Below are 144179 nucleotides of genomic sequence, written 5' to 3'. Positions count from 1 at the left end.
AAGGGACAAAATGAGTAATGGGAGCCAGGATGAGTGCCAAGAGATTCAGATTTCATGTGTGACATTTGAAAGAGGAGATAGGAAAGCAACCTGGGGAAATTTCCTGTGCTGGGCTCCAGCTGTTTACTGGCCCTTGGCCTCTGAAAATAGTTATTGGAGTTGACAAAAAGAGAGGGCAGAAAAACAAAAAAAAGAGAGGGCAAAGATTGTGGTGTGTGTGTGTGTGTGTGTGTGCGCGTGAGAGAGAGACCTGCCCGGTTGACATGGATGAAGAGTCTCTCCTTCTAAAAGTGAGCATATATCTAGCCTGGCTCCCCTGAGACCTCTTGTTTATTTTTCTAATTTTTTAAATTGAAGAATAGTTGATTTACAATATTGTGTTAATTACTGCTGTACAGCAAAATGATTCAGTTATACATATACATACATTCTTTTTTTGTATTCTTTCCCATGATGGTTTATCATAGGATATTGTATAGAGTTCCCTGTGCTAGACAGTAGGAGCTTGTTGTTTATCCATTCCATATATAAAAGCTTACATCTGCTCACCCCAGCCTCCCAGTCCATCCCTCCCCCAAGTCCCTCCCCCTTGGCAACCACCAGTCTGTTCTCCATGTCAGTGATTCTGTTTCTGTTTCATAGATGGGTTCATTTGTGTCATATTTTAGATTCCACATATAAGTGATATCATATGGTGCTTGTCTTAGTATCATATGGTGCTTATCACTTAGTATGATAATCTCTAGTTGCATCCATGGCATTATTTCATTCTTTTTTACTGAGCACTCTTGATCAGGCCTCAACCTTGGCCGATAAAAACTGCAGACTCTCAGTACAAATGATGTTATCCACCTCATCCTACCCCCACATTAAAAGACTTGAACAAACACAAATATAGTTGCTAAGTCAAGGCAGCATCCATAGAATGACCTCCTAAATTCCTATCTGGGAAAGCACAAGGCTGTCAAAAGAATCTACTGTTTGTTCCAGCTGACACTTGAAGATAGAGCCCCTGTTGTCCAGCCTCTGAGGGAAGATAGAAGTCAAACTTCCATAAGTGCCAGTTAGCAAACCCAGAGGAGTTTCACATGGATCAGCCCCCCTTTCCTGCTTTTTACAAACTTCATTCTCTTGACGTGGCTCAAGTAGTGGCAATCCCTCCTACCTACTCCCTCACTGCCTTTAAAACATCCAGTCACCTCTGTACGAATCGAAGTTGAGTTCAGTTCATGCTGAACTCTCTTCTCTATTGCAATAGTTTATCACTGATTAAAGTCTGTCCACCTTAATTCGTGTCCAGTGGTAGCACTGTCAGCAATATACACTCTGACATCCTGGTGGATCTGATTCCCGAGGTCGATGTGGCAGTTAGTAGGGTGACTGTCTCCAGGAAATGGTCTGTGGACAAGAGGAGGACAAAAACTGACCAAGTGATGGTTGGATGTGATGGAGGAAAGTAATGTTCAGATGAAGGCAATGGGGTGACATGTTTTAAAGAAAGACTATTCCCAACAGGGAGAATATTTGGATTCTCAGAACTTTTTTGAAGATATGCTTCATGGTAAGGATGTGTAAATACAGGCGTGTTCTGGTCTCATAAACTTATTCTCATGACTTCTCTCTTTTCTCCTTAAAAATATAGTTTTCTAAGCCTTTAATTTGTTTCTACCCATGAAAAACAATAACTCTGATGAAAATTAGTCTCATGAGTTCTCATGCACACAAAAATGTTAACATAAGAAAATTTATTATATTACTTGATTTAGGACTATGACTTCATCCATACAATCAGAATTTCTTTGTTTGTTCTTTAGCCATGTTCTGGCCTTTAATGTTTGTCTCTTTGACAGTTATACACGCAGTTTTATAATTTAACCATATGCCTTAAAGGTCCAGAAAGTAAACTTAGATTAAGACAAATAAGATAAAACAGACAGTAAGATACTCAATAAATTTACTTAGTTCCATTCATTTAGCATCAATGCATAACATATTCCAAAAGCGAGCATATATCAAATTTAAAATGGATAACCTTAACTGGGTTCAATAATCCGATAAATGGTCAAACAATTTTCATTGCATATGCTTTGGGCCATGCATTTCATTCCTTAAGGATCTGCTTTATTGAATTAACATATCAATGATTTATTTTGATAAGAACAGGGAAGAAAATGAGAGGAAGGAGCAGTGGTGGAGAACACGCCTCTTGCTGCTGCACAAAAATACATATGGCAGGTGACGACACCAATAGCTAACTGCTGGAGAGACCTAAATGGCTTGTCTTGGCACATGTGGGTAAGTACAATGTTTACTAATCTAAAAAATGAGAAAATATTATAAAAATATAAGAAGTAGAAAACCCTAGACAAGTTAAAATACAGAAAAATTTTAAGCAAAGTTATTTGAATCAGGCAATTTTTAAAGTATCAAATAGTAATCTTAATAACTAGGTATAAAGTAATCTAAGCCCAGGACACTAACCATGTCAAAAGGCAGTAGGCAGCCTGACCTCCCCAGAATGCTTTGCCAGAGTTAGTGTTCTCTGATTACACACTTAGGCACCCCTGGTTACAAGAGTACTTGTTCATTATTGATATTATAAAAATAACCATTCTCTAAATGATTACACGTAGTAAATAAAATTAGAACTATACATAAGGATTTGAATAATTGCCATTTCTTTAAGGACCACTTGCAACTTCTTCTGCCTGCTTCACAGACCTGTAAGGCAGAAAGAAAACAAACGAAGATGTGCTTAACGATAGATCTATAGCACAGCATATTAAAAAGAAAGACTGGGATTTTAATGCTTTCCTATACTCCATCTGAACTTTTACAGTGACACTGATCTTAGAGTACTACCTCTATTTACCATATTTTACTGCCATTATATCAATTTCTGGTATCTGTATAAAAGATTTTTTGCATATATAAGGCACAAAAATATTGTGGACTATTAAAATAGATTGGCTCGTCTCCAAATATGGCCGATGAGAAATACCTGCAAGGTATGTACACAATTACTCTCCTGGAAGGAATTATGAAACTGAATTTAGAAAACTAGAGCATCATAAGGTGGGTCAGGCTGCCCGTGTCCTACTTTGGCACTGGAACTACTTGTCCATACAGCCTGATTGGAAAGAATTTATTTTTTTCCTAGAAAAATATGACTAGAATGGCAAGGGGATATGTCCACACTTCAAGAATACGTTATGTGGAGCTTCAAGATGGCGGAGGAGTAAGACACAGAGATCACCTTCCTCCCCACAAATACATCAGAAATACATCTACACGTGGAACAACTCCTACAGAACACCTACGGAACGCTGGCAGAAGTCCTCAGACCTCCCAAAAGGCAAGAAACTCCCCCACGTACCTGGGTAGGGCAAAAGAAAAAAGAATAAACAGAGACAAAAGGATAGGGACGGGACCTGCACCAGTGGGAGGGAGCCGTGAAGGAGGAAAGGTTTCCACACACTAGGAGCCCCTTCGCAGGCAGAGATGGGGGTGGCAGATGGGGGAAGCTTCGGAGCTGCGGAGGAGAGCACAGCAACAGGGCTGCGGAGGGCAAAGCGGGGAGATTCCCGCACAGAGGATAGGTGCCCGCCGGCACTCACCAGCCCGAGAGGCTTGTCTGCTCCCCGGCCGGGGCGGGCGGGGCTGGGAACTGAGGCTCGGGCTTCAGTAGGAGCGCAGGGAGAGGACTGGGGTTGGCGGCGTGAACACAGCCTGAAGGGGCTAATGCGCCACAGCTAGCTGGGGGGGAGTCCGGGAAAAAGTCTGGACCTGCCGAAGAGGCAAGAGACTTTTCCTTCCGTCTTTGTTTCCTGGTGCGCGAGGAGAGGGGATTAAGAGCGCTGTTTAAAGGAGCTCCAGAGACGGGCGCGAGCTGCGGCTAAAAGCGCGGACCCCAGAGACGGGCACGAGACGCTAAGGCTGCTGCCGCCACCAAGAAGCCTGTGTGTGAGCACAGGTCACTCTCCACACCTCCCCTCCCGGAGCCTGTGCAGCCCGCCACTGCCGGGGTCCCGTGACCCAGGGACAACTTCCCCGGGAGGACGCATGGCGCGACTCAGGCTGGTGCAACATCACGCTGGCCTCTGCCGCCGCAGGCTCGCCCCGCATCCGTACCCCTCCCTCCCCCCGGCCTGAGTGAGCCAGAGACACCGAATCAGCTGCTCCTTTAACCCCATCCTGTCTGAGCAAAGAACAGACGCCCTCAGGCGACCTACACGCAGAGGTGGGGCCAAATCCAAAGCTGAGACCCAGGAGCTGTGAGAATAAAGAAGAGAAAGGGAAATCTCTCCCAGCAGCCTCAGGAGCAGCAGATTAAATCTCCACAATCAAATTGATATACCTGCATCTGTGGAATACCTGAATAGACAACGAATCATCCCAAATTGAGGAGGTGGACTTTGGCAGCAACGATATATATATATATATTTTCCCCTTTTTCTCTTTTTGTGAGTGTGTATGTCTATGCTCCTGTATGAGATTTTGTCTGTATAGCTTTGCTTTTACCATTTGTACTAGGGTTCTGTCTGCCCATTTTTTTGCTTAAAATTTTTTTTTCTTAATAATTATTTCTTATTTTTTATTTTAATAACTTTATTTTATTTTATCTTCTTCTTTCTTTCTTTCTTTCCTTCTTCTTTCTTTCTTTTCTCCCTTTTATTCTAAGCCGTGTAGAGGACAGGATCTTGGTGCTCCAGCCAGGAGTCAGTGCTGTGCCTCTGAGGTGGGAGAGCCAAGTTCAGGACACTGGTCCACAAGAGACCTCCCAGCTCCACGTGATATCAAATGGCAAAAATCTCCCAGAGATCTCCACCTCAACGCCAAGACTCAGCTCCACTCAATGACCAGCAAGCACCAGTCCTGGACACCCTATGCCAAACAACTAGCAAGACAGGAACACAACCTCATCCATTAGCACAGAGGCTGCCTAAAATCATAATAAGGCCACAGACACCCCAAAACACACCAACAGACGTGGACCTGCCTACCAGAAAGACAAGATCCAGCCTCATCCACCAGAACACAGGCATTAGTCCTCTCCACCAGGAAGCCTACACAACCCACTGAACCAACCTTAGCCACTAGGGACAGACACCAAAAACAACGGAAACTACGAACCTGCAGCCTGCCAAAAGGAGACCCCAAACACAGTAAGTTAAGCAAAATGAGAAGACAGAGAAACACACAGCAGATGAAGAAGCAAGGCAAAAACCCACAAGACCTAACAAATGAAGAAGAAAAAGGCAGTCTACCTGATAAAGAGTTCAGAATAGTGATAGTGAAGATGATCCAAAATCTTAGAAATAGAATGGGTAAAGTACAAGAAACGTTTAACAAGGGCCTAGAAGAACTAAAGAGCAAACAAACAGAAATGAACAACACAATAAATGAAATTAAAAATTCTCTAGAAGGGATCAATAGCAGAATAACTGAGGCAGAAGAACAGATAAGTGACCTGGAAGATAAAATAGTGGAAATAACTACTGCGGAGCAGAATAAAGAAAAAAGAATGAAAATAATTGAGGACAGTCTCAGGGACATCTGGGACAACATTAAACGTACCAACATTTGAATTATAGGGGTCCCAGAAGAAGAAGAGAAAAAGAAAAGGACTGAGAAAATATTTGAGGAGATTATAGTTGAAAACTTCCCTAATATGGGAAAGGAAATAGTTAATCAAGTCCAGGAAGCACAGAGTCCCATGCAGGATAAATCCAAGGAGAAACATGCCGACACATATTTATCAAACTATCAAAAATTAAATACAAAGAACAAATATTAAAAGCAGCAAGAGAAAAACAGCAAGTAACATAAGGGAATCCCCATGAGGTTAACAGCTGATCTTTCAGCAGAAACTCTGCAAGCCAGAAGGGAGTGGCAGGACATATTTAAAGTGATGAAAGGGAAAAACCTACAACCAAGATTACTCTACCCAGAAAGGATCTCATTCAGATTTGACGAGGAATTAAAAGCTTTACAGAGAAGCAAAAGCTAAGAGAATTCAGCACCACCAAACCAGCTTTACAACAAATGCTGAAGGAACTTCTCTAGGCAGGAAACACAAGAGAAGGAAAAGACCTACAATAATAAAACCAAAACAATTAATAAAATGGTAATAGGAACATATCAATAATTACCTTAAATGTAAATGGATTAAATGCTCCAACCAAAAGACACGGACTGGCTGAATGGATACAAAAACAAGACCCATACATATACTGTCTACAAGAGACCCACTTCAGACCTAGGGACACATACAGACTGAAAGTGAGGGGATGGAAAAAGATATTTCATGGAAATGGAAATCAAAAGAAAGCTGGAGTAGCAATTCTCATATCCGACAAAATAGACTTTAAAATAAAGACTATTACAAGAGACAAAGAAGGACACTACATAACAATCAAGGGATCGATCCAAGAAGAACATATAACAATTGTAAATATTTATGCACCCAACATAGGGGCACCTCCTTACACAAGGCAAATACTAACAGCCATAAAAGGGGAAATCGACAGTAACACAATCATAGTAGGGGACTTTAACACCCCACTTGCACCAATGGACAGATCATCCAAAATGAAAATAAGTAAGGAAACACAAGCTTTAAATGATACATTAAACAAGATGGACTTAATTGATATTTATAGGACATTCCATCCAAAAACAACAGAATACACTTTCTTCTCAAGTGCTCATGGAACATTCTCTAGGATAGATCACATCTTGGGTCACAAATCAAACCTTGGTAAATTTAAGAAAATTGAAATACTATCAAGTATCTTTTCCGACCACAATGTTATGAGACTAAGTATCAGTTACAGGAAAAAAACTATAAGAAATACAAACACATGGAGGCTAAACAAAACACTACTTAATAACCAAGAGATCACTGAAGAAATCAAAGCGGAATTCAAAAAATACCTAGAAACAAATGAGAATGAAAACACAAAGACTCAAAACCTATGGGATGCAGCAAAAGCAGTTCTAAGGGGGAAGTTTATAGCAATACAAGCCTACCTTAAGAAACAAGAAACATCTCAAATAAACAACCTAATCTTACACCTAAAGCAATTAGAGAAAGACGAACAAAACATCCCCAAAGTTAGCAGAAGGAAAGAAATCATAAAGATCAGATCAGAAATAAATGAAAAAGAAATGAAGGAAATGATAGCAAAGATCAATAAAACTAAAAGCTGGTTCTTTGAGAAGATAAACAAAATTGATAAACCATTAGCCAGACTTATCAAGAAAAAAGGGAGAAGACTCAAATCAATAGAATTAGAAATGAAAAAGAAGTAACAACTGACAGTTCAGAAAAACAAAGGATCATGAGAGATTACTACAAGGAACTATATGCCAATAAAATGGACAACCTGGAAGAAATGGACAAATTCTTAGAAATGCACAACCTGCCAAGACTGAATCAGGAAGAAATAGAAAATATGAACAGACCAATCACAAGCACTGAAATTGAAACTGTGATAAAAAAATCTTCTGACAAACAAAAGCCCAGTACCAGATGGCTTCACAGGGGAATTCTATCAAACATTTAGAGAAGAGCTAACACATATCCTTCTCAAACTCTTCCAAAATATACAGAGGGAGGAACACTCCCAAACTCATTCTACGAGGCCACCCTCACTCTGATACCAAAACCAGACGAAGATGTCACAAAGAAAGAAAACTACAGGCCAATATCACTGATGAACACAGATGCAAAAATCCTCAACAAAATACTAGCAAACAGAATTCAACAGCACATTAAAAGGATGATGTACTATGATCAAGTGGGGTTTATCCCAGGAATGCAAGGATTCTTCAATATATGCAAATCAATCAACGTGATACACCATATTAGCAAATTGAAGGAAAAAAACCATATGATCATCTCAATAGATGCAGAGAAAGCTTTCGACAAAATTGAACACCGATTTATGATAAAAACCTTGCAGAAAGTAGGCATAGAGGGAACTTTCCTCAACATAATAAAGGCCATATATGACAAACACACAGCCAACATTGTCCTCAATGGTGAAAAACTGAAACCATTTCCACTAAGATCAGGAACAAGACAAGGTTGCCCACTCTCACCACTCTTATTCAACATAGTTTTGGAAGTTTTAGCCACAGCAATCAGAGAAGACAAAGAAATAAAAGGAATCCAAATTGGAAAGAAGAAGTAAAGCTGCCACTTTTTGCAGATGACATGATACTATACATAGAGAATCCTAAACATGCTACCAGAAAACTACTAGAGCTAATCAATGAATTTGGTAAAGTTGCAGGATACAAAGTTAATGCACAGAAATCTCTTGCATTCCTATACACTAATGACGAAAAATCTGAAAGTGAAATCAAGAAAACACTCCCATTTACCATTGCAACAAAAAGAATAAAATATCTAGGAATAAACCTACCTAAGGAGACAAAAGACCTGTATGCAGAAAATTATAAGACACTGATGAAAGAAGTTAAAGGTGATACAAATAGATGGAGAGATATAACATGTTCTTGTACCGGAAGAGTCAACATTGTGAAAATGACTCTACTACCCAAAGCAATCTACAGATTCAATGCAATCCCTATCAAAGTACCATTGGAATTTTTCACAGAACTAGAACAAAAAATTTCAAAATTTGTATGGAAACACAAAAGACCTCGAATAGCCTAAGCAATCTTGAGAAAGAAAAGTGGAGCTGGAGGAATCAGGCTCCCTGACTTCAGACTATACTACAAAGCTACAGTAATCAAGACAGTATGGTACTGGCACAAAAAGAGAAATATAGATCAATGGAAGAGGATAGAAAGCCCAGAGATAAACCCATGCACATATGGTCACCTTATCTTTGATAAAGGAGGCAAGAATATACAATGGAGAAAAGACAGCCTCTTCAATAAGTGGTGCTGGGAAAACTGGACAGCTAGGTGTAAAAGAATGAAATTAGAACACTCCCTAACACCATACACAAAAATAAACTCAAAATGGATTAAAGACCTAAATGTAAGGCAAGACACCATCAAACTCTTAGAGGAAAACATAGGCAGAACACTCTATGACATAAATCACAGCAAGATCCTTTTTGACCCACCTCCTAGAGAAATGGAAATAGAAACAAAAATAAACAAATGGGACCTAATGAAACTTCAAAGCTGTTGCACAGCAAAGGAAACCATAAAGAAGACCAAAAGACAACCCTCAGAATGGGAGAAAATATTTGCAAATGAAGCAACTGACACAGGATTAATCTCCAAAACATACAAGCAATGCATGCAGCTGAATATCAAAAAAACAAACAACCCAATCCAAAAATGGGGAGAAGACCTAAATAGACATTTCTCCAAAAAAGATATACAGATTGCCAACAAACACATGAAAGAATGCTCAACATCATTAATCATTAGAGAAATGCAAATCAAAACTACAATGAGATTTGCACACTGTTCAGAATGGCCACCATCAAAAAATCTTCAAACAATAAATGCTGGAGAGGGTGTGGAGAAAAGGGAACCCTCTTGCACTGTTGGTGGCAATGTAAATTGATACAGCCACTATGGAGAACAGTATGGATGTTCCTTAAGAAACTAAAAATAGAACTACCATATGACCCAGCAATCCCACTACTGGGCATATACCCTGAGAAAACCAAATAATTCAAAAAGAGTCATGTACCAAAATGTTCATTGCAGCTGTATTTATAATAGCCAGGACATGGAAGCAACCTAAGTGTCCATCAACCCATGAATGGATAAAGAAGAAGTGGCACATATATACAATGGAATATTACTCAGCCATAAAAAGGAGCGAAAATGAATTATTTGTAGTGAGGTGGACGGACCTAGAGACTGTCATACAGAGTGAAGTAAATAAGAAAGAGAAAAACAATACTGTATGCTAACACATATGGAATCTACAAAAAGAGAAAAGAAAAATAAATGTTCAGAAGAACGTAGGGGCAAGACAGGAGTAAAGATGTAGACCTACTAGAGAATGGACTTGAGGATATGGGGAGGGGGAAGGGTAAGCTGGGACGAAGTGAGAGAGTGGCATGGACATATATACACTACCAAATGTAAAATAGATAGCTAGTGGGAAGCAGCCACATAGAACAGGGAGATCAGCTCGGTGGTTTGTGACCACCTAGAGGGGTGGGATAGGGAGGGTGGGAGGGAGGGAGATGCAAGAGGGAAGAGATATGGGGACACATGTATATGTATAACTGATTTACTTTGTTATAAAGCAGAAACTAACACACCGTTGTAAAGCAATTATACTCCAATAGAGATGTTAAAAAAAAAAGAATACGTTATGTTTTTTTTTTCTGCTTGGTACCTGAGTTATATTTAATATTTCTGATTCACACACTAGACCATAAACACATTGAAAGAAGAATATCAATTCCTGAATGACTCCCAGGACCTGAAAGAATCCTCAATAAGTAGTTGTTTGATGGAAGAGAGAGAAAGGAGGAAGGGAGGAAGGGAGTTGGGTTATGTGTGCACATACTTTCCCCTTATCTGGAAAGCTCTACTTATCCCAACTCTGCCAACTCCTCTCTCTCACTTACTCCTTTAGGTCTTATATATCACTTTCTCAGGGCCCTTTGACCACTAGTCAAGCTAGGATCCCCCTGCTTCATGCACTTATTTCAACCTAATGCTTACATAATTATAATCATCATTATGGCATGTAAGTAATATTTAATGTGTGACTTCATCATCTAGTAAGCTTCTGTCACCTGTGACAGTGATATGTCCTTCTCTGGCATAGTTCCTGATTCACTGGAGGCCTTTATTTAATATAAACCACATGAATGATTTACTCATTTGGATCTCTTAAGTCTGAAGGGCAATATGCCTGTATGTCATGCGAAGAACATTTGAAGGACTCAGAAAGAGAACCACATGATCTTTGCATTCCTGCAATGGTACAGTTATTACGTAGAAGAGGGATACAATTTTTGCTTGTGATACAAAAAACAAAAAAACAAAAAACAGAACTAGAAAGAAGGAAGCTATGAGGATTCAGATTTTGGAGCAAAATAGGAGAGTAATTTCTTTTAAAGTAGCTTTTAAACATTTTGTACAACATAAGAAATTCATGTGTTTTTTGTTTGTTTGTTTTTGGTCACCATGCTGTACATTACATCCCCAGGAATTATTTTACAACTGGAAGTTTGTACCTTTTGACCACCTTCATTCATTTTGCCCACCTCCTGCCTCTGGAAACCACCAATCAGTTCTCTGTATCTATGAGCTTGGTGTTTTGTTTAGATTCCATGTATAAGTGAGATCATATGGTATTTGTTTTTCTCTGTCTGAGTAATTTAACTTAGTGTAATGGCCTCAAGTTCTGTCCATATTGTTGCAAATGGCAAGATTTCATTATTTTTTATGGTTAAATAATATTCCATTGTGTGTGTGTGTGTGTGTACCACATTTTATTTATTTATTCATCCACTGATGGACACTTAGGTTTTTCTGTATCTTGGCTATTGTAAATAATGCTGCAATGAACATGGGGGTGCAGATAGCTTTTCAAAACATTTTTTTTAACCATCCAGACAGTATTCTGCAGATGTAAATACAGTTGACCTTTGAACAAGATGGGTTTGAACTGCGCAGGTCCACTTACATGTAGATTTTTTCCCATAAATACACGCTACAGTATTACACAATCCACAGTTGATTGACTCCACAGATGTGAAACCTCAGATACGGAGGGTTGACTGTGAAGTTATATGCGGATTTTCAACTATGTAGAGAATCGTTGCCCTAACCCCCACATTGTTCAAGAATCATCTGTATATGATTGTGTATGTGTCTATGCATTATATATAACAAAAAAAGAATTGTATCTAGTATACTGTCTTGTGACTCACTTTTTTATGTAACAATATTGTAAAAACTGTTTCCACATCAAAGTATATATCGATATAGATAGATGGATTTAGTTAATATCAGTACAAACCTATGTATATATCAAGTTAGTATATATCTTATTCATTATAACAGATGCACATTATTCCATTATAAAGATTGCTGTAATTTTTAAAAGTCAATCCTCTTTTTTGGCCATTAGGTTGTTTCCATTTTTTACATTTCCCAAGTTTTATTATAAATCAGTTTCCAAGTTTTATTATAAAACATATGCAATGAGAATAATAATATTCTGATAACTACACAGCATTGAGGAAATTATTTCTTTAGGTGATTTCTTAATACAAAATGATTGGGTCACTGAGCAACTAGAGCAGAACACAGGAGGTGGTGTACTCGCATTACTCAAGGTGCCCATACAGAAGCTAGTGAACTGTTTGGTGGGGATATTGCAGAGAAGAGACGAGCGTGAGATGGGAAGAGAAGTAGATAGTTCTCAAATTCTTTCTTATTTTGATATTGTATGATTCTATGAGTGCTAAGGGCACACTCGACCCTTTACTTCCCTCTGTAACATGCTTGAGAGAAGATACTGAGAATTGTTCGTATTTATATATCCAGCCGATAGAGTAACCTCAGGTCCACGGATGTGAAATTGTTTTGAGATGCTGTATCTCTAAGATATATTTAATGGTGTCATAGAGTCCATGGTCTGCACAAAGGGGGGTATATGTTCTCATCTCATGTGTATCTAAAAGTAATTTTCCTACTAGGAAGAAGGGGTTTGAAATCTTCCTCCCAATTCCTCAGCACCAGAGACTACAGACTCGATGAGGAGCATGAGATCCATGAAAATCACAAAAACAAAGAGAAAACATCATGCAGAGCAGTTGGAGGAAAATCCTTTTCTCATGATAGGTCACGAGGACTATGTATTTTTTAAAAATCTGAACTTCAAGTAGTTGCAAGTGGTGCCCATCATTACCTGACACTGACATTAAGTGCCCTGAGCAAACATACCAGAGTAGACCAGTGCAGGACAAGAAGAGCATGGAACACAAAGAAGAAGATCAGCAGAACCTGTGCAATGAAAGAGAAAGAGGTCATATGCTGGACCAGGAAAAACAAGTCCATTACACACAATTCCCTTGCAGTGTGACCAATTTCTAATGAGGATTAACTGAAATTAATATCGAAACTATATTCAGAGTATATAGTGACTGCAATGACACACCAGTTAACTGTTGAATAGTGTGTATGTTCTCATTTCATAATTCAGTCATTTCAATTTAAACGTTTTCTGATCTCAAATAAAAACTAGGGCCAAATGCCCCTGCAGATAGCGTTATGAATATATACGTGGATTGCAGGAAGATCCCATCTAAATCACAGTCATAGTTTTTACGTCCAGCATGGGTTTGGCAGGAAAGTCATGCTCTACAGACTGCTACCATAACACAGAATATTCAGGATTGGATATATACATGTCACATATCGTGATGCTATAACATTTGTAATTTAACGTAATTGTCACAAAATTATTATGAGATTTGCATGAAGTAGTGCATATTTACATGTATACCCTATATATATATATATATATATATATATATATATATTTTTTTTTTTTTTTTTTTTTTTTTTTTTTTTTTTTGCGGTACGTGGGCCTCTCACTGTTGTGGCCTCTCCCGTTGTGGAGCACAGTCTCTGGACGTGCAGGCTCAGCCACCATGGCTCACGGGCCCAGCCACTCCACGGCATGTGGGATCTTCCCGGACCGGGGCACGAACCCGTGTCCCCTGAATTGGCAGGTGGACTCTCAACCACTGCGCCACCAGGGAAGCCCTTACTCTATATTTTTAATGCTTGGCACATAATATTAAACACTAAATGTAATTCCTCTGAATGCATCCCTGAGGCAGAAGAGCAGTGCCTAGTAGGACAAGGGGACATGAGTATTCTAGTTAAAAAGAGCAGGGAAATAAAACAGAAGATCAAAGAAAGTGAAATAAGGGCATCAAGGGACATAAACCTTCACATTTCTTGAAGAGAAAGGAAATAGATTAAGCCCAAGTTTTCCAAAGCAGATCTTGGAACACTAGTCCTGCAAGCTGTTAATATAGATGATCCACAAACAAATGGTTCCTTGATCAAAGACTTTTCAACAGCAATATACCATCGGCCTTTTGGAGGATCAAAATACACACCAGCATATTAAAGGCTCTTAGAAGTCTTATAATAAAGAGAACCATTTTACCTGATATTCATCAAAGTTATTTGATATTTGACTTTTATATAACTCACTTTTAAACATTCTACAATGGTAAATACTGCTTCAGCTAGAGTAAAGAGGCATGGCAATGCAATGGCTGTTTCACAAAAGTTAGAAGCAAGATATAAAAGCATGGGTTTTGTACTCAGATTGACCTGAGTTCAAATTCTGACTCAACCCCTTCTCATACACATGACCTTGAGCAAGTTAGCATCGCTCAGCATCCTCCACAGAGGAGAGTTATAAAGGGAAACACCTTTGCAAGTATCATTAAGCATTTGGTATTTGACAGTTTTAGAAAATTCAAATTTAGATGAATAAGAACTACAAAAACATTTGGATTCAAGGTGGTGATTTTATATGTAAAGTAGATGCTGAATAAAGTTGGAGAACTTGGTAAAATTTTAGAAATTTTACACATAGAGGGGCTTTGAATAAAATAATGATGTATTCACATTTGAATGTCCTTTACCACCCAAAGATATTAGAGGTTCTGGCAAGAGAGCAGTTGAATTAATGCTCTATATTAGTGGTTCCCTTAAATTTTAAGTGTATCAGAATCACCTTGAGGGCTTTTAAAACAGATTGTTACTTCCCTGGTGGCACAGTGGTTAAGAATCTGCCTTCCAATGCAGGGAACAAGGGTTTGATCCGTGGTCCGGGAAGATCCCACATGCTGCGGAGCAACTAAGCCCGTGCGCCACAACTACTGAGCCTGCGCTCTAAAGCCAGCAAGCCACAACTACTGAGCCCATGAGCCACAACTACTGAAGCCCACGCACCTAGAGCCCGTGCTCCGCAACAAGAGAAGCCACCGCAATGAGAAGTTCGTGCACCACAACAAAGAATAGCGCCTGCTTGCCATAACTAGAGAAAGCCTGTGCACAGCAAGGAAGGCCTGACACAGCAAAAAATAAATAAATTTATGAAAAACAAAAAGAAAAAGCACAGATTGCTGGAGTCCACTATTAGAGTTTCTGACTGAGTAGATGTCAGATGGGGCCAAGGAAACTGCATTTCTTACAAGTTCCCAAGAGATGAACATCACTGTTCTATGTAGCACGGACTTTAGGTTGAAGGATGAAGCCAGCTGTGGTCTGGTATACTTGAAGAAAAAGGAGTAGTGAAGTGTCTGGGTACCAAAGGAAGACTGAAGTGTGGGTTTAGTGGGAAATAGAGAATCTGAAAAGTAGGTGGTTTGGGTAGATTGTAGATTATAGTAATCTAAGGTCTTAGAGTAGGATGCTACTTCACATTTGATAAGAAAAAAAATTACACTTCCTTAGAAGAGCACTAGACTTGAGAGGGCCAAGGAATTTTAATGGTAGGACATTGGATAAATAACCCAAATGAAAGTTAAAATTTCCTAATGATAAGAGTGTGGTAGAGAGGAAACCAATGAACCAAATGTCAGCACCCCACATGAAAAAACAGCAGTGACTGATGAGATTATAGTGACAAGGAAAGACACAGGACAACAGGACAAATGACATAAGCCTAAAAAGAAGGAGAATTTCAGGTAGAATATTAATGTTATCTCATGGTGCTTGACACATGGCAACTGAAAAGAGCAGCTTTCCCTGGTGAAGGCTAAAAGGGAAGCAATGTCTTCTAGGAACCATTTCAAATAAGGCAAAAAAGGCATGGAGAGTGTTCTTTGAATAGCACTGAAGAATGATCAGTTTGCAAATCAAATTCCTTTTCCATAGGCCACAGTGGAAAGATCTGGGAAATATGTCAACAGTGGTTAAGAATACAAATACATGAGAAGATTTTATTTTGATAGGGGCGGTGGGGCAAGGCAGAGTAGCCAAGGACAACAGGAATTAGAGACAGAAGTAACCGATCTCAAGTTTCTGAACTGAACTTTGGCATAACGTTCTTGTATGGCAACTGACGTAGGTGTCCAGCCTTAGTGAAGCAGGACTGCTCGTACAGGGGGTAGCCCATTATTTCCCATAATTGTGGGAATGTAAGAAATGACGCAGCTTTGGTGGGGGAAAGAACATGCAACAAGAGAGTAGCCATAAAGTCTAGACAAATAATGTCTTAATAAAGATAATAGTTTTGTTTACAGATTAGAACCCTCTTCTTTCTTCCTGAGTGGTTTATTCAGTGAAAAACGGCAACACAAATCGCCTGAGGCAGCGCATCACACGTACATGTGTGGGGACTGATGTAAATGCTGTGTGAAGGCACCATGTTCATTTTAACTCTGATGGAACCATGGTTACTATAGAGGAACAACACACTCAGCATATTCAACGTCGTTGAAGGTACCGTGTTTTGCTGTATATACTAATAAATCATTTATTATACACATTTGTCTATGTTTGAGAGACATCATGGGCTCTGAATAATCAGAAGAGGAGACTGAGGCTTGGCCGCTGCTCAAGTAATCTTCGAGTCACTTAACCAGTTTGAACTAAATTAATTAATTAATTCATTCATTTAGTAAATATTTATTAAGTAAATACTGAATGTATAAATATTTATTAATAAATATGTGTTGAACACTTACAGTGTAAAATAAGAATAGTAAGACTAAATTTTCGCTAACAGCTTAATTTTTGGAATTAAATATGTGGAAGCAATTTATAAATTATAAAGCCTTATATGACTAGGAGAAACTTTCAGAACATCATTTTAAATGTTAACAAATGGATAAACCTTTATGCACTAATATGAAGGGGAGTCATGTATAATTTATGCTTATGAATATAAAAAAAGCTATGCTTTTGGTCTGAAGAATGTTTAATTATACTAAAGTTGATATAGAGTTTCGGGATATTTAGTCAACATTTCAAAACAAGTCATTTTGAAGAAATCTGGCAGCATGCTTTGAACAGTTGTTCTATTTTTAATAGCATACTATGGGATTGAAAACATGCTTAATGTAATTACTAAATGTTATTTATTTTATTCTGTCAAAATTTTAATTTTTATGTTTATCATATATGCCGCCTTTAATTTTCTGGATGACTTTGCCTATAGATAATAATTTGGAGCACAGTGTAAAGATAAGTAAATCAAATTGAAGTTTATATTAAAAGCAGATTTCCTACCCAAATGTATTACTGCTTGTTTCTTTATATGTCACTTTTTCTTATTTTCATGTTGTATAGTGTTTTCTTTATGATACAAATTCTTTCAGTGCTCAGTGAAATAATTCCTTTCTTGATACTATATATACACACACTCCCTCCCCCTCCCTCCTTTTTTAAGCTTTTAGAAATGCAATGACATTTCAGAGTAGAACATATGGCTTTGGATTAAGCTAGAATTAAATTGCACTTACTAATTGTATCTCCTTGGGAAGAGGTTTTTAACAAATCTGAGTTTGTAAAATCAGTAACACCACCTACACATCAAGTTGTCACAAGAATGAAAGGAGATACTACATAGCACATAACAACAAAAATGTAATAAATGTCAGTCCTCTTCCATTCTCTCCTTTTTTAGAGATACATATGTTTCTATATAAGCCTTAAAATGTCAATTACTCATAGTAGGCTTTAAGGAGAAACTGAATGCTATAATTCTAAATATATCCCCCAAGTAGACTTTGTAGTTTTATTTATGTTAGGCTACGTGTCAATTTTCCCAATTTATTATTAAATTATATATATATTAGAATACATGCTAATTCTCTCAGTGAAAAAGATTTATTATGCCACATTTTTGAAATTCTGAGCTTAGAACTCCTAGTCTATCTTCATATACCTTCTTTATTATGCCTACACAAATAGTTTCTTGAGCTACAGTGTCTATTTTCAGGCTAGGATTTCTTGCCAGATCCTAATAAGAAATATTCCACTACCTCCTAAGAAATTATGCCAGTAAACTTTTAGCCTAGCAGAGACAATGAATATATAGCATCTTCTGGAAGGAATAGTTCATTCACTGGTTTTTTAAAATTTAGTTTGAGAAAAGTAAGCACAAGTCTGAAGTAGCAAGAAAAAGAAGAATGAAATAATAAGGTAGGTTGTGATCAAAGATCATATGGCTGCAGGTATCCCAATTAGTAAACATGAGATGACCTCTTACAGCCTGGGATAATATGTAAGAGCATTGCATAAGACAGTCATACCACCCATGAGCCCACCCAAGGGAGTGGTCACTCTTTTTGCCCCAAATTAGGGTTATAAAATCCTTCTCTCTTCTGCAATGTCATGGCATATTAAAGGCAACAAGTTGAATGTAAAAGACATAGAATACTTAAGAAAAACAGAAAAATGAGTTGTAGCTTCACAGGTGAAAAGATAAATCATTCCTGGTTAGTAAGTAAAAGGCAAAAAGTATTTGGCAGAGAATCTTGGCGGAGAGCATTCTCCTTTATTCTCATGTAGTTAATGTATCTCTGAGAGTTAAAATCTGAGAATTGAACAATTATAGATGCACCTGAGCGTCAGCCCTTTCTCTGCAATTTATTAGCCTGGGGACCACAGGGAAGAAATAGGACCTTAAATGCATCTCCTGACTCCTAGTTTTTTTCCCACTCCATCATAGCATCTAAAATGAGGAAATTAGACTCCCGCTGAGAATATTAAGTGAATATTAAGTGTGTGTTCAAAATAAAAAAAATGAGTCCATTAGTAAATTGAAGTGAGAACCTAGCAAGTGCTAGGAAGAAATTCCATGCAGGAGTAAGAACAACCTCATTAAAAAGAACATCAGTAATGGAAGATAGAAACCTAACAGTAAGTGAGAGACAAAAGTCATTGTGGGACAGAAGATACATTAATATTGTCATTAATTTTTTTAAATAGATAGCAACCATTTCATATGATATACGCTTAGCCTAAAAGTAAAAACTTAGAATTAACTAATATTTACCAAGCGTATACTATGTATCTGGCACTATGTTTATATTAATATAAGTATTAATATAATATTAATATTTTCTCACTCTATGAAAACAAAATGCAATAATCTAAAAAGGTTTCATTCTCGTCTGTATTTCTGATGCCACAACCTAATACCATTAAAATCTTGGGACTTCCAAGTATAATGTAGCCTGACACTTTGACATAATTGTCTATTAACTCACTTTGGTCTTTCTGTTATCTACAGTCCGCTGCTCCTCTACGCAGTTCTTCTACTTCACTTGATAGAGTGTTTGTCCTTATCTTGGGACTGGTAAATAATCAGCTGTGGTACCCTCACACCACTGCCTCAAGCACTGTGCACATACAAATCTTGGGAGACTGCCTGGAAAGAAATGACCTGACGTTTGGTTAAGGAGAACAAAGGTTTTTCTTCAAGGTGAAAAGCCTGGCCAAATCCTTGGTGGACAGCAGAATCCCACCACCCCACTTACTGCTCTAAGCACTTTGGTTCTCAAGAGTCACAGCATAAACTGCGTCACACCCTGGAAAGGGAAATGAAGGGAGCTATTAGTGAAAGATGAAGCAATGGAGGTAAACATCACTGGATCCAAAGAAGAGCTCTTGGTTCTACTCTCGCCTCTGCTACTAACTGGGTGACATGGCAAGCCCACAATCTCTTAGAGTGTCAATTTCCTCTTCACTAAATTGAAAGAGTTAAGGTTGAGAGGGTTAGATTAGCTTAGCACTTCCTAAAATCCCAGAATACTTGTTCTTCCAGCAGTTAATAGGCATTCTGCAAATTATAGGCATTCTAGAAAATAGGCATTAATGGGCATTTTGCAAAAAGGACTTAAGTAAATATGAAAAAAAATACCTGGGATAAACACAATTAAGCAGATCTTGTTGCTGTTGGGCTACCCAGTGACTTTACTATGTAAATATTTTAGATGAGACTCTATAGTGTTTTTTCAAGTCAACAATGAACAATATTTTTCCCCATTTGAAGCCAGGTTGCTGATTACACTTGATCTGTTCACTTAAAATTATAGAGCTGCCTTGCTCCTCTTGAAAAGCGATGTCAATGGTATGTCTTACAATTGAGAGCCTCTCAAATACAGTGATATGTAGAATTTCTCAAAACTTATTTTACCACAAATTTGTTTTTAATAGCTTCTCATGAGACAGGACTTTAAGAAGCCGATAGTGTCCAATTTTATAACCTATTATGAAGATAGCATACTCCCGTTCCTCAAACAAAGAGAAAACTAGGCTGATAAAATCAAGAAAAATAGGGGAGGAGAAGCACTTCTGGAATGCAGGTATAGAGATCTCAAAAAATGTGCTCCTCTATAAATGCAATGAGAATACAACATGAGCAAGAATCACTAAAATCAACTTTTTCAGAACTCTGGAAATTTATCAAAGGCTTGCAACAATCCATAGAACATTTATTAAAGAAAAGCAGTTGAATCTCAATAGAAACAATGACTATGTAGGGTTTTATTTTACCCAGTATTAATATCCTTCTCTCCTGCTCTGTGGGAGCCTTGAAAATCAGCATCCTCACAATGATGGTAGCTATGAAACAAACAGCCTATGATCCACTAGAGGGGGCAGAACAGGTTTAGAGTTTCCCCAAATATCTAGAGAGTTGTCACTATTTGACCTATATGGAGGCTGCCTGGAAATGCCTCACTTGAATGTTTTTTGTTTGTTTGTTTGACCTGAATTCGAGCTCACTCAGTGAGATACCCTGTCCATATAACATTTGTCAAAAACAATCAGGGGCTATCGTTTTATACAGCAGCTTCCTGAGGCAAACAAAAGTCTTACCAAAATAAATTTTTTTTAAATACAGTAAGTGATATGTCCATAGGAGGCTTTCAAAAGCTCTGACACAGGCGTGTAGATTTAGAAATGCCACACAGATGTGCAGTGCTATGCACCTGCTCAGGAAAGACCCGATACGGATCTACCTCTCACCTCTGATTGACTTAGAAGGTCTGTTTAAGAAGAGTTGTAAACTTCTGGAGTGCTCATGGCATGCCTTAATACTTTGTCTAGTCATTAGCTAACAACTAAGCTACTGAGCAAAGACTTCAATATCTGTGTACAACAAATTATATAGACTTTACAGAATTAGTTTAGGAAAGTTAGTAAACAAAAAGTAGCAAGAACAATAAGAAAAAACAGCAGCAACAACAAACCCTGGAGGGTGGGGATGGTCCAATCTCCAGAGTGGCCACATTATATTATATTAAATGTACAGTTTTCAACAACAACAACAAAATGACATGATTTATAAATCATGATATCACAATAAACGTGAAAGTATGGCCCATAAATGGGGGAAAGAAGGCAGTCAAAAGAAATTCTCCCTGAGGAAGCCCAGATGATGGAATTTCTAGACAAAGACTTTTAATCAACTAATAGAAATATAGTCAAAGAACTAAAGGAAGTCATGTAAAAATAGATTAAAGTATAAGAATAAGCTCTCACTAAATGGAGACTATGACAAAGAGATACAAATTATAAAAGGAAAAAAATAGAAATTCTGGAATTATAATGAAAAATTCCCTAGAGGGGCTCACCAACAGATTTGAGCTGGCATAAGAAAAAATCAAAGAGATTAAGATAGGTCAATCCAAATCCAGTCTGAAGAACACACACACACACACACACACATACACACACACAGAGAGAGAGAAGAAAAACGAACAGTTCCTCAGAGGCCCTGTGGGACACCAGCAAGCATACCAAATACAACACATGTAATTGGAGCCCCCAAAGGAGAGGTAAGAAAAAAAGGGGCAGAAAGAATATTTGAGGAAATAATGGCTGAAAACTTCACACATTTTATGAAAACATTAACCTACATATCCAAGAAGCTCAAAAAACCCCAGTGGGATAAACTCAATGAAATCCACACCTACATGTCACTTTATCAAAAGACAAAGACCAAGAAAGAATCTTTAAAGCAGAGAGAAAACAACATATCATATACAAAGGGTCTTCAATAATGGTAGTGGCTAACATCTTAAGAGAAACTATAGAGGCCAAAAGTCATCTGGATGACATATTTCTTGAATGCAGGCAAGAATTAGTGACTTGCTTCCAAAGAACTGTATAAAAAGGTAGGTTAAAAGTAACTTTACAATGGAGAAGCCAGAAAACTCTACCTTAGCCTGGTGATGTAGGGTAACATTACATTAATTGCACATATTCTCCAATATTAAATGATGAGGGTGTTTCACCTTCTTGGTCTTTTTCCCCAAAATACATAACCACAGTCTAATCATGAGAAAACTATTAGACAAATCCCAATCGAGGGACATTCTACAAAATTCCTGAGGAATACAATTCCTCAAAAGGTTCAAGGTCATGGAAAATAAGGAAAGACTGAGAGACAGTTACAGACTAGCAGGGATTAAGGAAACATGAGTAAATAAAGTCTGAGGGTCAGTTAACAGTAGTATTGGTTTATTAGTTTTGTAAATTTACCAATGTAATGTGACATGTTAACCATAAGGGAAACTGTGTGAAGGGAGTATGGAAATTCTCTGTATTATCTTTGCAAGTTTTCTGGAATTCTAAATTATTCTAAACTAAAAAGTTTATTGTTTTTAAATCCTCTAACAATAAAAAATTAATGTAGATCTTGTATCATGCTTTTGTAAGAGATAAATATGAACTTTGAAAATTCTAAATTAGCATTAACACAAAAATATATACAGAAGGAAAGGACATTTTAATATAACCTCCTATTAAATTACATGATATTACTATCAAAATTAGTACTAAGTGCTCAAGCAAAGTTGCCAAATTTCACCTTTAATATTAACTTCTGTTAATTCAAAATATATTTAATGAGGCTGACCAATTTTTATTATAATTTTTTGTTCCTAATAATATAGGTAGTTTAAGTTGGGACCCAACCATCAAAGTACAAACCTGAGAATTTGATTTCTGATGAATACATTTATATTTTTCATCCAAACCTAAGAAAAGATAGTAAACTTCCCTGTTGTTTTCCACAGCTGGAAAGTACAGGTATTTTGTTTCCCTTTTCATACCGGAGGCAGCTTTTCCAGGTATCAGGCTTTATACAACATCATCATACAAGCTCCCCTGTCTTAAGCAGACCCAGGGCCAAATCAGCAGTTTTTATATACAGTAAGACCTCAGACCCCACGGCCTAAGACCTACATCCAAATCTTAGGTCTCAATGAGTCACCACAGCATTAGCTCCCACTTACTCTGGCTCTTGTTTCTTTATTTCGGGCATCTCTGCTGTTTTGTTTGTTTGGTTTTTCATTTGTTTGCTTGTTTTTGCTTCGCCTATTCATGTTTAAAAATCCAAAATGTAGTTAGAGGGTGCTGGCTGGCTAGACTGTAGCTGTTTAATGACTGTGCCTTTGGAGATGTTGAACTCACAGACTAAAGGACCTGACCCTCAATTTTACTCCATGTTTATTCTCTCAAATTTCAGCCTTTCTTCTTCTCCATCCTTACATTTTACATCCAAACTTAACTTACAGGTGGAAAAGCAGCTTAGAGAAACAAAGTCCAAAGTTTAACAACCCTATAGAGACAATTCTGAAAACACAACCCTCTGATTCATTGGACTTTTCATTCCAATATTTCTCAATCTTTAGAATAAGCAAAGATCAACTGAGGAGTTTATTAGAAATGCAGAATTTAGAGTCCCATGCACAGAGATTCTGATTCACTAGGTTTGAAATGGAGTCCATGAATATGAAGTACCCCAGTAGATTCAAATATCTGTAATTTGAGTTATTTAGTGACTTCAGATAGTAATCTGAGAGATTAAAAACAAACACACTCCTGACATGAGTTTTTGAAATTTGTGATGTAGACTTTTATTCTAGAATCAGAGTAGATAAAAAGTCTATTTAAGGGTTCTGTTTATCTTGTTTATAATAAAAGTGTTTAAAGCTTCCCATTGAATTATTCAAGACATCTTTTCCTAAATGGTGCTTTTATAAAGCTTACTTGTACTAAGTCTTATTTTAAAATGAAGCAATAAGAAATATGCACAACTACAAATACCCTAACATTATTTGGAAACCTTCCACCACGATAATTTTGTCTCAGGAGAAATCTGAAAATTCCAAAAAATTACCTACGTATAATTTATAGAAAGCTGAGTCAAGAAACAGGTGTTACCATTGGAATGATGAATCTTGTCCTTTGCCTCACTCATAAATTTCTAATATATGAGCCTCTAGACTATAAATCAGATGCTGGGTTCACATAGACTTACGTCATTTATTTTCTTTCACTGAGAAAATAAAGAGGTAGATGATCTATACATATCCTGCCAGCTGTTCCACAAAACTCATACATTGAATACAAGTATCAGAACCTCAGTGGCTCCATCTTACACTTGTTCTAGTACTTGAATGCTGGATGCCGCTCTTGGAAAGTATTTGCATCTCTGTACTATGAGTTTGGCTGCACTGCTAGCCAGCATTCCATTTCCTGATGGCTCCTATCACCACCTAATTATTTTTAAACACTGATTTTATTTCAAACAATTTACCATTGTCAAGGGTCACCTCCAAGTATGACATTACTGAAATCAAATATTTTTGGTTCTAGGTCTATGGTTAGGAGAGTTTAAGAATGACCTTCTTCAGAGTGACTGATAGACCATATGGCAAAATCTATGGCTAAGCTATAAATCCAATATTAACATTTTAAAAAAACTATACATAATTTTCATGACAATCATTCAGTCACAATTATTTTTCACTTTATTTGTTTCATATTTATAACTGTCCTGATAAACAAGTTAGAAAGTACCCAAGAAGCCTATACATTCATTCATCCATTAAATTTTCAGATATTTATTGAGGTCTTATTATGTAGCTAAATAAGATGAAGAAAACAGATTCCTTCCCTCAAAGAATTTGCACCCTAATAGAAGAGAAGATGATTACAACTTATCAACAAAATCTTGTGAAAGTATATGGCAGAAAGGCAGTATGATTAGAGGATAAGGGTTGAAGAAAGTTCTGGGGGTTTTCAATCTCCTTTGCATTAGTAAGCTGTTTTCCAGACTTAATACTGATGGAGACATATGGATTTCAGAAAAAGTAAGTAAGTCTGAATTTGGACTTGGATTAAATATACTTCTGCTTGATTATTTTCTTGATTTTGGTTTTTGGTTCATTAAAAGTTATAGCACATTCATAGAATTAATACACTGTGCATCCTGTAAGGGTGTTACTTACCTGGTCATGCCCACTTTGGGCACCTGGATGTTGAATCGGAGAGAGTACAGCTAGCCCAATTATATATATTGTCTTTATACAATACACACATGCGTGCACGCATGCACACACATATACACACACATTCGCTTGAAGGATTTATTTAATGCAAAATTTATGAAGACCTCAAAAGAATTTGATGAAACTTATTAAATCCAAACTCTAGAATGAGAGCTTATGTATGTTTAAATGTGTAGGGAGTAGGAGGTATAAATGTGCTTGCGTTTGTTTTCATAAAAGTTCCGGGCCACTCGTAATTCTTTCAGATTTAGGGGATGCTCTTCTTTGTATCCTAAGCTGCTCCTTTTCTAGACTATTTTACTTAGGATCACTTGCATTAAAGACCTTCCAAACGACTCTATAGTACATGCTTGAAGCACAGTCTACTTTCTGAGTCTTCATCGGTTGTTTTCTATAGAAGGTGTTTCCCTCCATTAGAATCTGTACAATGTCACTATGTTATTCATTGCATTTAGAATGTGTCAGCTGAGTGACACTGGGGCTGTCTCCTCCTCTCACCTGAGCACTGCCTCTTAGGTCCCTCTCCTGGCTGTGCTCCCTCTGGCCACATAAGCCTGCAGTTACGGAAGTGGGATAAGGATCTTTATAAATGCCTTTTAACCTGGAAAAGTAATTTCCTGGATCTCCCTGGGTACAGAATCATGATGCTACCTGTGTAATATATCAGGTATCTCTGATAACTAGAGCTCAGGGGAATAGTTAATTAATTGCTTCACTCCAATTATCATGAGTGCTACATTACTACTTACAATTTTTATTTGTCTCTGCAGGCTACCACTGGTAAAGAAAAAAAAGTAAGAATCTGATATCTTATTATTTTAAAAATTGATGTTTTTCCTCTATGGTCCAGACACTAACTTCTCATCTTCATGCTGAACCCATCTGTCTGACAATGTCAATAACCCCTGGAGAGCATGCACTGAGTCATGACAAATTATAGTAATTCATTCTTGTTATGATTATAATCCAATGACTTAAATCAGGAGCTGTCTATTCTCTTTGTCTTAACTACTATTATAAAATTAATTTGTTTTGTGAATTTAGAACAGTTCATACATAAATTTATCCATATAACCAATAATGATAATTTCAAATATAACGAGCCAATCCTAACATACTTTGAAACTTTTTAATAATCACAAGTTATCACTGTATATATGATATGATATATGATATAAATATAGATTTATATGATATAAATCTACAGCATTAGTAGACGATTCACATTCCAAATGTATATTTTATGTTGGTCTTCAGAAATAATAATTCCTTCTTTTAACGTACTACACTGCTTTTCAGAAAGTTAAGTTTATGGGCCTCTGCACCACAATTAAGAGATCAGTGAATCAAGATGTTTAGACTGAAAGTATAGCTTATCTTTACATGTTCTCCCTAAATAAGTCTGAATTTTTTGCAGACGTCGTGTGATACTGGGAAAGGCATATACCATCATCATGGATGTCCTTTGGTTAAAAGCAATTTGTCAATAAATAGCAGTGTCTACTCACGTTTCTCTTGTTCTGCTTCCACTCCTTCACTTTCTGTGTCACTTGGCAGGATCCACGGTTGATGAACCACCTGCAATTGCTTTAAAGAGTCATCCTGCCAAAGAAAAAGTTTATTTGGATTAAACTCTAGAATGATACTGTGAATACCAATATGGGTGAACACTTCAGTTTCTATGAATTACATGACAAAAAACCATAACAAGAATTTCCTCACAACAGAGAAGAATTTTAAGCTTAAATTCATTTTCATTTCATGGACATGCCAAAAACTCTGAACTCATTTTTTTTTACATTCTCCTTTAAATAAGATTTAATGTCTTAATAAGAAGAAATATCTAGACTATGTTCCTTCCTGGATTAATATTTTTATGGAATTCTTAGCACTCATTCTTGGAAATATAATAATGAAATATTCAATATAAAATTGCACAAAATGTGCCTGTTTGCCATCAAGGTTCCAATTCCCTTAAATGAGATTAAAGATTAGTAGGATTTAGAGAACATTCTCAACTTTACCCTTCAGTATTACTTCATTGCCTCCTTCCTCATATTACTTCCTATTTTTATTAATATATTTCTCAAATACTTCCTTGCTGTTCCATGCCTCTGTCATTGCCCTAAAGCGGACTCTCATCATCTCCCACCCTGACTGTAGTTATAATCGTCTACAAAGTTTTCTAGGATTAAGATTCATACCCTCCCTAATTCTCTCCACCAGCTCCTTGCCAAGTAGAGCTTTTTAAAATGTCACATGATGTATTCATTACCTTGTTCATAAACCCTTGAGTAGTCTTCTCATTATTTCCAGCATAAAATCTCAACTCAAGGCCCTCCATGAGCTATACTTGTCTAGTCTCTGATCTACCACCACTTCCATCTCCATCCCACCTCGACTGACACTTCCACTCCAGCTTAATTAACTAGTAGCACCTTAATTTTGTCACTCTCTCTAATCTACCTAGATGTTTTCATATGTTATACTTCCTGCCTAGAATGCATTATATTTATCTGTCTCAGACATTAACACTCTTCCCAAGGCTCAGGTATCATCTCTGTTGCCTTCCCTGATGCTCCAAGACAGATTTACTCCTTTGTGTGCCTATTGTATCAATATAACAAATACTATATAATAATTGTCCTTTCATATCTTCTGGCCTCAAAAATAATGTGGAAAGTCCTTTATGCCATGGATAACATGTTTTACCTATTAATTTCCAGTATCCATTATAATGTCTGGGGAAAAATAGGTACTCACTAACAGGTACACAGTAAACATTTGTGTATGAGGAAGTAAGAAAGAGAAAAAAAGGAGAGGATGAAGGGTAGAAAGGAAGGAGGAAGGAAGGATGGGTCCCTTTGACAATAAAATATAAGTAACAATTTTAAATTTATTGAGTCATCACTCAATAAAATCTTTTCAAACGTAACTTTGAAAATTAAAAACATAAAATCAATATTACCTGTCCATTTACTCTTTTGACCTCTCAATTCATTCATCATCTTCCCCCTCTTTGAAAGAAAGATCTTTTCCTCCAAATTGAGATATTTTGCTTTATTTTGTCCAGAAAAATACTAACAAGATAAAAATAAAGGCTCACGATCCTGATCTCTAAGAAACATTAAATGTCCACTTTGTTTAAAATAAGTGCTGTATAAGAGAAACAACATATCAGCTATCCCTTGACTGTGATGGTTACCTCTGGATATGTTTAGTCCCAATCTAGAGTTTCAAAAAGGTACAGTTTTCCAGGAGTTACAAAGGGGATTAAGGAGTTGAATAGGTGAAGCACAGGGGATCTTTTAGGGAAGTGATATATTCTGTGTGATGTAATAATGGTAAATACAAGACATTAAGCACTTGTGAAAACCTGTAGAACTTCACGCCACAGAGTAAACCTTAATGTATGTAAATGAAAAAATCAATTAGGAAGGTGGGATATCCCAGGATGGAAGGCAAAATACTAAAAAAAAGAATCTAAATGAATTACAGATGTAAAAGAACCTCACTGAAGTGTGTGGGGGAATAAGGTGCTGACCTAAGTAACTCTGAAAATGCATGGAGTCTGTAAGATCAGAAGCAAAAGCAAATGTACATAAGCACTGCATTAAAGTGGATGAAGTTACGGGCTTATAGGTTGAAAATTCTGAATATATATGTGTGTGTGTGAGTGTGTGTGTGTGTGTGTGTGTATATATATATTCTGGAATTGAACAAAGTAAATGGATGGCAGATGTTGGAAGCCAAGTTTTTCACTCTTGGAGCAGGAGTTTACAGATAAGCAAGGATAGAATGTTCCATGTATAATTAGAGTTGGAGACATCAGTGTGAACTCATGTTTAGCTTACTATACATACAGATGGCTACACATATAAATATGTGTGTGTGTGTATATATATATATATATATATATATATACAATATATAATAATATATATATATTAATGGTTACTAATCACACATATATCTTGCTGCTATGGCAGCTTAGAGGATTTAGACACAATGACACCCCAATAGCAATGAAAACAACAACCACCCAGATCTTGGTTTCTAATACCCTTTTCAATGAAAGAATCAGGACTCTTGGACAAAGGATTGACTCTTAGACCAAGGCAAGAAATATACAAGATAAGCCTGGAGCATCTTGTGCCAGAAAGCAAAAAAAGTGCTAACACACATACACATACATACACACACACACACACACACAAAATGACGGGGTATATCAAAGGGCTAAAGGAGCCAAATGAAAAATCTCTCTGTGGCCAAAGCTAGAACAATTTAAGCAACGAAATAAAGTAGCATTGGGTTACTACCCAACATACAAAACAAATGTCTATCAATCCATTCTGATGAAAATAAATGATTGACTAAATCAACAAGTGGGTGAGAATAGACAAATATGCCAAGCAGAAGGATTTCAAATAATTTATGTAGATACTTAAGGAAGCAGAAAATAACTTCCCACATCTTTAGTGAGGGCTGTGTATAGTGACTTTCTTCCAAAGAGTACAATATGGAAAGAGAAAGCAAAAAGAGTAAATTTACAGTGGAGAAAACTGACAAATACTACCTGAAACCAGGTGATTAAGGTCAACATCAACAGCAATAATTCCTATTGATAGTATGTAGCCTTGACAGGATGGGATAAAAATGGAATTTTATCTCTATGGTATTCCTCCTTAAAACACATTATCCAAGTCCAACCATGAGAAAAATATCATACAAACCTCAACTGAGGGACAATCAACAAAATATGTGGCCAGTACTCTTCAAACACAAGGAAATACATATAGTCATCAAACACATGGAAAGTCCGAGGAATGGTCACAACCCAGAATAGCCTAAGGAGATGTAAGTATGAAACGTAATGTGACATGGTAAAGCAACTAAACTTCAGTAAAAAATTAATTAAAAAAAAAAGAAATGTAATGTGACATTTTAGGTCACATCTTGGGACAACAAACTTGAATGAAGCATGGATTTAGTAACTAATAATGTATTAATATTCATTAATTGTGACAAATGTACCATAATAATGTAAACCAATAATAATAGTTAAACTGGAGGGGAGGTATATAGGAATGCTCTGTATTACCTTCACAATAATTCTGTAAATCTAAAACAGTTCTAATATTAAAAAGTTTAGTTAAAAAATTGAAATAATAAAAAAAATTTTAATGAGATTCATTAAAAACTCTTTTAGCATCAGAGCTCTTGAAAATAGTCTGTTAATCGGATTAAAATTTAAATTCCTACCAAATGACAGATGGTCTTTGCAATGAAAAATCCTCGCCCCAGGGGTCAGGGATCACAGCTTTTTATCCCGGTTAATCTAGGGCATGTCAGTTCCCCTCTTGGGATAGAATGAAGCATGTGAAGGTGCTGGATTAGATCATCTCTAGGACTTTACAAATAGTAAATTTCTATATCTAGATGCCTTTAGACTGTCAGTAGAATGTGAGCAGAACTAAATGAACTATTGTAGGAAAAGTCAGCAAACGTTAAAGATATTCCATCTTGGAGTATACAATTTAGGTATAAATCAGTGTTTATTTTTAGGATTTAACTTTTTTTTTTTCAAAGTTATCAAGTATTGGATTTGGTCTTGTAGGGCTATACTACAGAAGCAGCAGAAAGGTGAAAAATCTTAGCTTTAAAATTCCACAACAGTATAAAGAACAGCAGAAGTAAAATTTAAAAAATTTTCATGTAACAGAGAGGGATATCACATTCCTGCAGTTTTTCAGAACTAGAACATGGAGTCTCTGGTGTTTAAAGAAGAAATATGAAAAATGATCTTTTTGGTTTTATAAGGTAAAATCGAGTGGCAAAAGTTCTTTGTTTAAAACAGAAAAAAGTTTAAAGTGATCATGAAAAAAATGTTTTTAATTGAAAAAGTATTTTGATTATTTAGCTTTTTGGCCCAAATCCTAAAATCTGTTTTCGTAAGAAAAGATATGACTAAGAAGTCAATGGTGTTACTTTTTCCCATAATAGTTCAGAATATTAAGTAATACTACTGATTGGTTTCTGGTCTTAATGGCTTTCCTACTGAACAGGCAAGTTATTCTGTGTTTATTGCAACCATTCTTTGTTTATTGCAAATTATATAAAATACAAATGAAACATGAGCTCAGCAAAATATCTGGTTTGGGAAAAACTTTAAAATGTTGAGATGTTGGAATCAGAATCATAGAGATAGTACAAATATTGCTATTAATAGATCATTTGAATATTTTACTTTGGTTTTCCCTTGAATACAGTTAGTAATATAATGCACCTGTTTGCTTCATCAATACCAGCAGGCAGTACTATGTATGTCCAAAGTTCAGCCCATCAGACTACTTATAATTATTTTTGATGGGGTCAAGGAGCTAAAATCGTGAACATTTTTAAAAACAAGAGTTGACATGTTCCTCTTTGCCAACTTATTCAAAAAATTTTCTATAGGAATATTAAACTCTGTATGAGCACAGTGAAAACTGTTTCATAATCCCAAGAGCAAGTTCTTTGGATTGCTTTTAGAAGAAATGACATTCATCCTTTTTCTAAAACACTTTCCCCATAAGTACGTAAATGTCCAGGGACCAGGAGTGGTGGGAAATAGTGACATGTATCATATGGAAAACAGTCTCTAGCCCTGTATCAACATATCATTTTATCTGCTAACAGAGTAAGTGCTTTATAAACTTTAGCAGTATTGTTATTCCACGTGGGTAGTTTATTTTTGGATTCTCTAAATGCAATCAATCAGTGATTTATGTCATGTGTGGCCATAGGTTATTCAGGTTATTTAGAGAAAAAAAAATGCTCCTTTGCTCAAACTTTCACCATTGGATAATTTAACTCTGAGGCAACTAAATATTTCTTTCCCTTTGGTTAAGAATGAAAATAACACACCAAACATCAGTTTCCATCTTTCAAAAAGGATTAATCACTTTCATTTCCCTTCTATAACCATGAGGTCTATATACAGTAAATATCCCTGAAGCATGTTGCAAATAAAGCAAAATAAAATTACACCTCACTTTACATACATTTAATAGACTGCAATACTGACAAAGAATTAAGCCTATACTTCTGTTAAAATAAAGTTCTCCATATATAATTTACATTCTTAAATTAATAAAGTTTGGAAATAACTTTGTTAATGAAATGGCTAGTATTATCAGGCTGAACTCTGTAATTTTTTAGTGAATTATACTTCTATAGCTTATTTCTTTTGCATATCATCAAAGGGCAATTAAAACATAAGAACAGGCAAGTAATATGTTTGAGAAAATATAAGTTGGAACGAACAGGATCTGGGAAAAGAAAAGAAAGGGAGCAATAACCAAGTTATCAGTACAAAAATATGGTAGATTGTGGAAAACATTACAAAATAAACACAAGCTGCTAAAAAATTTTACCTGACAAATTTGCTACACTACACTACACATTGGGATTGCCCTCTGATAAAAGAAATTTTCACATATTGAGATATAGGAAAGTCATTCCAGCTTATATATGAGTTAACTTGAATTTTATGCTAACTAAAATAGCCTGTTTGTGGCCTATTAAATGTACATTGTACATCTGCTTTAATTCTTAGAGAAAAGGATGCATTGACCAAAAGTAAAGAATGTCCATGTTAAAAATAAAGATTAAATGCGTCTCTTCTTGGGACGCCAATGCTGGTCCTCCTTTGACGATAAGACTCCCTTCCCAGGTGTCAAGGCCAAGCTGACTTGCTGTGTACTTGCTGGACTGTTCTTTTGTTTGAAACCTTGAAGAATATAACCCTGACTTGTTTAAGGTTCTTTGTTCTGACAAGATACAAAACTGCGCTGAAAACTCTGCTGCCCCCAAGCAGTTTCTCAGTCTTCTGGGCTAGTCCTCAGTTTGGCTCAAAGAAAACTCTTTTCTAGTCTTTCTTATTGATTGTTTATTGATTATTTTCATGACACCCTCTTCTTTCTTAAGTCATTCCATTTTGTGGTTTTTCTATACAAGGAAATTGTAGGATGAAGTTGTAAAAGACTTTGAAATTAGCAAAAGATTATTGGGTGTAGTCAATGAAAAATAAGTCATTTTTCTAGCAAGCCCTTTTGTTTATCTGATTTTTTTTTTTTTTTTTTTTTTTGCGGTACGCGGGCTTCTCACTGCTGTGGCCTCTCCCATTGCAGAGCACAGGCTCCAGACGCGCAGGCTCAGCAGCCATGGCTTATCGGCCCAGCCACTCCGCGGCATGTGGGATCCTCCCGGACCGGGGCACGAACCCGTGTCCCCTGCATCGGCAGGCGGACTCTCAACCACTGCGCCACCAGGGAAGCCCTGTTTATCTGATTTTATAAAGACTTCGAGTCTTTCACTGACTTTGAGCTATTTTACAACTTTGTAATTTATAGAAATGTATAGTAGTGCACATAATTCTTGTCCATATAAATGCAAATTGCATCTATTTTAATGTAATTGGTTATTAACCTATGGATATTGATCAGTTTGGCCATTTTTTACATCTGTTTATAACTTCATTTCAGCATTCTTTATTTGACTACACATGGGAGGGTTAGAATTCTCCTTTGAACTGGCTATAACATCTTACTGGTTTCCTCATTCATTAATGACTTAAACAAACCTTGACATGTGTTCATTTTACATCTGTATGAAAGCCATCATGATAAGTTTTTTAAAAATTGCTATCCTTTAACAACACGTATGAATTCTTAATGAATATCAGTGACAAAATAGGGTTTCCCTGCTAAAACCCTTGTTTTCTAGTTTCCTAAGTGGAGTAAAACTATAATGCTGAATAATAGTTATTTCCACTTTCAACAAGTAAATCCCTGTGCGTGATAAAAAGCAAATGATCTCTTCTTTTTATAGGAGAATAATGTCATGCGCTCTCTTTCAAAAGTATAGTTGGAACTTCATTACACTAACAATCACAGAATATACCACAGGAGGAAAAGACAGGCCAAAACTGGCATGAAGAATGATTCTAAGATATTTTGTTACATAGAATTGATCCCCTTTCCAGTTCAGATGGTACAGCTGGCAAAATCAGCCTCAACAGATTTGCAAAGGCCTGCCTGCTCAATGTGCTTCTTTTCCTGTCTGACACCCTCAGAGATTGTGAAGCTGCTGCTTGACACCTTGAGTTAGTTCACACTCCTCTGTGTGTTGCCTTGGCCTTCAGCTAACTTCCTGAAGTTGTGAGGAATGGCTCTAAACTGCTCTTGAAAAAGTTTTGAAAGTCATTAACTTGTCTTTAGCTCATTATAGTTCCTCAATCATTTAAATTGACAATACTTCCTTGTTGACTACATATGCAAATTAATACATTTCTCTATTAATTAGTGGATTTTTAACCAGTATGCTATGCTACTTCTCCAGTTATTCCTTTGGGAAATGTGATAGTTTAAATGGATTAGCTTCTCTATAAAATGTATACTAAGCTTTGCAAGTACTTGATTTTGATAAGCTGTTTTCAATTATATATATTTTTTGAGTGAATATTAATATTATAATTCTAACAGCTAAAATTTTTGCGATGTGAAATTTTTATTCCTATCTTGAGTTAGCAAGTGCCTTACATGTAAAGAACATATAATTTTAAAAAAAATTGTTAGAACCATTTTGAGGATTAACAGAAATAAACTATTATAAAATATCTCATTTTTATTTGGTCAAAAATACAAATCCTATCTGAAAAAAATAATACATTAAATATATAGAAAAAATAAATAGAAATTTCATTTTAGCTTTACTTTTTGAGGAGACCATATCATCTCCTTAGTTTTGACTTAGGTCTAAACAGAATTGCCTAACATCATGTGGTTATGATTCTGTCTAATTATAAGACTAAATTTAAAAAAACAACAGGGACTTTGATGTGCAAAGAGCTGTTCAAACTTTAGCAAGAAATGTTAAATATAATAAAAATGTAAACTCTATGGTTTATGTGAGTTTTCGTGTGTACTAAATAAAAGCAAATGTTTGCTAGATCACTTTTAACTTCAATGCATCTAACATTTATAAATACTGTTCCCCACTGTTTGCTGACTCTATTAACAAGAAAAAAGAGGGCAAAAGTGAAATAAGAGTATAAGTGAGAAAAAATAAAACTATCCTTTTATGGCTCACATTCTTAACATATTTGGACTGCCAGTGGAGAAGAGTTAGAACACATATTTCCTAAAGACCAAATGCATTAATGTCTGCAAAAAGAAACCAACTATCGATAAATTAATAGTTCATTAATTAAGATCATGCTTAGTTTTTTTGTAAAGGATGATTGTTTACTGCTTTTAAAAAGAGCTAAAATCTAAATATCAATCAATATTAGAAAAAAAAATACTATGTGATACTGAACCCCTAGAAAGGAAAGGCTTACCTTGGGCAGCTCACACATAGTCGTAAATTCAAACTGAAAGTCAGTAATGAATCTCAGAAGCTAGAGAGATTACATACCCCAATCAACCAAAAATATTATTTTTGAGAGTAAATGAATAAATAAAACTCATAAATTTATTAATAAGAATTTCCCTTTTACCCATGTTATATTTATAAAATTGGGGATTTTCCATGAAGAATGCAGTTACTTTCTAGAAATAGCACTGGAAAGAACACTTCAGGGTAGAGCTTCTCAGACTTTAGGGTGTTTATGAATAACACAGGGATTTTGTTAGAAATGCAAATTTTGATTCTTTGGATTTGGTGTGAGTGCTGAGGTTTGGCATTTCTTACAAGCCCCCATTTCTTACCTAGTCAGAGGACCACACTGAGGAGGGATGCCCTGCCAGCACTTCTAGTGAAAAGGCACAAATGCCCAACCTTGTCACATTAAGTATTTACAATTGCTTACAACATGCACGTTTAGATTGCACATGTATAATGATGGAGAAAATAAGGATCTTTTCCTTGGATAAGAATCCAAATTAGAATGACTCATTTTTAAAGTTCTATCACGTATGCAGCCCATACCCTGTACCAGCACCTCTTTTTCCAAAGTACTAGACCCATACAGGACACACGACAAAAGGCATTAGGTACCCTTTTTGTGGAGGTGACCTACCACCTCTAGTCCCTAATGAGGAATGCTAGCCAAGGGCTTGGGCAACTACAGAATCCTAAAGGGAGGTTCTATTGGTGTACATATTGAAAATAGTATCTTTCTCTCCTTGGGCAACATTAATTTCTTGACTGTATTTTTCTCAATTTCTGCATCAAATCCATTACATTGAAATTTAAAATTGGTGCACCAACTCTCCAATTTTTTGCCCCATATATTTTGATTTTCTAATCTGAACTGAGACCATCTACATAGTTATTTCCTTTCTTTCCTTTTGTTACCCTTTCTCCATTGTGCTTTTGGTAAAACTTCAACCATCTCCAAACAAGCCTGCAAACCAGAGATTTGAGACTTAAAGGGGTGCTATGAACTCTGATTTTCCTCTCCAAGTGATATTTGAAAGCAAGTGTAAGTTTAAGTATGGGTACAGTGTTTTGAATAAATGTATGGACTACCTACTACATTCAGTAGGCCACTCAAAATGGTCTTTTAATGGATTCATGCATGAAAGAATAAAATATTTAGAGAAACAGATTCTGTCTTGCTGAGAAGCAATAGTGAAACCAAATATTTGCTACTTCTATGATATCACCGTCAAACTGTTTTCCAGTTTCCTTCACCTGAAACAGATTCAGATGGCTAATTCAGTGACCATTATGGTTTGGCTTCAGACCAAGTTTTATGGAGTCTGTCCACTGGCTTATCTGAGAGTTCCCAAATACAGTTTGCAGACAGCCCAAAGACACATCCTGAGACACAGAGCACCCTTGGATATCTCCAAAATAAAACCAGGAGTCTAAATGGTTTTGCAACAAAAATCTGTCAGACATTTTTATTGTCAAGATAGCACTTTGCTTAATGGCTTGTACGAATAACATCCTTGATGAGCATTTATCACATGAATGAATGCCAATTTGGTACAGATTATTCTCTCCATAAGAGCAATGATCATATCTTATTTTTTTGTGCATGGCCAATATAAAACATGTGTTTCTCATTTACTAGGGTAGCAACAAATGTTTGTGAGTGAAAATATATGATAGCCTTAGGTTTATACAGTTTTACCTTCATTTTCAAGATAAATTCATATTTATAGGCTCTCCCGACCAAGGAGGAACAAAACACCATTTTGATAACATATTATTTACTGTCTTGTTTTTGTGGGCATGACTGGAAACCCTACAGGCAGATGGAGAAAGCCCAAGTGAGTGTCTCACCCTATATGATAGACTGATTTCAGACCATGTTATAAGACTACCTTAAAACTCACTTCTTCCATGTAGTTTTTCAATGACTGTCCTCCACTGGAGGCTTCTCCCTAGAGGCAAAGAGGAAGAGAGGTGGAAAAAGTCAAGAGAAGGAGAGGGAAAATAAGAAAGAAGCTGAGTCATGAAGAGCAGTGAAACCTGGGAGCAACACCAAATCTTCACTATCCTCCACCATCTCCGTACTTATGGGATTATCAGTTTGGCAAATTCTCACTCTGAAGGAGATAATAATTGTTTCAAGGCAACAATATATCTTTTAGGTGAATTTTAGGTCACATAAACAAATAACCACCTGGTGGAGCTAGGTGGACAGAATGCTAAATGTGTAGTATAAGATTTTCTGTTATTAACTTTATAAATATGCACCTAAAATTAGATTAAGAAAACAGTCACTAATTCTGTATTTGATAAATCTGTGTGAAGACCTAGCATAGGGACTTAAAAGTACTTATGGAAAAGAGTAGAGCTCATTAGCCTGCCCTTTTCCGAATGTTTATATACAGTCTTCCTCTCCTTACTTGTGTGTTATTAGTAAGTTCTCCGTTATTTGTGCCTTTTACCAGCATTTCATTGAACACTAGTAATCACTGAGATTTTAAATCACTGAAATTTAAAACATCAAATTAAACAGATATCGCAAACTCATCTAAACATTGGTGGTCAAAATTGTCAAACAACTTGTCAGTCTGGAAAGGTTATATATATATATATATATATATATATATATATATAAGCAAAGTGATTCAGTTAGAAAAAGATATATTTTTATACTTAATGGCCAGAAACGTTTGGAAATAAATTCTGAGTTACGAAATGATAAATTCTAGGACACCAGATGTATTTAAAAGATAACTAAATAAGTGTGAATAAAGCTTACATTTGTTTCTATAACTTTTCAAAGACCCTCCTTTTTAACTTTTCAAGGCTCTCATAGACATGATCTTATTTGATTGGTTTTTTACTACAATTTGAGGGTAAGGCATCCTCAGGTCAATTCGATCCATAAAGAAATTGAAGGCAGAGCTGCTGATTAAAGAGCTTAAAGCCCAGGAGCCAAAAAAGGCATTGCTGGGACTGGATTCAACCCTGACACTCTTCTACCTTGCTGAAATGAAAATTCTAAAACAAAAAATTAAATTTACTTTAGTTTTTTTAAAAAAATTGTGATGTATACTCCAAAGCACTTTCAGAGGGTTAAAAAAAAAAAAAAAAGCATGCTTCTTCTTCAAAACAAAAATTAAGCTAGGAAAAAAGTTCTGGGATTCCTTAGGAATCACAGATGTGGTCATATTTTTTCACAAATCATGGTTTCCACTAGCAAAAAATTAATATGCTCTAGTTTAAATGTTTCCAAATGCTTCCAATCTTGTGGGATTTTTTCAATGGATAAGAGAGTGAAAGAGATAGGATAGTTATATTTACTTAAACTGAAACATAAACTATTAGAAAATATCAAATCCATATAAATCCTCCAAACTGTGAGGAATTTAACTCAAAGCATGCAGAGAGGGCTGGAAACTTACTTCAAATAAACTGCTTTTTATAGTTGAACTAACTACGCTATCACCCCTCATTTGGACAACTGGTCCAGAAAGAATGCTGTGGGTTCTTCCAATTTGGCTCTTCTGTGTGACAGAACTAGTCCATTTGTGCCAATAATCCCCTTTGCCTGGGCTGCTAGGGGCAAGAGAATGTGTGGCAAACCGCTTGGAGTAACAGATCTGCTTTCTGGAAGGGCCAGCATCTGAGGGCCAGCAGTGAGATGCTGCAGACTAGTCCCTGGGTGCTCGCTGAAGACACCTATTCGTTTCCTTCGCTCTGGAGTGCAGTGGTTTTCCCAAAATGTCTGGATACTTGTAGTCTTATGCCAAGACCTGGTGATGACTGAGGGTTTTCTTGATGACCAGATATAACTAAAGCACTGTGTGTACTACAGGGCTTCTCGACAGGCTTTCTTTTTCCCACAGTGCCAGGTCCTTTTCAATATCTACACCATAGAAAAGGAGCAACCTACACAACACTATTTGTTTCAAAGGCCACACAGCTCGGAGTCTGGCTGTGACCACCTTTCATAAATCACTGACATGGGTGGCACTGATGAATGAGGAACACAAAGTAAACGACTCCAGGAGGAAAATGCAGAGGAAATGGACCTTTTGCAGAGAGGATTATCAATGTGGCACAGAGCCAAGTGAACAAAGAAAAGAACCAGACATCAGGATCTCTGAGCCCCTGACAAGAGGCTTGATTCAACATGGCTGCCCCAGGTTCCCCATTTCTAACATGGCACTGCTGAAATGCTGATTTTCCCTCCTTCCCCCACTGGTGGTGCTAATGAAATAAAATCCATTCCAAAGCACAAAGCTATCAACTTCAGTCATCCTTTTCTTAGCTTTACAGAATTGGCATTTTAAATATCAAGTCATTCTAACAATATAATAGTTTGTTAATCACCTGGAAATGAATCAAAAATGCCCAAATGCAATTTCCCTTGAAAAACAAAGAGAAGAAAGGGGATAGAAGGGTGGCAGACAGGGGCGTGTGAAGGAGGGAAAGGGCAGAATACATGGAAACTATTCCTTAAAAAAAAAAAAAAAAAGGAAGAAAAGGAATTTCCTGAAATGTGGTTCCACTTATCATGAATCTTAATATAACCAACGGTTGAGATAAAAATGTTTTGAATGTGAATTATAAAATATAAACTCAGAGAAAGAAAGAAAGAAAAGAGGCTGATATGATTACTGCCTAACATATGATGTGGAATCACAACTGTCAGAGACGAAGGTTATTGTCTCTCCCCTAGTTCTTTTCCAGTTAAGGAAACATTCTCAGTGAGATGGCATATTCTAGAGACTGAGCTAGGACTAGACCCACACTTTCCTGAATCCATCACCATTTTCCACCATACCAGGCTGCTCTTGTTTCAACCAATATTTCCTGTTCACCTCTTACTAATCTTTAGACAAAATGCGTACAGACTTGCACTTGCATATAGGGTACATTTATTCTCTAACATTTTATGTCTAAGACCTCTGGTATTCATTTCCTTCAAAGAAAGTTCCATGAGAACCCTACTTCCACCAGAATGTTCTTTCTTCCCACCTTTTTTTTCAAATGAAACTAAACAATAACCTTGATACAGACAACACCCTCTTAAGAAGTACCTGTGGTACTTAGAACCCATAGAAGAATGGAAGCTCCATATGAATGGCCAGGGCATTTCTGAACCTAAGGGACCCATAACACTTTACCCCCTTATTTATTCCCCAAGTATTTATTAAGCACCTATTGTGTGCCACATAATTAACTAGGCTTGGGGACAAAGAGATGAATAAGAACTGATCCCTACCATAAAAAGTTTACCTTGAGAAAACAGATCTACAACTTATTAGAATACAGAGCAAAAGTTAATTGACACAGGTAAGCCCAAGGTGTCACAGGAAAAAATATGAGGAAAAGGCACCTACTCTTTCATTTATTTAACAGGCATGTTTTGAGAAATTCTATGTGCTGGGAACTTTTATAGGCATTGGATACAGATGATGAAGGAGTCAAAGTAGAAGGATTAAAACCTGCAGAAATTATTTTTAAGTTTAGGCCTAAAGACAGTCAATTAGCCAGATGAAGGAGCTGAATAAGGAGGAGAACTCATACCAGGCAGAAGGAAAATTCTGTGCAAGGGTCCAGACCCAACAGAGCAAATATATGAAACCACAAGTATTACTATGAAAACCACCAATATACTATGCACTGAAATGTGTATTGCATTTTGAGATATAGAGATATTAACATCGTGCCATTTCCTAATTTTATACTATAATTTCCTGTAATACAGCAGCTAATATAATGGTTACACGTTTTTTGGGTTTTTTTGCCATGCCATGAGGCTTGCGGGATCAAACCCAGGCCCCCTTAAGTAGAAGCGCAGAGTCCTAACCACTGGACCACCAGGGAATTCCTTGTTGTATTTTCTTTTTTCTATTATTTTTAATTTATTTATTTATATACATCTGTATTGGAGTAAAATTGCTTCACAATGCTGTATTAATTTCTGTTGTACAACAAAGTGAATCAGCCGTATACATACACATATCCCCATATCCCAAAGAGAAAAACAAATACTGTTGTGTTTTCTAAGTGCATTATTACACAGGGTTACTGAATTTGAGACAGATGACAGATAGATTGAAGTTCAGCTTTCCAAACTCCAGCAAACTTTATAGGTGGCAACTACTACTGATGTCCAAGAGAATAAGCAGTGATCTATTTCCAATTAGTAAAAAACTGGGTGCAATAGTTTAGAAAATCAAAATTGTTTTGGAAAGTTCAGAAGTCTTTTAGATCATTGATGTAGTCAATAAATTAATAGTTACACTTGAGTTTTCACACTTACATATATAAACAGATGTTGTTTCTAATTGGCCCCAAAGTCTTTTCATACTGTTGAAAATTTTTTTTCTGAAACTTTGCTCACAATCTCATGAACAATTAGAGCACCAGTGCAGACCATCTTTCTCTGAAAATGACACCTTTATCCAGTAGAGAGGACACTTGACTGCTTTAGCATTGCTAAGGGCTAAAAGACAGTAGCATTTTAAGAGATGTTATGATCTTACTCTACCTTTAAGTTCCACAGCTGCTGTGGGTTACATCTGTACCAGTAATCAGCAACCTAAGGTGTGATCAGAAGCCAAATTTGCCCTCTCAAAAGGGACAAATAACACTCAATCCCTATGCACATAACCAGCTTTTAAATTAAAATGAGAACAATCTACATTTTTCTTCCAATGTTTTCATGTTAAGCTAAATAGTTCCTTTAGTGATAATGCCCTTGCCTTAGAGACTTAACTTAAAACAATTTAAAAAGGCAGGAGCAATTATGGAACTAATGACTATTACTAATAATGTCAAATTTTAAGGCATTTTAGCGTTCCTTGTTATTTTCTGAAAAGTGGCTATTCAGTTGCCAAAAAAAAAAAAAAAGCATTTTATTCTTTTCTTTTCTTCCCACGTATATAATATGGGAGTGCAATGCCAGTAATGACAGGCTCCCTATTTAGGAGAGTGGTAGTTTTTATGAATGGATATTGAATAGCAGAAGGGACAAGATGAGAGGGTAGAGCTGTAGGATGGATGGCTAGTGTTAATCATTTTTAATTGCAATGACATAAAATAGACTGAGATATATATTATTGGTCAATTGACTTTTAAAAAATCCATATGACCTTGAACTATTCACTGTACCAATAACAGCAAATTGTCAGCCATAAGATCTTGGAAAGTCACAATGTGTCTTCTGAAGGTGGGTTTCCTCATATATAAGGTTGTTTCAGAACCACAGTGTTGTTTCACGTTGGATAGTGAATGTGAAAGAGTTCTGAAAGCTTCAGAGTTATACAGCTGTAAAGTGCAGGATTATTATTCTGTAAATGTGTATATCTTCATTGATCCACTCACCTGTGAGTTTTCCTGTCTTCTCCCCTGGCCCCATCACTCAAATCTTCACATGGTCCTTTGACTGTATGCGTATCTTTACCAAAACACATATCACACCCTATTACAACCACTGGCTACTTTCTCTGTCTTTCCCGTTTAACTCTAAGTTGTTGAAGGGCAAAAATTGTTTTTATTCATTTTTGCTTCCCAAGTCCTTGTACAGGGCCGGGCAATATAGATGAAAACTAAATATTTGAAGAATGAATGAGCAAACAAAAAATTTGTAGGTCTTAGCTGGCTCTGGATCTACACAGAGACTATAAAATCATAAAGCTTATAAATAATGAGATAAAAGAGAGAACTCACTTTTAAAATTAGCAAGTAGATAGTATTATTGAATGTGCAAAAAAGACACTGAAGAAATTGCTGATTACTTAGGATTTGTAAGCAGTTATTGAATAGAACTTTCACCTTGAAATATGAAAACTATGTATTCGTAAGTATATTTTTACTATTTTGTTAAACCAGTGTTATGGATAATTATTTTCATAATACCGAAAATATATAAAGTTGGCCTTTAAAAAATCTAATGAGAGGGGCTTCCCTGGTGGTGCAGTGGTTGAGAGTCTGCCTGCCAGTGCAGGGGACTCGGGTTCGAGCCCTGGTCCAGGAAGATCCCACATGCTGCAGAGCAACTAGGCCCGTGAGTCACAACTACTGAGCCTGTGCATCTGAAGCCTGTGCTCCGCAACAAGAGAGGCCGCAATAGTGAGAGGCCCGCACACCGCGATGAAGAGTGGTCCCCGCTTGCCACAACTAGAGAAAGCCCTCACACAGAAACGAAGACCCAACACAGCCAAAAAAAAAAAAAAAAAAAAAATCAAATGAGATACAGAGTTTAGGAAAGAGAAGTTTTTTTTTGAAAAAACTTTCAGAAATAAAGACTAAAATAGGACAGACAAAAGAATAAACAAACACAACAGATAATGTCATAAAAGAACTAGAAGGTGAATAAGAGAAAATTTTAAAATCAAAAAGAAATTCAGAAAGATATTTTAAAAAGGATTTTAGGGAAAGTGATAAATATTGAAGAGAAGCAGAGAAGACAAAATACACAGAAAATAGGAGACCTTAAGGCAGAAAACAAAAGAAAGGGAACAGAATTGACGCCAAAAGTTATAATTCAAGAAAATTTCCCTGAAATAATAATAAAAGAAATTACATATTGCACTGCATACCTGGCAATAGTGAGCCAGACTGATATACTCTAGTAAATTCATTGTATTTTAAAGAAAAAATGTCCTTTGGGCATCTAGAAAAACATATTGCATGATTTATACAGGGAAAGTATTTAGATTATCATTAGACTTTAACAGCAGTGATTTAGAACAGTAGAAAAATGAAGTAATATACTTAAAATACTGAAGGAAAGAAGATGTCAGCCCAGTAATCTAATGGAGAATGAACTTCAGAAAACTAAAATGCCGAGATCTAAGAACAGATGGCGAGCATTAACTATAGAGTTACCTGTCCTAAGACCACATGACAGTTGAAAAGCAGAGAATATGTTATGCATTGGCTATATACTCTGACAATGTGGATTTTGTACAACTATTAACAAGTTGGACGAGATTAGAGAAAGCAAATGCATTTTTTCAGTATTGGTACTGGTAGATGGATTGATATTTTTATCCTGAGACCCCTGTATAGAATATGGAATAAGACAAATGAGTTATTATGGAACATTTTAATTCCAACATTGCCTTTATCATTGAGAATCAGAATTCTTGGTATGGAAAAAAGGAGATAAAGATATAAGAAAATGGGTTAAATTTAAGTCTTGGTATTCTCTAATTTGAATTGAAAGTATCAATGTGAACTAACTGTCCACCCAAAGGGGCTGGAAATAATGATCAGTCCAGTATCCAGTAGTAATGAGTATCACTGGTGTCCAAACTGTGGTCTTGAAAGACCATTTCTCACTAAAAGAAACTAGGGCTTTTCAAAAAAAAAAAAAAAAGGACTGACTCCATATTTGGGACAGGATACACACAACATTAGCTTGGAGCATCTTGAACTACCCAAGAGCAATCAGGCTATCAGAGACTACCAGGGGCGTGATGGAATGACCCATAAACAAACGTGGAGAAGTCCTCATGCCAAAGATGGAACCGTTTGAGCTTTAGCAATGACAATAATTGCCATGCCTTGAAACTTACCAAATAAGTTTAAAGAAAGTATTGTTTATCTTCTGAAGATATTAGGTATCCTATTCATCATCTTGAAAACTAGCAAATAAAGGAGAGAAATCAAGCACATATCCTGCCTTTCTTAAGAGAACTATTACTGGCCAATCACATAGTAACTGAGAGAAAGGGTCTCTCAGCAAAAGTATTCCAACACATAAATACAAAAGAAATGATGAAATTAAAATATCACCACTTTTCAACTACCAATGTATACATAAATATTGGCATTGAGCATCTATGGCTGCTAAGATGACAGCATGGGAAACGACCATATATTAAGTGTCTCCTAGAGTCATGCCAAAGAGGAGCTTTATCCAGTTTCTGGATACATTTCAGGAAAAAACAGAGAACTGAAGAACATGTTGAACCAAGAATATGAAGTTAGCAAAATTCTGACTGCAGAAAACTTGGCAGGTCAAATGGCCAGGTTTCTTTAACAGATAAATTGTAAGAAAATGCAAGAAATGGAGTTTAAAAGAAAATGCAAGAAGTGGAGTTTAAAAGAGACTTAAACACATATCTGATTTTTGAAAGTTGGCAAGGTTAACAATAGTGTCAAGAGATGCATATTTAGGTGATAAAGCTATTTTTAAAGTGCAAGTTGATTATTATAAAAGAATAATTTTTATTTGTGGGGAGAGGCAGAGGTTGTGATTGGGAAAGGGCATACTGAAAGGCCATCTCCAGTGTCTGGCAAAGTTTTATTTCTTGACCTGAGTAATACTCTCATTATAAAAGTAAGCCATACATTTGATTTGGGTGATTTTCCATATTTGTGTTTTGTAATAAAAAGACATTTAAAAATAAACAGATAGCCATTTCTAATATTAAACTGTAGTGTTACAGGCATAACTGTAAGGTCCAAATGAAACTCTTAAAAAATTAGAGTGAAATGTTATAATGCTCTATTTATTGTTGGCTATATCTACACGGTCACATATCAATCCCCCCTTGATCTAAATCTTTTGGTCTCTGTAAAGAGGTAATTATTGGTTATATATCTAGAAAAGTAGTTAAAGGACACTCTTACCGTTCTGATTCAATCTTAAGCTAATCTAATTATAACAGTGACCTAATAAAAATCAGTTGGCAATTTTGATTTTTACCATTTGAAATAATTAAGCCTTTAAATTCTGTTCCATTAAGCTTTTTAAAAAATCAATAGATGTCACTTGAGAATCTGTGAAATACCTGTATAAATTCTCTGAGGTCAGTGAAAAATGAATGTCAGCCTCATAATTTAAACTAAACATACAATGTATTCTTTTAAAATTAAATTAACCTGTGTCTTTGCCAAATGCCTAAATGGCTAAGGTGACCAACTTCCTGCACTGTGACTCACAGTTGGGAAAACCGATGGGAGCCTGCAAGAAAACCGATACCCAAGGCTCATGAAATACCAAGACTTTTATGTCTCTCTTGTTCTCCATCCACGTTTCCTTAATTTAAAAAAAAAAAGATCAGTGCTTCAGATAAGTAACAATCCTCGGCATTTCTCTACATTGAGGGAAACATGTTTCTTTAACAGATGCATGGACACAAATAATTTTGTGCTGGTTTCTTTTAACATATGTCTCTGATTTTTTAATTCAACAACAAAAAAGACCAGTTTCACATTTCAGACACCTCTTCATTTTTTAATACACATTAAAGGGCTACAGAATAATTTAAACTTTGTAAGAAAAAGTCTTTTTCGCTGACTTGTAAATCAATGCAGGAAGTAATAATGCAGAAGTACACTTAAAAGTGTATTTTTAATCCTTAACACATTTATTTGAAAAGGGCTAATTTAAAAAAATTTTTTAATTGATTCTTTAAGTGGTCCAAAGAGAATGACATCCGCAGCAATACATGAGTATTACTTAGTTCAAACCAAATAAATGAAACGCATGAGTTTACATTATCTAGCCTGTCAAAAACTTGGCAGCTCATGTCATAAACAGTGTCACTAGGAGAGTTGTGACAGGCTTGGGGGAAATGTGTAGAATTATAATCAATTTTCCAAGAAAAAGAGGTGACCTCTAACTAAATAAGGAGTGACTTGGAGGGGAAGATAAAGGGGGTTGTTAACTCATTCAAAGTAGCACAATACTAATTCTGAAGGTTTACCTATAGTCTCTAGGATAATTTGAAAAGGCAATTCGCACGAGTGTGTCCCAACTCACCACCTGTGTTGAATGTACTACAGTATTTCTTCTGCTTAATATGGACTTAGTGTGGGCTGGTCACTGGACTAAGACTTGGCCTCGATTCCATGTATTGTCAGGAAGTGGCAAAAGGTGGTGACATCCTAAAGAGGCAAGGAGTGCAGGTTTTGGAGTCAAGCAAATAAGGGTTCATAACTCCGTTCTGCCATTTATGTTCATGTGCACCGGGCAAGTTACACAACTTTCCTGGGTCCCAATTTCTGCATCTGTAAATGGTGATAACAGCCTGGGCGCCTCATGGGTTATTGTGAGGCTTAAATGAAATAATGTCTGTAAAGCATAGAAGACAAGAATAGAAGCCTGGCTGTCATCATTATTAATAAGGATAATAAGTATTAGTACTAGTTTTAGGAGGTTTTTAGTAAATGGAAGACAGAGAAAACCAACCTTATACTATTTACGGTAGGAAAATTAGGAATATGCTTAATTCTTTAAGAATATAGCTGAGAAGGGAACCTGACTGAGGAAATCAGATGCTACTTTTAATCTATTCCTGTTTTTGTGTCACTTTCATGAAAAGAATCTTGCACTTTCAATGACAGGTAATTATTGAAGGGCTTCATGTATAAATACATCTTCAGCAGTAAATTCAAGGGTAAATGGAAGGTTGACTGACGGTGAGATAAAAGGGACTTTAAAAAACCTTGGACATCAGAAGGAGAAAGAAGCAAGTAACACAAGTCGAGAGAAATGAATTGTCGAGAACAGGGCGTGAGACAGTACCCGTAACACAGCTTTGCTCCTGACCTCCCAGTACTGCAGTCATACTGAAAAACTTCCAGGCCCTCCAACAGTCCGTGGCTCGCTCTCTCTGTCTCTCCATCTCCTTCCCTCTCTTCCTCCTGTCCTTCCTTCCCTCCTCTGCCATCCTTCTGTGCAGCCCTTTGTGCCCTCTTCTTTTTTTTTTTTTTTTTTTTTTTTTTTTTTTTTTTTTGGTGGTACGCAGGCCTCTCACTGCTGTGGCCTCTCCCGTTGCGGAGCACAGGCTCTGGACGTGCAGGCTCAGCGGCCATGGCTCACGGGCCCAGCCGCTCCGCGGCATGTGGGATCTTCCCGGACCGGGGCACGAACCCATGTCCCCTGCATCGGCAGGTGGACTCTCAACCACTGCGCCACCAGGGAAGCCCTGTGCCCTCTTCTTGATGCCACCTAGGAAGATTCTACTCGTGGCAAGTCTAAGTTCAGTGCCACAGTTCCAGGAGGACTGCCCTGACCCGCGTGCTCGTGTTGCCCCCATCCCGCCTGCTGTGTGTTCCCATGACCCCTACAATTAGCGAGTTTGCCACACTGACTGCGTTGGCCTGAAGTAGTCTCTCCTACATTGTCAGCTCCACAGACCCACCGTTCACATTTGCAGGGCCTGAAGCAAGAGGTCAAACAGGTCCACGCTGCCAACAAACTATTTCATACATTATATTCTGACTTTCAATCAGGCTTGGCAAGCCAGCTTCAAATTCAGAATTCTTGTATTCCTTCAAGTTCTGCACCTTAACTTGGCAAAAAAGGGAGAGCGGGAAGGCAGCACTGACCCCAGTCCTATACCCTTTGGCCCCTCTTCTCCCCGTTTGCCCCACTGCATCACACAGGTCTTTGTGAGCACATGTGAGGCTACCCCTGCCTGCATCTCCAAGCTTGTTTACACCCTCCCCAAATGTCTGTCTCTCGTCCACTCCTCAGGCCTAGAACTAAGCTCTCGGGAAGGATTAACCAGGGAAAGGGGACCATGCAGGTCCAGGAAGTGGGTTTGGGATAATTTGGGCAGCAGATTCCAGGATCCTGGTAATTAGCACATGGTCAGACTCCAGGTGGACATGTTACCTGGACCCCATAAGCTCCTTACCCCATGCAGAGGGGCACAGCCCTGGGCTTGTCTAAGACAGCACTGAGACTGTCTGACAGTAAACACACCTAACTCTTTACTGTCTATAATATTTAGTGCAGGGTTTGGCATCTAAAAATCACTCCCAAATATTTATAGAATGAATAAGCATTATTACAAAAGGCATACATTTCTCCCCCCCCCCCTTTTTTTTTGCAGTACGCAGGCCTCTCATTGCTGTGGCCTCTCCTGTTGTGGAGCACAGGCTCCGGACGCCCAGGCTCAGCGGCCATGGCTCATGGGCCTAGCCGCTCCGCGGCATGTGGGATCTTCCCAGACCGGGGCACGAACCCACGTCCCCCGCATCGGCAGGCGGACTCTCAACCATTGCATCACCAGGGAAGTCCCAAAGGCATACATTTCTAATTCAAAGTGCTAAATAATCAAAAGATAGTAGAAGATGTGGTAAGAAGTATAGACAGACAAAGACTTTGGGTAAAAGTTTTGAATATTTCAGAAATGACAGAATCAGGGAGATTCTCACAGCAAGAGATGGGGGAAAGGTCACATTTTAGATCTATTTAGGATCCACGGAAAATAAAGTACAAATACGGACTAGAGAAAGACATTTTAAAAATTGACTATGTTTGTTTTGAGTTGGATAATGGCCCCAAAACAGAGATGAACAAAAATAAAGATAGAATATAAGAATAATGATAAAGGAGTGAGATTCAATGAAACTGCCTATCAAAAAGAGACCTCAGTCCCATCAGCTACAGCTATCTATCTGAGGAGAGATCAATGGCAAAGGTTCTCTCTAGGACAGGCAGAGTGTTCTGCAGTGTGATTACCACGGAAGTTGGATGAAACTTGGAAAGAAAACCAAGTAGGAAAAGATGCGGAAAACCTGTCTACAGAAGGTATCTTTGCAATCGTACTCTGCTAACTACAGGTGTACTACACCCCATCAGCCTAGTCTCACATTTCTGTAAACTACGGAATGGTACCAGAGTTTGTATGGATCACCTAACAGTCAAAAACCTAAGGAACCACAATTCAAATGCTTCATTAAATCGAAGACCAGGCACAGAGTGTGGAGCTCGCAATGCTGTCCCAAGTCTCTCTGATGCAGTACAGTTTTCCCTTTATGGTCTAAAGCCGTGGCCCCTTTGGGAACTAGAGCCCCAAGATGTTCTATAGGAAGAAATATCCATGTTAATTCCTAGTCCAAAAAAGTGAATTTAATGTGCCTTACAGAACAAAGTTAACTTTGGGGCCCAGAAAAGGGCCAAACCACATCATAGAGAGTAAGAAGATATCTTCCATTCTCATGAAGGTATGCCCATCTTTAGAACCAAGTTCAAAGCAAACATCTTTTGAAGTCTTACTGAACATGACTGAACATTGAGGGTTTTTACAACGGTTTTGCATGTGTTTGCATTTTATGAAAACAGCTAGGATCAGAAGCAGAGGAGACAGAAAGATTTCCTGCCAGGTCTGGGAATCTAAAAGCCAGAAATTTAAAGAGAAAAACATAATTCTTATAACACGTGTAGCCTAATTTTATACACTCTCAATGTTAATTGAGATAAACGCTTGAAATCCTGGATACGCTTTGACAATGAACTTCAGAGCCAAACTATTTAGCCCTGTCTCCGACCCAGAGCAATACTGCAGGTGAGAAGTTAAATGTAACTCATCTTTTGGTCCCTGCCAGTTAGTTAAATATATCAGTTTAATAAAGCCAAGTCACAAAAAAGCAGCCTCAGTATTTTTAAAGATCACGAGTCTCCTGGGAAACAGTTCTCTTGACTCTTGTAGAATGTCCTTTGAAGCTCAGAGACGACACAAATCAAGCTAATCAAGGCACCTGCCACACAGAGTTTTGCCTTAGAATACTGGGAGACTCTTTAATCACCCATCTGGCAGAACACCAGACTCGGGGCTGACTACCACGTACAATCAAGCAGAATGTGCCCCAGCCAAGGAGGCGAGTGGAAGCAAATGTTGGCCACTTTTGTAGGGGAGAAAGAGCTTCAAGGGCAAATGAGTTAAAACAATGCATGTAATAAATCTTCAAATAGTCCAGAAGCTGAAACTAACCCAATGAAAATAATTGTAAAATACTCTACTACACTTTAAAAAACACGTAAATATAGAATTATAGAAACATTGCCAGATAGCAGTTCATACAAAAAAAGATGGGAATTTTAGGTAACAACAACTTTAGCGTGTACCAGCAATTCAGTGGAAGCTACTGGAAAGCTATTTCAATGGTAAGCATCATTAATGAAAGCACAGTCAACTCTTCCAGGCTGTTCATAGTTGAATTGTACATTGTGATCAACTGAGAGTATTGTGTTCAAGTTTGGTGTGTTGGAAGGAAAAGTGATTAGAATGGAGATTGGTCTAGAAAAATGGTCACGTAAGTCATGGTTGAAGAAGTTGTTTAATTTTCATCAGAAGGATGGAAGACTTAAAGACTGATTGAGATATTTAACTCACTGAAGATTTAAAAGATGGAGAGGAAATTAGAGTTCTTTCCTGTTTCAGAGAGCAAAATTAGGGCATATAGATGAAAGTTTCATGGAGACAGATTTTCTCTCAAAATGAGGAGACATTCTTCTAGAGCAGTAATGAAATATGGGCTGGAGCAAGAGGTTTCAGGGAAGAGCTGTTGCCTGAAATCTTGGGGGCAAGATCAGGCAGTGGGCTAGAGAAGGAATTCCTCAGTGAGGAAAAAGTTGCCTTACAGTCTTCTTATATTGAACTTCTGTTGCATTTCCTACCCTTAGGAAACTTGATCACTTCCTAAAGTTCCAAAGTTGGGCATCTAAGCTGAGGCAGATTGGTACTAAGGAGATAGAATTAGAACGACTTTTGTTTCCAACAGTTATAACCCTGTTCCATTTAATTCAGGACAATGAGGTAGTAAAGACTTTAATAGTTAGTTTTGCTTTTGACAGTGTTGTCTGAATAAAGAAAAGGAAGATGGCCTTTATCTAACAGCTGCTATAGACCAAGCACATATATGTCTGTACTCAATCCTCACAATATTCCTGTGAAACAATTATCTTTATTTTACAGATGAAGAAACAGACTCAGAAAATTCCAAAGTAGAGCTGGGTCTTGAATCCTATATTCTTGAAGCCTATGATCTTTCTAGAAGACAGAGAACGAAATCAACCATTGCTTTAGTCAAATTAAATGCTTAAACATGACAGAGGTTGATTTAAGCTCCCACTTGGATTCCTAATCCAGTTCTCTTTCAATTACGTTATGCCGATATTTTCTACTTCTTGGTTTTGCTAGTCCAGGGCCAGCCCAATAGATTATTTACACTAAACCTGAGTGTAATTATTACTATGGACAGTGAACCCATTCAAGTAAATAATATTGCAAAAACTCCGTGCCCAGAGAAATTAGTTCATTTCTGCCAGGAGAAGTAGGCAAGGCAAGTGTTGGAATCATTTAGTGTCTCTTCAAGGCTTTCAGGATATAAACATGCCACTCAACATTCCTGGGAACCAAGCCCCCAAATCAGAAGAAAGAGTATTGGCTTTGGAGACAAGATTGGATCTGAATTTTTTTGTGTGTGAGTCACACACCAGGCACAAGGACTTTGGTTCAAGTCACCTAGAGTCCCCAAGTTTCTCTTTCTTTAGTTGTGAAGAGAGAATAAAAAATTAAAAATGTTTTCAATTGAAAGATTGGGGTAATATCTATAAAGTACAGTGTTAGGCACTCAATAAATCATTCCTACTTTGATTACAACCCGGGACTCCAACATCATGGCTTTCACCCTACCTACACCCCTTCCCTCATCTAATTCTCCAGGTGTGCTGAACTGCATGTGGGCTCCCAAGCCAACTGCCCTCTCCTTTTTCCTAGTGCTAAGTCCCCTACATACAAACCTTCAAGTTGTAAACTTTCGAAGATGCGAACATGCATTCACATGTCCAATCACGTAAGTTAGTTCAGCTGTCTGGCATACATTGTCACATGAGTTCATCCTCTACAAGTGGTTGTGCTTTTGTGTACTTTACTGTACAGTACTGTATAGAGTACAGTAGTACAGTACCTTTATTTCAAGCTAGATCTGCAAGAGGACGACTTCATTGCACTCCTTGCTGTGCAACATGAGGAGCTTACTAACGAGGACCTGATGGAGTTGGAGGCCCAGAGAAAGGACAAAGAGAGACAAGGGGAAGAAGAAGTAACTGAAGAGCTGAAGAGATTCATGACACAGGAAATGGCAAGGGGATTTTCTTTATCTGAGGAGGCACTGTTAGTTTTTGAGGCACAGGACCCGAATGTAGAACAGTACACGAAGGTTGCAGCAGCTGTGCAGAATGCAATCCAGTGCTACCAAGTCATCTATGATGAGAAAAAAAGAACTACTACCCAGACATCCTTGGATTATTTTTCCAAGAGGGCAGACAGAATTGAATCCAACAAGGAACCAGAACCTGTGCCGTCAGCATCAGGCGTGAGTGAAATTGCAGCTTGCCCTCCATCTCCTGTTGCTGACGATCCTTCAGCTCTACCATCTCCCACGTCCTCTCCCTCCTCCAGTCAGTAACTCTTCTTGCCTGTTCACTCGATGCCAGCCCCTGGATGCCAGCTGTTGTACTGTACTGCTGTACTTTTCAAGGTATTGTACCGTAAGATTTAAAATATTTTTATTTTTTGTGTTTGCTTGTTTTTTATGTATTATTTGTGTGAAAAGTATTATAAACCTATTACAGTACAGTACTGTATAGCTGATTGGGTTAGTTGGGTACCTAGGTTAACTTTGTTGGGCTTATGAACAAATTGGACTTACCAACGTGCTCTCAGAAGGAACTCATTCGTATGTAGGGGACTTACTGTAGCGCAGTTAGCCATCAACCCAGAGGCCACCTTCAGCTGGAAGCTTGTCTTTGATCACTATTCACCCTGCAGGCTACATCAGATACCTTCCCCTCTCATGTGCATGTTGTGTATACATATGTCAGAGCATTTCTGTGCTCTTACAAACATCTGGTCATTCAACTTCCTTTCCCATTATACTGCAAACTCTTTAATGGCAAGAGGTATATCCTTCATTTCCAGATTCTGAGTACCTCACGCAGAGCTTTTCAATGGAAGATGCTCAATAAATGTGTGTTGAATGAATGAATGCACTAATCCTAGAAGGTCAGTATAGCATATTGTTCCAATGCTATACCAAATCATTTTCTAACAGCTTTTTATCTGTCAGTCCTCTCAATATCTTACTTAAGAATTCAACAGTTTAGAACAAATGTGCACTTATAAGCATCTTGGTTCATTCATGCTGCTACAACAAAATGCCATAGATTGAGTGTCTTATAAATAACAGATATTCATTTCTCACAGTTCTGGAGGCTAAAGATTAGGGTACCAGCATGTTCAGGTGAGGGCTCTCTTTTGGGTTGCAGAAGAGGGCCCTCTTCTTATTGCACTCTTTCATGGTCGAAGGGGCAACAGAGTTCTTGGGTCTGTTTATAAGGGCATTAATCCCATTCATGAGGGTCCCACCCTTATAACCTAATCACCCCTAAAGGCCCCACCTCCTAATACTATCACACTGGATACTAGATTCAAATTTCAACATTTGAATTCTGGAGGGACACAAACATTCAGACCATACCAACAAGATAACCTGAATGGGATTCAGAACAATAAAAGATAAGTTTCTCTGTATTTTCCAGGAATAGTCAAATAAAGATACCACTTAGGGGCTTCCCTGGTGGCGCAGTGGTTGAGAGTCCACCTGCCGATGCAGGCGACGCGGGTTCGTGCCCCGGTCCGGGAAGATCCCACATGCCGCGGAGTGGCTGGGCCCGTGAGCCACGGCCGCTGAGCCTGCGTGTCCAGAGCCTGTGCTCCGTAACGAGAGAGGCCACAACAGTGAGAGGCCCGCGTACCACATAAAAAAAAAAAAAAAGATACCACTTATTTATTCCCACATATATATGTATATTCAATAGACACAATACATATGAACAAGGTGCTCATTCATACTCTGTAATTCTATGACAACCAAGGAGTCTTTTGAGAGTTTAATGTTGGGGGAGCTCTCACTTCTGGCTGACTAGTTACTAAAGTTCCACACTGTGAGAAGTCAAGACAGTGGAGGTAGTGGTGCATGTGAGGTGAACAAGGAAACTCCAAATTACGTTTTTCTAATTTTCACTCCTTCTGCACAAAGGAAGGCTAGACCCTCCTTGGTTGTATTTACCTAAGTGAGGGTGAAGTATTTTCCTGTAAAGTTAGTAGATGTTAATTTTAAATTACTCTAATAATTTAATGTTTTTCCTCCCTTAAGTAAAATGGATGTGTATATAATGGGTAAAAACATATGAATTTGGTTCCACATATGCAAATATTTGGTTAGAATGGTTAAGAGGAATATAGTCTGTGTAATATGTACATGTACATATGTATATGTCTATATAGAATTTTTAAAATCATGCCTTCTTCAAAAGCTCTGGCATTCTTCTTGGAAATGCAAATAGTTAAAGCTAAAATAATTAGTTTTTATTTTTATCATTATTGTATGGAATAACAGCAAAGTGATAGCTGTGCCAATGTTGCCAATAATCAGAGGAAAAGTAAGTATAAGTTCGATAGCCTTTACTGCTGAGTTTAGAACAACTTTCCACCTTTGAGCAAAGCCATGACCATTTGTTAACGAAGCGTACCTATCAAATATAATCCAATACTTAAATGGGTGAGCCTATAAGAACAGTACAAGAAAATAAGCCTAGGCATAATTTGCATGTTCTACATTATCTCTGCTTGGAGTGCAAAGAAGTGTAGCTCTGAGAGGCCCCCAGGTTCCCACGCAGATAGCAAGCTGCCACAATCCCTTATAACTTGGAATAAAGTTAGCAGACTTGAAAAGCTCAATTAAAGATAGATAGCTCTTAATAATGATGCTATACTCCCTGAATTTGCAGAACTATTGTAAATATGTTCAGATACCCCTTGTTTCAGGAGAGGATATTCCAGCCTGACAGTCCCAGCATATCAACTGCTGACTAAGGAGTATGGCTTGAATTCGACTTCATAAAAAAGCTTACTCTGTGTTACTGTCCTGACTCTAGGTTAGCTCAGGAATTTGCTGCTCTAATACAAAGGTTGGGGTTACCAGAAATTCCTGAGCCAACAGAAGAAAACCAAACAAGTCCACATGAGGGGAAAAAGTGAGCTGGTTTTGTTGTTTCTATGAAACCCTTGCTGTTGTGACTTTCCCTACTGCCATCACAGCGTGCTGGCCTAAGAGCTCATCATTTTGTGATCTCTGCACACAGACCGGAAGCCCCTGAAGGACAAAGGCTGAGACTCATCCCAGACGTCCCTAGTGCTATCAGAGTGCTTGGCTTCCAGCAGACACCTTGTAAATATTTGCTGACTGACTGAATGGTACCCTGTTGGACTATTTCAATCCAAGAACCTAGGAGAATCTGGAGCAACTGTGAACCAGTGCAATAGCTACCATTTTTAGCATTTGACATATAAATGATCTCAGTTCATCCTTCCTGCATGTGTATAAAGTTGGCTTTATGAGTGAAAATACTGAGTTCAGAGAGACCATATTACTTGCCCAGAACCTTAGCACTAAAAACCCCTAAAGCCAGATGTGACCTTGGGTCTGTAGAACTCCAGAAGCCATGTTCTATCCACTGTACATTGTCTTTACTTCTCAGAACAGATATGAGATTTGGTTTGGTCTAAATTTAAATTTTGGAAACACTCTGCACAGACTCAGCATAATATTGAGCGCAGGCAACACTTTTCTTTTTAACCTAGCAGATTTGGTAACGCGAGCTGGTTAAGTTGCAGCCCTGCCCCACTGCCTGCAGAACTCAACTGTAGACAGAGCGGAGGGACACAGAAGTTGCAGAACTTTCCTATCAATGGTACAGGGTTTAATCTTCATTTTACCAGCTGTCTTGAAAGACCTTGACTGTAAGAAAACTGCAAACATAGATAATAAATAAGTAATGAAAATTTTTGCTATTTATCAGTTGCACAGCAAGACTAAAATGGCATCAATCACATTTTGACTGTGAAATGCAAGTGTACTGATAAGAGGCCCACTTTTTATGTTATGGTGGAAGAATTGTTTCAGTTCGTGAACAGTATACTTGGTATGCATCTGATCACCCTGTGTGTAAATCATCTATTAAGCCTTCTGTCAACTGTGTTTAACTAAGAGTTCTCTTTCATCTATAGGAAGAAATATCCATATGTGAAGTCTCCAGATTTTCACAGAGAAACAAGCTAGTCCTGTTCAAAATTATATCAATCAACACCATTTGAGTTATTCAAGATTTTGATGAGGATATTTATTTGCAGATAGGATGTTTGGAGCATTGTGGTGTGCAGATTCACTCCCAAGTTTAGATGAACATTCCTTAATATCCTTCCAATTACCACATCCGTGAACTTAAAAACAAACAAAACCCCTCAAAATACAGGGTACTTAACTGAGTAATGTTACTTAAATTTTCCTACTTTAAAAAAATTCTTTTCCATTAAGCATAGATAACTTCTCTTCACCCTTCAAGACTCAATTTAGAATCAAGATTGTCCTCCCGTGGGAGGGAGACGCAAAAGGGAGGGGATATGGGAACATATGTATATGTATAACTGATTAAATTTGTTATAAAGCAAAAAAATAAAATAAAATAAAAAATAAAATAAAAAAAAGATTGTCCTCCCATCCACAGCCCTCACCTCAGCACTGCACACTTGGCAGAATGCCAGAAAAGGTGCTTATCAAATATTTGGGGAATATTGCTATAAATACTGATAGGACTATATCAACGATTTATGAATGATAATGTGTGAATTAGTGTCAATTCTAATGTTTTAAAAAGAAAACTAAGAGTATATTTTCTACATTTATCATGAACAGCAGGCCAGGAATTAAGTAGAATTACACTTTTCAAAATAGAATAAAGTAGTTCCTAATTGAATTAATTCTGTATAAGTGGTTTACAGCATCTGAGTACTTGTATCTCTTTCAGGCCACAAATGAAGGAAAAATGAAGTCTCCCAGTTTGTCTCATTCCTTCAATCAAGCACGCTCTCTTGGTCAGGGTACTGTACTTGACGGAGGGGACATCAGATGGTCTGATGGAAAATACAGGGCTGTACAGGGCTGCTGGCAGCTCTCACATGCACTGTCTGTTTACGCTGGGGACAGTCACTCAGTTTTAAGCCACAGATGTACTTGTGCGTGCAGTGACTTCTTACAAAACCAAGGATATGACTCCCCCTTGGGTACGCAGGTGGCTTGGGCGATTGCAGGTGTTTGGACATGCAGAGGAAGGCAGCAGTCTACTAGAATGAAGAGTGCAGGCTGCACAGACAGGCAGACCTGTGTCAAAGCCGCTCTGCTGCTCCGCTGTAATCTTGAAAGACCGCTGAGCCTCCTGATAGCAGTTTCTACAGCTGTGAACCTGGTGTGGACAAAGAATGTCACCTGCCCTTTCAGTAAACAAAGGATGTTGTGGTCATAAAGCCATCAGCCACTGCAGCTGTCCCTGACAGTGTGCCCTGAGAGGAATTCAGGATGGAGAAAAACAGGATACTGGCCTTAGATGCTTACGATGCATACCTAAGGCATGATTTCAATAAGCCCAGACTCCTGCATCTTCCCATACATAGAAAAGCACTAACATCATTAACTTGAGATGTCGGTTTTTTGTGATTAGCAGCAATCGTTTGATGTTTGACTCCATGGTTTTTGTTTGTTTGTTTGTTTTTAGCAAAAACTCTTATATATCCCGGCGCCTCCCTTACCTTTTTGGAACAGTCCCTCAGAGCTATCTGAGAGGCTGCCATCCCAGGCTATAGTCCTCAGTAAGGCCACAGAATAAAACCGAATTCTCAACTTTTAGGTTGTGCATTTTTTCAGTCGACACTGGCATAACAGTGTCTATCACATATGATGATTTTATAAGATAATATCTGTGAAGAACATAGTATAGGACTAGAGAATGATATTTTCAATATGTATGACATATTGTCATTATGACACTGGCTTATGATTCTATTACTGTTATGACTGACACTACCATTATGCTGATCCTTTTGTCAACAGTCCATAGGGAGTTACGGAAGATTTAATATTTTCAATGTCAGGAAGATGCAACAGGAGACCTCACTAATCTGGGATACGAATTTCCCTTGACAGTGAAATCATGACCTTCTTCCAGGGTTGCACTCAGGGCTGCTGGCAGCTCTCACATGCACTGTCAGTTTACACTGGGGACAGTCACTCTTAGTTTTAAGCCACAAATGAAGCCAGTGACCCTGACTGATCCTGTTATTTTCTAGAAGTATTCTTTACACATGCCTGGTGAGAAATATTTACTGCAAGTTGGAAGGAAGACATTCGAGACAATGTGAATATTTATAATGATATAGCACACATTGTTTCATCAGAATAAGCAAAAACAACAAAAATTCATTCTAGTTGTGCTATAGAATTTTCAGTTGTATAGGTTCAGGAATTTCTTACAAGCTTAAATATCTCCAAGAAGATTTTGAACACACAAAAACATATTAAGTATTATTTGTTAACTAAAGGTTCAGTAACCATTAAAAAGTGTTTTGATGTATCTATCCCATGGCTAGCCAAGTTACATATGTAGTACAGTTGCCCTGAGAAATCTGTTCTACCTTGGCTTTCTTGTAAAAGTAGACATTTTATGTAAACATTTCAATATATACTTCCTCCATGATTGGTAGACCATGACATTCATATCTTCTTAAAAGTTTCAAAAGAAGAATTTCAAAGATAGAGCCTATTAGAGTTGTCTTTGCATTTCTGTCTTCTTAAAACTCCCAGAAGTTCTCCATGCAAATAGTACAGTTTCAGTGAACTCAAACATTAATTCTCTGCGACCAGGAGAGACTTAGGTATTCTTTCCCAACCTCTAGACTTATTCAAGTTTCAAGGTAGTTTGGGTGGGTTAAGGTTACTTAATGTCTTCTTTGGCCTCAAGGTTCCAGCCTTCACCTGCTGTTTAACATTCCTTTCCAGATTCTTAAAAAGCCCTGTTTACATCTAAAAGGAATTTCTGCCTTAATACAAAATAATCATGACGGGACATACTTGTCAACTCTACTCCCGGTAGCAAGTTTTGGCTTCTTTTCCCCACTTTGAACTAAGGTAGCAATTTAACAGAGATTTAGTTTAAAAAAATGTGAAAGTAACACCTTCAGGATATACTTTTCCCTTTCTAAGGTCAACAGTATGGGTTATTAGTTTACAGTATGATATTAGTTTGGTTTTTCTCATAGCATATAATAAGCTCCAGGTAGCTCTATATTTTTTAATCACTTTGTTTAACCAAATTACTCCTGGCATTTTTTATTTTTTGGAAGTAATTTTTTTAAGTTAATACATGCACAGAATTGCTTGAAAGAACATGGTAACCATATGCTAGAAATCAACCACAGACGTGAGAACTTGTACAGACTGTGGAAGGCTTATTGTCAGATCTTCCTGCTCCTGACTAGAGCATGGCTTGACCCTTTCAGCAGCCACAGAAAGGCTTGGCACCATTGACCGTGACTCTGTTCCTCACCAGGAACAGAATACACACCAAGAAATGTCATGTAGGGGCCATGCATGACGGATCAAAGCTATTAGTCAATTTCAACAATATGGAGCATGTTATTCACACATCAGAATCCTCTTTATCGTGTTAGAAACCACAGTCCAAAAAACAAACAAAAAAGATTTTGAAAGTGTAATTTGTCAGACATGGCCTATCTGAGTCATATGTAAACTACATCCTCAAATTTCTAAAGGAGGGTCATATCTAATGGACCTGAGGCTCCTAGTTTTCTATCTTCTTTATGCTTTTACTTTGCAGGGATAGAAAGAGATACTATGTCAAGTAGTAAAACAAATGATCAAAAATGACTTCTATGGCACAAAGATCAAGTTCAATTCTCCCTCGAAATCTTATCTAACTCTTCAACCTATGGAAGGCGCTCCTGTCTTTAAACCAAAATTAGGTATACAGTCTGTATCATACAATTTACTTAACGGTTTTCATCTTGGTATACAGTTAATCTTCCTAAGAGACCAGAATGTCTTTAGAGCTAAAACCACTTCATTTTCCACTTTTCTTCTATGAGGCTTTATTCAATGAATGTGGTGAAAGGGGCCATATTAATAACTTACTAAATAAGTCTCATGCTCTAAATAGTATACAAAATTTTATATTCAGTGTTCTCAAGCACATCTATATGATCCAAGGGTGCTCATTTTTTTTTATAAAATAGTGATCACTTGATCTAAGATAACATGTTTTCAATATTCCAGTGTTATGACCAAAAATATGCTATTTGTCATTTTCTTTTAAGCATTCCTTGAAGAACAAAATCATGTACAGCAGTACAGAACTTTATAAGATACCACCTCTCATTTTTTAAAAATCAACATTCTTGGTGGATTGGTAGGCAATTGAATCCATACCATTCTCAGAAAAAAAAATCTACCTACAAATTTATGGGGAGTTTCCTGATATTAAAAAAACCTCCACAATTCAAGAGCTAGCTAAAAAGAAATGCTAGCCTAAACATACCACATAATGCTAAAATTAAGAAACATTTTCCCATCAGCCAGTCAGTCTCTGATCCACAGAATATGGCATCTCACTGATGTTTTATGTAAGAATGGGAGAAAATTCCTCCACTTTCAATTTGGAAAATCCTAATCACACATTATATACAACTCTGTGGATTCTTTATAAGGATATAAGTTCCTGGGTGGCAGACTCAGGAGCCCCAGCTGTACATCCACAATAATGTTTGCCAATGATACCCAAAAGAAGTGACCTGTCAGTTTCTACAGCATCATTCTCTGTATTTCTAACCTGGATTCTTAATATCAGTGGTGTGCTGGTAAAAGTTTAACAACCAGTTCTCTAGGGGGAAATTAAGGCTCTTATTATTTGCTGATTTCTGTAGTTTAAATAGTCCCACAGCGCTTATTTCAAGTTACCAACGTGATGTCACCGTACACAGAGCTGGGAAAGATGGTACCACCATCTCCAGGAAGCCACTGTGCACCAGCTCCAGCACACAGCTCAAAATGCTACTTCTGACAATCTGGTCAAAGGAGGAGAACATCCTAGATGATAACAAATGAACTCACAGTTATACATCTTGCCAGAGAAATTGTTAAAAAGGTTTCAAGGAGTTGTTCATTCATAGAATTCAAAGGGAGGGAAATTGAATTTAATAAGACACCAACACAATCTGTGGAAGGTAAAAGTACCAAATTTTGATCATTTTAAATAAGGAAGAGCTCTCTAACAAGCTTAACAGAGATTTGCTCTTCATCTTGAGGTCCTAGTTTCCTTTAACCTGGAGAAGTTGAGGAAAAGTTGGAAGATCTCAAAAGAGATGGTTGAGAATGGAATTACTGTCAGGGATCTCTATATACTTTGAACCTGTGAAGCTGGGACTGCAGTTAAACTCAAACATAATGAATCTTGTGATTTGACATTGTGGACTATATCTAAATTTATACAAGAGATTTTGAGAAATTGTTTGTAATATGATTAAAATTTTAAATTAAGAAAATAGAAGAAATATTTTATATTTTTAAAATGTCAACCAATGTAAATTTTGCTTATAATTTCTGGAAGTAATGTCATAATAAAATAATTCATACATCCCTTCTAACCCCTATAGTCTATCTTTTCAAGCTTGGAGATGTTTTGTTTGTTTGTTTCCTTTAGTCTAGCCAAATATTTCTCAGAGTAATTTCATATTTTTCTAACAACTATTGTTAAACCTTTAAATCCCACAAATCCTAACCCACAGTTTAGGAGACTAATTGTAATTCAGTCTTCTAACCTTTCAGTAAATGTAAAGTGGAAGAGTTTTAACCTTCTTTTGAGACCCTGTATACACCACTTCACAAAACCTACATTTTTCTATTAAGGCTCACCAAGTACTAAGTCCTTTAGCCTTTGCGATGTTTTCAAGCACAGCAGTAAGCTGGTCCACTTGGTCCTTAAAGTGAACTAAAAATAATAATCCTCTTCTGAGCCTTGTTGCTGTCCTGGCAGTCAGCTCTAATCCTTCCATCCAATATTAGGACATGGTTCTACTTGAAATGCCATGTAATTGAAATTACAAGCTCTGTGTTCTTCCTGGAACTAAGCCAGAGTATTTGAAATCAGCTTACAGCATGCATATACTGAGCTAGGAACTGCCATGTTACAATATGGGATAAATTATGGTCATTGTTCCAGTTTATCCAGGGGTCAACTAGCACTAAACACAATGTGAATTTCCTAAAATACTGAGGTTTCCAATAAGAGAGTCCCTTTCCAAGTTCTTCTGCCTTCTCCAATAATAATGCTTTGTTCTCCTATTCTTTTGTGCATGGTGCCTGCCAGCTAGTATGTGCTCAAACAATTTTAGAAGAACAAAATATAGTATGGAATCCATAGGCTTTAGAATAAAAGAGAATGTCTCTTGAATCCCGGTTCCAACATATACTAACTCTGCAACTATGGATATACTAACATTTTAGAGCTTCTATTTCTTAATCTTGAAAATTGGGCATAATGATTCCTGCCTAGTTGGAATACTATGAAAATAGAGACAGCGTCTGTGAAGCCCTTAGACCACCATAAGAATGGAGTAGACACTGAATTAGTGAGCTATGATGATAATGAGGATGGGTAATTGATTCTAAGAAGAGTTAATTTCCCTGGACATTCTGACTTTCCAGGAGCAGTGGACCAAAGCAAATCATTCCACTCTATTCATGTGGATTTTAGAATTTTCAGTCTGTGGATCATACAAAGTTTTAGTTTTTTATTGTGGTAAAATAAACATAACATTTACAATATTAACCATTTAAAAGTATACAAGTCAATGAAATTAAGTGTATTCACAATGTTTTGCAGCCATCACCACTATGTAATTACAGAAAATTTTCATCTCTCCAAAGGAAAAGCCCAAATGATTAGACAATGACTTGACTTTCTCCCCTCCTTTCAGCCCTTGGCAATCCCTAATCTGCTTTCTGTCTCTATGAATTTGACTATTCTGGATATTTCATATAAACGGAATCATACAATATGTGACCTTTTGTGTCTGGCTTCTTACACTTGGCATAATATTTTCTGTGTTCTTCCACGTAGCATGTATCAGAACTTTGCTATTTTATGGCTGAATAATATTCTATTGTATAGAATTTTGTACTACATCTTGTTTATCCATTCATTAGTTGATGGGCATTGGGTTGTTTCCACCTTTTGGCTATTATGAACAGTGCTACCACAAACAGTCATAAAGAAGTTTTTTCTCTGAGCACCTATTTTCAATTATTTTGGGTACATACCTAGAAGTGGAATTTTGGGGCCACATGGTAATTCTATGTTTCACAGCTTTAATTTTATGCCATTAAAAATTGCAAAAGAGAAATTTTAAAAGTTAAATATAAATTTACCATACGACCCAGCAATTCCACTCCTAAGACTCACCCATGAGAAATGAAAACATGTATCTGCAGAAAGATTTGCATGTGAATCTTCACAGCAGCATTTTTCATAATAGTTCAATATTGGAAACAACCAAAATGTCCATAAACTCATGAACTAATAAACAAAATGTGGTGTCTCCAGCAATGAAATATTACTATTTATCAATAAAAGAGAATGAAATACTGATCATATTATAACATGGATGAACCTGAAAAACATTATGTTAAATAAGAGGCCAAACCCAAAAGACCACATGCTATGTAATTGCATATATATTAAATGTCCAGAATAGGCAAATCTATAGAGACAGAAAGTAGATTAGTGGTTGTCTGGGACTGGGAATAGTAACAAAGATTAACTGTAAATAGGGCATGAGGTATCTTATTGGGATGATAATAATATCTTAAAACTGGATTATGATGATGGTTGTACACTAATGATATTTACCAAAAATCATTGAATTTGAAATAGGTGAATTTTCTGATACATAAATTATGTCTCAGTAAAGTAAAGACAGTTGCATAGAGGAAAATGCAAGGTAAAAAACTTGCTATTCCTCCTTGTCGTCCATTGCTATTCTGGCATAATAAATTTATCATCCTACTAAAGGATCACAAAGACTCCTAATTTGTGTCCTTTCCATTTCTATAATTGTTCTCCATTCAAATCTAACCAGATCAAGTAGCCACCAGGTTATTTCTTCAAATATTCCAAAATTAATAGAACATGCTTAGTGGTATCCAGAGATCTCTATGGTCCTCAACCTAGCATGCAGGATCCACAATCTACCATAATGTCTACAACTCAATAACAAATCATCTGCTACAACACTGGAGGTTTCTATGGCCCTTGCAATAATACCACTTATTCTAAACTCCAAGACTTCCTTACATGTCTCTTTCTCATCTAGTGTGTTTTACTTCTTCTCATAGGATATAGAAAACTTTCCCAACATTTAAGATTTCCTTCATTTCCTTCAAGAGTCCTTTATTATGCTTTTAAGCCTACTTCAGTGTTCTGTAGTCATATTTGTCTTAATCCTTCCTTTTTACCCTTAAATAGATGGTATTGGACTATAGAGAGCTTGGAAACCAGATTTCCTGGGTTTGAATCATCACTGGATAATTTATAAATTGTGTCCTTGAGAAAGTCTAATTAACCTTTAATTAATTTACTCATTTATAAAATGAAGATAATTTGCCATTGATTCACTGTGAAAGGTATATATCATGCATGAGAACACTTAGCACAGCAACTGGAACATTGAAAGAAATCAGTAAATGTCAGTTCTTATCACAACTTTTATTGTTTTTCTATATTAAATTTTAATCTAACTGATTTCTAGTGAATGCCTTTATTCTTATGACAAGATGATACATTCTGAAAATAGAAATTATACCCAATACGTCTTTGTGTTCTCAACAGCACTTGGTACAATGACTAGCCAACTATTTATTGACTGAACTCTTGATTGATTCATTCATTAATTAAAATACTGAAGGGCAAATAGTTTCTGCAACTATGGGTATAATGAAATTGTTGTTTTTTTCCTGGTTCTGCCTGAATGTCTATCCTCTTGAGCTTGTCTATACTTAGACACAACAGTCAAAGAGCAACTGCAAAAGGAAGCAACACAATGTGTCACATCATCAGCAAACAGAAAAACAACAAATTTTACTTTCCAGAGGCCCTAGGCTGAATCATTCGTTTATTCATTCCTTTGTCTGCATAATTTTCCCTGGCGTAAAAATACATAAGACCAGTTTCTAACCTCAGGGGGTTAGAATCTAATAGGCTGAGATAGACTAGAAACGAAATTCCTTAAAGTATCATAGCACATAAGACTGAGGTGGGCACAGGAATGCAGCAGCAAATGGGGCAAAAAGGAAAGACATAAAGGGAAAGGATTTGGAAAGCTTCACATTAATAGAACATGGGGGCTGTCTTGGTGATTCAAGAAGTGAAAAAGAGGTTAGGAGAGTTTTCCATGAAGTGAAATATCTAAGTACAAAAGCTTGAAACTGACATCTGTGGTTCCAAGGATGGCAAACCATTCACAATGGCTAGAGGAGCAGTCTACAAGGTGGAGAGATGGTTGGGTCAAATTATTGAGAGTAATGTATGCCAAGCCAACAACTAGTTTGAATGTTATCCTACCAGAAACCGTAACATGATCAGATTTTTATTTTAGAAAAATAGTTTTGAGTAGATGGATTGATAGAGTATAAGACTGAAGGGATAAATAAAATTTTCAAAATAGCTTGGGTCAGACAAGGTAAGAATTTTGAATTAAGGCAAAAACAAGGTACACTTGAGGATTTCAGCTTTGACATTTCAAAACTGAAATGCCAATAGGACAGCCAGTAACTAGATTCTATGTTGTTATTTTTCTTCTTCTTCATGGTAGTAGTGATTTGGGGTTTGATTTGGTTTGGTATATAAAATTCTGAACCTCAGGGAGAGATCCAGAAGAGAGAACTGGACTTAAAGCCAACAGAGGTCATGAGCGTGAATGACACTACCGAGAGAGAGTATACAAGATGAGAAGAAAAAACAAGAGAGACAAGAAGTAGTATCTAAACAGCAAAATTTTAGGGGTAGACAGAGGAAGAGACCTAGTAAAGAGGACTAAGATAGACAGAGAGCTAGATAATCAGAGGAGAATGATTGTCCCTGAAAACAAAAGAAGCAGGAGCTTCAAGAATAAGGAAGTGGTAGTCAACTACGCCAATTTCCACAAAAAGATTAAATAAAATGAAGGCTCATGATAATTCATTGGATTTGGATATGAAGAAATAAATGTTCACTTTTGCAGTAAATTAAAGAACTAATGAATGGAAAAGAAGCTGAGTCTCTCCAGGATTTTGATGTAAAGGGCATAACAGGAAGGGGTACTAATAACTAACAGTGAAACATGAAATAATTCACATATTTGTTTGCTATTGGGAGATGCTTGAAGATGTCTATAGCTTGAAGAAAAAATAAGAAAGAATGGGTTGAAAATAGAATGAAAGAAAGAGAAAAGATGTTTTTAGATAGAAGGAACAGAATGATTTTTCTCAAAAGCAGTTCTGAAAGATGATAATCCAAACCTCTTCTTGTGAGACTGGATGAAAAATAAAGGTGAGGGGCTGCTCATATACAAGAGAGTATAGGTTTATGGGATCTTAAGAGACTTCACACTTGATGGACCTAAGTCTTGTTTATTTGTTCAGCTTTGTTTGTTTTTGGTTTTGTTGTCTTGAGAAGTAGGGAGCTAGGAATAGGTTTGGGATAGCTGATACGGAAAATGAGACTGGAAGCTGATTAAGGACAGCTCATTATGGACTGCCAAGGTGAACTGAGAAATAAAATTAGAAGGCATTACTACTGCATTGCAACAATCTCCATAATCACATGTAGGGCTCATCAGCCTCTGTGTAAAAATATAGTGTGACTAGGTTGGATGGACCCAAGGCTGGGCGTGAGTAGCAAAGGAAGGCTGAGTGGGATTGATGTTGTGCATCACTGAGGTCTCAGCTAAACAGAGCAGCCATAAGGAGCCAATGCCAGGGCTTGGAGTTCTTAAGGAAGTCAAAGAAGGGGATCAGTGGGACTAACGGAGTGAGAAAACTGAAAGGAGGGTATTATCAGTAGAGACTAATACACTGGAATTTGAGTCCAGAGATAGAACAGAACTAGCTCTGGTAAGGTCCAGGTGTGACCATAGGTGTGAGATATTGGATGGACGCTACTGAAGAATAGAATGTTAAGATAGTTTGAAGATAGCATATTGGATAGATTGGTTATGCCAAGTGTCAAAGTCCTCAATGACAAAGTTGACACTGTATCAAATAATAGGAACCTCAGAGGAAGAAGAATTTTTATCTGGAGTTGAAAATGAATGGTCAGTAAGTTGCAGTGGAGAACCAGGATAAACACAGTATTGCCTCTTATAACTGGTATGAGAAAACAATGAGTATTTGCATGAAAGGATGAGAAGAAATGGTGAAGAAATGTCTGGGAGAGTATTAGGTTTCCACTAAGGACAGAAAGAAGGCAGCAATAGGTAAAGGGGTTGCAAATACAGATCATTTTATTTTTCATAAGAATTCAAAATTAAATAGTTTTTTTTTTTTTTTTTTTTTTTTTTTTTTTTTGCGGTACGTGGGCCTCTCACTGTTGTGGCTTCTCCCATTGCGGAGCACAGGCTCCGGACACGCAGGCTCAGCGGCCATGGCTCACGGGCCCAGCCGCTCCACGGCATGTGGGTTCTTCCCAGACCGGGGCAGGAACCCGCGTCCCCTGCATCGGCAGGCAGACTCTCAACCACTGCGCCACCAGGGAAGCCCCCAAATTAGATAGCTTTAAGGGCATTCTGTGTCAGGGAATGCTTTCCAAGCCTGTTTTAGAATAAAGGACATGTCTTGGAGGTATTGGGACCTCCTGGTTTCCATTGCCAACCTGATCACGAGTCCATTACTTATATTTATACTGACATAATAGCTACAATGATAGTAATAATAATATCACATCATACTCAAACATCTGATTAGGAAGTATCATTATTTAATTAGATAAAAGGAGAAACTTCAAAAGAGATTAAAGGTCACAAAATGGAAATTATTCAGACCCACATCAGCCAAGGCCATAGGCTCTAGCAAACTGGGAGGTACCCAAGACTGAAGAGCTGCAGCTTTTAGTGCAGTTAAAAGAGTTGTAATGTTACGTTTGAAGTACTCCATGATATTCTATTTAGGATAATAGCCCATTGGAAAAGGTGGCTAATGAATGAAAGAACAACCAAATATTCCAGAGTGATTTTTTTCCTCCTTTGATTCAATCCAACAAGCATTAACTGAGCATCTCCTCCTCTTGGCACTGTGCTAGGTGCTGAATATCTTGAGATGAATATGACTCATTATGATAGAAATTCTATTTTCTCCTTTATTATATTATTGGTAAAAAAATCTCAATGTTGATCATCACAGAAACCATACCACAGAAATCTCCGAACTGATATCAAACGCAGTTAAAATAATTTGGTTGATGATTTTGCAAGCCACACTGCCATCTATTTGCTAAAATTCTACAGGACATTCAGAACATACCTAAAGAAATTCTAATTCTATGTGATTTGGGGCAACTTATTCTCTCTGAGTTTCTTTTCACATCTTTAAAATGGGGATAACAACAATACTTACTTCCAGGATTGTTGGAATAATGTAAGAGTGTTTTATAAACTGAAATGCACATATGAATGTTAGTTCTTGATTTCTGAAACCCAGCCACAGAGATGTATAAAGACAAAGTTTGCCTTGTTACAGTCTCTTTCACTGACTGTGTGAAAACACATCAAAAGTTGACTATTTATTTGACATTTGCACATGATGGCTGAGCAAAGACTGAAAAACCACAGATAAAATGAGTATGTTACACTTGAATTTCCAATATACAAAAGATGATTTATCAAGTTTCTTTGCTTTCCTTTTATGTCAACAGCTGTATGAAAAAAAATCACTCGTCTAAGAAATAGAGAACATCAGTCTTCTCTTGTCTAGCAGAAAAACAGTCAACAGTGGAATAAGAAGGTTTTCCTACATGTGAAAGAGGTGTTGTTGAATCAAAGTTCATGAACTAACTTCATTCTGTAGAATCCACGTCCCAGGACAGAATTTAAATAATTAAGCAGTCTCACAAAAAGAGAGAGAAGTGGAAATTTGGTGTTTTACAAATTTGGATTAGGAGTAATATAGTGAAAATTTAACGTCTGTTAAAAGTGAAAGTGATAAGATTGGCTTGGGTCAGCCCTCGAGTATAAAACACTTCCTCATGAATTTTCAACAATTTTAAGTTATTAATGACATATTGCATTTATGGGGTTTTATTTCTTTTCTCTCAAGTTGAGGAGCAATTCAAAGATGCAGTCAAATATTTAATTAAATCTGTATGGACTGAATTAATCAGATATTCTTGCAAGTGATTTAAAGACTAAGAAATTGTAACTGCAGCTTCCTTTCTAATTTTATCAGTCTCGAAAAAGGTTAATATCATTTTGCTTAATATAACTGAATGTGTTTGCTACTTGACCAAACAAAACATGATTTTCTAGGACCTTAATGGCATTCAAAATCTCATAAATTTCCTTGTAAGAAAAACAGCTTTTATAATTCTTTCAATCCTTGAGCCCTAAAAGTGTTTAAGAAAAAAGACAAAACATTCACATGATGCAAAAGGAACAGAGAACTATATGTTAATGTTAGTGCTCTATAAGGAAATAGAGTAAATACTCAAATTTCTGAATAAGCTGAACAGTAATTTTCAAAGTTCATTTATAGCAGGGTAATTCTTATTTATGAAACAATCTTACACCCAAATCTTATGTATTAGGGTGGTGACACTGGAACTGCTCTAGTTAAAGGGGAGCAGAGCCTAGAACAGTGCTCCCTATAGCACAGTACATGCTCCTCAGCCTCCAAAACCAGACGGAAAAGTGATTACTTGAATCCCCATAGTGCCACAGAGTGGGTGACTGTGGCTTTGAAGTATGACAGACTTGGGTTCTGTCTTAGGCTGTTCAGGTTGATTTAACAAAATATCATAGATTGAGTGGCTTATATATAACAGAAATTTATTTCTCACAGTTTTGGAGGCTGGTAAGTCCAAGATTAAGTTGCCTGCAGAGTCTCTTTTATAAGGGCACTAATCCCATTCAAGAGGACTCCACCCTTATGACCTAATCACCTCCCAAAGGCCCCACCTCCAAATACCACCACATTGGGGGTTAGAGTAATAGGTTTCAACATATGAATTTTGAGGCAACACAAACATTCAGTCTATAGCAGTTTCCAATCACATTTCCACCATTAGTTGTAGTTACTTACTTTAGTAAGACTTAGTTTCTCCATCTAAAAATGGAGATAAACTTACCTCATAGAGGGCTTATACAATTTTAAATAAGTTAATGTAGGTAAAGCTAAAGCATTTCACATGGTTACAGCCAGAGTCCCTGCTCTCAAGAGGATATAGTCTGAGAGTTGCTAGCCATTCTCATTTCCCCTTCCATATGTTTATTAACATCTATAGTAGTGAATCTCAAGCAGGAAGGCCTGGCCCCCTTGAGGATTTGTAGTCCACTATCCTCCAGATGAGAATTCCTGGGTTGGACTTTCATGCGGGAAAAGAAATTCAAGTAGCATGGTGCAGAGATGTTAAGATAGTGAGTGTGGTTGCCCTGATCCAGGGTTGAAGCAGACAGAGGGATCTAGGATAGTTCCCAGCTTCCTAGATTAGTAGACTGGGAGAAACAGTGGTGGTATTCTGTAGGAAGAAGTTTCTGTTGAGGGTAGGGGTGGTGGCCAGAAGAAAGAGATGAAAAGAGAAGAGATTTTGAGGTGAAAGACATGTTGGGCATGGAAAAGACTGCAAGTATTAGAGTCAGGGAGTGTTCTTTCATCCTGTGATCCACCAGAAAGGCAATGCAGTGAGGCTAATCCACCAAAGCATTATTGATTTCCCCCAAGTTGATCACTAATGGTCTCAAGTGGTGGGACCACAGGGAAGAGACAAGTGGAAGGAAATGGTATCCCTGAAAGAGATAAATGATCTGCACATCCAAGATCTAAGTACTGACTGTTCTCATTTTATTGTCCTAGGGCAGCAGGTTCTCCAAGCTGGGATAGTTTTGTCCCTTCTTGAAGAATAGACTCTACATGGATATTTCTCAACTTTTGTGGTCTCCAAGTATAATGTCTGCTAATTTTTAACTATTTTTTTTGACATCATTTGAGGTTTGTCTCCTTAAGCAATAAACTCTTTATGTTTCTTCTTTGATTGAGTGATTCTTCTAGAAGTTGCCTTTTACGATATGTCTGCTTTCTTACTATTGGAATGCAAATACTTTCTTAATAAACATTTAAAAAACATCAGTGAAACTTAAAAAGGAAATGACAAGTTCCCGAAATTCATATTTAAATAAACACAGGCATTTGATTTATGATTCTTAAGAAATATGAATAACTTGTTATAGTTGTGACATCATAGAGAGATATTTACTTACAAATTACTCAGCTTCCTTTTTCCCAAGAAGGTTGTGTTATTTCTGAATCAAATGTCCCAATGTACTGAACAAAATAACTGGAAGTGAGGTTAGCTATTATGTCTCTAATTTAGAACATTCTCATGAAAATTATTTAAGCTTTGTTTCAAAAACGCTGCAAAAATCACTAGATAAAATGCTTTTTATATAAGCAAACTAAATAATCTGCAGAGGCTGGTGAGTAGATTCCTGTATTCTGGCAAATGATACACCAAGCTTCTCTTGAAAAACCAAATCCTAAACCTATATTAAAAAAAAAATCACACAAGAAATCACATTTCAGGACTGTGATAAAGAACAGCTAGTTACTGTATGATGGTTAAATTCTTTGATTTTGCAAAAGAAGGATGAAAAAGAGGGATTTATCTACTTTGTATTAAAACAGGTAAAGCTACAATAACTAAAACAAAAATGGTGCACATGTCAACAGAAGCTAACTCTCCACTGTCCAGATGATAGAGTGGTTAAGTGGGCAGACCCTGGATTTGGGCCACCTGGCATGTGTGCTGTCTTGGCCCCTTGGCTTACCAAGTGAGGTACCCAAGGCAAGTTATCATATCTCCCTAACTCTAAGTCTCCCCATCTATAAGTTGGGTATATAATTAAGACCTGTTGGCAAACAATAAGGAATAATGTGTGTAAAGTAACTGGCAAAAATTTAGTATTAAATAAATATTAGTTATGATATTATTAAACTTAGTAAATTAAGGTAAAAAGAAAAAAATCAAAATAAGAAAGGGATGGGTTCTCAAAAACAAATGACACTACCCATGTTATTTGAGAACATATTGTTAGATCCTTGCTTCACAATAACACTAAAATAAATTCAAAATTGATTAAAGAATTTAAGGGGAAAATGTCAAGAACTTTTACATAAATATCTAATATTGGGGAGGGAAAGATATGTCTAAAAAAATGAAAGAAATCAGAAAGAGAAAAGTAATAGTTTAAGTATAATAAAAAAAACTATCATGGACTTCCCTGGTGGCACAGTGGTTAAGAATCTGCCTGCTAGTGCAGGGGATACGGGTTCAAGCCCCGGTCCAGGAAGATCCCACATGCCGCAGAGCAACTAAGCCCATGCACCACAACTATTGAGCCTGTGCTCTAGAGCCCACGAGCCACAACTACTGAGCCCTCATGCAACAACTACTGAAGCCCGCATGCTAGAGCCCATGCTCTGCAACAAGAGAAGCCACTGCAATAAGAAGCGCGTGCACCACAACAAAGAGTAGCCCCTGCTCGCCACAACTGGAGAAAGCCCGCATGCAGCAATGGAGACCCAACGCAGCCAAAAATAAATAATTTAATTAATTAATTAAAAAACTATCATGAACATTAAAAATCAAAAGAAAAATTACTAAAAATATTTACCACATCTATAAAATAGAACAAGTCATTATGCATAACAAATATAACAAGTCAACAGGAAAACAAACATCCCAAAAGAAATATGGCTGATGGCAAGAAAAAACAATTCATAAAAAATAGAAATACATGAGTCTAATAAGTATACATAAAATTTGTTAATTTGTAATCAAAGAAATTTACTAGTAAACAAAGAAACCAAACTTTATGGGCTAAAAATATTTCATATTACATTTATCAGTATGATAAATTAATTTTGTGAATCTTTTGTTTATTCACTTATACATTTTAAGAGAATATTTAATTCTAGGAAGGGTTTAGGAGATTCCTGGTTAAAGGGGCAAATGGACTTTTTCGGGGTATGTGTCAAGAACTTTAAATTGTTCATATTCTTTGACCCTTTTAGGAATGCAGCCTAAGGAAAACTAATGATGATTTAGTGCACAGTTATCTCCAAACATTACTTCTAAGCCCCAAATCTCAGTGTTTCCCATACCTTTTCACATAAAAACAAACATAGAAAATAATATTTGTACAACACACAGCAGGACCTGGAATCGGCTATTTGCACCAGAATGTGACTCAAAGCATTTAAGAGGAGGGCTGGAACGCCTGGATCCCAACACATCTGTCAACAACTCATGACCATCCATTTCACAACCACCATTAGCCTTGGACAAACTAACTGGGAATATCCAACCAAAAACTCTAGCATTAATTCAAATATAACAACTCCGTATTATGGTTTGACACTAAAATAAAAGTCTTAAACTTTAAAATGGTATGAGGATATTTGGTCTAATAGATACTAAAACAGATAAGGCTGCAAAAACATGTGGGTATTAAAACTAGGTTTATAAAGAATTTTATGTCAGACTATTATAATTATGTAAAGGAAAGAAACACAGGATGCAAAGTTGCTAATGGACTATTTTCCAAAGTTCAAATTATGATGTGAGATATTTACAGACACACATGCATAAAAATACTGGAAAAATAAAACAAAATGTAAAAATTCATATTTTATGTTGTGGTTTTGGATTTTAAACTATACTCTTTACTGAATTTTCCAAAAATTTTATAATAAATACTATTATATTTATAATGAAAAAATAAACAAATTTGAAATAAAGAAGACTGTAACATAGATAATAGGAAGTTACATCAAATTTCATTTTTGAAATATTTTGCATATCTAATGTTGATATTGATGTTGATATTGTATTAACTTTGGGAAATCTCTCTAGAAATGTACAATACACAGAAAAGAGGAAAAAAGAGTTCAATATCTTAAAAAAGGATGGACATTCAATATGACCCTTTCAAGCACAGTTTCTAAGATAATCATTTTCCCTAATGTTCTTCTAACATACATCATTATGTCAACATAATAGCAGGAATATATCATATTTTTTTCAGTTTGAGTCAGCACACTCCTGAGACTCAGACTTTATATGTGGCCCCTTCTTATCACAGGCCAAAAAAATGATCTTGATTAGATTAATGTGGTTGAGAGTGCAAGGAAGCCCACAAGTGTTTAATTTTCTCTAGGAAAGCACGTTGTATCCAATCATTTTAATGTAATCTATGTAGTTTTTATAGCTGAAGAAGATGAACATGTAAGAGAAAACCTTTCTGTGAGGATCTTAATGTTTTTCCATCCCCACTAAGGGACTGAATGTTAACTTCCTGTGCTCCACACACAAAGAGACCATTTCAGCACGCATGCTGCACAGTTCATAATCAGAGTATGAATAAGGTTTTTACCTCACTACACAAAAATCCATATTGCTTTCCTTCTGCTTCAGTACATTTATATACCAAACAAATGAAATTGGCAGTAGCAGGCAATCATTTTAATAAAGAATTAGCAATAACTTGAAAATACTGAAAATGTCAAAATACATTTTCTTTTTTGCCCATCATGTTTATAAGAATTAATGGATTTGTCCTGAGTTGGAATCCTTGGGACATAAATAGCATGTTGACATACACCTTCTTGGGCATTATTGGCTTATAAATCAATTGTATCTACATTAGTGCATATTAGGCCACTCTTTCTTCCCCAACTATCTTAAAAATAAAATTCAGAATTTAACTGATCCCAAGAAATGATTTCATAATTTTACTAATGGAGAAACTGTGAAATTATGTAGAGAAACTGATTAATTACAAAAGTTATAGTCAATGTTTTACCACTCATTATATCATGCTTTATCATCTCAGGCCATTTTTTTGGTGCAAATGTGACATTTAGAAGTTACATTTTTTAAATTCATAGAAGTTTTAAAAAATAATATTTGCATAGGTTTAGGCAAATATTTCCACCATCAGTGTGTTAGAAATCAGCAGACCTGAAATGTCAAATGGAAAAATCCCAGTAGATTCCAAAATTTGGTTAGATAACTTGCCGACTATAGTACTTGGTTTTAAGCAATTTATTGGCATCCTAGATCTGTGAGTGATAAAAGCCAAGCAAAATTCTACAGGATAGAAGGGAAATGAAACAGTAAAAACCTTTAGGGTTGAGCAAAATGTGTACCAATTGCTATTCTTTAGCAGATAATCCATTACGACAATTAGCTGCCAGCAATTTGTCAACACTGTATTTCAAGGGACGAAATCCACCATATTTTATTATTTCTACTTGGTGAGATGATAATGAACATGAATTTCTTTCCTTTTTTATTTTGCAGGAGTACAAATTGAAATACATTTAGTCTTAATTCCATAAATGCTAGCTGTGATCCTATTTTTCCATGCTAGGTATATAATGCAAGAAAAAACTGCAGCTTGTTCATTAACCTGTACATTCAACATTTCTTCTGCTGGCCAGCTATTTAAATCAATTTACATAGAATTACAAACTGTATAAAATATGTACAACAATTTACTCATCATAAAATTATACTTGAGTATGAAAAAGAATTTTGAAGATGTTTTACTGAAAACATTTAAAATGTCAAGTTGTGAAGATGATGAAACAGACATAATTTCCATGGCAGGGGTTGTTTGTAGGGAGGAACACATCAGTAAGAAACAAGGTGGAAAGTAGAAGTATCAAAATTCATAGTTAAAGAAATAGTCTAAAAGTCCACTAAAAATTCATACTCATATTTTATACTGGAAAGCTATGGGGACAATTGTTTTAATGCTTGTCAAGTCTAAGTGATAATTTTGTAATTTTATATCTTTTTTATCTTATTTTTATTAAAGTATAGTTGATTTACAATATTACCTTAGTTTCAAGTGTACAACACAGTGATTTAATATTTTTATAGGTTATACTCCATTTAAAGTTATGATAAAATATTGACTATATTCCCTGTGCTGTACAATATATCCTTGTACCTTATTTTTTTATACATAGGTAATTTTAATTTTTTTAAATGTAATCTTTTTATGGCATGCCTTATGTGAGAAGAGGTAACAATCTGGGAAAGAAGAAGTTGTAGAAAAGAATGAATCTCTAAGGAAATACAAATTGTAAAAGGCATTTGTGCAACCTACATATTGTAAAAGTCATATGATTTCAGAAGATTTCAAAATTTTCCTTTAGTCTCAGCAATACGTGGTCATTGAGTGTAGTGGAATTCTTCTTTTAACACAATTCCCAAGAGCATCCCAGATTTGTTATAAGAGAATTCCACTGTACTAATCAACAATCCAACAGGGAATAGAAATACAGGTGGAACTCTTTGCTGACCTATTTCATTGGCTGAATAAAATTTTTAAAATTAGCAAAATCAATTTACCTAATTCAACCCAATAAAAAGAAATTCACTTATAAACAATGTCTTTCTTAACAAAACTCTTTTCTGAATTTCTACATCAGTTGTATGTTACTGGAATTATGCACATAAGTGTTTCTTTATCTTCATGTTTTCCAATTACAGTTGTTATCAAAAGAATATTATATCTAACCCAAATTTACTCTTTTTTAAGTTTATATCCATAGGATCTTGAGAAAATGCAGGATGTGTGGGAAATTCCAACTTCAGACAATTAGGTCCACACCTTACTACTTGTGAGTAGAAATAGAAAGAATCACTGAAGAGTGGGAAAAAAAAAAAAGCTATCACTTGTCCCTAGAACATCAATTTAAAACATGGTTTGTTTATTTACTAATTCAGAAAGCACAATTAATATTGCCAAGTCGACCTTAAAAGTAATCAAAGTTTACCCCTAATCCAGCTAAGTAGACCTCTACTTTATTAAGATGATTCTGTAATCACCTGAGTCTAACTTTTGCATCAAGTTTGCCGAAGGAATCTTCTCTGAGACATGTATTATTTTCCTCTTTCCTTTCCTTCTGAGTACCCTCTGAATTTTAAGATCCCCTTCTCGTCATGTTGCTCTGGCTTCTCATACTCTTTCAATTGTCAAGGACACAAGCAAGATTAGTAGTCTTTTATGCTCCAGATTTAATGATCACTTGCTCTCATAAAAATTTACCTGTCTCATGATTTAGTCCCTCAAACTTCACTTTTTAACTATCAACTTAATCTAACAAATAATCCTATCTTTAATATTGGCTACTGATAGTGGCCTAATTTTATTCTTTCTATATTACATCTGCTGTTTAATAGTGGCTCTAGTGCCTTAATAATAGTATGGACCCTGACAAGTTCTGTGAGAGTTTGGGCACTGGGAAATATGAATATATCACAGAAGGGTTGGCAAATCTAAGTGATAAGTCATAGGACTTGCAAAATTCAGAGACGACTGATATTGAGTATGTGAAAATGCTTAACAATTAAAAAGTGTTATACACATATGTGATATCATTACTGTTACTACCATCATTCTAGTTAGTTTTACCCATCTTCTCAAACAGATAAGACTCTTCAGAAGGAAAATGTACTAAAAATATAACTTTTAGTAACTCCTAGGAATTTTAGGAAATCTTTCCCTACAAGAGTCCTTCTTTTAATTTTCCTTCTGCTTTAACTAAGAAATGATGACCAGTTACATAAGGTCTTATAGGAGTCAGCTTATGATGGGCTGGTCAGTATTGACCAATGAATAAAATAAATGAGACTTACAAAGGAAAAGGAAAAAAAGTAAGATATTGAATGCTAAATATCTTTCTTAATTATCTTTTCATCTTCCCATTATGCTCACATACTTGTTTAATACTTTCAAAACAAAATAGAATTTCCCAGATTAAGAAACTAGAGGAACTGTGAAATTTTAAAAATCATTGATAGTAAGCCTTTATGGATCATTGATCTAAAAAAGTTTATGTACTCTATTTATGAACTAAAAGGTCATAATCAATATCTGCCGCTTTGTATTTTCTTCCTAAGACTTCCTTTTTGTGGTTTCATTTTTAATGAATAGATTTATCTGACAAATCCAGCTTTAATCTTCACAAGGTGTAGATATGCTGAGACATTCCAGAACAGAAAAGGAGGAGGGAGAGAGGGAAATTCCAAAAGAATGATTTGCTTATTTGGGGGAAGATAAAAATGTAAATCTAAATATTGCTTTTACCTCACTCAAATATTCACAAAATATTTTAAACACCGCTTAAGCCACTGGGGAAAAAACGTTTCCAAGAGTCTGTTACCCACTTATTAATATCCAATACCCAACATGGAAAGTTAGCAAATAGAGACAGCATGTGTTGAAACTACTCTAAATGGTTTTCAACATTTGTGGCATGTCTATATTTTTGCAGGAAATGACTCAAAATTTGCTTTGAAGTATTTTGTACTTCTTATGGTAATAAAGGAAAAAAAAGTGCTGCTTTGTTCCAATTCTCCATTAATATTTAGATAAAGCCACAATTTTCTTCTTGATTTACCAAAAATACAATTGTAAGAAATATTATTTAGGGAATTTCCATCTAAAATATCATCAATCTGACATAATTTTTTAAGTCCATGTTTTCTTCATAATAAAAGCAGCTACCATCTAGAAACTATGTTCAAGGTCCTGATATTAATTTATTTATCCATTTATTGTTTATATTCCACATACTCACCCCCTAAATTAAATGTTTAAATTTACATTTGACTTTAAATGGAATTACAGAAATTCTAAGAGTTCAAAATCTAGTGAATGTGATAAATGAAAAGTTAAATTGGCTTAGGACAAATTCCTGCGTTAGAAAAACACTATGTGAGCACTGTGAAAAGAAAGCAAAACTTTCCAAAGGTCAGTTTGAAATCACTCAGAAGTTTGACCAAAGAAACTATTTCCTCTTTGGGTTATTAGGTATTATTAAGTAAGCTAAATAATATGGACAGGATAAATCTTGATTTTAGAAAAAGAATTTAATGGTATCTTTTGAGATATGAATAAGGCTTTGGTGGAATTCACAGATGATGAAAAAAATCTTTGCAACAAGTGGTGAATGACAGATTATCCCAAACTGAACGATGACATGCTTTTATCATCATGAGGTTATGAAGACATACTGAAGTTTATAAATGTCAGAAAGTTCCTCAAAAAAGTTAACACAGACCCAGATTACAATCCGAGTATAATATTTGTATCAGTACATACTCAATTACACTCTATGATGTGGGAACATTATTTGAAACCCTGCGTTTGGTTGTGGCATAACCCACACTTTACAGGGGACTTGGCAAACAAGAATATGTTCTGAGAAAGCATCCAGAGGAAAATGAAATCTTTGAAAACTACACAATGTAAGAATTGGTTGGAAGAACAGATTGTGGTTTGGCTGGGAAAAAGTGTCAGATGGGACATACTAACAGCTTCTACTATCTGGAGGTCGGTTCAGTGGAAGAAGGACTATTACCTCAGGAGTAGAACTAAGACCAAGGGTTACATGTGATTATGAGAAATATAAGAAAATGTCTAACAAATAGGAATAATCTGTTTATAAAAGAAACAGGAAGGCACCAGAACTGTCAAGAATGTGCAGTAGAAGGGAGACTAGTGCTCAACTGACCTCACTGCTTTTTTTAAAAAAATTAATTTTAATTAAAGTATAGTTGCTTTACAATGTTATATTAGTTTCTGCTGTACAGCAAAGTGAATCAGCTATTTGTATACATATATCCCCTCTCTTTTTAGATTTCCTTTCCACTAGTTCGCCACAGAGCACTGAGTAGAGTCTGACCTCACTGCTTTTTTTAGCTTTGAGATCTTGGTCCAGTTACTAAACTTCTCTGACTTTCCATTTCCTTATCTATAAAATGGATGTTCTTGCATTGGATGAAAGTGGCATAGGAGGCCAGAACACTGAGGTAAGGGAGAGGAAATCCTGAACTAGATGACCACCATGCTTCTTCCTATTTCTAAGATTCTACTATTCTATAATAAGTGAAAAGAAGATATTTTTCATCTCATGGTAAGAAATTATTGCTAAATAATTTCGCTTATTCAACATATAACTATTATGTTGTATAATGGGTATATAGTGCCTACTATATATAGGCACTCTTCTAGGAATACAGAAGCGAAAAAAATGCACAAAAAATGCTTGTCCTCATAGACCTTATATTATGTGGGAGGAGACAGACAATAAATAAGTAAATCATATAGTATAGTAGAAGCTGAGAAGTGCTATATAGAAAAATAGAGAAATTAGAAATTTTATTTTATTTTATTTTATTTATTTATTTTTGTGGTATGTGGGCCCCTCACTGTCGTGGCCTCTCCTGTTGCAGAGCACAGGCTCTGGATGCGCAGGCTCAGCGGCCATGGCTCACGGGCCCAGCCGCTCCGCGGCATGTGGGATCTTCCCGGACCGGGGCACGAACCCGTGTCCCCTGCATTGGCAGGCGGACTCTCAACCACTGTGCCACCAGGGAAGCCCAGAAATTAGAAATTTTAAATAAGGCCTGGAAGCTTCAAGGAGAAGCAAACATATGCACAAAGATACATTAATTTTATCAGTAATTGTAAAATTAATTTCCTTATGAAATCCATTGAAAAATGTGGTACCCTCAACCAAATGCTGTGATCCAAATAATGTTCCAAATAATGTAATCTCATCAGAGAATGTTATGGACTGAATTGCATTCCCCCAAAATTCATGTTGAAGTTCTAACCTTTAGTACTTCAGAATGTGTACTAAATAGGATTAGTACACATTCTGTACTTCAGAATGTGTACTAATAGGAAATAGGATTTTTAAGGAGGTAATTAAGTTAAATGAGATCATTGGGATGGGTCCCAATACAAAATGACTGGTGTATTTATAAGGAGAGGAGATTAGGACACAGACATTTTACAGAGGGAAGAACATGCGAAGACAAAGACACAGAGAGAAGGCGCTGTCTGTAAGCCAAGGAGAAAGGTCTCAGAAGAAACCAACCCTGCTGACACTTGGATCTCAGACTTCTGCCTCCAGAACAGTGAGACAATACATTTCTGTTGTTTAAGCCACCCAGTCTGTGGTGCTTTATTACAGCAGCCCTAACAAACTAATGCAGGGAATATTGTAGTATATTAACCCAGTCTAAATATTAAGTTTAGGATAATGCAAGATTGCATAGCCAGTTGTAGAGCAACTCAGAATCTTTTACAAACTTTACATTTAGAATTTATATGTAGATTTCAGTTTTTTTCTGTGTTTATCCTTTTAACATTAAATTGCATTGAAAATCTTAAACCTAATGGTTTCCTCCCAACATACTCTATGGAAGAGATATAGCTTAACCAAAATATCACAAGGACTTCACAACTAATAATACCATGTTTAAGTTATATGTAAACTTTCAGGATATGCAAAACAGTTATTTTTCTATCAAGCTGTATATAAACTTAGTGAAGTTTAAGATGGCAGCTCATAATCTTTTAGAATGTTCGTGTGCACAAGCAAAAAGTTAATAATACTAGAAATTAGATTTTCCCACCTGCTTCAAATCTTATTCCCCAATTGCTGAAAGAGCTCAGTCCAGCTTTGCTGGGTACCTGTAATCAAGCTGGCCACCTACTCATACAAGCAACTGCATGACTCTGTGGAATATACTGGATGCATGTTTTTAAATATTCTTTAGTTTGAATAATATTGTTTCCTAGTTCCTTTAGATGTTCCTATTAGTGATATACATTAGTTTTAGAGATAAAAATAAGTAAATGAATATACTTACAGGTCCTGTTAATCTAGATGCTTTCTCACATTCTTCACCCTCTTCCATCAGTGCTTCTTCAGTTCCAGCTAAAGAATCTATTTTCACAAAAAGAATGAATAAACTAGAGTCACATATTGCTTACTAACTCTCTGATATATAAACCTATTATGAGAAAGATATTAAAGTGACTGAACCAGTTGTTGAAAAACCATAGTGTTTGTGATTTAAAATAGGGTGTAGAATGTTATTTATTTAGCTTAAAGACACTGTATGAAAAACGTTTAGTATTTCTAATTTAAAAGGGCACAGTGAAGTCAGGAATGTGCACGAGCTGCAGCCATCTTAGAGCAACACTCCTTTTGGCATATTAGTTAGCTAATTGTTGGAACGTTAATGTCCTTTTTCTGTCTTGTGATTTTCTATTTGTTTTATCCATGAACTTTTTTTTTTGCTACGCTATTTAGGTATCAATTTGTGTTCTCTCTTTTAAATGGGATGAAAAATTCTGAAAAGTTTGGAGAAAAGTACACATTATTAAATGGTGGTAGGCTTTCCATTTTAATGTATCAAGCAAAAAGTTGTAATTATTCACTTGACTAAATTGATGAGTGGGTGGGTAGCAACTTTCAAATATGTGAAGGAAATGATGGCAACACTTTCCATATGTCTGCTGAATTAAATTAATTATAACAAAGATTTCTATAGGCTATAAAGGATTCTTCAATAAAGACAGATACATGGAGCATCTAGAAACAGTCTGTATTTTAATACCTTCCATTCAAATAAAAACATCAGTTAAGAGGAAGGTATTCTAAACCACTGAAAACTTTAAGAATTGATTTCTTATATTTATTAATTTTAAAGAGCCATATGCCTCCCTAAAGAAGACTTTCTTCAGATTCACATACATATGGAGACAGATTTTTTTCCTGTTGCATAAAATGTGTGCTCTGGGAAGAAAATCAGAGCATTAAATCCTCCAAGCCCTTAATGGCCACTCAAGACCAGAGAGACAATGGAAAGCTTAGCACAAATCCATAAGCATAGCTTTTGAATCATGGAGCTTTCTCTATCTCGGATAATTTAGAATTTTATATTCAAAAGAAAAATAAAACCGGAATAAATGAGAATTATATCACGTTAAAAATATTAATCTATTAATGAAGGAAACTTGAACCCCTATCTATTAAAACCCCATTGTAAATGTGACACTAGATAGATTCTTTACATTAGAATGTATAAGTTAGCATAATTCAAGTCCTCCAGGACTGAATTATATTCTGCAGAACTGTGAGCAAATATTCCTGTAATTTCAGCATTCACTTGGTATTTTTTCTATTTTATTTGTGTGTTGAAATTTTTATTTGTGTAGAATATTGACAATAAGTAATATTAAAATGTTCTATTCTACATTATAAAGCAAATTATTTCATTTACAGAAGAGAACGCACTCTCTTGTGGATTTGCTAGGTTTTTTATAGTTAGAAATACTATATAATAAGTGAGTTCTCAAGTTTCTCTTGGTGAGCAGTTAATGGTTTTAAAGAGATATTGTCATTGCATTTGTTTTTTATGCATATGTACATTAATCAATTCATTCATCCATTTATTTGTATATTCATTTATTCAAAAAAACTATATGCCAGGCTCTCAGCTAGGTGCTTTCAAAACAAGTTGAGCAAGAAAATTTTCTATGACTCTTTCTCTCTTGGAATTTATTTGAACACCTTTACAGTATTGATTTTTTTAATAAAAATTAACATTTATAAAGGGAAGGTATTGGTAACTTTATATGGTTTTACATTTTGTTCTGTTCTTGTTTTGGTTGAAGTCTTCCTGGTTATTGGTGCCATATCCAGTGAGATCTACAGTGTGAAAAGATCCATTCAGCTCAGCATAAAGGGACAACTGTGAAGTGCACCAGAATATTTGTGAATTTACATATCTGACTGTATTAAAAGTTAAGTTGAAAGGACCCTTAAATAGCCCAAATCTAGTGATAGAATATTAATCTAACAAGTTAGTAGGGACAATAAACATCATGAAATAAAACCTTAGTGTTTAAGGCTGGGAGGGGTACACTCCATTTTTTAAAGTGTTCTGAGTACTTTGCTTATTACCAACTACTGGTGGGTGCATATGCATAAACTATTTTGTCCTGTCTATTCCAGAGCAATTTCTTCTAAGTATAAATGATTTTCAAAATGCAAGCAATGAATTTTTTGAGTTTTCTTTATAACATGGAGGGGAAAATGAGTCTCTAAATTTGTCAAATGTTAGAGAGTTTATCTCCTCATTTGAGAGAAGAAACTGAAGCATCGAAAGATAAAGTACTTTTGTCAAAATCTAAGTTTCTGGCAGCACTTGGACTAAAAACGTAGCCCCTGTGGTTGATTGGGCGTGCTGTTAAGAACCTGGAGATCTGTAGGGTTTGTCGCTGTTTAACTTCACTTAATGTCTTCCTGTCATTATTTTTCCTTTTGCTGTTTGTGTCATAACAGGTTTTTGTTAAGCACAAAAGTATAACTGTTCATAGAAATATTTATGTTTATTAAGCCAAGCTCAATGTGGATGCATATTTAACATAAAAATCACATTAGCACTTTTTGGATCTAGCGATTTGACTAACTTAAGTAGAAAAGAATGTGCTGAATCAGAAAGCATATTATGGAATTCGTTGATTAGGTCTCTAATATCTGAATGTGAAGAATGCAGGATATAAGAAGTTTAAGAAAGGAGCTTAAACTTAATGAATACCTTTTCCCCCAGTGAATGCAAGTAAGTATAATCAACATATTACTGATGCCTTGTTTAATTTTCTAAAAAATTTAAATCCTAATAATACTCAGTTATTATGTAAACATGATTGTTGAAGGATATATTATCTGTAGGTCGGTGGATTGGAGTGGTTTTGATAGAATTAAGAAGTATATATATAATGGGCCAGTAGTTAATACCTGTTTTGTATCTACTTTTTTTAAAAATTTAATTTTATTTATTTTTTGTATCTAGTTTTATATTGAGCATGGTGGAGAACACAAGAAACCCTCAAGAAGCATATAATCCAACTGAGGTTAGAAGAATAAACACACAAGGAGTAATTCAAAAACAATTAGGGGTTGGGTACTTCCCTGGTGGTCCAGTGGTTAAGACTCTGCCTTCCAATACAGGGGAAGTGGGTTCGATCCCCGGTCGGGGAATTAAGATCCCACATGCCATGTGGTGCCACCAAACATTAAAAAAAAAAAAAAAAAAAAAAAGAACCAGATCTTATTTAAAAAAAAAAAAGAAAAGCAATTAGGGATTGAAAAAAAGAAAACACTGCTGTGGGCTGGACTTCAGGGAGACTTGATATCATCTTAGCACATAGGATCTGAACAGGCAGAGGGAACGAGAAAGAACTTACAATGAGTTGGAGAAAAATGGCTTAAGTAAAGGTACACATGCAAGAGTACCAGTGAGGAGAAGCCAGGATGATTCCAAAAGCTAATGGAGTGTCAACAAATGGCCAGCCTGGGGCCCCTACATTGCTAATGACACACTGCTCACCTTTCACTGGCAGTGTTAAAGGTTTGTCCTGAGAGTGTTTCATCTCATCAGTACTATGAGAGATTTGAGTATATAGAAACTATTACCTTTGTTTAGTATTGTGCTACACTGGCATTGGTTTATGTTCCCACAACACTTTATTTTTTAACTTTTATTTATAATGTTCTTAATATTTGATATATAAAAAGTACATATAAAGTATACATGTATAATAAAAAATATATATATAGTACATTTAAGTTACAAAGCACAATGATAAAATAAACACCCCAAACCCACCACCTAACTTCAGAATTAAAACATTTCCAATAACCTTCATATACCTGTGAGCTCCTTCCTAATCCCATCTCCTTGCTTCCCCTACCCCCTGAGAATAACCACCATTTCGAGTCTTTCATTCCCTTTTTTCAATATAATTGTATCGCTTAATGTATGTTTTCCTAAAGAATATACTATTTAGATTTGCTAGTTTTGAGCTTTAAAAAATGACATTCTATGACTTGCTTTTGTTCAATCAACATTATGCTTTTTTTATAAAGATATTTTATTTTATTGAGATACATATTTTTACAACTTTTTTTTTACAAATATTATGCTTTTAAGACTCATTCAGTTGTGAGCTGCAACCTACTCATACCAGATTGGAAGACCCAACTACCATTTCAGATCAGTTGCTTGAAATCAGCATTTATGTTATGTTATATTTAGATTATGGAAGCCGTCAATCTCTACAAACCAGGGCCTTCTTTTGCAAAGAAACAGTTGTTCACATTTACCAGCACATCACTGATTTCATCCATCCTATGTGTGCAGCTGAAATGCATTCAGCTTCCTACAGTGTAACAATTTTATAATCTAACCATTTTAGTGTCCACCAGCATACTAACAAATTTGCCTACATTTCATGGTACACGAGACTTGCTTCTCTAACATATTTATCCAGAAGTGGAGTTTCTGGGCTTTACTCAGATTTTAGGATAATGGAAGACTCTTTCCAAAATTGTTTATGCCCCAACTGTAGTGTATGAGTTTCTTTTTGTCTCTATCTTCACCAGCACTTGATTTTACCAGATTTCTTAATTAACATCAAATAAAAGGTTGTAAAAGAGAATCTCTCTGTGGCCTTAACTTGCTTTTCCTTGATTACTAAACATTTTTCATATACTCATTGGCCATCTGTGTTTCCTCTTCCATGAAATGTCTATTCATATCTGTTGCTTATTTTTCTATTTGTTTGCTGATCCTTTCTTTATTAAATTATAGATGTACTTTATGCATTCTGAATATTAATCTTCGATCAGTGACAAATATATTCAAATATAGTTTCCTATTTTGTAGCTTGTCAACTCACTTTCTTCTGGCATCTTTTGATGAACAAGAATTCTCAACACTCTATAGTTGAATATTTTTTAATGTTTAGGAATGTTTGCATCTTGTTTAAGATGTCCTTCTCTATCCAGATGTAAGGAAAATGTTTTCCTATGGTTTCTCTTCTAATTATTCCAATTGGATGTGCTGACTGCTCCCTGCTAGAACACTGAATGATGAAGCAGTGATATACCTTAGATGTCACTGTAGTGGCATTACATGTACTTATTTATTTATTCTGCAAACATTTTGAAGTGCCCTGGCATGAACTTAATATGTTACACTAAGGAGTTTGAATTCTGTCCTATAGAAAATGGGGAAGAAATAGCAGCTTTATTTTTATAAAGATAATGAACAAAAACAGGTGAGATAGTACAAGGAGAATCTATTTACAGAGCTCTTACACTAGCTAGAGAAAGAGGACAAGGGCATAGACTAGGCAGTCTCAGGGAAAATGAAGATGAGAGTGGCTTGGTGACAGTGACATGATTTGAGACCAATTTAATATAGGGCTGAGAGAGAGGAAGGAAAATCAAGTTTGATATTGACATTTCTGCCCAGAAGACTGAAGGGATCCATGATGTGCGAACGTGAGTAGGCAATGTAAGTTCCAAAACCAAGTTGGAATTGGTGACAAATTTTGGGAGTAGCCAACGTAGAGTTGACCTGCTTGTACCTTAAACAGGCACAGGCATTAAGAGGCTGCTCCTCAGGACCCACACTTCTTGCTTCAATTTCTCCTTTGCCCTTAACCTCCTGACACACAGCCTGCAGAAGTGGTGGATGTATGATTGGCAGCTACGGTGATTTGGCACAGGGAAGATGTCTGGTTTAGTTTTCTTTTGTAAAAAATCTTTAAGTGCCGCTAAAATTACAATATATATTGTTGGATTTAAAACTTACCCAAAAATTCTGGGATTATTTCATCTGGAGAATGAAGAATTTGAGAGGTCTCTTCTGTCCTTTCCACCAGGTTGTCTCCTTGAAGCCTAAATGATTAACAGTGGTCATTGAAACTCTTATAAGGTTGAATTGTGAAATGTGAACTACATACTACTGAGAACATGACTATGAACTTCTAAACTCTAAAATCAGACATGCTTCCTCCAAGCAGAAATACAGCCTTACCGAAACCTTTGTAATACAGTGTTTTTGCTTTTCTAACCTTTAAGGAAAAGTCTTTCTTCTTTTCTCCTGTATACATGGGAAGATTAGTCTAGATAGAATCTGCTTTTCTTCTTAGCCTCACTGAGGAAGGTTTATAGACAAATGTTTTCACGGAAACTACAATGGGGAAGTGAGTGGAAGAAAAGCAAGCATCCAACACAGTGTGCTTGCCTGACCTCTGGGTCCAGGGGCATGACAGGGTTCCCATGGCTGCATAGAGGTTTATCAAATACAATTCTCCAAATCAACCAAACCTGTGCTTAAAGGCCTGCAGGTCAAGATTTGTCTCAACATGGGGTGTGAAGATTCTCGATACGTGTGGCTGCCCAGGGTTCTCATAGACACTGGGTCTTCTTCAGGAGAGGCAGATTACATGGGAACTTTTAGGACAACAGATTTTTGAGCTTCTATATCCTCACCTCTAGAGAAAGACTAGTCTGGGTTTACATTATACTGTGAAACCACTTTATCAAAGGAGGTAGAGCTCATCAATAAATGTTGGAACTCTGACCTAAGAGCAGCAGAATAAGCTCTGCTAATGTTGGAGGACAGTATATCAAATAATCCAGAGACTGGAAATTTCTACCAGTGCCCTTACTTTTTTCTTGCATTTAACTCCCATGAGGTGAGTGCTCTCATGGGAATATTAATAAAAACATGATATATGCCATTAATATTTTCAAAAATACAAACTCAAATACAATTCATAACTGTACCAGGCTCAATAGTCAAAATTTTCAACTATTTTATATCACTACAATGGAATCCAATAACATATACGCATGACTCTCTTTACCTTTTGTATAATTATAAGTATTGTACATTCTATTTTTATTCCTACAATATTAAATATTGTCCATTTCTATATATATTATACATTTATACTTACATATTACCTTCTATACACAAACCATATTTACTGTATTATACAAGCTAATTAAATAACTCTCAAGAGTAGCTTGCTGATTGTCATATAAAACTCTTGGGTCAAAAATCTTTCACTTTTAGCTAAGTTTTAAATTTTTACTCTAAAAAAAACAGCATCACTTTTAAGAGACTGATTTAGCTACATACTTCCCAAATCTGCCCAACTATTTCTTTTTATTTTGTTTACTTCTAATAATTGGGAAATATTCTTTTTTCATCAAAATTATCAAAGAAAGAAAGTATGTAGGTACACAAGATATTGAAACATGTAAGTAAAAATTATCATTAAAAATTAACAATGAGCTCCAACACATTTGGGTACTTAACATTAGGTTAAAAACCTAAACAGAAAATAAATCTCCAACAAAGGCAGAATGAAACGAGAAATCAAAAGTAAGCTGTAATTTTTTTTCTCATTGCAAGCTTCAATAAAAAAATACTTACTTAGTATTTATCAATATGCTCAATAATAACCCAAATGTTGTGGAGATGTGAAGAAATTGCTACTGCCCTTGATCTCACAGAGTTCTCAATTTAGCTGAGTTGAAAAGACAAATGGCCATGAAAACAACCAACAAATTGGGTGGCCCTGAAGCTGGCTCATCTTTGTCCAAACAGTGCCCTCCAGATACCTTAAGAGTTGAATTCACCGTGACTTGGCACCAACTCCATTGAGGAACGCTTCTCAGCCCTGCTACCCTTGAGCACTCTGCCAATGTTTCCCAAGCTGTAATCCACATAGCACTACTTTTGTAAGAGGTTAATAGGTACTATGTAAACAAGAGTTGTGTGGGCAAGTCTGGGAAATACAGTCTTAATAAAAGTTAAATCTTTTTTTTTTCTTTTACACCACAAGAGTTATACTCATACTCTCAAACATTTTCACTTTGCTTCCTAAAACTCCCCTTCCATATTTTCCATATTAAACACTCTTCTATATTCTCAGCTGCTAAACAAAATGTTTCTTGTTCTTCCTTGTCATAACTGAAGCCCACTTCTTGTCTAAGAATATGACATTCCTTTTTCCTCTAAGAATATTATAGTACCTCCTCTCCAAAGGAGGCTGTCTAAGTCCTCAACCTCAGCTAACACAGGATTATAAATATTAACCTGTTCTCTTTCTGCCTGTGAAGACTTTGATCAGGTTCAATATTTTCTTCTTCAACTCAAGTGTCACTATAATCATGAATGATCTTTGTGTTCATGTGGATCTACCTGCTAATTTCAAAGTCCCTCCATCTCTAATCTGGAGAGCTTCCCTTCCATTTCACCTTCCCTAACCCAAGGACAGATAACTGGTCTGTCAGAAATCTTTAAATCCAATATCCTGCTCTCTGACAACAAACTCGCCTCCTGTAGGCTCTTTCACAAACTCACTTTCTCTTTAATCAAACATAGATCTTCATTTTCCCTTGGTTTTCTCCTGGTTTCACACCTCTCCTGATCTTCTTCCTGCCCTCCTCAGCTGGGACTTACTGCCCCCTCAATTCCCATGCACCCACGTCCTTTAAGTCATTACTGCCAACCAGACCCTAATCCTGTGTTAACTCATCATTTTCATTCACATGTGCAGCTGAAAACTACGGGTGAAAATCATGACACTCTAGGACTGATGAATATAAATCAATAGTCTCCAACTTTAAACTTTGGCTTCTTGGTTGTTTTTCTTTCTTCCATTCCTTTCAAAGTCTTTTCAAAAATATCACCTCTCTTCTGTGTCATCCAGAAAAATTATCTAATCAGGAATAAGGACCTCCTACTCCCCCTCACACAGCACCAACAGAATTATCTTCACCCTGACTAGTATTCACCACCTTTCCAGTTCACAGAGAATGAGAGACCCTCTCCCCTGACTAAGGCTTAGACCATCCATCAGGCTGGTGATTTGGGTCCCATCATCTCATCTGCCTCTTGGACCTAATTTCTTTTACTCACCACCACTCATTCTGTTTATCTCTACTGCTCATTTCCCATAGCATAGAAACAAGTTCACTTCTCCTGCAGCCTTAAAAAAACAAACAACAAATGCCTCCCATAGTTATCTAAAACATCTACCTGTTGCTTTTTCTAGCCCATTCTTCTTTGAGCCAAACTCCCTAAACATTCTAAAAATCCCTCAATGCCTTTTTAAAAAATTGAAGTAAAACATAAAATATCCTATTAGTTTCAGGTGTGCATGATAGTGATTTGATATATGTATACATTCTGAAATGGTCACCAGAAGTTTAGTTACCATCTGTCACCATGCAAAGTTATTACAATATTATTGACCATATTCCTTATGCTGTACTTTACATCCCCATGACTTACTTATAACTGGAAGTTGGTGCCTCTTAATCTCTTTCACCTATTTCGGCTGCCCCTCACCCCTCTCCCCTCTAGCAACCTCCAGTTTGATCTCTGTATCTATGAGTCTGTTTCTGTTTTATTTGTTCCTTTGCTTTGTGTTTTAGATTCCACATATGGACACTTGGGTTGTTTCCATATCTTGGTTATTGTAAATAATGCTGCAATGAACATATGGGTGCATATAGTTTTTTGAGTTAGTGTTTTTCTTTTTGTTTTGTTTTCAGATAAATACTCAGAAGTGGAATTGCTGGATCATATGGTAGCTCTATTTTTAATTTTTTGAGGAATCTCCATACTGTTTTCCATGGTAGCTACACCAACTTAATTCCTACCAACAGTGCATGAGGATTCCCTTTTCTTCACATCCTTGCAAACCCTTGTTATTTTCTGTCTTTCTGATAATAGCCTTTCAGACATGTGTGAGGTAAAGTCTCATTGTGGTTTTGATTTGCATTTCCCTGATAATTAGTGATGTTCGGCATCTTTTCATGCGCCTGTTGGCCATCTACATGCCTTCTTTGAAAAAAAAAAAGTCTATTCAGGTCCTCTGCCCACTTTTTAAATCTGGTTGTTTGTTTTTTTGATTTTGAGTTGTACAAGCTCTTTATATGTTTGATACTAACTCTCCACCAACGCCTTTACTTCCACAGTTTTAATTCACCCCTCAACTTATTTTATTTATTTTACTTTTTACATCTTTATTGGAATATAATTGCTTTACAATGCTGTGTTAGTTTCTGCTTTATAACAAAGTGTATCAGCTATACATATACATATATCCCCATACCTCCTCCCTCTTGCATCTCCCTCCCACCCTCCCTATCCCACACCTCTAGGTGGTCACAAAGCACTGAGCTGATCTCCCTGCGCTATGTGACTGCTTCCCACTAGCTATCTATTTTACATTTGGTAGTGTATATATGTCCATGCCACTCTCTCACTTCGTCCCAGCTTACCCTTCCCCCACCCCGTGTCCTCAAGTCCATTCTCTACATCTGCGTTTTTATTCCTGTCCTGCCCCTAGGTTCTTCAGAACCTTTTTTTCTTTTCTAGATTCCACATATATGTGTTAGCATATGGTATTTGTTTTTCTCTTTCTGACTTACTTCACTCTGTATGAGAGGCTCTAGGTCCATCCACCTCACTACAAATAACTCAATTTCGTTTCTTTTTATGGCTGAGTAATATCCCATAGTATATCTGTGCCACATCTCCTTTATCCATTCATCTGTCAATGGACACTTAAGTTGCTTCCATGTCCTGGCTATTGTAAATAGAGCTGCAATGAACATTGTGGTACATGACTCTTTTTTGAATTATGGTTTTCTCAGGGTATATGTCCAGTAGTGGGATCACTGGGTCATATGGTAGTTCTATTTTTAGTTTTTTAAGGAACATCCATACTGTTCTCCATAGTGGCCATATCAAATTACATTCCCACCAACGGTGCAGGAGGGCTCCCTTTTCTCCACACTCTCTCCAGCATTTATTGTTTGTAGATTTTTTGATGATGGCCATTCTGACTGGTGTGAGTTGATACCTCACTGTGGTTTTGATTTGCATTTCTCTAATGATTAGTGATATTGAGCATCCTTTCATGTGTTTGTTGGCAATCTATATACCTTCTTTGGAGAAATGTCTATTTAGGTCTTCTGCCCATTTTTGGATTGGGTTGTTTGTTTCTTTGATATTGAGCTGCATGTGCTGCTTGTAAATTTTGGAGATTAATCCTTTGTCAGTTGCTTCATTTGCAAATATTTTCTCCCATTCTGAGGGCTGTCTTTTCATCTTGTTTATGGTTTCCTTTGCTGTGCAAAAGCTTTTCAGTTTCATTAGGTCCCATTTGTTTATTTTTGTTTTTATTTCCATTGCTCTAGGAGGTGGGTCCAAAAGGATCTTGTTGTGATTTATGTCACAGAGTGTTCTGCCTATGTTTTCCTCTAAGAGTTTGATAGTGTCTGGCCTTACATTTAGGTCTTTAATCCATTTTGAGTTTATTTTTGTGTATGGTGTTAGGGAGTGTTCTAATTTCATTCCCTCAACTTATTTTAATTTGCTTTGTGCTCCTACCATTCTGAGATGACTGGTTATACTAAGACTATCTGACCTTCTAATTGCCACATACAGTTGAAAACTTTCTGATATTGTTTTTATTTTACTTTCAGCTGTACTTTGTATGAACACTCTTTTCCCACTCTGCACCATCTCCCTGAATCAGCTCATCCACTCTTATGGTTTTAACTACATTTACAGTGAGTTTTTTCAAATCTTGAGTTCTCAGCTCAAGATTGGTGTACCCAGATTCTTGCAGGACATTTTAATTGGATTAACTATAAGCATCTCAAAGGGAACTTGTCCAAAGCAAACTCATCTTTCTCATACCCAGCCTCATATCACACATAGCTAGTCAATCCCAGCCTCGTTAATTATACTTCCTAAAGAGATTTCCTGAATCTATCACTTCTTCTTTATACTACTACTATAATTGTGCTGCTCATCTTGACTTGCTTGGATTATTAGTTTCCTTGATGATATTCATACAGAGAAACTTGTCCTTCAAAAATCCATTTCTTCCATATGGCTACCAGAAAGTTCAAAATAAATCCTCATGCTTTATTATTCTCATGTTTTAAATATTTTAGTGCAAGAGATTTTAACATGAGTATGCTTAGATATGCCCACAGACAGGTTTCAGGGGACTCACTGTAATTCACAATAAATGGAATAAAAATTTTTGGTGGATTGCTCTTTTTTGGACAGGGAAACAGTAACTTCAACCAGATTCTCAAAATAATCCTTGACTCAAAGGAGTTTAACAGTTGTCATTTTTACTGGCTTCTCATCACCTGCAAAATGAGTTATGGTTTCCTTACCAAGTCATTCAAGTCTCTCTTTTGCACAACCCCTACCTGTGTCTGCAACTTCACCTTGTTGGATATTTCACCATGGAATTTATACTCCATAAACTCCAAACTGCTTTTACTTCTGTGCAGCTATTTTATTAAGCCTCTGTGCCATTATATAATTATCTCTGGCAGAATTTACGTTCCCCTATTTTACTATTCAGCTTAATCCTAGGTTTTAATTAGATTCTCCTTTCTTCAGAAGCTTTTCTTCCAGAAGTCTTAGCACCTATGCAAATCTTTACCATAGCTCTTTACCATATTTAATTGCTTGTTTTCATGTCTATCAACACATACCAAGTGTCTTAAAGATAAGAATTTTATTTTTCATATTTTTATGTCCCTAAAGCCTAGCTTAGGTTGAGCTTGGTACACTGTAAGCTCTAAAAGAGATTTCTTAAGGTATTTTTTAGTGAGTAGCTCACTTGGAGATAAGGAAAGGAAAAGCAGACCCAGCCTATGTATAAGGAATTTTCTACAGAATACTTTAGTGTATTTACAATTACATTCTCTTGAAAAGGGGTGAAAATTATCCTACATATATCTAGGCTTATAAATGAGATGCTAAAGGTTGCACCTGCACAAAGCTGGTTGCCACAGCTAGAAACATGTGCCAAAATAGTTGCCAATTAAAATTGGGGTATTTGAAGTGAGGTGCAAGCAGAGGTGACAAAGATGGCAAATGAGTTTGGGTTTCAAATAAACGAATCAGATTTCATTTAATACTGACCAGTGTGACCTGGCTAGAGGAAATGCTGTTATAAATGTTAGTAAATTATATCTCCAAGTTTGTGAGTCAACAGTCACCTTCCATTGACTCAGTCTCAATAGTGAATAAGCCAATGAAAGAGAGCATCCTCAGAGACTACCAGGCACATGTATGTGATCAATAGACATTTGTTAAGTAAATGCTGCTGAAAAGTCCCTACGTCTTACAAAATAGCCTTAAGGAAGATGGACCAGTAAAGAGAAAAGAGGTTGAAGCTCATTCAGGAGTTTTGTGGCCATAGCAGTGGTTCAAATTTTGCTTGCTTGGTAATGTTTTGAGATCCAGCTGGTTCTAATGTCTCGCTCTGTAAGAAGATGCAAGGAAACCAAAACCAGAGCTAAGTAGCAGCCCAGTCCTAGTCCAAAATGGTCAGTAAAACACATCACCACCAGCCGTACGCATTTTGAGGAGGGAGTTTTGAATAGTGTAAGCAGTGGGAGGATAGATAAAGTTATGAGCACTACTTCTTTTCTATACTTTTTTAAAAAAATCCAAGACATTCAATAAGAAAACATTTTTCTTTTTTAAAAACCTCTGGTATTGTCAATTCAGTTGAACCACATGATGTGACGAGAGAAGACTCAAATAAGTGCATTCTTAACTTTTCACATTGGCCTGGAAGACATTCAGATTCACGAGCAGCCATCTTTCTGTTTTTATGTTATCACACTATATATGACATATTTTAATCTTCCCTGAACACTTTCTGGAAGAAAATAGTATCTAACTAAAGAGTAGACACTCATCAAATGTTTTTTTTGAAACAAATTGAATACATTATGGCATGCATGAAATTAAATGCCAAGCTAACATTTCTAACTTATCTAGTTCAGAGGAAATGATGAATAAAATCTGGATTAATTCAGGAAACGTTAATGGAGTACGTGGTACTTGCACTGAGCTTTGAAAATGCTAAAGTTTGATTAGATGAAGAAAAAGAGGAAGGGTGTTCCAAGGAAAGAGCAATGAAATAATAGACTACATTTATTTTGGAAAAAGAAGCCTCCCTGGGGGAAAAAGGTAAAAGAAGAAAAGAAGAAAGAGAGAGAGAGAGAGAGAGAGAGAGAGAGAAAAGGAACACCAAGTATAACAAAAAACTGACTAAGAGCTTCAGTGAAAGTAGTGTATTGAAAGCCACAAACACATCTAGATTATAAGATGTATTCAGAAGGGAGTTTGCAAACTAAACAAGAATTAGACTTAATGTAGCAGGAAACTTTGAAAGTTTTAAATTATTGTCTAATACAATAAAAGCTGCACCAAGAAAATAACATTCATTGAGGTATTTTGTAAGGCCATTTGGGAAGCTCTCGCAATAAACCAGAAATGGAAGATCAAAAGCGTGGAGTGACCAGGTCTAGGCAAGTGCCTACAACGGCCCAAGCATTGTTTCAGTTTGGGGGGTTGCAGTTGGGGGCTGTGGACACGATGAACCAAATTCCCATCCTCAATGGAGCTTTCGTCCTACCGACCAAAGATGACGAACAAACGAACAACTAAAATACATAGAATCAGGTGTTAATAAGAAAGCTGGTTAAAAATCAAGGATGGAAAGTAGAGCCAGGAAGGAAGAGCCTATATAGGAAGACTCCGGAGAAGGGGTAGTATGCAATTTTACATAGTGTGTCCAGGGAAAGCTTCATCAGTGGGCAATATTTGAGCCAAAACTTGAAGCAATGAGGGACTAAGCAAACAGATGCCTGAGAAGGAGCATTACAAGGAGAGGGAACAGCAAATTGAAGCCAATGACTGGTGTGGCGTGAACGAGGGGTACATAGCAGCATATGCTGTTCGAGAGGAAGCTGAGGCTAGACCAGGTAGGACATTCTACAGTGCTGGGGAGGAAGAAATTTCCCTCCTCCCTTCCAGGTTCTTTTGGCTGGTCTAAGAATTAAGCTGACAGGAGACTTCTGTTTCTTAAAAATAACCTGCCTAGATTAATCCTCACGCCAAAGAGACATTTTTTGGGGTGGCAAATTTTGCTCCCCTACAATGTCATCTAGAAATTCAATCCTAGAATATGTAGTCTTCTTCCCCACGAAAATGGAAAGCCAGTTGGGGGGGGTGGTTTGGAGCAGAGAAGGGACATGATCAGACTTTGCTTTAAGAAGGATCACTCTGCCTGCTGTGTTGAGAATTGACGGTGGGCAGCAAGCGTGGCTGCAGGGAGATTCCTTAGGAGGTTATCCCGCCAACTTTGTTGAGCGGTGAGCATGGCTTGCCCAAGGGCGGCAGTGGTGGAGGTGATAAGAAGCGGACTGATTCTGGGTAAATTCTGCAGCTGGAGCCCACAGTCCATCTGATATGTGAGACTTGGAGGTTGTGAGAGAAAAAGAGGAATAAACAATGTCACCATTTTTCTGTCCTAGGCAACTGAAATGATCATGCTGTCATTTGCTGAGGTAAGGAAAACTGAGGGAAAAGCAAATTTGGTGGGGATAAGTGGACTTTAGCTGGGGACATGGTATGTTTCAAGTGCATTTTAGACGTGCTGGTGGAGAGGTGCAGAGAGGCATTTGGATATCTGTGGGGAGATGCTGAACAGAATGAGTTGTGCGCTAGGCTTGGCCTCTCTGGGCTCTAAAATCTCTACAGAGAACTTCAGAATATGATATACTACTACTTCCTTGAGCTATTTTGAAGGATGGGTAATTCTGTTTCACTGGAAAATAAATAGTATATCGTGATAAGTGCCGATTAGACCAGGGGAACCATAATAAACAGTTTAGGTTTTAAGAAATTTTGAACCGTTTTCTTCAAAGGGTTAGAAAATTAACTTATCCTTCTCCTCCAAAGTCGTTTAATTCACAAATCCTCTTTCATAACATCAGTCAGAGAGTTATTTCTAAGTCTCTTTCTAATGTTAATTTTCCATTTTAGGATTCCAGTATGTTTCTCCAGAATTATTTTTTGATGGAAATTCTAGCAACTTATTCTCACTTACTCATTTTTTTAAATAAATTTATTTATTTTATTTTATTATTTATTTTTGGCCACATTGGGTCTTCGTTGCTGCGTGTGGGCTTTCTCTAGTTGTGGTGAACGGGGGCTACTCTTTGTTGCCGTGCGCGGGCTTATCATTGTGGTGGCTTCTCTTGTTGCGGAGCATGGGCTCTAGGCGCACAGGCTTCAGTAGTTGTGGCTCGTGGGCTCAGTAGTTGTGGCACGCAGGCTCAGTAGTTGTGGCTCGTGGGCTCTAGAGCGCACGCAGGCTCAGTAGTTGTGGTGCCCGGGGTTAGTTGCCCTGTGGCATGTGGGATCTTCCCGGACCAGGGCTCGAACCCGTGTCCCCTGCATTGGCAGGCAGGTTCTTAACCACTGCACCACCAGGGAAGCCCACTTACTCCATTTTGAAGTCTTAGAAAAGCCGTATTGTCATCAGCATCAAACATTTATCGGGGATCTTCAAAGGCAAAACCCTCCATTGAGCAACAAGCCTGCAATCTGGCGCTAGAACTGCGTGTATTTTCATGATCTCTCTAATTATTCGGCAAGCTTCCTGAAGTCAGAGACCAAGTCTGAGAGCCACCACACCATCAGGGCTTAGCAGAGTAATTTACACTTGTGCCCCCTCACCAGAAGAACTACCTAATTTAAATGGCATCTATCTGAAGTCACTAAACACTTGTAAGAGTTCCTTCTCTACTCTAGAAAAATGGCACTGCTGTCTTGTGGAACTTTGCCGCCCTCCACCCAAGTCCCAACCAAGTCCCAGTTCTTCAGGGAACTACCTGGATGTTCTTCCTCCCACTCTGCTTTCCAAGCCCACTGACTCCACCTCGGGGGTCTCCTTTACCCCTGGCCATTCCAGTTGACCCTTTGGTAGGTGGTCTGGCCCTTTGATACCATCTCTCAGCCCCTCAGCCGCGCTGTCTGTGCCCCAGACGCAGCTCTACTTCCCATCCTGGAACCTCTGACAAATACTTCGGCCCCAGTGAATCCCCAGCCAAGAGAAAATTTCCAACAGTACCTAGATTTCCCTCCTTATTTTAGGATATTCACTTAAAAAATCTTCCTTCCAGCATTCATCTGTAGGCACTCTGCTGTTCCTTTTCTCTTGCTATGCCATGTGAGGTAACAATGCATCAAGATGAAGCACCCTTTTCCTGACAGTGGAATGGAATAGAATAACATTCTCTTTCACCAGAGGGCTTTCTTTATATTCAGCTTTTTAAAATTCTCTCCCTTGTTCACAAGAATCTTTGAACATAAAGCTCTAAAGTATGATGATGGATGGTGACATAGAGATAAAAACCATGCTCTTTCCTCTTAAATTTTCCTTTTAATTTCCTACCTCCTGAAAGTAAGATATGGGCCTACAAAATATTGGTAACTCTCTAATCAAATTTGTAGTTCTCTCATGCATACCTGATTGCAGACGTGTAGTTGCCATAGGTGGCCTCTTATCTGGGCTGCTAATTACTCTCCTGGCAGAAGTTTAAGAATTCTAAAACCAAATCTAAGGAAAGCACACATGGGGAATAGATGTGCTTTGTTTTCAGTCTCTTCTGCTTTACCTCAACTCAAACGTAAAAATGTCAACACAAAGTTAGGTAGAGAAGATCCCGCACAGAGCAGGGCTGATTCCTACCATGCCTTGGGACTACTAAACTAGATTTTCCAAGCAGATGTGACCAATATGTGGGCCACGGACACACACCTTGGTCAGATTATTACTCGCACAAAGGATGACCCTGGGGACATTCCAACCTTCCTGAAATCCAAATCAGTCATGAAAAAGGATTACATTCAAATTGCCAGACAGCTCTGGAGCTAAGAAAACTCCAAGAGAAAGCAGCCAAACATGGAATGCTGAGCTAGAGGCAGCTCTGGGCATTGGAATCCTCAAGCCTCCTTCAACACGACCATTCATGTACATTTTAAACTGAAGTTCATATCTATAAAATGATCTGGTGAAGTGTGGGTATGCTCTCAGCCTGTCATCATCCCTAGAGAGGACCCTTTTTAAAATATATCTACATAGAAATAGGCAGTTACGGTCCTTATTTGACAGTGTAGAGCAATGTTCTCAACTATTAGGGTGCATTGGAATCACCTAGAGGACTTCTTAAAACACAGATTGCTGGGCTCCACCCACAGAGCTCCTGAGTCAGGTCTGGAGGGTGGCCCAGGAATTGTCTTTCTACCAAGTTCCCAGGTGATGCCCACACTGCAGGCTGGGGGACAGCCCTCCATATTGCCTCCTCTTTATAGCTCTGGAAGGGATGGAGTTCCCCAGCCATCCTCACTGTGTAGTCATATTATACCATGCCTGGAATGCCAAAAATAGAGAAGACTCTACCCGAGGATGTTGGTATTTTTCTTCCTCCAACTAGCTGGGTGCTGACTTTAGCTGAACACTAAATTTTATTCCCAGGTATGTACGATTCCATCTTACTGAAGTTAGAAATCTCAGAGTCGGACTGCACTTGAGCTCAGGATGCTGCATACGTAGCCTACCTAAATCAGAGCATCGCTGAGCGAATCTGCCTGGTCAGCAGGCATCTAGCGTAGCAGCAGCTGTGAGAAGTCTTCTTAAAGCCCTGATTTCTAACAGGTTGAAAAATGGGATTGTGTGGGGAGCCAAAGCACCCTTTTGAAAAATGGCCAAAACTTTTGTTCCGTCCTTAGCCATTCCTTCCTTTAATCAGAGACCCTTTACTCATGGTACTGAAACTGAAAGCTGTTTCACTTGTGTACCTGATGGAAGACCACCCCCTCTTTCGTATATGCCCTGGAAACATCTGTTAGATTGCTGAGGTCTTATGTATATAGTCAATCCCTCTCCCTCTCTGAGGCAGTTGAAGGCAAACTCAACAGATTTTTCCATGCTACAGCTCTGGAAGTGACAGTATGTCGTGCTGCCTTAGTCAGATGGTTTATGCTCCTTTCTTTGCGATTTCCATTTCATAACATCTGAAGTAACTGAAAGTACGTTGTGATGAGTAGCAGAATTACGAGGTACACTGATATTCCCAAATTACGAGTAATATTACTTTGTACCAGAGAGAGGTAAGATTTTAGCAGGGTTCTACCTGTCCACAGATGGCAGTTGAGAGAATGTTGCCAGTGATATGCATTATCACGAACTCTGAGAAATTGTTACTTGATATGGAACTAGCATGAGGGAATGAACCATGGGCAGCCTCACAGCAATCCTCCTTGAGAAAGTTGTACATTGTTCTGAGGAGTAAATAAAGGAGTCCCAGAAAACCCCACCAAGTTCCATCTAATTAGGAGGGGCGGGAGGTAGAACACAGGGAAAATCTGAGACGATTCCCTTAGAAATCCGACACCACTGTGTTCTGAGCTTGCAACCTCAGCAAGGTGAGCCAGCTTGCTTTCGCATCAAAGAGAAAGGCTCCCGAAGTGGGGATCTTATGACCCTACTTCTCCATAAGAGTACACTCTCTATATTCCAATAGAACCCAGTAGAATGTAAGACGTGTAAGCACACCAACATAATTTGGTCACCTCTGCTCCATGCTTTACTTATGTACCCATAACAGGTGACAAACAGTTCCTAATTGAATAAATCTTACATTAGCACTACCCGTAAGCTTGATATACTTCTAGGTTTTAAGTTTGTTCTAGGGCAGGAGCTTGGTTTGTTTACGTTTGTTTTTAACATAACCTTGTGTAATAAATACAAATTTGGATAATAAATGGTTTTTGAATGACTCAACGTTAAAGTGCCTTGTTTATTAGGATTTGGACAGCATATGCTGAAATTTGCTGTAAGCAATTTGATGCTCTGGAAAACAAGATTGGTTTAGAAAATGTCGTGTGTGCAGTCCTTGAAGAGATTATAATAGACAAGAGAAAGGCCTTCTTGTATTCTTCTAACAATGCTCGGAAAATTCTTAAGAAGGACAACACTGAATAAAAATGTCTGCACAACTGGAAAAGCCGATAAGGCGTAAAGATGTTAGGATGATTCATCTTTTGGCTTAACAATCTGGAAGAAATACATTTAGTGACTTACCAGGGAATATAAACACTACTTTGTTAAAGTTTAACTACCTTAGTCTAGAATTTATTTTTTCTGATGTGCACCTCAATTGATCTCTTAAAATGATCATAGAATTTGTTTATAGTGAAACTTCTTTCTCTCTGCCTTCTGCTTAGGGAAACTAAAAATAGTTTGCATTGGTAACCAGAGTTAGCTTGCAAATAAGACTTTTCCAAGGAGTCTTAACTAGTTCTTAATCTAACTTATTGTTGTATAATTATCATATTTCAAGTTATAAGGTATTCTTTCCAAGATTTCATTTATTTTTCTGGCTTTTATATGGCATGATTTAGATGTTATAGAATTTCTGGTTTTAAGCGAGAAGACAGATTATTATATTTAAAATTCTGAAAAATTATTAATTTTAAAACTTAAATGCTCTTTCCTGAAAACACAGATTTATTGAAACAATGCATGATGGCACTGATATAAAGTTATTTGCTTTTCTTTTTAGGTATTTCATACTCCGTTTTGAGCACTAACGTTTATAATTGAAAATAAATACATATTCTGTGAATTTGGATTCTTATGCTGAAATGTTATTAGAAATTCAAAATTTAATGACACTTAGTATTCTTTGTTTTATAGCAGTAATATATCCGGTCTGGTTTGATTCTAAAATATTTATTTTATATTAGTGAGGCTAATAACTGTTCAGTGATTATGAAGACAGTTAACAGAAGACATACATAGAGATAAAATAAATATATGTTTGATTTGGCTTATGCAGGCCATTTAGGAACTGTGATCCAATTATAAGAGTAATTACCATAATGCACAATTGAAAGTAAATGCGGTTTTAATTTTACTACAAAGGGTACCTGGGAGGTCCAGCATGTCAAGCAAGTGAATAAATAAGAAGCTTCCAGATATGGATAAAAAAGTGAAATATAATTTTTCACTATTTGTTCCTATTTCTCACATAAGATACCTCATCTTAATTCCAGTAGGGAAATGAAAATAAAAATGAAAAAAATCGGAAGAGACATTTAAATTAATCTTCTTATATTATGACAACAAAATAAAGTCCAATAGTGCTCTTACTATTACCTTATTAGAAAGGGTATTTAAGCAAGAATGAATACTAGAATATTTTCAAAATTATTTTCACATAATGACTGATATTCTATGTTATTTTAAAGATTTTTTTGATATGGACCATTGTTAAAGTCTTTTATTGAATTTGTTACAGTATTGCTTCTGTTTTATGTTTTGGTTCTTTGGCCCCGAGACATGTGGGATCTTAGCTCCCCAACCAGGGATCAAACCCACACCCCCTGCATTGGAAGGCAAAGTCTTAACCACTGGACTGTCAGGGAAATCCCTGAGGGAGATTACTAATTTGAACAAAAATACAGCAGCATGTACATTGTAACATTCTTCCACTTCTTGTGGTGCCCCTTCCTGATTAGCATAGGAGCTGCAACATGTCCAGTACTTTTATGTGCAAGTCACTGGGGAATTAAACATCTTGCCCAAGGATGCTCAGAGAAACTGGGATACTGTTAGATGCTGAATTTTAAGGATCTAAACATCATGCTGTACTTGTTTTCATGCACTCAGCTGGTGAGATGGAAACATCATCTTATTGGATCAACTATCAAATCATAGCAATTCAGTCTGAAAATAAGAGCTCCATCCTCATGATTTAATCACTTCCTAAAGGCCTCCCCACCTCCTAATACCATCACCCTGGGGTTTAGGACTCAACACATGAATTTTGGGGAGACACAAACATTCCATCATAGCAACTAAATATTTTTTGACAAGTTAATGTTTATGCAAAGAAACCTAAATAGAATTTGAACTTTAAGTAAGCCCATTAAGAATTAGAAACAAGGCTTTCCTCCCCTTATATGAAGCACAGTAATAACCAGAATCAAGATACCTATAAAATTCATAATGCTTGTGTTGTGTTTTCATTTCAAATAACAACAATATAATTTTATCTTAAAGCACAGCTGGAAAAAGGATATTTACATAATCAAATTCTCACTCTGAAATTATTCATTACTACACTGGTTCCAAATTTCTAGTGTAATATCTAAATTACAAAGTTCATAACCTATAAAGTCAGGGTAATTTTTTCATCCCAATAATATAGGCAAAAATTTATCTGCTTTCTTTATTTGAACTTTTGTTGCCTAACAGTTGTTTTTTATTAATTTCTTATAAGTACCATGCCTGATGCCCCCCCAACAGCCTTTTATCCTAAAATGGATTAGACAGTGCAATAAATTTGAAAAATGTGCCTAATTCCAAAATAGAAGCAACAATCTGCTTTAAAACCAGGAAGCAGCATCATATAGAAGAATTGGGGCTTTCAAGTCAGATTGAGCAAGGTTCAAATGCTACCTGTGCCACTTACTAGTCTTTTTCCCTTAAGCAGTTTACTTAGTCTCCTTGAACTTCATTTCTCACTTGCAAAATGAATCTTAAATGCATCCACTTGGAAGAGTTGTCTGTATTAGAGATAATGTTTCTAAACACCTAATGTGAAGTCTGGTACACACCTGGTGCTTCTGAACAACGATAGCTTCAAAATGCCACGGAGCAAGGGACGCTGTCAATGTACTTTGGAAAGTAATATCCAAATCCATGCCTCAATGTACATATGAATTTCAATATTACATATAAGGCCATCAAATTGATCAGTTTGGCTGAATTCATTCACTGAGAATTTTAACTGAATCGATCATTGATTTTAACACTTTACAGACATGATTTTTGAGCCTTAGTTGTTCAATAAATGTCATTTCTGGCTGTGAATCACCATTATCTCCCCCTCCCCAACTTTTTTCTGACCATTTCGCTTTGAGAATTTAACAGGCTATAGAATTGAATCTGAACTCTTTATGTGTCTGAACTCTCTGTGTTAACTGATACTAGTGATAATGAAGAGGAGCTCTGGTTTCCAAAAAAAGAAAAGGGATAAAGAGGAAAGTTTGTGATAATAGGAAGTTCATGAATTAAACATACATTATATTCATTGAAGGATTCTCTTACCACTTCCATTATCAAACACCATTTTCTTCCAGAAAAGTGTCTACTATGTTGCTAATATAGTGCCTTAGTTTCGAAGTATTATAATGATGAAACGACTGGTACAAATTTCTGATTTTTTGAGATTATTAAAACAGGATAACTGAAATTTGAATAATTATTTATGTAAATGACCATATTCTCATTTTATCTATTGTATATTAATAAAATATAATTAATATACTATAATAATAAATACATGATATAACAAAACTAATTATTCTAAATTCTTATTTATTTTACTAAATTCAACATAACGCCATTTTCCTTTCATCATACAAAATTTTTAATTTTTTTTTACAAATGGGCTATAATTTTTTTTTCTAAAATTCTTCTAGAAAGCTAAATAACATTAGATGAGCATTTTAAAGAAACCTGATTTACACATCTATTAGCAAGATTCTTATCACTATTGGTTTTGAACATTAAAGGCTAAATATTATGTTAATTATTAAATCATTCTCAGAAATCACACATAATGTCAGAAGCTAAAGTTAGACAATCAGTCAGAATCAGTTATATCTGTTCAAATCTAAAATCAGACAAGTTTAGAAAGAGGTAATAACAATTCATGACTTTGGAGGAAGGAGAATGGCTTGCTAAGTTATCTAAATGGCATAACTGTCTCCTATCCAGAGTAATATGCTCCTCTATAGAATTTATGAATATTTATGAATATTTCTTACAACTCAAACTTTTTGCGATCCCAATATCTATGCAAACTGCCTCCTAAATCCTAATACTTTATTTTCTGTCTGTGATGTGGAGCTGTTTTACACACAAAGTATTTAGGTCCTTTCCAATTCTCTGTCTCTTCTGGAATGATGATCTTGTATTTTATTTTTGCCATGAAGCAGACATAACCTTGGCCAACGATGACACACACTGATTCTCAGAAGAAAGCCCCATCACACTCTGTATTTTTTATAAGTTCATTGAATGTTTTAAAATAAACAAGGTTCAGTTGGTCACATGGGACTTCATTCAAATGGTGAAAGAAAAGGGAAGTGGGACAAATGAAATAAAGAAGATGAAAGAAACAGAAGGAGAAATAAGCAAACTTACCCTCCTTTGGATGTTACATATAATGCTTTCTGATTTTTATAGGTTTTTTTTTATTTTAAAAGTCAATTTGAAAATATTAGCCAGTCTCTAAAACACTTCTGAAGGTAAGCACAGTGCAGCCCTTGTCTGCCCTTACCATCTGGGGCTACGCTGAATGCAGATGCAGCCAGCTGGATGCTGGCTTGTACAACGGGGTTTGCCCACTTCTAATTCATATGTTTATTTCCATAATTTGAATGTGAAAAATTTCCCCAAAGCCAGGTATCAAAAATAATAAATGTAACATCTTTTTTTCTTTTTTTTTTCTGACCACACCACACGGCTTGCAGGATCTTAGTTCCCCAACCAACAGATGGAACCCTTGCCCCCTGCAGTGGAAGTGCATAGTCCTAACCACTGGACCACCAGGGAATTCCCATGTAACATCTTTTTTATTGTTATCTAACTACCACCTATTTTTTTTCTTATAATTGTTGGAAAGACTATGTATAATTAGATTCTGATTTTTCACTACAGTAAATATTTAAAAGCTGTTGGGATATATATTGGATTGGCCAAAAAGTTTGCTTGGGTTTCCAACCTAACACTTTCTTTCTCAAATTGAGACTTCTTTCCAGGATGATTAAATTTGCCATTTTGATTTCTACTCATGTTTTAAACTTGTACATAGCACAGTTCTTTGCTTGTTTATTTATTTCTCTTTCGTTCTGGTATCAAGAGGGGCAAAGCAAAACAGAGTTACAGCCCTTCATATCACCCTTTCTCTAAGCACTTGAGCAATAGGTAGTAGAGAAACAGATCAGTACTCCCTGCTAGGTCATGATGGGATCTTTGTTCCTTTTCATAAGAATCAATTTTAAGATCCTGACCATCTAATGGAGCCAGACTCCATTTCTGAAACTTCAACAGTGAGTGGAACTGATACTCACACATTAATTCCAAGCCATAATTTTGTTTAAATCTTATGAATACCCTGTTAAGCAAAATCTGAGTTCCCCAAACAACATTCCATATGACTTATGCAACAACATTTGAAAACCATCAACTAAGTGAGCCTGTAGTCCAGGATGTGAGACTCCAGAGTCTCTCACTATTGTCAAAATCAACTATAAATCATCTTGTTTGTTTCCATTCAATACGATTGTACTGAAAAGCTTCCTTAGGTCCAAAATCAGTGTTAAATCTCAATAGCTATGTTTGGCAGTCAGTCTGCCATGCTGGCACTTGGCTACAATGAGTCTATAAGATGTGGGATTGCTAGGAGTGTCTTTCCAAGTACAGCTGCACAAAGTATTTTTTCCTTCTGAAAACTCAATGGAAATATAATGGTTTGCTTTTTAATTTGGAAAAAATAAATAAGATTTAAAAAATAATTTCATGGAGCTATTATAAAATTTCTTGGGAATTCCCTGGTGGTCCAGTGGTTAGGACTCTGCTTCCACTGCAGGGGGCAACAGTTCCATCTCTGGTCAGGGAACTGAGATCCCATGCATGGCATGGCCAAAAAAAAAAAAAAATTTCTTTAGCTAGAAAATACTGTGAATATATGTCTATGCTCTGAATTTAATTTTTTTAATTTCCAAATTAATACTTTGGTGCAAATTGTTTTAATTCAACAATTGCTTGTTGATGACAAACTGCTACATTATTCCCTTAAACAACCAAGGGGAAACTAAAATTAAAATTAACAAAGCACCTTGCCAAATTCTAGTAATATCAGAGCTACACTCTCCACTTTAAACCCCACTCAGAACCTGCAGATGGGATCCTGAAGCATTTGGCAGAAACCAGTATAAGGTGGAAATTCTGACCAGAATCAGCTCTCCCAAATTTCTCTGTAGCAAACAATTGAGAGAGGAAAATAAAATTTCACACTGTCCCTTCCTTTTCAAATCTGACCCATTGGTTTTTGATACTTCCTCTCCTAGGGATAGCTATTGCCTTCTAATTTGTCTCATTCTGTGTCCTAAGAGTTTGGCTTGGGTTTCTGCCTGCCTGCAACATGTAGGTTCCTTCTTGTGTCTGTCTTTGGGAGTGACTCTGGATTTTGGGAAGGTAGTAACTTTGCATCTCTTTGAGGATGCCCCTTAGTCCACGGAGTTATTTAATACTGTCAGAAATATATACTATTTGTCTAGGCTGAAACCTGACAAGATATTTGAAAGGATTTAATAACTCTATAATCAGAAATTTCGCCAAATTAGAAGCTAACATTCAGAGCCTGATAGAAATTTTCTTTTAGGCCTTCTCCTTTATGCTAAATGTACCCACAGGGAAAGGAAAACATTCCAACATAGGTGGATGGATGTGTCAGTCAGTCCTTCACCATCCAGGCTACAACTCAGTTCTTTGAGGAATTAAAAGCAAATGACTCTACCTTACAAATATTTGCAGAGCCAGAAATGCAGCTCTAGAAGCGATTCAAAGTTCACCTAATCCTACCAATCCCCAAACCAAACCTATTTATCTTAAAAGGCCTGTTACTTGCATTCCTTCCTTGTGCCTTTGAGATGTGAATATTCTACAAGTTTAGGGAGATAATTTTTATCAAAAGGGGAATAAAAGGGGAAAAGGTCATTTGAAATTTAACCAAATAAAAAATCATGTAGCGGGCTTCCCTGGTGGCGCAGTGGTTGAGAGTCCGCCTGCCGATGCAAGGGACACAGGTTCGTGCCCCGGTCTGGGAAGATCCCACATGACGCGGAACGGCTAGGCCTGGCTGCTGAGCCTGCGCGTCCGGAGCCTGTGCTCCGCAACGGGAGAGGCCACAACAGTGAGAGGCCCGCGTACTGCAAAAAAAAAAAAAAAAAAAAAAATCATGTATCTTCACAAATATTTGTAAAAAAAGAGAAAAGAAAAAAGCTTTGGCCATCTGAGCAGATAAACTTAACTTATTCCAACTGTCCTTTTATAATAGTGAGTTTTGTATCATTGGACCTGATTCATGTTAGACATTTTAAAATGAAACTATAACGTCTCTGTGTCTGTGTGTGTATGTGTGTCTATTTATGTGTTAGATGTATGGTAAATTTTTTTTTACCTCTGGATGGTATTACTTATATTAATTTGTAAAAGAGTTCTATTTAATTGGCTTAAAGAAAATCAAGCACTTACAAGAATTAAGTATTTATAAAATTCCCAGAAATATAATAGAGAATTAACCCAAATGCTTTTCAGGTTCATGTGATCTGGGAAAATATTCAGTATTAAAGCTAGTTTAAGTGTGTTGACTTAATTAAAATAGACATGTCTTTCGAGTTTTCAACAATGAACATAATGCAGACGAATAACTCTTATTTTGCCTGGGTTTATTAATCAAATGAGCTCACATTATCTCTTACTAAATTTGTCAGCAAGAAAAATTAGCTTGGGATGACTGCTGGCTTTGTTTAATGTCTTACAACGTTTTTGTGGGTAATATAAAAAGAGTTGTTAAACATAAGTAAATGGAATAGATGTAAGTAGGACAAAAAGTTCTTAGGTGACCTTTTAAAATAGTTTCCCCAAATCTTTTGGTAACCTGGAACTTCAAAATTTTACTAAGTTCAGTTAAATGATGAGTTAAGTTAAATTCATTGAATAGCCAAATAATTTCCAAATAAGATAAAACACTGAAAGACTAATTACTAAATACAAGTTTATCCACTTTTGGTTTTCTTTTACAGAACTAAAAATACTTGCATCTATTAGTAAACATCTTTTATGCCATGCTGAGAAATTTTTTATGAGAAAGCATGTTTCTAGAAGTTATAAAAGGTATTTATAGATCTACCAAGCCACAGAATGCTAATATCAAAAATGGTTTATAGGGCCTCCCTGGTGGCGCAGTGGTTGAGAGTCCACCTGCCAATGCAGGGGACATGGGTTCATGCCCTGGTCCGGGAAGATCCCACATGCCGCAGAGTGGCTGGGCCCATGAGCCATGGCTGCTGAGCCTGCATGTCCGGAGCCTGTGCTCCACAACGGAAGAATCCACAACAGTGAGAGGCCCGCATACCGCAAAAAAAAAAAAAAAGGTTTATAATTGTTTAATCCTTTATTTTCATTAAAACATAAGATTTTATAAATTCATTTATTTTTTTTTTTGTATTTATTTTTGGCTGCATTGGGTCTTTGTTGCTGCACACAGGCTTTCTCTAGTTGTGGTGAGCAGGGGCTACTCTTCATTGTGGTACATGGGCTTCTCATTGCAGTGGCTTCTCTTGTTGCGGAGCATGGGCTCTAAGCATGCAGGCTTCAGTAGCTGTGGCACACAGGCTCAGTAGTTGTGGCTCGTGGGCTCTAGAGCGCAGGCTCAGTAGTTGTGGAGCACTGGTTTAGCTGTTCCACGGCATGTGGGATCTTCCCGGACCAGGGCTCAAACCCGTGTCTCCTGCATTGGCAGGCGGATTCTTAACCACTGAGCCACCAGGGAAATCCCAAAACATAAGATTTTAAAGAGTTAAAATTCTAATGTACTTAATTAAAGCTACTAGAAATAATAAGGAAAATATCCCCATATGCCAGAAAAAGGTTGTAAAAGGTCTACAAAAAAGAAGTCTTGGGAAAAGAATTTTATGTGTGTTCAAGCTAACTAAGATTAAATAAATTTATTTGAGTTAAAAAATAAGTTTAAATATCAAAAGTAAGCTGGTACAAAATTAGAATTTGGTTTTCCCTCTTTTTAAAGGACAAGTCGTTTTGAACTATTGGTCTGCTCTTCATAATAGACTATGAAAAGTTTTCTTTACTCTTTTAAATAACCTGCCTAGACAAAACAAAGATCGTGTGTCTAATCAAAATAATCACCTATTTTCCATGTTGTTTTTATCAGGCCTTTGATTACTTGTGAAAACTGAGTCTCCTCTATTAAAAAGAGCTAAGGTTGATGTAAAATTATTAAACTTTCTGTATTTATCTGCAGTCTCTAACTGTCACCATGGTTAAGCAGATAACTATTGTTTCATAGTGACTTCTGATCCTATTTGACCAAGTGTTTTATAACCTTTTGATATGTTTGACAAACTTCCCAAAATCAAATTCTAAATGAATTTTTTTGACCTTGAACTTTAGAATTTTCCAGAGGGCTCCGAGGACATATCAAAAGATTTGTTCTCGGGCTTCCCTGGTGGCGCAGTGGTTGAGAGTCCGCCTGCCGATGCAGGGGACACGGGTTCGTGCCCCGATCCCGGAAGATCCCACATGCCGCGGAGCGGCTGGGCCCGCGAGCCATGGCCGCGGAGCCTGTGTGTCCGGAGCCTGTGCTCCGCAACGGGAGAGGCCACAGCAGTGAGAGGCCCGCGTACAGCAAAAAAAAAAAAAAAAAAACAACAAACAAACAAAAAAAAGATTTGTTCTCTCTCCTTCTAAAAATGGAGATATTAAACTAATTAGACTTATTTGATATATTAACTGACATGGGAAGCATTGTCAAATAAGAAGTAATACTAATCCTTCTTTATGTTGTGTCTATAGAGGTATATGTTATATGAAAAAAAATTCTATGAACTTCCCAGAAATATATGTTCTGGTATAATATTATCAGTTATAAATCTATTTATTACCTTAAAAAGTAAGTCATAGAAATTAGCAAATTTCCTTGTCAATTGCATTATAATGAATTCTCATCAGATCTTTAACCATGGCTATTTTTTTTTAAACATCTTTATTGGAGTATAATTGCTTTACAATGTTGTGTTAGTTTCTGTTGTATAACAAAGTGAATCAGTTATATGTATACATATATCCCCATATCCCCTCCCTCTTGCATCTCCCTCCCACCCTCCCTAGCCCACCCCTCTAGGTGGTCACAAAGCACTGAGCTGATCTCCCTGTGCTATGCAGCTGCTTCCCACTAGCTATCTATTTTACATTTGGTAGTGTTTATATGTCAGTGCCACTCTCTCACTTCGTCCCAGCTTACCCTTCCCCCTCCCCATATCCTCAAGTCCATTCTCTACGTCTGCGTGTTTATTCCTGTCTTGCCCCTAGGTCCATCAGAACCACTTTTTTTTTTTTTTTAGATTCCATAGATACGTGTTAGCATACAGCATTTGTTTTTCTTTCTGACTTACTTCACTCTGTGTAACAGTCTCTAGGTCCATCCACTTCACTACAAATAACTCAGTTTCATTTCTTTTTATGGCTGAGTAATATTCCATTGTATATATATGCCACATCTTCTTTATCCCTTCATCTGTCAATGGACACTTGGGTTGCTTCCATGGCTATTTTAAGTCTCTTGTCATATACAGTTATTGTTTCACTGAGATACTTTTGTAAAAGTTTTCCTACAAAAGTGCTTCATCTTCAAGTCATGGAAAGGACTTTTGATAAATACAGGTTTCTGACAACTTTAAGATTATAAAACTGGACTGGCAACAATTTCCAGAACTAACGAAAAAACTGGATTCAAGAAGAACAGGAATTTATAACATAGAACTGAATGAAATGAAGAGGTGATGTTTGTTAGTTCCTTAATGTTTTGAGTTTCCAGACTTAAGGAAACCTTTTCTCTTAACCTATCTATGACTTACAGCAATTTGGTAAAATATATCTTTGTGAACAAAGATGAAACATTTACTTTTTCTCCCTACCTGATCCCTCTAAAATTTGGAAGACAATATAGTTAGTTATTTACATAAGTTCAATATAAATCTGTTCTCCTTATAATAGGACAATTAGAAACATTGTCTGTATTACTGAGGCTTTGGCTGGAATATCATATTTGAGACAGAGATGCATAGACCCAGATATGACCAGACAGTTTTAAGAAACTGCTTAGACTTTGGCTTGGCTTCCTGGCCTCAAAAGGCTTTTAGAGCTCAATCTGAGATTCATTATAAAAGGTTCCAGTAAAGCAGTCTTAAAAAGAGTTTATGTGGTCAATCACTATTCTTGCTGCACTTATGTAAATAAGCAGGCCAAGTTTTAATGCAAATAAATCAGTTTTACTGTGATTATCTTTGATGAAAATGGAGGCAAGTGTAGAGGAAAAAATTATGTTTGTACCTTTGCCTGTATTATATTCTAATCCTGTTGTTTTTGAGGTTTTGTTATATATCTGTAAACTGGACTGGATCCTGAATTTTTCTAGTGGCCTCAAATACCTGGCTACAAATCTTCAAACTAACATTTCAATCTCTAAGAACAAAGAATGCCCTTGAATCTCCTTGGAAGAGACAATACCAGGTTCTGCTCACTACCCAGACTGTAGCCAAACTGCAGGGTCTTGAACCTTGGATACACATCTCACAGATGAAAAAGTCTCCACTTGACATCTGGTCCTTTGCAAATGCTGGGGATCTCCAAATCAAACAGACTAGGAAGAGAAGCAGTTGTCATCAGAGTAGACTGTTTCTGCCTAAGATGCCAGATCAAGACTTCACACTCAACATGAAACTCTTTCTCCTTTTTCTTTCCTTTACTCTGGCATTGACCTGGAAAGATAATGCCCTCATCTGTATCTCCCAGGCCATTGCTAATGGGGGTAACTTTTCAGGGTGCTGGATTTGTCATCAAAATCTCTGATCTGTCCATGATGCTAGAGACCCCTTGGTGCATTTCCTTGTCTGCAGTTAACATCCCAAACTTAGGGAAATTTTCATTTATGCTCTTTTGCAAAGAAAGGGACACAAGGCAAGATTAGCCAGAATAAAACTGCCTGTGTGGTCCACAGACCCTTAGAATTTAATGGTCTCCATAGCTGTCACCTTTCCATTTCTGAGCCACAGATTCAAATTTACCAGGAGGCATTCAGGATTCTGGATTCACTTCTTTTTGACAGGGCCCTCCTTCCCTGGTTATATTGCAGAATCCATTGCTAAGACAATAGCTGCCCAACAAAGATCCCTAGACTCTCTGACCAAAGTTCTTCTTGATAATAGGATAGCCCTTGATTATCTTTTAGCTGAGCAAGGAGGTATCTGTAACCAACACCACCTGCTGGACCTGTAGCGACACTTCTGGAGAAGTTGAAACTCAGTTACATAAGATCACTGAGCAAGCCACTTGGCTTGGTGATTCCTTCAGCAGTCTTTCTTTGACTTACTTGATTCTGATGGGTTTGGGTCTTGGGGACCATGTCTCCAAAGTGCATGCCAAAAACTGGGAATTATCTTGCGCATTATAATCATTGAAATCTCCCTGGTGTGTTGTATTCTCTCAAAAGCTTTAAATGCTTGTTCACACCCACTAACCATCACGCAAATGATCTCCCTAAGACTGGAACATCAGAAAAGGAACTAATAGATTGACAGACTTAGACATTGTGAACCTGAAGCTGTAACCTGTGAATACACAGGGACTAAGCAAAAAACATCATGATCTATGAATACCACACAAAAGTTTGACAAAAGTTGAGAGAACTACAGAGCTGAGAGTGGCACTAATGCCCTAAAATTTTAATCACATCTCTTAGTTAAGCTGAGATTTTGATCAAAAGAGGGAAATTATTAAAAAGGAAACAACAAGCTCCAAACAGAGTCTCTTGTGCTAAAGCATAAGACACCAAAGCAAAACTTAATACCTAACAATTGCAGTTTCAACCTCCCCTAGGAATGTAATCTTAACCAGTCTGGAATTTTCTGGTTGGCACCAATGAGGTAACCTGCCCCACAGGCCCTCTCTGTCCCTTAAAGGAAGAAGAGGTAATCTGCTCTCTCCTCTTCCCTTCCCCCTCCCACCTATAAAAGCCTTCCACATTGTACTGCTCCTCAAAACTCTTTTCTACTTGATGGATGTTTAATTCGCGAATTGTTCAATAAAGCCAATTAGATCCTTAAAATTTACTCAGTTGAATTTTTGTTATTTAACACCAGGAAACTGTGGAGACAATACAGAAGGGAGAGCTGCTGACCAGGGAGGACAGCAGTCTGCTTTCCATACAGAAGCTCCATCATCCTGAAAGTTGCCAAAGCAGTCAGCTCTAACCCTATATCTTGGAGGCATGGCTGCTGAGTAAACAGTGGTTAGGCAGGTTATTAAGCTCTTGTTACCTGTCCTCAACAATGAAAAGCAGCTTTCTCAATCTTTGGAAAACCAGAAACCCATCCCAGAGTTGGGAAAAGGAGCCCTGAAGTGACAGTGCTCTGAGATGAGAATTCACTCTGACATAATGGTCCATCATTCCAATGAGCTGCCTGCATCTCTGCCTTGGAACTCTAAAAGACCTGTTGATATACTAAGGAACCCAACAGTTTGGACTGGAAGAACTGGGCCAGCAAGTGATAGATGTATGAATTCAAGCTCAGTTCAGAGCTCTCTTCATAGCTCAAAAAGATGGATACAGCATTGTCTTAGTCCATTCAGGCTGCTATGACAAAATACCTGACTGGGTGGCTTATAAACAACAGGAATTTCTTTCTCCCAGTTCTGGAAGGTCTGCCTACTAGGTCACCTTGCCCAATCTCTTACTCCACACAGACCCTCCATCAGATAGTTATTTAGTATCTGCTTGTATAATTCAAGCAATAAAGCACTCACACTTGCTGGGAGTCAGATTAGTCCATTTTCTACCACTCCAGTGTCCCACTGTCCTTTCTTGTGTTGAAGTAAAGCCTGTGTGTCCTTCAGTTTAATGCCAGTACTGCCTTTTGGAGCAAAAAAAACAAGTATATTTTTTCTTCCATGGGATTGTCCTTCAAAAATGCATAGCCCCATTTATTCTTTTCCAATATAAACGCCCTAAATCCTCCTATTTTCTTGAACCATTGAGCTGAGGAAAATTTGATGTTTCTCCTGTGTTGGACAACTTGGTAGTTAGACCCAAAGACAATTTTTAATGGCGTTTCAAAAAAAAATGTGTCTTTAAGACTAAATATAGTAGCTATATATTGACATATAGAAAAAATTGATCTTTTTTATACCTTTATACTTTAAATTAAAAGGATATTCCTTGATTATCTATTTAATATCTATATTATTATTTTCTAGAATTTCTGAGCTCTCAATTATTTCTAAATTACTACGTAACTACCACCTAAAATTTCCGCTTTGCACTGCTAAATGTGTCAGAGGGGCATTTCATTTTCTCCTCTGATTTTATTTAGCTGAATTAAAACTGTCATAATGTGATTTGTTTTTATATTTTTGTGAGGTCTCTTTCAAAGTGTGCTGGTTAGGTTTTTTTTTGTTGTTTTTTTTGCGGTACGTGGGCCTCTCACCATTGTGGCCTCTCCCGTTGCGGAGCACAGGCTCCGGTCGCGCAGGCTCAGCGGCCATGGCCCACGGGCCCAGCCGCTCCGCGGCATGTGGGATCTTCCCGGACCGGGGCACTAACCCGTGTCCCCTGCATCGGCAGGCGGACTCTCAACCACTGCGCCACCAGGGAAGCCCGCTGGTTAGCTTTGATAGAGAATTCAGGTTCCTTCATCCTAAGCAGAAACATTCACCTGGACAGTCTTCTTTTTAGTTATCTATTAATCCTCTAGTGACTAGAAAATTGGCTTAAATATAAGCACCTATTCAGTTGTTAGGATAATTGATAAAAATATTGGTGTAAAATGTTTTTCATTAATAAAAATGAGTTAAGTGGATCCAGAACACTGATGATTATGTCAATTTTTGAATTATAGTCATTGGAGTATTTATCACATCTAGCCTATGAGACTACAGGCTAGATAAGGTCTTTTTTTTGTTTGTTTGTTTTGGGGAGGATGCACCCTGTGGTATCCTAGTTCCCTGACCAGGGATCGAACCCATACCCCTTGCAGTGGAAAGACAGTCTCAACCACTGGACAACCAGGAAAACCCCTAGATAAGGTCTTATTTTTTCTGTAGTTAGTTCCATGGTTCCTTGCACAAGGTAGACATTCAAAAAATATTGACTGAATTTGATCAATTTGCTGTACAACAACAGCTGTTACTAGACTTAACTCAGCAGGAAAATCTGGTATAGAAAAGAAAAAAAATCTATAACCACTGAGATAAAAACTGAACTGTTGACATTAATTTTCTGTTTAACAAGTCATTTCCTAAAACTGAAATTAAGGGTTTGGAAATCAGGGAAGAAATGTCTAATTTGCACAGCTTTGGTTCTTGTTTGATTTGATTCATTTTAAAAAGAGAAAGTAACACATATTTCCATGAAATTTTTTCTTTTAAGGCATAAAGTCATTTGGTAATCATTAAGAAATATTTATATTTTGATAGACCAAAGGAATATAAGTTTTTGAGTTTGTTATTTATTATGTATATACTTAAATAAGCCCATAAGGCTTTAAACAAACAGGGAGATGTGCTTTTATTTTATTATTTGCAAAGAAAATCAATCATATGTTGGCTCTGAAAGGCTTTTTTTTATCCTGTGATAACTAACACTATGAGTTCTGTGAGTTCTCTTCTTTTGCTGTTAAATTATCCTTTCTGCAAGAAAAAGCAAATCTTTAAACAAATAAGCAATAAGTTAACGTAACTTATAAGTGATACAGTGAACCATCCCATAAATAATGGACACATTTTGTTTTCATTTGTTTTAAAAACTTACTAAAACAATTTTTTAGAACAGTTTAAGGTTCACAGCAAAATTGAGAGGAAGGTAGCCTCCACAAATGTGTAGCCTCCCCCATGCCAACATCTCCACCAGAGTAGTACATTTGTTACAACTGATGAACCAGCATTGATACATTATAATCACCTGAAGTCCATAGTGTGCATTAGGGTTCACTCTTGGTGTTGTTCATTCTTTAGGGTTTGGACAAATGAATAATGACATGTATTTATCATATGGCATCACACTGAGTATTTGCAGTGCATTAACATCCTCTGTGCTTTATCTGTTCATCTCTTCCAACCCACCCTACCTCTGGCAACCACTAATCTTTTTTATTGTCTCCATAGTTTTGTGTTTTCCAGAATGTCACATAATTGGAATCATATGGTGTTTAACCTTTTCAGATTGGCTTCTTTCACTTAGTAATAAGCATTTAAGTCTCATCTGTGCCTTTTTTACGGCTTGATAGCTCACTTCTTTTTTAACACTGAATAATAGTCCATTGTCTGGATGTACCACAGTTTATTTATCCAACACCTACTGAAGAATATCTTGGTTGCTTCCAAATTTTAGCAATTATGAATAAAGCTACAACAAACACCCATGTGCAGGTTTACATATGGGTGTAATTTTCAACTCATTTGGGTGGTTACTGGATCCTATGGTAAGAGTCTGTTTAGTTTTGTAAGAAAGTAACAAACTATCTTTAAACTGGCTGTACCGTTTTTGATTCCCAACAGCAATGAATGAGAGTTCTTATTGCTCCACATTCTCATCAGCATTTGGTGTTCAGAATTCCAGATTTTGGCCATTTTAATAGGTGTGTAGTGGCATATCATTTTTGTTTTAATTTGCATTTCCCTGATGACACATGATGTGGAGCATCTTTTCATATACTTATTTGCCATCTGTATATCTTCTTCAGTGATGTGTCTGTTCAGGTCTTTGACCCATTTTTTAATTGAGCTGTTAGTGTTTTTATTGTTGAGATTTAAGAGTTATTTGTGTATTTTGGATAACAGTCCTTTATCAAATATGTCTTGGCAAATATTTTCTCCCAGTTTGTGGTTTGTCTTCTCAACAGGAATGAAGTGCTGGTCCACCTCCTTCAGCTGGTTCAGGCATCCTTTTCAGGGACACATTGGGTAAAGGGGGCAGGGTGAATCGACAAGAACAAATATTGATACTTTATTTGTTCCTAGATTTTCTAACACAGTTACTTCTTACTGTGTGTGCTGCCCTACTGTACCTGTTAGGATGTGGGGAAGCCAGTCCATGGGTACTACTTAACGTCCCATTGGAAAGTTAGAAATCTTCTCCCACCTGCAAACTGACAACATTGACTTTCTCCAGGCAATATGCTGTTCCCATTCCCTAATGCTAAGATGATTATTCTCTGGGTGGCTTACCCCAAAAGGACTCTTCTATAAAGCACAGATGATATGAAAGACCCAAAAAGTCTATAAAGGAAAAAGAGGTTACCCCGATTGAAGACCACAGCAGGCTTGACAAACTAAATGGAGATGCCAAAAAAATAACCTCAGGTGTTCTGGTATGAACTTGAAAACCAGTGTACTAATACAGACTGTGGGGGTTCACAGTTTTTTGGCTGTCATTCAAGGCTGCTGCTGCTTAGCAAAGATGACTAGAAGATCATCTTTCCCTGCCTCTCCTGCTATCCATTTCCTTCAAGTGTCTCTTACATTATGATCTTGGAAAGGGTTTATAGGATGGATGAATAGATAGATAAAATAAATATGTAGACTGGTACAGGCACAGAGAGAGGAATTATGAGGAAAATGATGAGAAAAAGTCTCTATAATCAAAACACTTCTATGTATTTAGTGCAAAATCAACCAATATTACCTGTAATATTCTACTCCCTAAACCTTGAACATTTTCATAGACCTTGAACTTGATGCTCCTTTTGTTTTTCTCAGCACATAATGTGACTTCCCTGAATTTCAAATGCATATTTAACTTTTTTTGGAAATGTATATAATTATTTTTATCTTGAAATACTTTTTTCCCAGAGTAGACTCTATGCTTGAAACTGAGCTAGCCAGTCTAGTCCGCTATGATCCCACGGGCAGAAATGATTACCCCCATTATAAATGAGAAATTGAGGTTTAGAGATGTGAAGTGATTTCCCAAAGTTGTTCAGTGGGCAAGCTGAGATTCCAACCCTAGTCTCTATTGCTTTAAAGCTGCAGCTCTTTGTCACATAACAAGAAAATGGTTTTTTAGATTATGTGTGTGTTTGTGTGCATATGCACCCAAGTGCTTGCATCCAAGGCCCTCCCTCCCCTACGAATCACAAAGCAACCACTACAAGAAGTGAAGAAGGGGAGGATCTTGTATCAATTTATAAATAAAAGAAAAACTATGACGTTAATGTGTTTAGAACTGAGATGAAGTGGTCCCCAGTTTCTGGCTGGTGTGTGTTGGTCTCATTTCTTCCTTCACATAGAATGAACAATGAAAACTATATATCAATCTCTCCAAGGGTATTGATTTTCCCAAAGCAACAGCCCCTATAAAATAACAATCAATCACAGCTGCACAGCTGAGCCATTTTACCATGATTTATTTTTTCTATAGCACTATCACCATCTGACATTTTGGGTTGCACTTATTTTTTCCAAGTCTGTTTCCAGCCAGAATATAAGTTCCTAGTGGTCAGAGGTATTAATTTTTATTTCCAGAGTTTATCACAGTATTTGACACAGAGTGAGTCTTCCATAATTCATTTCGGTTCAAATTAAACATTTTTGTCACTTAAAACATGGCAGTAGGTGGTGCACTGTATTCATCACTCAAATGGGACCTTTAATCCTGTAGGCGTAGAAGTCAATTTTATGGAAAACTTTTAACCTTAAACAAATGATAGCAGTACTTTTTGTCCTTATCCATTTTCCTTTATGTCAGTTTTGCTCACCTTTTTTTCCAATGGGAACTTGCTGAAAATAAACCTTATAAAAATAGTTGGAAAAAAAAAGAAAAAATGCATAGGGAAGTGAAACAAAATATAATGTATGATTAATTACGTAGGTTTTCTCAAGTCAACTAGTAATCCTAAACGTATAGTTTGAAATTTGTTCACATTTACAAGCTCTGACAGTCTTCTTTTCTTCAGCATCCTATCACCAATTCTACTGAGTTTAGTTTTGTGTTTATTTGATAAAGCAGAAGCAGATGGTGTTTAGGAGAAATGACGAACAATTTTTGGTACAAAGACATGAAGCAAATCAGTGAAAAATCAGCAGGCTGTCTGGAAACAAGTTTCTCCTAAGAGTCTCCTGCTGTAGTTTCTGAGCCAGTATCACTGTATGTCCTCTATAATCCAATTTCTTTTAAAATGGCTTTCCGTTCCTTTTTGTGCACTATTGATATTAGGCATGAATGAATGCAAACACTTGCACAATCAAAAACAAATAGCATCTTACCACCCGGAATGCCCTGGCAGGAGTCCACAAAAACAAGATTTAACTCCTCAGAATGGCAGTGCGTAGACAGAATTAATGGGTGGTCTTCCCAGAAAAATGGCTTATAAACTTCACTGAAATAGTAATTCGGTGCCTTGGTATCAGCATTTGTCTGCTTGTTATTGGTATCTTAACTGTTATCTTAAAAAGAAAATTCAGGATATTTAATAGAGAAACTCAATTTGAAACTCACAATTTTGCAAACCACTATTTTTTAAAACCACAAAAGTTCTTCTGATAATTACTGATAATTTGCATTACTAGCCTACTAACATTTTACTTTTTAGTTGATATGACTTAGTGTGACTCCTAGGCAACAAATTAAACTTATTTTGTCCATGCTATTCAAGGATTTTTAGCCGTAGGAATAGAATCTTCTAAAAGTCAAGTGACGACACTTGCTGAATATATTAAAAATCTACCTTGTAATGTAAAAAATCAGCAATTAGAAGGACACTGCTATATCCTACAGAGAAAATTCTTTGTTTACTTAAAATTGTTATTTTGTAATGGCTTCTTTCCCTTATGATCTGAAGGGAAAATTGAGATATTCTGGGTTAGAATCTTCATACATCTTGGTGGTCAGACATCTATTAACTATGCATATCTCCACTTGCCAAATGATGTCATCTCTTTGTTTAAATCACACAGACTGCAGCAATGTCCACATCAGATTAAGGTCACTAAGAGGTATGGGAGTAATATTACCCTGGAATAATTTTCCAGCTTGAAAATATAAGCTTTCTTCCATCTGCACTTTTCTAACCATGTGTGAAATATTTATGAAAAAAAATTGTAATCTTTTTATTACAATTTAAAACTGTGTCACAATTTACAAACTGTGTCACTTTGTTGCACATAAAACTTTACACAGCAATTTAATGTGGGCTGAATTCCTCTTTTTCTGATCTCTTGGAAAGCGGAAGTCCTTCCAATGGTCATGTATATCTTACATCCCTCAGTCATCCCCAGCAGAATGTATTAGTCTCATTACAGATCATTGTATTCCAGTCAGGTTCTGAACGAGAAGGGCTCTGTGGCCTTTGGCTGTACGCCCTCAGCTGGATAAAAGCAATAATGTTCTGGACATATATGCAAACTCACTTCTGGATACTGTGACTCTGTAAGTAGCTCATGAGTGGTGCAGTATTTGAAAAAAAGAGATTGAGGAAAATGACAATTTAAAGAGTAGACTGCACCTCTTTTCACTAACTTGATCATTGATGGGTTCTTTGCAGAAACTCTGAACATCACTTGAGTCTCAGTGACTCTTGGGTATCTTGGGGCTACGGTAGTATTTCAAGATCACAACACATCTATTAAACTTACTTATATTTTACCCCTCCAGTTCTATGGGAAAAATGATTTCTTGACCGTGAAACTCTAAGAAACAAACCAACAAAAACAATGCCACCCTACACTGCCTTATTGTCCTCAACAATGGACAACAGTTTTCTCCCCGGGTCAGTCACAAGCCTAACACAGGAGAAAATTTCCTGAATGTCAGGAAAATGAGGCTTTTTCTTTCAATACCTGAGTACTTTAATGTGGGCCTTTCTAAAAGATGGGAAAAAACTTGAAGTATTTTAAACTGCTTAAGTATTTACATGGTAATTATCCCAATGAGTGGGGAGAAAGAGATGAGAAACCCCCAGTTCCTTGAGAGCCATGCACTGTGAACACTTTGCTGGCTGCCTTTGCATACATTATCCTGCTCGGCACTCTCAGTCATCCTTAGAGTTTATCTCCAGGAATAGGTGAACTCTATTTCACAGACAAGGGATCAGATTTTCTTAATCTTTGCGTAATTATCCCCAAGATGACATACTAGGTAATTTAGAGTATGAATGTTAGATTGCTTTGTCAGACTTGAAAGTAGGTGGTCTTTCTATTCTACCTTTGTTGTAAATTCTTGAAAGGTGTTGGTAAGTACCTGATATAACTTAACATTAATTATCCAGTTTATCCATTAGCACCATACTGTCTCCAATCCAGTGAGATCTGGACTTAAATCTTGGTCCAAGGCCCCAAATCCAATGTCTGGGCTTCCACTATGAATCCCATATAATCTCTCATTATCTTCCAGGCTGGGTACCAGTGCCCACAAAGACAGCAGTGGGAATGGGCACAGTTCTCTAAATGAAGCAATCATTTTCTCCATGTTGGTCTAGTCCGCAGTGCTAGGTTTCTGACCAGCTCACTCCATCTGACTTCTGAAGGATTACCTGGTCACTGTAAGACTACAGCCTGACTACCCCATAACCTGATACCCTACCCCTTAACCTGAAACCCTGAGAGACCACGATCCGCCCCTTCTAGGCACCAGATTCCTCTCCCAGTGGCCTGGCCATGTACCTCAAACTGCACCCTCCAGTACTGATTCCCTGCTTATCTTTGGAGTTCTAGGGTTTCTACAAGTCAGAGGTTACAAACAAAGACCTGCAGATTTCAGATAGGTGGAGTAAATGAGGGAAGCAGGAAAGATAACCAGAGGTAAACTAAAGCACAACTGGGTTTTAGGGACTCAAGAGGGAAGCTGCATCTGTAAAACCATTAGAGAATGTGGGCCCAGTGTTGTCACGTGTGTGCATTCTGAAGAGAAGACAGAAACCCCAACTTTCATGTAAATGAGTAATTAATCCAGTGGTATTTTTATTTATTTATTTTTTAACAACTTTATTGGAGTATAATTGCTTTACAATGTTGTGTTAGTTTCTGCTGTATAACAAAGTGAATCAGCTATACTATACTTTTATCCCCATATCCCCTCCCTCTTGCGTCTCCCTCCCACCCTCCTTATCCCACCCCTCTAGGTGGTCACAAAGCACCGAGCTGATCTCCCTGTGCTATGTGGCTGCTTCCCACTAGCTATCTGTTTTACATTTGGTAGAGTATATATGTCCATACCATTCTCTCACTTCATCCCAGTTTACCCTTCCCCCTCCCCGTGTCCTTAAGTCCATTCTCTTTGTCTGCATCTTTATTCCTCTCCTGCCCCTAGGTTTTTCAGAACCATTTTGTTTTTTGTTTTTTTTTAGATTCCATATATATGAGTTAGCAAACGGTATTTGTTTTGCTGACTTACTTCAATCTGTATGACAGTCTCTAGGTCCATCCATCTCACTATAAATAACTCAATTTTGTTTTTTTTATGGCTGAGTAATAGTCCACTGTATATATGTGCCACATCTTCTTTATCCATTCATCTGTCGATGGACACTTAGGTTGCTTCCATGTCCTGGCTATTGTAAATAGAGCTGCAATGAACATTGTGGTACATAACTCTTTGAATTATGGTTTTCTCACGGTATATGCCCAGTAGTGGGATTGCTGGATCGTATGGTAGTTCTATTGTTTCTTTAGTAGTGTATTGCTTAAGTTCCGTGTGTTTGTATTTTTTACAGTTGTTTTCCTGTAATTGATACCTAGTCTCATAGCGTTGTGGTCAGAAAAGATTCCTGATATAATTTCAGTTTTCTTAAGTTTACCGAGGCTTGATTTGTGATCCAAGATATGATCTATCCTGGAGAATGCTCCATGAGCACTTGAGAAGAAAGTGTATTCTGTTGTTTTTGGATGGAATGTCCTATAAATATCAGTTAAGTCCATCTTATTTAATGTATCATTTAAAGCTTGTGTTTCCTTATTTATATTCATTTTGGATGATCCATCCATTGGTGAAAGTGGGGTGTTAAAGTCCCCTACTATGATTGTGTTACTGTTGATTTCCTCTTTTAGGGCTGTTAGCATTTGCCTTATGAACTGAGGTGCTCCTCTGTTGGGTGCATAAATATTTACAATTGTTATACCTCTTCTTGGATTGATCCCTTGATCATTATGTAGTGTCCTTCTTTGTCTCTTGTAATAGTCTTTATTTTAAAGTCTGTTTCGTCTGATATGAGAATTGCTAATCCAGCTTTCTTTTGATTTCCATTTGCATGGAATATCTTTTTCCATCCCCTCACTTTCAGTCTGGATGTGTCCCTAGGTCTGAAGTGGGTCTCTTGTAGACAGTATATATTCAGGTCTTGTTTTTGTATCCATTCAACCAGTCCATGTCTTTTGGTTGGAGCATTTAATCTATTTACATTTAAGGTAATTATTGATATGTATGTTCCTATTACCATTTTCTTAATTGTCTTGGATTTTTTATTATAGGTCTTTTCATTCTCTTGTGTTTCCTGCTTAGGGAAGTTCCTTTAGCATTTGTTGTAAAGCTGGTTTGGTGGTGCTGAATTCTCTTAGCTTTTTCTTGTCTGTAAAGGTTTTAATTTCTCCATTGAATCTGAATGAGACCCTTGCTGGGTAGAGTAATCTTGGTTGCAGGTTTTTTCCCTTTCATGACTTTAAATATGTCCTGCCACTCCCTTCTGGCTTGCAGAGCTTCTGCTTTAAGATCAGCATTTAACCTTATGGGGATTCCCTTGTATGTTATTTGTTGCTTTTCCCTTGCTGCTTTTAATATTTTTTCTTTTTAATTTTTATAGTTTGATTAATATGTGTCTTGGCATGTTTCTTCTTGGATTTATCCTGTATGGGACTCTCTGCACTTCCTGGACTTGATTAACTATTTCCTTTCCCATATTAGGGAAGTTTTCAACTATAATCTCTTCAAATATTTTCTCAGTCTCTTTCTTTTTCTCTTCTTCTTCTGGGACCCCTATAGTTCGAATGTTGGTGCATTTAATGTTGTCCCAGAGGTATCTGAAACTGTCCTCAATTCTTTTCATTCTTTTTTCTTTATTCTGCTCCGCAGTAGTTATTTCCACTATTTTATCTTCCAGGTCACTTATCTGTTCTTCTGCCTCAGTTATTCTGCTATTGATTCCTTCTAGAGAACTTTTAATTTCATTTATTGTGTTGTTCATCATTGTTTGTTTGCTCTTTAGTTCTTCTAGGTGCTTGTTAAACGTTTCTTGTATTGTCTCCATTCTATTTCCAAGATTTTAGATCATTTTACTCTCATTACTCTGAATTCTTTTTCAGGTAGACTGCCTATTTCCTCTTCATTTGTTTGGTCTGGTGTGTTTTTACCTTGCTCCTTCATCTGCTGTGTATCTTCTCATTTTGCTTAACTTACTGTGTTTGGGGTCTCCTTTTTGCAGGCTGCAGGTTCATAGTCCCCATTGTTTTTGGGTCTGCCCTCAGTGGGTAAGGTTGTTTCAGTGGGTTGTGTAGGCTTCCTGGTGGAGGGAACTGGTACCTGTGTTCTGGTGGATGAGGTTGGATCTTGTCTTTCTGGTGGGTAGGACTGTGTCTGGTGGGTAGGATCGCATCTGGTGGTGTGTTTTGGGGTGTCTGTGAACTTATGATTTTAGGCAACCTTTCTGCTAATGGGTGGGATTGTGTTCCTGCCTTGCTAGTTGTTTGGTATAGGGTGTCCAGCACTGTAGCTAGCTGGTGGTTGAGTGGAGCTGGGTCTTAGTGTTGAGATGGAGATCTCTGGGAGAGCTCTCACCGATTGATATTACGTTGGTCGGGAGGTCCCTGGTGGAGCAATGTCCTGAACTCTGCTCTCCCACCTCAGAGGCTCAGGCCTGATACCCAGCCAAAGCACAAAGACCATGTCAGCCACACAGCTCAGAAGAAAAAAGAGGAAAAAAAAAGAAACAAAAAATAAGATAAAATAAAAGTTATTAAAATAAAAAATAAAAATGATTTATTAAAATTAAAAAGTAATAAAAAAAGAAAAGAGCAACCAAACCAATAAACAAATCACCCAATGAATACAAGCGCTAAAAACTATACTAACCCCCACCCCCCCAAAACGGACAGACAGAACCCTAGGAGAAATGGTAAAACTAAACCTATACAGACAAAATCACACAAAGAAGCATACAAATACACACTCACAAAAAGAGAAAAAGGAAAAAAGAAAAAAATATATATATATATAAAGGAAGACAGCAACCAAATCAATAAACAAATCTACCAGTGATAATTAGCTCTAAATACTAAACTAAAATAAACATAAAACTAAAAACAAATTAGATGCAGAAAGCAAACCCGAAGTCTACAGTTGCTCCCAAAGTCCACTGCCTCAATTTTGGGATGATTCGTTGTCTATTCAGGTATTCCACAGATGCAGGTACATCAATTTGATTGTGGAGATTTAATCCGCTGCTCCTGAGGCTGCTGGGAGAGATTTCCCTTTCTCTTCTTTGTTCGCACAGCTCCCGGGGGTTCAGCTTTGGATTTGGCCCCGCCTTTGCATGTAGGTCAACTTCTGGAGTTTGTTCTTGGCCCAGACAAGACGGGGTTAAAGGAGCAGCTGATTAGGGCGGAGGGAGGTGTACGGAATGTAGGCCGAGCCTGGGGCGGCAGAGGCTGGCATGACTTTGGAAAAGCCTGAGGCATGCCGTGCATTCTCCCGGGGAAGTTGTCCCTGGATCACGGGACCCTGGCAGTGGCGGGCTGCACAAGCTCCCAGGAGGGGAGGTGTGGATAGTGACCTGTGCTCGCACACAGGCTTCTTGGTGGCGGCAACAGCAGCCTTAGCATCTTATGCCCGTCTCTGGGGTCCGCGCTGTTAGCCGCGGCTCGCGCCTGTCTCTGGAGCTCCTTTAGGCGGCGCTCTTAATCCCCTCTCCTCGCGCACCAGGAAACCAAGAGGGAAGAAAAAGTCTCTTGCCTCTTCGGCAGCTCCAGACTTTTTCCCGGACTCCCTCCCAGCTAGCTGTGGCACACTAGCCCCTTCAGGCTGTGTTCAGGCAGCCAACCCCAGTCCTCTCCCTGGGATCCGACCTCTGAAGCCCGAACCTCAGCTCCCAGCCCCCGCCTGCCCCGGCAGGTGAGCAGACAAGCCTCTCGGGCTGGTGAGTGCTGGTCGGCGCCGATCCTTTGTGCAGGAATCTCTCCACTTTGCCCTCTGCACCCCTGTTGCTGTGCTCTCCTCTGTGGCTCTGAAGCTTTCCCCCGCCCTCCCCTCATCTCCGCCAGTGAAGGGGCTTCCTAGTGTGTGGAAACCTTTCCTCCTTCACAGCTCCCTCCCAGAGGGGCAGTTCCCGTCCCTATCCTTTTGTCTCTGTTTTTTCTTTTGCCTTACGCAGGTATGTGGGGAGTTTCTTGCCTTTTGGGAAGTCTGAGGTCTTCTGCCTGCGTTCAGTAGGTGTTCTGTAGGTGTTGTTCCACATGTAGATGTATTTTTTGATGTATTTGTGGGGAGGAAGATGATCTCCACGTCTTACTCCTCCGCCATCTTAAAGGTCCCCTCCAGTGGTATTTTTAAAATATTATGTGGATACAAAACTGGACACTACCCCCAGTCCTCCAGTTTCTGACTTCTGCCTCAGATAACAGCTCAGGCGTGGCTTAAAAAGTCTAATTCTCACAGTCCTAAAAGCCTTACTTGTAACTAGAAGAGGTGAGCCAGCAACTGTTTGACAACTAACTGCAGAAAACTCTGATAACTACATCAATGCATCACCGAGGTAGTCCACTCTAAATAGTACTGGGAGACAATTCTCCGTGAATCTCTCACGTGTCTGCATATCTTATGAGCAGAGACACTGACAGCCTTTCTTTCCAACAATCTGTTTGGGGACGTTTGTATAGCAAACAGCCTTGGAAGATAGATATGGGGTCTCTCTCTAGAGCAGTGCTAACTTCATATAAAATATTCAGGTTTCCTAAACTCAGCGTTCCTCTCATATACTGTAACCTGCTGTCCTCTGTGTATCATCCCATGAGATTTGTGGCTCAGGGAACCAATGAAAATGCTAATACTCTGACAGCTGTTACTGTCATGAGTAGTAAGTCCTTGGTCTCTGACCCAGGAGTTTCATGGCTTTTGCCAGCATCATAAAACAGTATTAGGTTGCAAAGAGAGTAAATTTTCAGGTTCCTCATAGTTTTTGACAACTGACATTAGTTTTTCTTCCACTCTAAACTCTGGCTACAGCAGCTACTCTAAACTCAACAGCCTAGTGTCTTCCACCATACTTCTTCCATTGATTTCCCTGAATCAATCTTGCTTTTGAAAGTACAGTATTGCCTTATTCTCCATCAAGGCAATCATGAACTCACAGCATTTCAGACACCTAAATCTCTTTGTAGCTCATCATTTCTATCTATTTTAGGCTTCCTTCTTCAACTTCAGACAATAGCTTGGTGTTTAGCAAAAAACCAAAACGACTAAGCAGGCAGACTGTCAAGCTATATTGCTGGGGTTTGAAACTGTGTTTTGCCACTCACTAGCTGTGTACTTTGGTAACATAGAAAGAATACAATAAATGTAATTGATTAGTATTCAATTGAATATTCAAAAATTTCAGTTAGGAGTTTACCTTAAATGCAGGTGGCTTGTAACTTATAATCTAACTTATCACTGGGAAGCTAAATGTAAATAATTTAGGGTTATGAATGGGTTTGGCCCTTTGCCAATTCAAATCCTCACTACTTTAATAAAACATACCATTTGCATAGAATTTCCTTTCAGAAAGAAAACACCTCATATCCCAATCTTCTACAAATAATATGAAGGACCAAGGACCAAGCACCAAGCCCTCTCCAGTCAAACTGTAAATGTACAAATATACTATAAAGTTCTTTTAAACTGCCAAACAACTCTTCCATAGATGACCTTGCACACTCAGGATGCCTAAATATCATCACATAAATATTAGCCGGTTTCTTCACAGCCCTAATCGAAAAATCAATCCACCCAAATATTACTTGTCTGAAGCAACGTTTCCATTGGTGTTTTCACTGTGCTATGCCATTTCTCTTAATGGTCTCAAATAATATCCCCTGATTTTCTATTTATTTTCATTTCTATTTCTTTTTATTCTTCTAAGCCTATGACAATTAAAATTAAAATTCCAAAGGGGTAAAGGCAAGGAAAAGCTACAAAAATCTGATTTGATTTTCCTACACTTCCCCCCAACCCAGTTCCAAGCCGCTAATCCCCTCTCAAACTGTACAATAGAACAGCAGAGACATAAAGAAAAGGAGATAAAACTGGCCAGCCAGTGCATTGTTCTTGCTAATCTGCACCATTTACATAAGGGTTAGAAGGCTTGTTTTATCATTTAAACAGGCTTAAAAGCCTCTTTGCAAATGAGATTTTGTTCCTACAAAAGAATGAATTCTAGCTATTTGGTGAGTTTCTGCTAGACCAGCACTGGGAGCTGACTTGGCAGTAACTTAAGCTACTTCTTTGGCCACATACAGTGTATGCTAGGATTGCTTTCAGCTGCCAAAACTGAAAAGCATCAAGCTGATTAAATTCTTTCCAGGAGGTGAATAGGATGAGGAGCATGTTAAGAGGCCAATAATATCAGATCTAAAACTGTACCTGGGCAAACTGTCCTGTATGCAGGTGCTTGAGAGTGGCTTTGAACTTTCAGAGCCCCTTGAATCTTCCTTTGAAAAGGAACAGAAGGGCAGACAGCAAATGAAATTCAGAGACAGAAAGCCTTAAAATAGTCTCCAGCTGTGAAGTAAAGACAATCTAAACTCTTTGATTCATTGTCCATCTGAGTGGCACTGGGCACAAGGATAAACTGTACAACTAACTCCCTTGTCAAGGTCAGCACAAAAGAGAACCAGAAGGAAAAGATTTTCTTAATACAGAGGGGTACACCCATTGCCTCAAGATCTTAGATTTAAAAAAATCAATATCATGTTTATACAAAGATGTACCTATTATTTGCTTTACCTGGCACACCTTGAACAGATGTTCAGTGTGACTTTGGCCTGGGGTTCAGCAGAGTGAGTAGCTCGACCTTGGTTAAATTTGTTCCCAGAAGGCACCAGGGTAGTTACTCCCTCCATTCTTAAATCATCAAGATCCTCTGTAACAACATAAACAATTGCAGAGAAAAACATTAACTCTAATAGAATGAAGGAGAAAAGTCCAGGTTTTCAGATATCTGCCAGTAGTTGGTTAGCAAAACATTATATTTCCACTTTGCAAAAATCTTACCTCATGCATCAATTAGTTTTCAAATTATTTCTAGATGTAGTTGGAGAAAATTAGATGAGAAGATTTACAGGAGCAAAATGGTGAGAGATGAATCTGTCTGCACGATGGGCAGACCATGTATGACTGTGGGACGTGGATCCACAACCTCTGCTGTAACCACCCACAAAAGTCAACCATAATCTCTACAGCAATTGGCCCCAAATGGTCAGGAGTTAGTCAGTGACTGCCCCCTTCCAACTAAGGACAATCCAGAGGAAGACAAATTATGCTCCCAAACCAATTACACAAGGTCATTCATTTCTAATTGGCCTGCCTTGAGCTTCCCCATCCAACACCCTCCAATCAGAATATACCTGAAGCCTTCTCTTTTTTCATTCTAAACCATTCCTTTTTGTCTGCACCTTGGGAGGACAATAGTATACCGGGATAGTCATACCCCCAGGTGTTCACTGAAGCCTCCTATTTTTTCCAGGCCCTCAATCAACACTTAAAAAGTCTGTTTCTCTTGTAATTTAGTCCTGATGCAATTTGTACATGATCTCCTGCTTTATTCAGAGGATAAGGAATCTTGTAAAAAGGATTCTATTTACTTGCTCTCAGCCTTAGCAAAAGAGGGACATAAAGTTTCAAAAGGTAAATTATAATTTTGCCAAAACATAATCCACGATTGAGGTTACTACCTATATAAGAAGGGAAATCGCTCTTTCCTGATAAGGCTGTAGACTATCCAAACATCTTAGACCTCTCACAAAACAATCGAGAGGATTTCTAACTGTGTTAAATATAAGACAACAGGCCCATAACGAAGTTGCTTATGCTAAGACCACGTTACCAAACTGATACTTAATTTAATCACAGTTTAAGCTCTCTCAGCAATGGAATCCTAAACAATCAGGAATCACCTGGTCAGCACTAGTGAGTTAACTTGCCTAATAGACCCCTGCTGTCCCCTAAAGGAAAGTGACCTTGCCACCACCAACCTGTTGGTGGCTAGTATAGCTTCCTGCATCCACTGCCTTCTGTCTATAAAAGCCTTCAATTTTGTACAGCTCCCTGGAGTTCCTTTCTTCCTGCTAGATTGGATGCTGCCTGATTCATGAATCATCTACTCAGCTGAATTTTGTTTCTAACAAATGAATATGGCAAACAAGTGTCAAATTTTCCTGAGATTGTGACTAGTCTAAATCATAAACAGACCTTTGGTTATCTGAAGAAGATTAGTCAACACACTACCTCCACAGGCAACCCCAAATGAAATCCTTTCATCTACTTGCATATGAGCAATCTGGGTGTGTCCTTAGAGGTTCAACTGAACTTCATGAGAGCCAAAAAAAACTCATCACCTTGACCTGGTTGTAAACATATAGTCCCCTTGTTGTGGGGTAACCCCTTCCAAACTCACTGCTTCTGCTTAACTAGTTATAAGCGCCCATCTCTTCTCATGGCTCCTCATGTCATGCGGCACAGACAGTACTACTGCCTGAGAACACACAACACTTTTCAGTTAGCTAATTAGCCTCCCATGAGATTCTGTTAGTCTCTCCCCCTCACACTACTATTCATCACTGAGACACCCTGACTTGCCCACCCTCCTCCCCCCCACCAGGGGAAGGGAACCTTAACATTTTCTTAGCTCAGTTAGGAACTCACTATACCTCATTCAGTGTTTTTAAGGACTCCCACTGAAAACTCTGACCTAATGTTATTTGTTGACAGATCATACCTCAAAACTTGAAACTGGAGCAGAACACGCTAACACCAATTTCAGCTTGCCTGTAGAATGCAGTCCTCTACCCGAGGGAAAAATCAGCCTAAAAAATCAGCCCCCAAATCAGCACTTCCTTGAGCTTGTAACTAGCCAAAGACCACAGAGTAAATATATATCAGGCATGCTTTTTTTAAAAAAAACATGACTTTGGGATGCTTTGGAAACAAAGGGTCATCTCTGCTGGAACCCCCATCAAAAATGAACAAGATGTTTAACACACTTTTAGATGCACTCTTACTTCATAAAGAGGTAGCTGCTGTAAAAAAAAATAACATGGAAGCTAAAAGAAATACTCCAGCAGATCATTTTGCCAAAGAAGCAGCCTTAACAATGGTTTTGATCCTATCTAAACTCTTAAAGGATGAATCCTTAAAGGAATTCAAAGAAACCATTATAAAATATCAATATTTAGTCCCTCATTTTGAAAAGAAAAATGGAAAAAAATAAGTGGTTCTAGCTTCACTCAGATCACCTCTGGTGCTCCCAAGACAGCTGCTTGGTGGCACTAGATGGTTTCAAATAGATATTAGCTAAATTTCTCCATGAAACTACTCATCATGGTACAGATAAATTGGTTACTATCTTAAATCAACATGGCTGGGGAAACTTTAAAAAGACAGCTTAAGTCATTTTTTTTTTTTCTTTGCGGTATGTGGGCCTCTCCCTGCTGTGGCCTCTCCCTTTGCGGAGCACAGGCTCTGGGGACATGCAGGCTCAGCGGCCATGGCTCACGGGCCCAGCCGCTCCGCGGCATGTGGGATCTTCCTGGACCGGGACATGAACCCATGTCCCCTGCATCGGCAGGTGGACTCTCAACCACTGCGCCACCAGGGAAGCCCAAAAAGACAGCCGAGGTCATTTTTAAGTCATGTGGACTTGTCAACAGCATAACTCTAGAGAACCTGTGAATGTGGGAAATGACCAGGAACCAAAGCTTCGAAGGCCCTTTGAACACCTCATGATGTATTTTATATAGCTTCCACTTTTCATGAGATTTGAATATATTTTAGTTATTGAATGTCTATATAATTTCAGGGTGAGTTTAAACATCTCTTTGCCAAAAAGCTATAATCTTTACAGTTGCTAAAAAGCTGGTCGATTTTGTGATTCCAATCTTGGGAATAGAAACTTTCATATCAAGTGACCAAGACACACACTTCACAAGAAATATTATTTTTAAAAAATCTCTGTAAAGTATTATCCTTTACTCAGAAACCACACTGTTCTTATTACCTACAAACTTCTGAAAGGCGAAAAGAATCAATGACATCTTCAAATAAAATTAATAAAACTTTCAGAAACCCTTGAGCTCCCTTGGTCAAAGGTACTCCCACCCACCCTTATGCCAATATGGTCCACTCCTAGAGAACACATTGTTTATTTCCCTGTGAACTAGTTACTGGAAGGCCCAAGTGCATCAGGATTTTACCTACAATACTATACTCTTCCCTGATGCATGTAGACATCGCAAAATGTTGCAAGAGACTCACGGACTATACTCAGTCCTATCACTAACAGGTTAAGGTTGCATTCAAACATCTTAAACAGCCTCTTCATGATATTCAACTGTAAGATTTCATCTGTTGGGAGACACAACAGAGAAAAGCTGCTCTTGAACCTCATTGGAAGGGATTCTATCAGATATTGTTAACAACAAATACAGAAGGAAAGCTCCCTGGAGTAAATCCTTGGGCTCACATTTCATAACTAAAGAAACAATCCAGAACCAACAAAATTGGAAGCCTGCTCTAATAGGGGACCTCAACATGAAGATTCTCTAGAAGCAGCTGATCTTCACAGTAGACAGATGACCCAAGATCCTCAGAATAACCCGATGACCTCAGATACTGGACAGCTTCTGCGCAAGATATTGGACCAAAACCCTTGCCTAATTGCTATTTTGTTTTTTATCTGCTTATTTACATTCTTCTTCTAATTTCTATAGACCCCTGGTTATCACCCACCCATAATGGCCCTTCTTCTTTTATTCCCTTCTTACTAAAATTGTTAGATCAGAGCATAATTATTCTGACACCAATCTCAGATTTCCCAAGTAGTACCCTTCAAGCTTACTGATTGCTGGATATGCCATTCCTCACCAGACCTTCATGGTAAAAACCTAGGGCTATTTCCATTCTCAACAAATGAGATCAAAGAGAATTACAGCCAATGGCATTTCACTTGCACTTACGTGGACAAATGACCTTAAACAAGGTCATTTGCTACTTTCCTAGCAACGCCCTCACACAGAAAAAGAAAAAATTATTACGATCTATCAATTAGACCCTAGGTAATTCTAAATTTGAATTCAGAATTTCCTAAACTGATGGGCCAATTACTTAGTATCTGGAAGAGGCTAATATAGAGACAAATGTGTAAACAGGCTAATGTAAGGTCTTGGTTTCAACTTCATGCCATGAATAATTTCTTTTTTTCCTGGATATCCATGTATTCCTACCAGATACTACTTCCTCTGCAACCAGAATGGCTAGTCTGGCTTGTCTCAAATTAATATTTCATGCACTTTAGAAACAGTATTCCAAAACTTATCTGCGCACAGACACCTTAATTCTAAAGTCATCAAAGCAGGAAATTCAGATGTGCGCTCCAAAATGAGGTTACCCTCAATTATTTAGGCACTTTACCTGGGGATGTTACTGATTTATTGTTTATGCAAACAATCAAAGCAGTGCTCCCAGTAATAAGAATCATACAAACAAAAGGCTATGAGACATAGATCATTTTAATTCTGGCAGAAGTTATAGATAATATCACCTCTACCTTAGATGGAATACAGATCAGTCTCAATTCCTTGGCAAGAGCAGTGATGGACAATCTAGATTTCCTGTTCACTAGTCACGATAGTACCTGTGCAATTGCTAATAGTTCTTGCTATACTTGGCTCAATGAAACAGGTAAGGTAGAAAAGGCTATTTATCATTTTAAGGAAAAAGCTACCTGGCTCACCAAGGCTGATCTTTATGACCTGTGGGATTGTTCTCCTAGCCTTGGTTGGATAATTTGGGTTCTTGGTTCTGAAGCATCTTAAACACACTTTTAATTACTCTTGTTTTTGTCATAGTGGTCATGATGCCAGTCCACTGAACTCTATCCAGAGTCTTATATGCTTTTATGCAGCCACTCTCTCATCAGATGATCACCATTTTAACACAACACCAAAAAGATTAAGAAGCTCTTGTGATAAAACTGACTATGGAGACAAGTCGACTATCATGAAGCAGTGAAGACTTGGATCTTGAGTCTTGTCTTTTGGCCAACTTCCTGCCAGGGAGAGAATGACTAAAAGAGAGGAGTGAGAGACTGAACATACAAAAAGACAATGGGAAGATCATATATGACATTAGAATAGATACCCACAGCCCCTGATGGAAACGATCAGTGAAGCCAAATCACAACCTCTGCAGCAGTTGGCCCAAAGCCCTCCGGACCTGGTTCATAGAGGCCAGATCCCCTCCTTTTTCCCAACTCAGAACCAAGCAGAGAAAGTCAAATATGCTCCCCAAGCTAAATGCACATGTCCACAAATGGCAAAGTTCAAATACCTAAAGGTCTGTCTCATGGAAGAGATATCAGAGTTCCCAAAGTCAGTAATATTAAGGAGACACTCTAGCCAACTAGAAATTTCTCTGAAGCAAGCAGTAATACTTTTTTTCATCAAGGAATCTCATGATTCTTCAGGTAACAGTGGTAGAGAAAGATTATGTAAAAATAACCTCATGGGAATTTTAAAAAATATACTTGTTCTATTTTGATACTTTGAAGTCAAACTCTGTAGTGACTGTTAATGTCTAGTTAAGAAGTAATGTATATGTGATACATATACATGATACATAATGTATATGTAATACATATGTGAATAATGTAATGTGATCAGCTCTATCCCAGAAAAAAAACAAAAATAAATGTTTTATATGTTATGGAAAACATATGAAAAATCAACTAACTGAAGTTAAAAACAAACCCATGAAACTGCCAAATATTATGTCAGCACTTGACAGTATTCTATTTTAATCATGTAGATTAGTTTCAGTTTTCTAACTGAAACCTAAATGATAAAGGAATTATTAGGAAGTTGAATAATTAGGTAACAGTTGAGTAGAAGTATATAAGCCAGACCAGGTGGTAAAGGACTCTTCAGAGGGCTGTAAGAACATGAAAAAGCAGAGATTTGAAGGGACATAGTATATCAGGGAAAGTTATACAGCTATATGACCATAACTTGAGATGTATAGGGATAGAAGAATGTAATACTGGAAAAGAGTTTAGTCTCAGATGATGAAGGGAGATAGAGTCATTGAATCTGTGTTTTATAGAGATCATTGTAGATGTACTTATTGAAATAAACAATTTTCTAAATTTACAAAATTGCTTTTCTGATAACTAGAGATAGGAAATAAGTTTTTCTCACTTACTATTGTAATCTCACTGTCTTAGAAGTGTGTCTAGCACAGGGTAGGCATTCACTGATATTTGCTGACTACAAGACTTTTTTCTCTGCAAATGATAGGCCTGAGCTCCCCTGAGATGTCACTCAGAGCACTTATCAGACACCTGTCTCAAGAGAAGACTTTTGTATAATTTGATAAACTTGGTTAATTAACTATTTGACAAGTTGATCTTTATGTGGAATTGGCTTTTGGAAAATTGGTTTTTGAAGGAATACATGTGCTGCACTTCCCTACAGCCATTTGGCAAAGTGAAAACTGGAAACAAGGAGTTGAGGCGGGAAGAAGCCTGTATCCTCCATAATGGATGTATCAGCTGCTGAGGGCCTGGGGTAAGGAAGGAACAGTAGCAAGAGAGAGAAATGCATCAGAAGGTAATTTCAGAGGAAGATTCAACAGGTTGTCGTGAATGACTGCATGTGAAATCCTTGCAGGTTTCTCCATATTACCACTTTCAGGGAATATAGGAAGAGATAACATCTTTGGTTTCACACATGCTTAGATGGAGCTATCGTCAAGATATCCATATGGATATTTGGTAGGCAGTTAGAAGGGCAAGTCTGGAGTAATGGAGTGTGGAATGAAGCTATAGACCATATGGCTGAGAAAAGCTGATAGAATTATCAGCCCAGCAGTTAAAATCAAGCAGTGACACTTCTTATGTCTAACTTTCTTTACAAGTGAAATGTGTGCATTATATGACTATTATATTTAAAAGAAGAGTACCATATTTATTCTTTTTCACAATAGAAAGCCCAAAGCAGTAATTTATTTTTAAAGGTAGCCGATAAACTTGTGATGCATCTTTTGAATCACAGGTTACTATAGAGAAAAATGAACTAATTTATGACTAAAGACATGAGCACTTTATGCAATCCAAATAACGAAGAATTAATCAAGCAAAGAATTGTTTTCATTTAATTTAAGGAAATAACAGCTGCCTAGATGAAATAATCCCAGGACTTTCATTTCATTCAAGTGTAATCCATGAAATAATTTACAGCTGCTTGAACTAGACAATGTGGGATATGAGTGAATTTTCACATCTGTTTCTAGGAACAAAAATTAAAAGCTTTCCAAACACAAGTCCCTTCACAGTGATTCAGTGATGGGTTACACAAGAATTATATGGCAGTTTTTCCCTGTATTGCAACTGTTTGGTTGATTTACGTCGATAGAGCTGATTTGGTCAAATATTTTAAACAGATGTTATATATGCTGAGTGAATTATTAAAAAAATAAAACAAATGTTAAGAAAACATATAAGAAATTAGACAGGTTTTAATAAAATACTTATGAATACTTTTTTGTTATGTGAGACAGCTAAACTATTTCCTTAAAAAAGGGAAAGAAATAATTGAGAGAAAAACATAATTCACTTTGCTGGGATAAATTCTGGTTGAAAGGTGGAAGAAGGATGTTGAGGCCATGCTTCTATTGGTTCTCTATTTCTACAATCATGCCTCCAATATGAGTTCAGTTTTCTTTCTCAGTATATCAGTGTAGTATGGCTTAACTAGATTCATAATTGATAAGAACAAAATGGTAGACATGAGAAATTATAGGCTGGAATTTTTTAGATCAAACTTAGTTTAAAAAATTTTAGTTAGCATTGCATTTATAAAAGTTTGGTGGAATTTAAAAGCTGAGTTGAAGTTTCCCTTTTTAATGAGAGAGAGTAGGTTACAGAATATTTACTTTCCTTGACCACATGAGATCAATAAACAAAGAAAGTGATTTGGCCAGTAGGTTAGGCAAAATGTTTATGTAAACTTAAATTTACATTCGTTCTTTGTCTTCTAGTGTTAACTGAAAAGAGCAAAACACTTTCTGAGATATTTTTTGTTAGCTACCAGTTCCTGTTTAATTTCTTTGACCATCAACAGCCAAATACATGATGATCACAAACATCTGTAAAAATTTATGGGCTGGAACTTGTTCCCTTAGATTGCAAATGAATCACAAGACTTGGGTTAATTGAACCCATCATTACATAAATTGTGAAGGCTTCTCTGTTAGTCAGAAAAATTAAGACATCTGGGAGTGGTTTTCTCCTTCCATTCTGTAAGAAAATACTAGTGCTTCTAACAAATTTCAACCCAAACATTACTCAAAGCCTGATTTCTGCATCAGAGTATATCTACATTTTCCTCAATTTGCACCTACCACAAATTCAAAAGATTATATTGTATACACAAAAAATTGACTTCCTCCTGAAACTTTTGTCACCCTCTAAAGGTTTGACAGATAGATGTTGTGAACAAGTCTCTTTATTTTAAAAATAACTGAAATTCCAGGGACGTGGACTCATTTCAGGTGGGGATCGATAAGCAGACTGTCTGGTATGACTGAAAGCTTGGTTACAGCCTAATTGAAGTGAGGACACCTCATGACCAACACAGAAATCTAGAGACAGCCAGAGGAGGAGCACCAAGGACCAGACTTGAAGGGTAGGAGCGGGAGGCCACAGACGGGAGATTAGCAGAGCTAAGTAGAGGTGTTCAGGAATAGAACTGGAAAACAGAAATGAGGCAAGCCAAGCACAGGGTTCACAGTGTAGACAAGAGCAAGGCAAGGAAGGCTGGTTAATCTAAAAGGCTGGGATTAGGTAGATTATTAATTTTTTTAGGATGATGGGTAAAATATGTAATTTTTTAATGAGAATCATACAAAATCTTGCAGAGCTCATCATTTTAACCACCATTTAAAAGTGTATTTAATTTTAATTCCCCTGGGACATGTCTCTGGCTAAAGCACTCATATCATTTATCTCTCTCAATGGTGAGAAAGTATTTCTCATCCCAATGGTTTAGTTATGGAATGATTACTTCCCCTATTAGGTACCATTATGTTACAGTAAGCATTATTTTAGCCATTACAGGTGATACATCACACTAACACTTATTTTTTTGTTTGTTTCTAAACTACTTATGAATGCTATTTAATATAATTTTTATGTTCCCACAGGCTCTGTGTTAAATAAATAAGGTCTTATGTTGGGAAGTTCCTATGTGCACTGTATCAATTTGTTGCTTGCTAATGAACTTTTGACCATAAACCTAATAATTACACCCTGGATAATTATTAATTACCATACTGGATATTTTTATTCTTGATCCAGACCACAAGTATCAACTGAGTTCATTTTCATAAGTGTTTCTGCATTAATTACATAATTTGCTAACTCAAAATAAGCCCTTTGGAGAGAGTATGATAAATTCATACACTAATTGCTATAGTCCCAATACTATACAGTTTCGGTATCCATGCTCTAAACTTGCCTTTAGTAAAGGTGATTCTGCCTGAAGTCAGTTGACTTCACATACATGACACAAACACATAAAACTAAATTGCTATGAGGTTAGTGATTAAACTCAGAATTTATTGTTAGTTTACCTTTTTCTTGGATTTCAAGTGTAACAAGTCATGGTGGTGAAAACCTCCCACCATCACCCTCCTTTCCTCTTTCTTTCCTTGTATTCTAACTTTCTTTTTGCTTAAGTCTTCAGTTTTGATAGTACCCCTCCTTCACTAAAGCCTCAACCGAATAGACTTCTTTCGCTTCAACTGTCCTCCATTTTATTTACTTTGTACTTGGCGACCCTCCTCTGAACTTTGCGCTTGTTGATACTGTTGATACTGCGCTTGTCAACTCACCATGCAATATTCTCAATGAAGCAAATTTTAACCAACTAAACGCATGTTAAAAAGTAAAAATAAAATATAAAAAAGTATTTTAGTATGCTTGTCACATGTGTTGGGATCCTAAATCCAATATGGTTAGTCTAAAAAAGATGTTAAGTCTCATAACTGCCTCCTATCCTCTCTCCTTCAATCTTCCTTCATTTCTGTTTTATGTAGAGCCCTTTGGGATACGTAAAAAAAGAATCACACTTTAGGAAAAATAAAAAAAGAAGATCGTGGCTGGTCATATGCTAAACTTGCTGCTGATGTATTTTGGATATGGCTGCCAACTCCTCCCTTGTGGTGTGCCACAGGCGAGAAGCAGTCACAGGACATACCTTTCCCATCACTGAGATACGAGCCACATGCCACAAGATGTTGCCACCCTGTCTGACACATTGTAAATCCACTTTCCATTCTGTGATGCTTTCTTGGAATTCACATGCTGTTCTCATCCCTTACACTTCAAGCCACAAAACGTTGCCACCACACATTAAATTCTACAAGATTATTTTCATCTTGTTCCATTTTCTTGGATAGTTGCCTCTATGGAACTGTTCTTTAATAACATGTCATGCAGGATGATACCACCTAAGAACCTCATCTCACTTCCTACATTATATAAATTTTTGAGTTTCCTAAAGAAGAGTATTTGGTGATAAGAAAAAAAAACATAAAAATCTAGAAGTGAATGAACTGACTATGCAATATACTCCCTATAGCAACCCTAGCCTCTTCCTGTGCCATGAACAATCCAAGATCATTAATATCTTCATGTCTCTGCACTTGCTGTGTTTTCTCCCTCGGGTGCCCTTGCCCCAGATATGACCATACTGTCTTTCTCTCCCTTCATTCAAGCCTCTGCTCAAATACTGCCTTATAAGAGGGGATTTCCTTGACTACTCTGTCTAAGAGAGCATCTTCTATTATTCCTTATCCTTGTTATCTCTCTTTATCTTCAGAACAACTGTTACATCCTGGAATTATTACATTTTTAATTTATTTGTTCATCATTTGATTCCTCACTAACGAATTCTCAACATGGCAGAGACTATCTCACATTTCCTACACCTGGAACATAAGAGATGCTCAATAGGTATACATTGAACGAATGAGTGACTGAATCATCCAACACCATGATATCCATGTCACTGTTACTCCATTTTATTAATAAGGTATTTTACAGATAAAGTCCCTCAGGAAGTGTGAAGGACTTCCCCAGAGCACACAGTATTAATTGGAACAGACAGCGATGGAAGCCCGATTGGTCTGGCTTTAGAGGTGAGGGTCACCTTTTATGTATACACACAAATACCTGTAACAAATGATTTCTCAAATTAGTAGCTATATAAATTATCATTATTAACACAGGATTATTTGCCTTCCATGTTTCAGTAGACTTACATTGAGTTAACTCCATGTATAAGATTCTATTCTCCAATGCCAAATTTTAGAGGAAAACCATCATTTGTTGAGTCCCTATTACATTTTAAGTACCCTTTTAGGTGCTTTGAGATGTCACACTTCATTTTGCTCCACCAAACAACCCTCTAAGGCAGTGGTTCTCAACCATGGGTGATTTATTCCTCCCTCCACTACAAGCAGACACAGGACACCACCTGAAGACATTTTTGGTTGTCATAACTTAAAGGAGGGTGGAGGGTGGATGCCACTGGAATCTACTGGGTACAGAACAGCCCTTCACAACAAAGAATTATCCAGCCCCCAATGGCAATAGTGCTGGGGGAACTTCAAGATGGCGGACGAGTAAGATATGGAGATCACCTCCTTCCACACAAATACATCAAGAACACATCTACATGTGGAACAACTCCT

General features: G+C 37.1%; 1 protein-coding gene across 1 annotated transcript; it reads right to left on the bottom strand.

The window, feature by feature from the left end:
• Positions 1–23660: 23660 nt before the first annotated feature.
• LOC132500586 (uncharacterized protein C8orf34-like) lies at positions 23661–142760 on the bottom strand. Its single transcript, XM_060115712.1, has 7 exons — positions 142682–142760; positions 132159–132294; positions 89215–89300; positions 83413–83489; positions 37643–37690; positions 26819–26912; positions 23661–23728 (listed from the first exon to the last, which is right to left on the bottom strand). Exons 1-7 carry the CDS (start codon positions 142758–142760, stop codon positions 23661–23663), a joined length of 588 nt encoding a protein of 195 aa, XP_059971695.1.
• Positions 142761–144179: the final 1419 nt, after the last annotated feature.

Source organism: Mesoplodon densirostris, chromosome 13 (genome assembly GCF_025265405.1).
Source record: "Mesoplodon densirostris isolate mMesDen1 chromosome 13, mMesDen1 primary haplotype, whole genome shotgun sequence".
In the NCBI taxonomy this organism is placed as follows: Eukaryota; Metazoa; Chordata; class Mammalia; order Artiodactyla; family Ziphiidae; genus Mesoplodon; species Mesoplodon densirostris.
Note: the sequence above shows the minus strand (reverse complement) of the source record. Positions and strands in the feature narration are given on the sequence as shown.

Excerpts from the sequence above, each read along its gene's own strand:
- LOC132500586 (XM_060115712.1), bottom strand. The coding sequence starts at position 142,760 with ATGGAAAGTGGATTTACAATGTGTCAGACAGGGTGGCAACATCTTGTG. Across the intron at positions 83,490-89,214 it reads AATAATCCCAGAATTTTTGG|ATTCTTTAGCTGGAACTGAA; the intron begins GTAAGTTTTAAA and ends TTGTGAAAATAG. Across the intron at positions 23,729-26,818 it reads GGAAGCAGAACAAGAGAAAC|ACCTAGTGAATCAGAATCTC; the intron begins GTGAGTAGACAC and ends ACTCCATTTCAA.